Here is a 137,431-nt window from a genome sequence, read left to right as displayed (position 1 = left end):
CTTCCCTTCAGGGTGACTAACTCCACATGTGCTGCATCTGCCCCCCCTTGGGCACAGGGCTCCCATCCATCCCCCTGTGGACACCCTAACCCCAACGCATCCCATGGAGATGATCTCGTGCCGTGACTGCTGCAAACAACCTCATGGTCATGCACAAATCCGCATCTGCCACGTGTGGACACTTCCTTCCTGCGTGGTAAGCTGGGGTGTTCCCTCTGCTCTACCTGCTCCCCTGGGGACAGGTGCCTTGAACCCACCGCAGCAGCAGGAGGACATCCTGCATCTCCTGGGCCAAGGGAAGGCACCGATGCAGACACATCACAGGCAGAAGGTGGAAAGTAAAAGGGAGGACAGAACAGATCCGGGGAAGAAGCAGAGAACACAAATCTCCAAGGGTGTGAGGGCCAAGTGGCTGCAACTTCTGCTGCTGCTAGCAGAGAGAAGAAGCAGGTGAAGACCGCACGATCTGCTACATCTCCCTGGCCCACCTAACCAGCCCTTAACTCAGAGCCAGGTGCTGGGAGGGGGCTTTATGGGGCAGAAGAGCATCTTGCATGACCCTCAGCACATGGGGCTCTAATGAAGGTGAGGGAACCCAGATCCTGGGAAATCAAACCACAGCATCTCACGGTCTTCCAGCCCAGGCCAGGCACCTGCTGTGCCATCCTGCCATCATGGCTGCCCTGGGGAGAGCCACAGCGTTCCCTGAGCCTGCCGGCAGTACTGCCAGCTTTAGCACCTCACCCAGGGATGCTCCTTGGGCCGCAGGTATGTGTGGTGCCCCTGGGAACCTTGCAGAAATCCAGGGCCATGCTCACCCCTCTGAATTCTGTTGGACTCTTTGGTGTTGGCTTTTGTGGGGCAATAATGCACCTGAGTTCCAAATATACACTATTTGTGTGCATTCACATGGCTCTGGTAGGCCAGCCAGACACCTCTAACCTCTCTTACCCATTAGCCTTTCAGCCAGGTCTTGCCTTCCTGATGACTTCACTCAACACTTGGAGGGATTAGAAGCAAGAGGAAGGCCACGGTTTTGTCTTGCATGATGAGCCAGATTAATCAGCTCCAGTTGCACTGAATTACCTAGTCGGGGCTCACAGCGACAGCCTCCAATTCACCAGCCCACCAGCCAGTGTCCCGCTTTCAACCAAGATCATCAGCGAGAACACAAAGCTAGATGAATGACTAGGTGAGGGTGGGCTGCAGCCTGTCAGGAGCTAGAAAATACGTCAAAGCACTTTGAAATTAAATCCTCGCTTTGACAGGGAACTAATGCAGAGATTTTAAAGTAGGTGTAATACACTTAGACAGGCATGTGTGCAGCACAGTGCAAGTTGCTGTGCTTTGAATAAGTGTGCTCCAGCTATGCTGTGAGCAGGAAAATGGGGTTGAAAAGACAAAGGGAATTTTGAATAGCTCCAAACCAGCTTGGCAAGATTTTAGAGATGGTAGCAAGAGGTTTTAGTAATGGACCTAACTAATAGCATTGACAGGAGGAGATTTGGTGCACAGTTGTTTGCTGCTTGGGATCTTGGGTTTCACTCCAAGCAGCCGTCTCGTGACATCTCGTGTTGCTCCTGGGTTTAAATTGAGTCATTTGTGCCCATGCGGTCTGTGGGGGATAGATAGAGACATGGCAGGTGGGGGAAGAGATGGGGATTCCCACTGCATCTCCTGGCCTCCAGGACCAGCAAACCAGGCTGCTGGGATTCCCAGCAGTTGACCTTTCTAGACAACTTCAGGTGTGGATTTAATCCTTGATGCTTCTTCAAGCATCCTCCTCCACATGCTCAGAGCCCAGCACTAGGCACTGCAGGGACAGACCTGTGGTGACACAAAGAGGGTCTGTGGCCCTGTCCCGATGCCAGCTCCGGCTGCTATTCCCTGCTGAAGGTAATCCCCCGGGACCCCCCTATTTTCACTTTTCAGATGCCGAAGTCAAGAGCTGCCTATTTGTGGCGAACCCTCAGAAACCTCTCCTTGGGAGACTCCTTCCAGCACAAGTGGAGGCAGTTCATGGGATGCCCAGGTTACTGCCAGCGCTACGGAAAACCGAGGCACCACCGGGCTCCATCCCGAGCCCCGCGGCCCGCTGTCGGCGGCGGAGCGGCACCGGGGGGGAATCGCGGGCGGGGAGCGCAGCGCGGCGATGCGACGGCACCGGTGCCGCCCCGGGGGTGTCCCCAGCGGCGGGAGCCGCCCCGGGAGCCGCAGTCTGGGGCCGCCCCCGGGGCTGCCCCCGCCTCCGGCCCGCCCCCGGCCCGCCGCTCCATCCCGGGATGGGCCGGCCGAGCTGACAGTCGGGCTCGGCGGCCGCCGCGGGCGCATCCACCGGGTAGCGCCCGCCGCCAGCCGCCGCCGCCGCCGCCGCTCCTGCCCGGCGCCCACCTGCGGCGGCGGCTGCCTGGGGGCCGTGGGCCGGGCGGGAGTGGGGCCGCCGCCGCCGCCGCCGCGCCGCGCCGCGCCGCGCCGCGCTCCGCTCCGCTCCGCTCCGCTCCTTCCTTCCCTGCCTGCCTGCCCTCCAGGATGAGCCCGGAGTATTTCCTGCGCTCCTTGCTGCTCATCATCCTCGCCACCTTCTCGGCCAACGCCAGCAACTGGCTGTGAGTAGCCGCGGGCGAGGGGGAGCCGCCGCCGCCACTTGTTGCTTCCCCCCGGGGGCAGCCGAGCAGGTGCCGCGGGGCCCGGCAGCATCTCCCCCCCCCCCCCCACCCCGTGGGGGTCGCGCCCCGTCGCTGCCCAGTTTCGGAGCGGGGTGGCGGCGGAGCTCGGGCTCCCGGCCCCGGGGCAGCCCGCGGGGGGCTCCGGGCTCTCGCCCCTCCGAGCCGGCGGGGCAGGGGCTGGCGGCCCGGCGGCCCCGGCAGGTGGGCTGCGGGGATGCGGACCCTGCCCGGCTGCTCGGCTCCCGCGCCTCGTCGAGGCCGCTCGCCGGCTCGCTTGAGGGGCATGAAAGCCCCCCCCCCCCCACCTTCTCCTTTTGTTCTTCAGTCACTCGGTTGGGCTGCGCCGGGGAGCCGAGGTCGGGCCCCCGGGTCAGAGCAGGACCTGGGGCTTGGCGAGGCGCCCCGCGAGGGCCAGCGGTCCAGGGAAGGACTTGGCAGGGCCAGGGCGGCTGCTGCGGCCGAGCTGGGCTCGCTCGCGCGCTGGCCCCGGGGACCGGTCGCAGGCCAGGCTGCGCGTGTCTTGGCCCCCGCTGCCCCCTGAGCACGGTCAAGGGGCCGTGGGGGGCTGCTGCGTGCCGCGGAGGAGCCCGGTGACATTGGTTACCCGCTGAGCAAACACTGAAATAATGTGTAAGGTAAACAGGGGCGGAAATCGTTCTGGAAAATTCCTGCACGTTTGCCAAGGCTGAGGGGCTGTCTTCTGGGGAGACCCCCAGGGCAGAGGGGATGGGGTGTGACAGCGCCTTCCCTCAAAGCTCTGAATGGAGGCACTGCTTCCTCCTAATTAATCTTGTCTTTTGGGAGACGTTATTTCCCCCACTCCCAGCGTCCCGGCCGCTGTGCTGGCAGGCTGAACTCAGACCCCGGTGCTCGCACTGAGCAGACCTGCTCTAGGGCTGGGTGCGTGGGCCGCATCCAACTCGCTTCCCCAGGCCTCCATCGGCAAGGGCAGGCACACCGCAGACCCCCGGGGAGTCCCCAGGGCTGGAGGCTGAGGCTACCAACACAAAAGCTCCCTGGTGGCTTGCACCTCTCCCAACACTCACACCCAGGCAGGCATGGACCCAGAAGCATGTCACCTATGCTGCGCAAGGAGTGCTCTCTGTGATTCCCATCTCTCCTGCCTTTAGGTTTGGCTTGCTGGAGGCTGCAGGAGGTGGATTGGTTTTGGAGGATGCTCCCTACGGCTGGGGAAAGCTGGCACCAGGTCAGCAGCATTCTCCCGGTGTCCTGCCGATGGGAAAAGGTGCTCACCCTCAGGTAGCTGGCTGGGATGTGTTAGCACTCAGCCCTCCTCCCCCTGCTTTGCCAGATGGAGCGACTTGCGCTCCGCTCATCTCTAGCGAAGAGGTGGGTGGATCGCAGCAGCTATCAAGGTGGTCTTTAAGCTGTCACGCGTCTGGTGAAGGTACATCGGAAAGAGTGGGAGCGCTTTTCCCGCAGGGAGAAAGTCCCGAGGAAGCCCTGCGGGATGATGGCATGTCCCTGGGGAGGAGCAGCCCATGCTCACTCAGGACAGGCACGGTGAAGCACCTGGCAAAGGAGGGGTTTGGTGTTAAACCGCAGTGGCAGGGTCAGCTCCGCACGGGTGTGTGGAGGGGGGGATCCCGGCACACGGCTGCAGGGCTGGGGCTTGTGGGGAGAAGTGGGAAGACGAGGCAGGCAGGAGGGTTGCTTGCCGTGACGAGCGGGAGCGCTGTGTGCAGCCGGCCATGCTCACAGCGCAACGGGAGCACGGCGCGAGGGGTGAGCATGGGGGGTTCATCCACGGGAGAGCGGAGGGCTCATTCCTGCCAACAGGGGAGGAAAAGCAGATACATCTCAGTGTGTTCGAAAGAAAGGGTCAACTTTTTTTGATGTTACAAATGTATTGTGATAAAAGGATCATCCCCCGCTCAGTGCTTTTTATTCTCTGCCTTTAGGATTAAGACAATTCCCATTGTTTATCTTCTCACATCAGAAACAAAGGCTGCCGGAGGCAATAAACAGAGTTAGAAGGATCCCAGGAGTTATCAGATATTCAAGGAATGAGTATGCCTCGTATGTCTTTGCAAAGCTGCGCGTCTCATGCGTGTGGGCTCCGGCGTGCTCTGCTTTATCGCAGCGCTGCCTGGGTGCTGCCCGCCCGCGCCCAGCATCTGGAGGCCGGATCCAGCTGGCGCACGGTGCTGGGTGCGCGCCTGGCCAGGTGCATACTTCTGCACGTAGGTGTGTGCGCTGGGTGGCAGCGCACGGTGAAGTTTGCTTTTCCAGAAACCTGCTGGATTAGTGATTAAGCTCAGTGTGCCTTTCACAAGACGAGGCTTTTTCTAAAGCGTCTTTTGACCTGTCGGGACTCGCATTCCCCGAGCGCTTCGGAGACGCCACTTGCAACACTTGAGCTGAAGGTTTTCAGTGAGCCCAGCTCAGTGGGGTAGGGCTCATCAGGACCCCGCACACGGTGCCCTCTGAGCCCCATCCCACCTAGAAGAGGACAGTGTCAGCGTCTCTGCCAGGCATCACTCTGCTGCCGCACGTTTTGAGCTGGAAGGGACTTTGCCAAATCTTTTCATTAAATGGGCCGAGATACTTTCTATCTGGCTAGGAAGCAAACCTCAGGTGTGTTTTCTCAGCATCTGAGCTTGGGGAGTTGCTGTTTGGCTCACTGCCTATCCAGAAAAGCTCTGACATCCAAATTTGAAGAGATGCTCTGTTCCCCCTTCCAATGAAAGCCTCAGACTTGCTTTTCCTCCTGCCTTTTGAGGCTCAGAGAGCTTTAAGCCTTTTCCTTAAAGCAGGCACAGAATTGTAAAGTGAAGTAAAGGGCTGTAGCTGGTTGTGCTTGTGCATAAAGGGCAGGTACCTCTCCCTTCTGCGTTTCCTCTGGAGGAGTCCGGGGACTTGTTTTACCCATGGGACGATCTGCAATACAAAGCAACTTGCATTTCATGGCCTCAATTCAGCTCTTGAACCTACGCGTGCAGGAACGTGACTGAATTTGGAAGCATGTTCGGACAGAGGTGCAGCAACATCCTGGTGCTGGGGGTGTTCTCAGAGGGTTCAGCCAAGCGCCCAGCACTGCGCGGGCTGAGCACCTCTTGGAAGTGGCCCAGGGAGAGCAGGGCCCCCATTTCGGCAGGAGGTAAGGAGTGATTTATTTACCTCTTTGGGGGCTGGCGGGGAGCAGAAGCCCACCTGAAGAGGTGAACTAGAAAATACGCAAAGTGGGGGTAAATGCAGGTTTCTGTTAACTGCGTATGGCACTGGGGCTGCTGTCACCTGTACCTATTTGGGTTGTTGGAGCAGTTGTAGCCCTGAGAGTCAATTCTCCTGCCTGAAAAGCTTCCAGAGGCAACAGCGCAGGGGTCCCTTATGGGCAGGGCCCTGGTTATCTAGCTCTCTGGAGTCATTGCAGCCTCTCTCCCTCTTCCTGCTGTTACACATCCAGAGCTGGCTTTGGAGGAGGCTCTCCGTGCACTCTGAATAGTACGAGATGTGGTTATGCTGCTGCAGAGCAGGGTGTGCCACCAGCAGCTCCATCTACCCCCTATTTACAGGGGTTTAAAGCTTCCGATTGGGCTTGAGACTTGGCTTAAAGGGCCAGGAGCACAGCTGGGCTTTTAAAAGCCTTTAAATAATGAAACTGCCTATTCTTGGGAAAGCTTGGAGACCTTGCAAGCGTCCTAACAAGTCTGGCTAAGCAGCTAATAGCAACGACTTTTGAGGGCTGGAGAGAGAGGGATAAAAAGATTTGGGGTTTCTGTAGCCCCCCCCTTTCATTGAACATCACAAGGTGCTTGACAAACACAGGGCCCGATGCTGTCTGCTCACCCCTGCCAGCTTTGCAGAGGGGATATTGCAGGAGCAGCCTGGGTAGCCCTATACACTAATTTTGTGCCGGTTTTGGGTCCCTGTGCAACGTAGGGGATGTAGAAGAAGCAGGCCTAGGTCCTCCACTTGCATCCCTCTGTTCTTAAAGCAGACTTGATTTTTAAGGTGAATCTCCCCAACTTTGCTAGTGGAGAGTTTGCTTCACCTCGAGCCTGGTTGGGTTCCATTTTGCATGAGATTCTTCGCATTGTCTTTGTGACCCTCCCATTTTCCACCCAACAAGGAACCGGCCCAGCATTTTCCCAGTGGATGCCACGCTGCTGCAGCCCTGATTCAGCAGGTGCAGGTAGCTCCGGGGCAGATCTGCTCCTGCCAAGCCCTGCTCCCCTCCCCATGCGCTTTTCGGTGTGAGGACGGTGTCAGGAAGGTTCCCCAGTCACGTCTGCTCTGACAGCCAGGGCAGTGGATTGCACAAAGTGGGTCTGATGGAGAATTTCCTTGCTTCATGGGCTGCTGGGGGGCTGGATGAAGGGTTCTCTGCTGCAGGGGTGCCCAGAGCCCCTTCACATTGCTCTGGGAATCCTGCTGGGGCTGCAGGCACAGCACTTAGGGCTCCCCTGCCCGTGCGCTGCGTGGTGAATTACCACAGGGGGTGCTGGGGCCCTGCACGCTTATTCCCAAGGGATTTGGGGAGGCAGACCTAAACCGGCAGCCTCCATTGAATTGAATGATTCTTTTTTTCAATATTAAAAAAAAAAAATAATCCTGCCACTTTTAACAAAAGCAGCTAACTTTAGCTCAGCTATGAAAACAGACTGCCCTTAAGGGTTGCATCCTGCAGAGGCGAGAGACCTTTGCAAATCGCATCACTGAACTACCAGACAGTTTGGCTTGTCTTTGAGCTCTGCCAGGATGGAGGAGGGATTGATGCTCTCCCACTCCTCAGTGAGGATGGGCATTGTTCTTTCCCTAGGGACAGCTCAAATAAAACTATACCCTAATCTTCAGGAGCAGAGCCTTATTCTAGGGAGGAGGGACATGGGTGAGATAAAGCTACCCTGTATCCTGTGGTGTGCAAAGACAGGATCTGGTCAGCTCCACGTGCAAGCAATAGCAAGAAGCAGATTTCTTCTTTGCAATGGTTTGTGGTGGATCCATGAGTCAGAACCAGGCTTTTGTATTGCAGCAAAAAAATGCTTATGCTTCTGTGCTGAGAGCTGTTGTCCTCTCAATTAATCCTTCCTTGTAGATGGAGGGAGATACATTACAGCCATTTGTTTGGGCTTGCTTAAAATGTGAAACTGCTGAGCAACCTTGCAGGTTAGCCATTTCCAGGAGGTTCTTCCGTATTTCCTTACAAGTGCAACACCACAGGCTCTTACAATACTCGATTTTCTTTATTTTTTAAAATTTTTAAGCTGAAAGCCTTGCAAATCCACAGAAATCTCAATTATCCAAGGCTGCTTGAATGGCAGGCCCTGCTCTGGCTACAAAGTGCAGGCCACCTCTGATTGTCTCCAGGTGTGGGGTGCATGCCCCCCGTTCCTGTGGGTGACCCCCAGCCGCATCCTCCGGGCTCCCCAGGAGTGGCTGCTGCGGTTTGCAGCTGGGAAGGTGCCGTGCAGCATCTGGCTGCCTCAGCAGAACTGGAGCCAGTATTGTGCTTTCATTAAATTACTCAGGGAAAAAATTAATTGAGCATCTTGGCCAATGGAAACCAGCCTGGGGTCTGTTGGAAGTTGGGTGAGATCAAACTAATCGTGAAAAAAGGGCTCCTCTCACCATGTGTTTGCAAATTTGGATTGAAATGAAAAACTTGTCAGAATTTCTCCAACCAGGTCTAGCCTGAAGCGCTGCACGAGGGGAATTCCCACATGGCTCAGACATGCGGCCCACACTTGCTTCCTCTTGCAGCCAGTCCTTGCTGCAGTGCTCAAGCACAGGAGTAGATCCTGTTGGCTTATAAAGGGAGATGCTGTAAAGGATGCTTCCTGCACAGCTGAAGTAGATTCCCAAAGTGGATGCTGCCCTCGGGGTTGGCTCAGCTTGCCATCCTGCTCCTCTCCATCACAAAGTGCAGCTGCTGAGCCAGGGCACCAGGCTGGCCTGGGACCCATAGCCAGGCCCCTGGCTGTCCCCAGGGGCTGGGGGGGCCACGATCGCCTGTGGCAGCTTGCTAGGGGTGAAACCACATCCTAGAAGCTGAGGGGCAGTCGGTGGAGAGCCCCTAGCTGGGCTGGAGCCCCGTGGGGTTCGCTCCCCGCCAGCCCTGGTCAGGTCATGGTGAGCGCAGCGGCCCTGGGGGACTGCTTTGGCAGCCGTTAATTGGAGGTGGAGATTCGGGTGCGAAAAACATGGTTTCAGTCAAGAGATGAAATGTGCAGTAACTGGCAGGAAGGACGGAGCCAGAGAGCTGCTTTTCTTCCAGGGAAGAAACCAGACAGGCTTTCGGATGACGACATTGTAAATCATGGTTTACATTTACAAGTGACGGAAAGGAAGGACATCTAATCCCGGGGGTGGGGGGGGACAGGGGAGCGGGGCGGGGGACACATGTCCTGCTATAGGGCCACCAGCTGCACCAGGGCAGCCTCGCAGGTCTCCAGCAGCACCCGCCGTGGTCACAGGCGGAGGCTAGTGGCTGCCTTCCCTGCTCCAGCAGCACGGAGATGCTGAAGCATTTTTCTTCTCTCCTCTTTTCTTTTCTTCTCTTTTTTTTTTTTTTTTTCCCTCCCTCTTTTCTCCTCTCACTTGTTTTGGCTGGAACAACCCCCTTATGGCCTTAGCCAGGCAGGTGGCCCAGGAGGGCTGGGTGTTTGCAGAGCAGGGCGAAGCTTCTGACTCATCTGACTGCTCAGCATCTCTGACAGGGGACCACAGGCCTGGCTGTCACCATCTTTAGGAAAATGTTCTCCAAATGAAACGACATGAGGAATTTTCACACCTGAAACTCCATTTCGGGTGGTTTTTTTTTGTTTGTTTGTTTTTTGGTTTTGTGTGTGTGTTGTTGTTTAAAAACCAAGATTTCTGCTCACTCCAGGACATCTGCTGCATCTTCCCCAAACTGCCTCTACTGAGAATCCATCCATGACTCACATTTCCACACCTTTCCGTGGCAGGCGATCCCCTCCCCTCTCCTTCTGGCTCTACCTGCCAGCCTCTGCGGCAGAAATTATCATCGTCACTTTTATTTAAGTAGGGCTTTCTTTTTTTCCTTTTCAAATCTCCCTGGCTTTGAGGTTTCCCTGTTTGCCATCTCGCAGAGTGGATCAACTGCGAATACTTAAATTATGGGACTTCAACCTTGATCTGTATGCTGTGGATGGAAAAAAAGGAACAGCTTTCTGTCGGTTTTGTGTTAAGTCAGTGATTTTTAATAAAAGGGAGCTTGTTCTGTGAGTGACTTGTCTGGATGTAAAGGCAGGAGAAAAGAAATACAAATCTGATGATGAAGCAAGAAGACAAGACTTGAACAAATGACTTGGGCAGGAGCTACCCCTTGAAACATTCCTTGCCCAGTCTTGGTAAGGGAAGAAATTATGCTATTATTTGGGTTTTTTTTCCACAAGCAGGGCTGTCCTGAGGCTGCCTGTGAGACTTAAATCATAGTCTAGAGCTCTGCTCAGCTACAGAGAAATCAAGAGGTGATATTGAGATGGAGATTGCGCTGAGGCCTTGCAGAGGACAGCTTTGCTTTGGTTCACTCCTGGTGTGCTGGTCCTGCTGCCTGTGCAGGAAGGCAGAGAAGGCTTTGTCTGTGGCTTCTACCACCTCAATTCAGGAAAAAAAATAATTGGAGCAATGTCCTCATTAAGGACCAGGCAACGTGCTGGAATAGGGCTTGAGTGCTGACCAAGGAGCATTGCAGATGGGTTTGGTGCCTCGCTCGGGCTCCACAGCCCTGAGGAACACTCTGTGCATTGCAGGGTGGGAGCATCTTTGAGTGCTGGTGGGGGCAGAGCACCTTTCCCAGCTCTAATCTTGCCCTACAGCTGCCACAGAGAAGGGAAAGGCAGTGAGATGTTCCTGCATAGTGCCCCTGAGTGTGACACGGACAGGTGCCACCTGAAAGCCTCGAAGCAGTCCCATACTTGACAAAGATCCTTCCTTGCATCCTTGACTTGACCTAGAGACTAGGGTTGGAGCCTTCCCCTCTCACCCCACCAAAAAGAAAGCCTTTTTTTGGAAAGCAGGGACGGTACCAGAGGGTGTGGGAGGCTGGAGGTAAGCTGGGAGTCTCCTGGGGCTGTGGCATTTCAGGCACAGCTGCCTTCATCCGCAGGGGGGGCAGGGGCCGAAGAGGAATGATGGGGGAGAGAGGTCACAGCATCGTTCTGGATAGCTTCACCTCATTTGCCTGCCTTGCAAAACAAATTACCAGACGTGCTCTTGAAGAACTGTATCCATCTTTGAAGCATCTTTGTCCTTCATTTTATCATCCCAAATACCATTAAATGCCTGTTGGGGAGGTGTCTTATCAGGCACATCTACTTGGAAAGGCTTGAAAGGCTCTTGTCATCCTTCTCTTCATGTGTACTTTGAATTTATAGCTCTACATTGCCTGGAGAATCCCATTGAGCTGGGAAATATATTAGAAAAGGAGATGGTGCTCTTATCTCCTTTGCTCCTAAGCAGAGCTGATGTTAGGTGCCCGCAGCGGGGCTGGGCACTGGCTCACCAGCAGGACCAGCCATGCTGCTTTCCAGGAGCTGGTTCCCTGCTGCAATAAATACTGCTTAAGTCGTGGGGTGGGGGGTGGGGGGGCAAAATAGGCAGATTAGCACAAGGGGATGGTGCTGGAGGCAGAATCTGGTTTTCTTGTCTTCCAGGCTCAAAGCTGATCACCCGACTCGCGGTGTCTCAGGATAAATCTGATTGCGTTCCTGTGCACTGGCTTCCCTGTGACTTCCCGAAATGACAGCTGGGTGGGGGAACGAACAGGGCTGTCATGGGCTCAGCATCAAGTGTCCTGAATGATCCCAAGGGACATTTGCTGCCTTCGTCTTGGCCCAGCCGCATGCAGCAGGGTGCAGAAGCAGCAAACATTGCTCCCGGTGTCCGGGGCCACAGCACGGCACCAGCGGCACTGCTCACATCGTGGGGCTGGCAGAAAGGTGACGAACCGTGGGTTTGCTCACTCGTGGTAGGGTTTTCAAGTCAGCTGTGTGCATTAGGCAGTCGTGCAGCTGGTCCTCTGCAAAGACTGGGCCCTTACAGGAGCAGAAACCCTTGGGCAGAGCTGCTTAGCTGGTATAAAGGCTAGGAAAGAGCTTGGCTCTGAAAGCACAGCAGCCTGCCACTTCCCACTGTCCGAGAGGCATTGCATCAAGTGACCTCCACGCATGAGGAAAGCTGAATGCTTTTGACAGCTAGCCATGCAGACTCCCCACGGACGCTGCAAGCCAACCCGGCTTTCTCACCATCTCCCACGGCCCCCAGTTGTAAGCATGAAACCAAGCTGGTGAATAATTCTGCTGATGCACGGAAGAGAAAATCCTGCTCCCTCCTCCTGGGGCAGGCTGGCATGGCTAATGGGAGGAAGAGGCTGTGACAGCTTGATCTTGTGGCTGAAGTCAGCAGATCTGGCTCCTGGGACACATGGGAAGGCAGGAAGCAGGAGCCACTTTTGAATAGTCACTTCTCAGAGGCAAGCAGTGCTTCAAAGGCAAAATCCTTAGCAGGATGTCGTAACTTTGGAGGAGGAGAAAAAAAAAACAAGCAAACAAAAAACCCACAAGCTCTGTAGGGCTGAGAAATGCAGAGTCAAGGAATGAGCTTTCCAAAAAGCCTTCGCTCGGTACTCACATCACTCAGCACGGGCGAGGTAGCAATGTGAGCTCTTTGGTGCTGGTGATTCCTGAGGATGTTAGAGCTCGGTGCGGTCGGAGGGTGCGAGCATGAGCTGTACCTGCCCAGGGATCGCTGCCCCATGGCAGCACAGGGTGCCACCAGTGGCAGTGGCACTCGAAGCAGGTGCCAGCAGCCACAGGAAGGAGGGAGGCGTCTGGGCACGTGCCTGCACCCGCACTAGCCTGGATAGTCTTAGAAAATCGGGGTTTATCCTACAGCCTGGATGAGTTGGGCGGGGGGTCTATCTTATAACCAGTCTGGGATCAGGCTGGGGCAGGAGGCTGAGCCTGGGAAACTGGCGCACATAGCGATGGATGCAGGGTGTGGTGGGTTGGGTTACTGTGGTGTGCAGTGCACTCAGCTGCTTGGTGGGGAGCTGCCCGGAGCTTGCGGGATGCTCACCCAAAAAGGGGCAGCTCTCCCTTCCCCTAATGCCACCATTGGAGAGCAACTCTGTAAGTCCTGCTGAGGATGGGGCCATGGAAAACTGAGCACGTGGCCAGTTCTTCGAAGTCACCAAATCCCTGACGGCCACGTTTGGGAGCTGGATCGGTGCAGGAGGCGCTCAGCACATGCAGTTTTGTCCCCAGTTGGCTCCCGGCTCCATCCTCCCCACTTCAAGCCCTGCTTGAACCCCAAGTGACAGGAAACCTGGCGGCTCCCAGAGGCCATCCTCAGGCGCTGGAGGAGCTAAAAGCAGGCTCCAGGAGGGAAGTGGTTTGGAGGGAGATGTTTGTCGGTGATGAGCACACTGCCACGCCGCGGGAGCCGTGTGGCAGCTGGAGCTGGCAGCCAAGTGGCTGTCCTGCTTGTTTTGGCTGACTTCGGAGACCTCTGGCTTTTCCTAGTAGCGCTTGGATGTGCCGGTACTCAGGAGACCTGACCGGGCACATTCAGACAACACCGAAAATATCCTCCATGCAGGCAATAGAGGCAAAGGGGAGTCAGCAGCTGGTCTCCCTAAGAGACAGGGGACCAGGCTGCCGCGGGATGGTTGTTTTGCTTGGCCTTGTTCTCTGCCATGCAGAAATGCATCCTGTGGAGCCACTGCAGTGGCATTTTTAAGGTGACCCAGGTGAGGGGATGACAGGCTTGGGTCTCCTCACCTCCTGCTGAACATGTGTGTGCTCCCCCCAGTCCCTGCCTCCTAACCCGTTGCACTGGCTGTTGCGGCAGGTACCTGGCAAAGCTGTCTTCAGTGGGGAGCATCTCTGAGGAGGAGACCTGTGAGAAGCTGAAGGGCCTGATCCAGCGCCAGGTGCAGATGTGCAAGAGGAACCTGGAGGTGATGGACTCGGTGCGGCGCGGAGCCCAGCTGGCCATTGAGGAGTGCCAGTACCAGTTCCGCAACCGCCGCTGGAACTGCTCCACGCTGGACACGCTGCCTGTCTTCGGCAAGGTGGTAACACAAGGTGAGCCAGGTGGACACGCATGGGGTGCTGCAGCACGGGGGAGAAGCTCCAACAGCCCAGCCACGTCCTTTGGGCTGCAGGGGGGTTTCGTTTGCCCCCGAGCCAGCAGCTGCGGAGAGTAGGGAACAGCCCTGCACTGGGTCCTGGGACTCACAGCCCTTCCCTGGGCATTGCAGCAAGGCTCTTTGGACTGTGCTGGCAGCAGCATATCGAGGCCCTTGTGGTTCCTCAGTTGCTGGATGGTTGCTCTGCTGAATCTTTTTCACACCCAGTGGGTGCCCATCATACGTAGGCACCGAGGAGGCATCAGCCCCAGGCATCCAGCCTGAAGCTTTTACAAGGACGTGCCGAATTCGAGCAGGACCGTAAGGTCGCTCAGTGGCCTCGTCTCCATCCTGCTGAGCCAAGGAGCTTTGCTCTGCAAAGCCACAGCTGCAGCAAGATGCTGGGTGTATTCGGTCTCTTCTCTGGGCAGCACCACAGCGGTGACTGCTGCCAAACAGCGCTGCTCTTGGAGCCATCTGCGTGCGAGGCCTTGGGAGGACAGCCCTCTGCCGCCCAGCGAGAGTAAAACACACCGTGGCTGGACCCTCTTTGGAGCAGCATCGCCTGCCACCACCACGCTGCCAGCCTTCGAGGAGGATTTATGGCCAGGACAGCCCCTGGCCCCTGCGATCCCAGCTGCACACAGGCATCCTGGGGGCACAGGGCTGTGACCGAACCAAGCGAGGGCCCAGAGTCTCAGGGTGAGGAGCCAGAGGGGAAGGCCGCTCCAGCACCCCCAGAGATCTCCAGGGGAGCCCTTGTATGCCCTCGGGTGCCACCCAACCTCTGATGCACCCAGCACCTTCCCCAGCTCCTTGTTTGACTTTCCTCCCCTCAATGCAGGGGTGAAGATCTCTTCTTGTGAAGGTTCAGGACTGGAAATACCAGAAATACCAGAAACTAAAAGTCGCCTCTTTTTAGTCAGCCACAGCACAAACCGACCAACACGATCCTACCATTAACCTCGATTAACTTGGAGGCGGTTCAGTCCCACCGCTGGCTGGGCCCCCCCCAGCCACTGCTGCTTGGCCACCAAAGCCTGGGCTGCGACCACCAAAGTAGCTGCCCTCTGTCCGACTGGCGAGCCAGGGAGATTTCTGCCACCCCCCCTCTGCCTTCACACAGCTCTAACACACGGCTACCCAACATGCCATCCTCCCTCTTTGGAGAGGAGCTGTGTCCTCAGCCACCCTCGGCCTCAGAGGCTGGTGGGTGTTTGGGTTTTGCAAGAGCCGACAGCCACGATCCCAGGCCGTGCCACCCCGGGGATTTGTGTCCAGAGGTCTCCCCATGCAGATGGCTCAAAGGAGCTCTTTCTCCCTGGGTACCACCACACGGGTAGTGCAAGAAAGTGCAGGGAAGGGACTGCTCCTCGGGACTGGGCTGTGGTAGTGGAGCTTTGTAGGCTGGTTTTGGAGGTGTCTGCAGCTCCGCGATGCTGTGTGCCAACGACAAGGGTCTGCAGCTGCAGGGGGCAGTCCTGGATATCAGGAGCAGTGCAGAAGTATAACTGTTTGCGATGCCAGAGGGCTCTCATGAAGGGGTGCCCTGCGAGCACCAGGCAGGACAGTCACCCCATGTAGGCTCAGGAGAGCTCTCCCCACGCTGGCGATGCAGCCTTTGCATCTCTCTCACTGCCAGGTTAAAATCTTACCCATCACATTCAGGTTTTAACCTTGCAGGGCAGTTCCCAGCTCCTTGGCCATTGCAAGACGGGGCTTTTGCTGCTGCAAGCAGCGTGGGTTCCTCTGCTGGGACTGGTGCGGGCTTGGGACCAAGCAAACATCATGCCTGGGTGTGGGGAGGATGAGTCCTGCATGTGGTGCCGCATTTCTGGGGAAGGGGAGACAGAGCAAAGGGCTCGATTTGCTAGCTCTGCATGCATGTTTTGCTAAGAGTCCATTTTCAGACCAGATTTTCAAGGGGCGTTATGTGCAACACCAGGGCAGGGAGGAATGGGGAGAAGAGACGCATGCAGCAGCCAAGCCCAGCCTTGGCCACCTGGGTGCACAGCTTCAGAAAGCCCTTTCGCATGCCTTGGTCCTCCTGCCACGTTCTTCCACCATTGTTTGTGCCGTTGCAGGAACGCGGGAGGCAGCGTTCGTCTATGCCATCTCTTCGGCAGGGGTGGCCTTTGCAGTGACCCGCGCCTGCAGTAGCGGCGAGCTGGACAAGTGTGGCTGCGACCGCACGGTGCAGGGGGGCAGCCCGCAGGGTGAGCACGCACAGCGCGGGAGCTGCGCGGGGATGCAAAGTGACCGAATAGGGCAATGCCCACTCTTGGGGGTGGTGGGCACCTTTAAGAGAAATGTTAAAAAAAAAATAAAAAAATAAAAAAAAAGAAAGGCACCTGGGAGCATAGCCCAAAGGATCTTGTTCCCCCCACCCCGGGCCACCCTTCTCCGGCTTCCCCAGTCTGGTGACTCACACGGGCAGCCCAGCCTGGTGGAGAGCAAGACAGAAGGGGGCAGATGAGCAGTATTTTAGCAAGAGCAGGGTTGAAAGGGATGAGCAAGGCAGGCCGGTGTCATCTGTCTCACCCATGCCATGTGCCTTAGGCTTCCAGTGGTCCGGCTGCTCCGACAACATTGCCTACGGCGTGGCCTTCTCGCAGTCCTTCGTCGACGTCCGTGAGAGGAGCAAAGGGGCCTCTTCCAACAGAGCACTAATGAACCTCCACAACAACGAGGCAGGGAGGAAGGTAATGGTGAAGGGGCACCCGGGCAGCCCAGCGGGGTCTGCAGCCACTGCTTGAGTCCCTTTGGCTTCACTTTTAAACCCCCTGTGTCCCGCAGAGCCCTGTCCCCTTCTGTCCCACCTTCCTGCTGCATCTATCCCGTGCTGACCATCCTGTCTCCTTTCTCATGTGTGCTCCTCCAGGCGATCCTCAACAACATGCGGGTGGAGTGCAAGTGTCATGGCGTGTCGGGCTCATGCGAGTTCAAGACGTGCTGGAAAGCCATGCCCCCCTTCCGCAAAGTGGGCAACGTGCTGAAGGAGAAATTCGACGGCGCCACGGAGGTCGAGCAGAGTGAGATCGGCTCCACCAAAGTGCTGGTGCCAAAAAACTCCCAGTTCAAACCACACACGGATGAGGACCTTGTCTACCTGGACTCCAGCCCTGACTTCTGTGACCACGACCTCAAGAACGGGGTGCTGGGCACCAGTGGCCGGCAGTGCAACAAGACCTCCAAGGCCATCGATGGCTGTGAGCTCATGTGCTGCGGTCGGGGCTTTCATACGGACGAAGTGGAGGTTGTAGAAAGGTGCAGTTGCAAATTCCACTGGTGCTGCTCCGTCAAGTGCAAACCCTGCCATCGGGTGGTGGAAATCCATACGTGCCGGTGATGCACAGAGGGGAGCTCCCGTCCGTTCCCCTCTCTAAGTGACCCTGCTTCTCTCTTGCCCCAGGGCCAGGACTGAGGAAGTGGCCCAGACGCTGCAAGGAGATTGCAGCTCTTTACAGAGACAGAGCCCCAGAGGAAAACAGATTTTAAAGAAAAAAAATATTTAAAGTTAAAAAAAAAAAAAGCAATTGTTGTATTTTTGTTTTGTTTGTTTGCTTTATTTATTGCTGAAGCCAAAGCCCCGCAGTGGCCTCCTGAGCCAGCAGGGACGTGCCTGATCTCACCAGCTGGCCGGGGACCTGCATGATGCCTGCTCTCATCGGACGAGTTCCCGCTGCCTCCGGAGCACTGCGAACGGGCGATGGCTAAGCCGAGGCTGGCGTTAGGCACTCAGTATCTTCTATCACAATGATTTGTATTAGTTTAAGGCATGCACTAAGCAGCCCAGAGCACTGCTTGGCTCAGCTGAGCCTTGAGAGGCGATGGAGTGCAACCAGTATGTGCAGCTGCGGGCATGGCAGGGGATGGGGAGATGGCAACAGGGTGGCACTGTCCCTGGGTCTTAATGGCAACACAGAGAGCCCATTTAGAGCTATGAGAATATGGAAGGGACGTGGCACACTCCTGTATGCCCTTGTTGTGGGATGCTGAAAGGCCTCCTGGGCAGCGGCTAGCTTTTGGAGCAGCTCTGGCAGCCGCTGTGATTTACAGAAGCTCCTCAGCAGCTGCCCGGGCTGTCAAAGGACACAACATCCCCACTTGACTCCCCTTCCCCTTGCAAACCCACTTACCCCCTCACTGCTCCAGCACCTCACTGTGCTGGAGCCTGTGGAGAGGGTGCAGGGAGGCTGTGGTGCCTGCGATTCAAGGAAGAGCTGGGAGCTGGTGGCAGGAAATCCCAGGGGATTTCTTTCCCTCTTTTCTATAACTGCCCCTACCTCGCTCACCAGCATCCCACCACCAGGTTTCCTCCTCTTCCTACGCGTGCTTTCCCCAGGGCATTCTCCACAGCCAGTGAGGGCTCCTGGGGACAAGGTTGGACACGGCCAGTCCCCAGCTTGGTTTTTACCAAGAAAAGCAGAAGTTGAAAGTGAAGCAATTGCTGGGGCGAGGGGAAGATGCTGCAGGGGGACATGCGATACTCATGCTCTGCTGCTACTGCTGCCTCATCCTTGGGCAGTGTGGGAGGAAGGCTGAGCCCAAGGGATGCTGCTGCATGTGCCCCATGTGCAGGGATTTAGTGCAGCAGAGCCCCAGCTGCCCTGTGCCCGCAGCAGCGCCACGGGGACAAAATGCTGTCCTGCCCGCCCCCACCTCCCTGCTGCCTGGGATCGGCTTAGTGCAGCGTCCTTGCTGCTGGGCTGCAGGACGAAATATTTGGAGAACTAATAAGCAGTGGGGCACTGCGAGGGGAGGTGGAAAGCGAACCAGTTTTCTGCGAGTTGAGAGGCAAAGGGAGCAAAGAAAAAGCCCCAAATGGTACCTCAAGCCAAGAGGAACATCTGCCCAGGGTGCCAGGAGCCGCTGGGGGGTGGCATTGCGTTTGCTGTGTGAGCAAGGAGCGTCCACGTGCAGCCAGCCCATTCCCCTCTGCCCACCTCAGTCCAGAAAAGCCCAGAGGCATGACCATCACCATCTGGACTGGGGGTCCTTGCAAACCTGCAGCCTTATTTTTCTTCCCTGCTTCATCTCGAGAGGGGAAAGGTTAGGGGAACATGCAGACATACATTAAATCCTGTCTGTGCTGTGGCAGTGATGGGCTGGGGGAGAGGCTGTGGTCGCTGGAAGGTCTCCAGACACCGTCCGGCTGGAAGGCTTCTGACAGCTGACTTGATGCAGCAGCGCTGCGGCTCCCAGGGCCAAGCCGTGTGCCTGGAGCAGGCCCCTGCTCGCTTCCTCCACACCATGGCAAAGGGGAGGCTTGCACCAAGGGACCCACCTGTCCCCCAGCTGCCCGGCTCCCCATACCTTCAGCAGGGGGCAGCGGGGGGCTGGCACCCAGCAGGAACCCCAAGGTGGAGCCACCACAGGTTGAGGCATTTTGATGCAAGCTGGAGATGTTTGAGCAGGGCAGCATGGAGCAGGGGCTGCCTCGCTTGGGATCTGCTGGGGATCTGGGCTACGCTCCCCCACCCTCTGGCTCTCCAGGTCCCAAGGCTGCAAGCTCTCAAGTACCTTGGAGACTGCTCCTCCTCTTCCCAGCTCATGCAGAGGAGGCCACAGACCTCAGGCCACTAGCCAAGTGTTCTGCTCGTTGTCCATCTAGGACGAGGGCCAAAGCTGAACAAGACAATCCAGATCAGTGTGTAGATAATCTCTGCACATGGGATTTTTTTTTCAAGCTGCGATGAAAGCTGAGCCCTGTAAATGTCACCCAGAGATACCCTGGCTCTGCAGCTCTCTGGCTCTTCTCATAACTGTAAATTTCAGCAGTGCGTTAAAAAAAAAAATGCCTTTTTTTTTTCATATTTACTTTGTCTATTAAATAATGAGTTTGTGCTGAATTAGCCACGGGGTTTTCTTTTCCTAGCAATCAGGCTCCGCTGGGCTGCGTGAACCCAGCACGCTGCAAACAGGAGATGGTCGTTGGGCTTCTCTTGCGAGGCCTCACCCAGGAGAGGTGCCCACGCGGCGCAGCGCAAAGGGGACGCTGAGGCCCAGCCTGGGCTGTCCTTGTCCCTCCTGAGGAACCTCCCAACCTCAGGCGATGCTGGCATTTGGGCCACGAGCTGCATCTCTGCTTTCTCAGCAGTGTTTCCTCTCATTGGGCTCCTGGTGAGCATGCAGCCATCAGTCGCTGTGATCATTGCTCAGGCAGGTCCTGTTTTTGCTCTTCTGAGAGGCTGCAGCCCTGTGCCAGGGCAGGGGAGAGGGGGACCCAACAGTGCTGAGGGCAGAAGATTGCCCCAGCTCGTGCAAGCAAGCCTGGGTAGGAGGTTGCTCCCTCATCTTCTGTCTCAACCACGACACACTGCTGGCTTAAGAGGCCACTTATCTTAGATTTCAGTATGTCCAACTTCCTCCTATAGGCAGGGTGCTGATATTTATCTCCTTAAAGCAGTGCTTTCCTCCCCTGCCTGCAGCCAAGGGGCCAGAGCCGCTGTGCGGGGCCGGCTATGGTGCTGGAAACATCCTGCCAGTTCCCGAGGTGCGTTTGGGCTGGGGAGCAAGAACTGCCCACAGACGTAGAGCCAGGTACCTGTCACCTCTTGTCTCCACCCCTGCACTGTGGGATGCTGGATTTGGAGGGGCTGCGATGCCAGATGCCCGATCCACTCCACACTGACCCCATCAGCACGTTCCACTCGTCCCTTGTCCCTCCGCAAGCCCGGGGCACTCAGCTGCCAGGCTCAAGCCAAGGAGCAGGGCTGAAGGCAGGCAGAAAGCACCATCACACCCTACTCATCCCATCCGAGGGGACGGACGGCGTTCGGTCACTCCACAGGAAGAGCATCACCTCTCAGCCCCACGCTGTCCCATGCACCGCCAGGTACCACCAGGATGCCAGCCCTGAGTACTGGATCTACCTGCTGCAGCACCTTGGGGTGTTGCTGGGCCTGCCTGCATCCTGCCCTGCCCCTTTTGGTAGTTGTAGCTCTCTGTTTTTGTGCTCTCCAAGGGCATTAACACTCCCATAGCAGCTCAGCCCTCCTTTGAGCAGCATTCACTGTAGAACTGATGGCTTCTCTCACTTTGGCCTCTGTGGGTGGCAGGGGTTAAGGCTTTTTTCTTATTATTATTTTATATTTTAACTGTTGCTGCAGGAATAGGATGGTAGGATGGGATAAAATGAGCCCTGGGCCTCTCAAATACCTTTCCTTTCCGCCACTTTCAAATGGCTCCTCTCTTCCTTATGGATCCTGTCCCACAACCTCCCAGCTCCATCTCTTCCCCTCCCCAAGCCAGATTCAGCCCCAGGTGAGGGACTGTGTCCATTTGCCCCCGACACCTCCCAGTACAGGGGTAAAACAAGGACCCCCTTCTTGCCCTTGCTGGCACAGGGAGCTGCCAGCTCCTCTGCGACCCTAGAGGAGAAGGACACTCCCGTCCCCCTCCTCCAGTGTCCCCCAGGCCTGTGACATCTCTCTCGCCCACTCAGCCATCCCTGACATCCCCGTGCAACCCTGAATGTCCCCCTAAGTCTCTGCTCACTGCTGCTGCCCCGTCCCATGTCACCAGCCTCACTGACCCACTGCATTTGGGCCAAGAGCCCATCCCTCCACGCAATCCTCCCTGTGCCAACCCCACAGCCCCAGTCCGCAGCCCCTCGGACATCCTCTGCTCTGCCTGCTGAGCTCATCTCCCCTCCAAGGACTCGCAGCCCAACGCCTCCACCCCGCCTCTCCCTCTCGTAAACCTTCCTGGGTGTCCCACTGCCAACTCAAGATCATCGTGGCAAAAACAGGACGTCCCCTCCAAGTCCTCCCCACCCTGCTTCAGCAGATGGGTAACTCCAAGATTTTTCTTCTTATTCCCCAAACTCCCAACTTCAGTACCATCTTCTGCTCCTTCCCTCTTCTCCTGGGAATCCCTCCCCATGTGTCAATGTATGCTCAACCTTGGCTGCTCCGTGCTTCTCTGCACTTCACATTTGCCACATCTTTGCCCTCCAGTCTGAGCAGGACATGGCCAAGCACATGGGCAGATCTCCTCTTTCCCTCCAGCTGTCTTGGCCACACCACGCTCATGCCCTTTGCTGGCTGTGAACACTTCCATCACTCCCAACTATCTCATCCTCCCTCCCCAGACACGCTCAGCCACCCTGCCGCTCTCCTTGCAAAGCAGTGAAGTCACCGTGGGTACCGGATTGCGGAACACAAATTAGCACTTGCATCCTTTCCCTCCCCTATGCTGTACGAGAACGTAGCAGCAAATCCCTCTGTATATTTCCTCCTGCATGGGACTTGGGCTCTCTCCTAGAAATGGCAGCACTCTGCACCCTGGCAGTGGTGAGCACAGCAGTTTTCCTGTATCTCCTGCTCTCCCTCTATCCACGCGAATTTACTGAAGTCAGCTGGCCGTAGGGAAGCCAGGCGATGAAGGTGGCAGGATGCAAGAGTCTGGGACCAGGCAGGACAGGTGCTTCTCTCCCTGCTTGGGCAGACAGCAGAAGAGGATGAGGCCTCCTTACATCACGGGAATCAGAAAGGATGGGTCCCACCTCAGCGCCCACACCGGGGTGCTCCGACTTGTGCTCACCAAAGATGTCAGCAGTGTCTCGGCCCCAGGGTGCTCCCCCCAGCAGCCCCAAAGCCACAGCAGCATGGCGCTGCAGGACGCCCAGCAGAGCAGAGCAGAGCCGAGCCTCTGACAGCAGCGATCCCAGGACAGCAGGAGGGCGCCCGGCCAGCACGCCTCCGAGAGGCCTCCCGACCCTGACTGCCAAAATCCTGCTTTAAGTACAGGAAAATAAATTGTGCAACCTGCCTCGGACTGGATCGTAACACCCCGTGAAGGCAGAGCAGGAGGAAGGGGCAGGAGCTGGGCTGAGGATCAGGCCCGCATCACAGCATTTAGTCCGGACTCTGCTCATAGCTGGCATTTCACCAGCACCGACAACACGTCCTGCCCTCCTCCCCTCTCACAGGTGTGCCCGGGATGTTTCACCCCTACAGAGCCCCTCCTCGGGGGTCCTGGAGATGTGGCCAAACACAAGCCCCGTCCTCATGTCTGCACATGGACCTCAGGAGCCACGGGTTCAACGCAGACTGTCCTTCATCACATCAAAGGGGCAGCTTGGGGGCCTGGATGGAGCCGAACACCCCCAGTCCTTACCTCGCTGCCAGCCAGGAGCAACAGAGCTCAGTGTTCCTCCAGTGCCCAGGACCCCCAAGGTGCCGGTCCCCACCGACTGCACCCCAAGAAGGGGGGAGCCCTCCTACCATGGTCCCCACCAGTCTGACCCAGCAAGATATTCCTCAAGAGGAATTCCTCAAGAGCAAGAGGCTCTGAATTTGTTTTCATGGCTCTGTCCAGGCTGCTGCAGGGAAATTCCCTTTCTCCCTGGTGTCTCCTGGGTCGTTCCTCAGATGCCACTACCTGAACAAGGAGGAGTTTGCTAGCAGGGGGTGTCTGCTTCATGGAAAGTGAGAAACAGGCACTTCAACGGGGGGGCTGAAGCGGGACTGCATGCTCAAAGCAGAGGAAGGGCTGCAGTGCCATCTCCTCTCTGCAGCCAGAAGGAACATCCCACAGTTCAGCCTCAAGAGGTGAAGGAGGCTAAACAAAACCAGGGATCCCTGACAGCATGGGGGAACATTTGGGTTAAATCACCCTCAGGACAGGGATACTGTGACAATTAACACTCGCTGGAAATAGTCCAGCGCATGGTGAGACTGCAGGCAAGACAGTTCATTTTGGTGATCTGGAGAGATCCTGGGACATTGGTCCTTGCTTGTTCAGACATCTGAGCTTTTGCTCCTTTCTCAACTATGTCTTTAGTAGGTAAGTGAGAGCTATTATAGCAGGGTCTAATAAGGAAGGGTTTGGAAAATCCAGTGTCTTCAGCTGTCCCAGTCTCCTTGAGCTGGGTGGCCGCCAAACTCTACGGAAGGTCTCATCACTGCCTCCAGCCCTTTCTGAAAGAAGGCTGACCTTCTTATATGACTGCTGGTGTACAGAGCAGGAAACAAAACCAGGGTGGCTTGTCACCTCGCTCACCTGTCTCACCCCCACAGGTGACCAGAAGATGGTCTCATAGAGGTACCTGCACTCTGCCAGAGCAGCACCACTACTCGCCAGGCAGGAGTTCAATGGTTCTGTGACTTCTTCCCCACACCACAACCAAGAGACCATCAGCTTCTCCAGTTCCCATCCTTTGGCCTGCAAGATGACTTCAGCTACTTGTAGGTACAAGCATTGCCTTGGAGTCCAGAACCAAAGGAAACACAACCTGCTCTCACCACAAGTCAAGGAAATGACAAGAGAAGTGCTGTGACCAGGAAAGCACCAAAAGTGCAACCGCATTTTCCCTCTCATCTATGGCTTCCACCAAAGAAAACCAGAAGACTGGGCACCTTCCCGTGCATGCACTTTACAGCCTATAAACCTCAACTTCTCTGAAGGAGAGAAAGTTGGTGCATGGAAGTTTATCAGTGAACGCTTCTTGAACCCGAGAATTAAAAAATTTAAAAGGGAGTTTTCAGGCTGCTTCTGAAAAAGACAGCTCAGGCACCCTGTTGCACTGCAAAAAGTTGCTTGCTGAGCTACCGTCTTAGAAAGAAGATGTGCAGAAAATTAAATGTGGCAAGATTATAGATGTCCTCAAACTTGAAACTTGGCTATAAAACAAGAGATGTCCAAAGACCACCACAGAAATATAAAACATGTTCAGAGCAGTGCCAGAGGTCAAGGCACTGTGCTTTACACGCAGCTCAGTTGGAAGAGTGAAAAAATCTGGAATTCTGCATAAAAAGGAACATCAGCATTCACATTGCCTCATGGAATTACCAGGGGAAATTGTTGCGCAGACAAGCTGAGACTAACCCGAGGGGGACCGTCACTTTGCAAGGACACTCTGAAGGTGTTCTGAGTCTCCACCTGCAGCAGTGTATTTCTGGTTTGCACAGTAACAACACTCTCCAGGCTCACGGGAGCCCGCAAAAATGCATCTCAGAGGCTTCACAGTGCAACTTTCTGTTCTAGACCTCCGGAAAGAGCGAGTGAGCTCTGGAAAGTCAGAGGCAGGTGAACTCAAATACTTATCTTTTGCTTCATGAGCAACAAGCCATGCTTCCCTCCGCCTGGTTTGCTTTGCTTTGAAGCAAAAGGCATATTTGTTTCAAGACCCTCCTTGGTCTACGGTAATAAAGACAAGTGGGGAATGAAGTGGAGGTCTTGCAGCTGCAGGGCTGTGTCCTGTATACAGAGAAGCTGTTGTGGTGGTACCGTGTATCTGCTGTTTCATCAAAGCTGAGAGAAGAAAGACACTGGGTCTGGGTGGGAAACAGGGTGAACAAGTAACCAACAGGGCAAAAGAAGGAAGAAAATGCACAGCCCACTACACAACAGGAAGATGCACACTCTCAAGTGAAGTGGGACCACAAAGGGGGAGGCAGGACAGACAGGCCCCCCAAGGATGCTCTTAAAAATGAGAATTGAGATGAATGTGGGGAAAGGTAGAACAGCCACAGTGAAAGAGCAGCAGTGGCAGCCATGAAGATAGCTCATTTGGGACTCGGCCTGGTGGAAGCGCTCTGCTTTCTGTGGCCAGCTGGAAAACCTGCAGCCATTTTATTTCCACCAGGAAACCCAGAACATCCGGGAGGGCGTCAGAGCTGAATTAGATGCAAAATAAATCAGTCCTCTGTGTCTTTTTTTCTCAATAGAGAAACTTTGCCATCTCAATTTCCCACCTGCTGCAGCTAGGAAGAGTCAGGATGATAAAAAAGCTTGCCAGGATGCTCATACACATGGGTGTCCCTGCTCTGGGCTGCCTGCGGACTCAGGAAGGCAACGCATCAGTTACGCTCTGCTGACTTCTGCTTTTTCTCATTAAAAAGTTGGTGTGTATCGCTGTACCTGCAAACCATAAGGAGGTGAGAACACAACCCTGGGCTCCTTGGCCAGAGCTGGAGGCAGCAATCGCTCACTCAGGAACCCTGATAAGAGCGGACAGCCATGTAACGGGAGGGGATCCTCGATACCAGGAGAGCTGTGAGAGCTGCCATCTAAAGGCTCTAGCAGGTGATGAAGGTGGAAGCTACAACACAACACACGTGGGGGAGTAGGGATCCAGACCAAGATGTGGCTGAAGAGGCAAAAGGAAACCAGAAGATTTTGGAGCTGGAGAGCCCGTCCAGGCAGAAGGTTTGGGGCAGAGGCAGCGGTGGCAGTTCTGTGACTTACCCAAGCCCTCGACGAGTTTCTCAGCCAGCATGAGCTAAAAACCTCTGGGCAGACAGCCCAGGAAAAGCTGAGCTCTGGACTAGCGAGGACGGTGCCTGAAGAGCAGATGAAGCAGAGGTTGTAAGAGCCAGTTAAGAGCAAGGGCGGTGGGAAAAATTTACTTGAAATTTTTGTGTGCCAGGGTTTTGAGAGCAGCCCTTTGGAGGTGCTCACCTCGCTGCCCAGGCGCCCCGCTCCCCTCGCAAAGCAGTTTCTGGCTGCATTGTCTGCATCTTCCCAGCCCATGTGTGTCCCCATGGAGATCCCTCAGCTCCAGGGAGGTGAGAGCAGAAGTAGATGCTCGTTGGGGTAGGTGGAGAGCGGCTGTTTCGCTGCTGCTGGCAAGCACTTGGCACGTTGGAGATTCGGGGGAGCCCAGTTCTGTCAGGTGCCAGGCACCCTCAACCCAGCACGCTGAAGGAGAAAGAGAAGGACCTTGGTGCTCAGCCAGAGATGGCACTGGGCATTTCATGGTCATCTGAGCACAACAGCCATTTCTAGGGGTGTTCTCGGGTACAGGAACAGGCTCTGCTGATGTTTTATTAGCCCAACTCAACTTGGGAGTGTCTGTTTTGCACCCTGACGTAGCAGGGCCCTGAGATTAATTCTGAAAGTGCAACAAAAATCCCCTCCAATAACCAAATTCACAATGATCCTAACGATGCCAACCTCTTCAGTTTTCCTTTGTAGCAACCAATGACGAAGCCACCTCGAGCTGTTTTTCCCCATCCTATTTCTATCTCCCATTTCCTTCTATCCAATATTACCTTCCAAATTCCAGCTCTGATCCTCAGATAATTCAAACATATTGCATTGCTTTAAGAACTGTTATTTTATCCTTTCACCTGCCACTTTTCTTTTAGATAAACACTCGTAACTCCCAACATATCACTTTAACTCTTTGACTGTCACTGGAAATGGAACCAGAAGACTTTCACAAGGGAAACTCTTTCCTCTCCTTTTCTTCTGTGCTTTGTGCATTAAGCCAAGAGAAATCTCACCTGCTTGAGCATTGTCTTCATATCATTTTATTTAAGCTCTGTCTAATAATTTCACCAACTTCTAGGGTTATTATAACTGTTCAGGCTGGACGTGTGGTGTGAAGCTGTCTTAATCACAGCATCTTGTTGAGGGTTACTTATTTCTGTAATGCTTCCTGCCCTGACTATCACCTCTCAGGACTGGCCTTCGGCACCCAAAGACCTGATCTGCCCACACGATCCCAGATTACGATGCAGGCATACATCTCACCCATTTTCCATCCAAATGCAGTGGGCAAGGACAGCACCAAGATCAGGAACTGAGCAAAATGATCCCAAATGAGGAGCGTCTGGTGCTCCTTCCATATCTCTGCCAGAATGCAAAGTCCAGCCCTGTCCTCATTGTCAGATCTGAGCTCAAAGCTGCTCTAGCATCACCCATTGCACATCAGCAGTGTCCACGCGAACCAGAAACAACCTGTGGTGGAGTTGGGGAGCAACAAAAACATGGCACAGAGGGAAAAAGTTGCAAGCTAGAAATCCCTTTCCCCCCTACAAACAAAAATCAGGAGCACTTCACTCACCCTTTTCACATCTGTCACTCAGGGATCCCTGCTCTGCTCCTTGGACATAGCCGTGCCCGCCCTGCTCAGGACCCAGATCCACCTCCTGCAATCACAGGATCAGCTAAATCACCGTCCTTCAGAACAGCTGATCCCCTGTCTTCCCAGCCTGAACCACCTAAAAAACTGTTCTTTCCCCAGATTTGCCTCCTTCAGGACACTAGACCAAAGGGATTTGGGGTCAGTTTGCGAAGGTAGGGCTTTTGCAGGGAAATCAGCCACCTTGCACAGTTTCTGCAAGGACCCAGAACTGACAATAGCCGTTCAGGTGTGCTGCAAGGAGACCAGCAGTGAACATCACCCTCTCTATCCCACAATAACCAGAACAACACTGAGTGAGTCCTGCTGAAAATCCCACTTTGGCAAACTGCTCCTCCCTACTGGAAGCACCACGATGCCCCAGAGGATGATGAAGATGAAGAGACCCTGGGCATGTGTGTGGGAAGTGGGCAGGCACCCACAGTGGTAGGCAATGCCAGCTGCTGCAGGGCACAGCATCTGTCCAGCTGCCACCGCCAGCAGCCTGGTCCTCCGCCTCCCCTAACAGCACCAACATGACCTGTTTGGTACCATCCTAGTCCCGAGGGAATGTGTCATGTAGGGGGCAGACGAGGCGGTGCAGAGAGAAGCTGCTCAGAGTACAGCTTTGTCACTCCCGCACGAAGGCATCTCCTGCTATTTACCAGAGGATGCAGCACTTTCTGGCACCATTCTTCACGGCCACCTTCACCATCAGACATCGTTTTGGGGAAGAATGGCCACAACACAAGGCTCTTGGGAGGTCTCACACTAACACAGACTCCTGGCCTCACCGTGGGCTTCCACACCGCAACCCCTTCCCAGTGGAAGCCCAAATGCAGGCCCCAGAAGCCACCTGTGGGACCCAAGTACTGCCATGAGGTGCAGCCAGTCAGCAACACCCCACGGCTTGGGGGCACCCCAGAGCCTGGGAGCACCACACGACCCTCCAAAAGCTGTCTTCCTCGCCATGTGCCTCAGGAGGCTGCCAGGAGGTGGCCAAGTTAACAGGGCCGCTCCGCACTGAGATCCACCCACCTCACCCGGGGTCACAGCCGATCCGTGTCGCAATGTTGCTCTGAGTCATCCACTTCCTCTCAGTCACTGAAATGGCCTCAAAGTTTGCACAGATGGTGCTTAATCCGAGTTTGGACAATGGACGTTTGGGCTGTAAATGACAATTTCTAACCAAAAGCAGGGGGAGGGAGGGGAGGCAGGGCAGGAGAGGCCACAGGCCAGCACAGAACGGAGGTCAGCAGAGCAGTGAGCCGGGCAATGCTCAGCACCCAGCAGGGATGCAGGAGCAGGAGAGGCTCAGAGCAAGTCAATGCTAAATTCCAGTGGGATGAGGACCAAGATTTAATGTCCTGCAGGGACCTAAGCCTGACTGGGGCTTTCTGTCCTTGACCTCCCCATGCACAGCACCTGAGGGGGCGGTTGCTGTAGGTCAACAGCATGGCCCTGGCTGCAAGAGAGACGGTGGGGTGGTTGGTGGCCCCTTCCCAGACCACGTTCCAAAGGCCAGGACAGCACGTGGCAGCTCCTCTTCCCACCCTACGTCCCATCCTGCTCTGGGAAAGCACAGGTCTCCATCAGCCCCCTTCCATCCCAAGCACAGAGAGCTGATGCTACAGGGAGCAGCAGTGTTTGTCTTCCATGACTGGCCACGATGCAGAACAATTCTCTGTCCAGCCAAAGGGCAGCACTCAGCACCCTACAACATGCACCCAGGGCTCCTGTGCTGGCATGGCTGGAGGTCTCTGAAATGCTCTGTACAACGCATGGGGACAATGCCTTCAAGGCCCTTCCTCTCCTGGCCATGCTCAGCTGGACTCACATGAAGGATGGGAATCAGACCCTTTAACACCACTACCCCAGGCCCGAAGCCTTTGCAGGACTGAGTGCCACAAGGTGGCAGGCACAGGGGCAGGGCAGTCCAGCATGGGTGAGCAGAAACCCTCCTGCAGGGCAAAACCCTTCTCTCCTACCGCTCGTCCTTCCCAGCCCCTAGCACCACGAGTCGGAGCTCCAGGGGTTTACAGGCCAGCATGAGAGCAAACCTGGGATGGGGCAGGGAGAGCCAACAGGGCTCAGCATGAGGACTGGGGGCAGGCAGCGGGGAAAGCCTTGCAGCAGGAGGAGCAGCAAATCCTGGGGTCAGTGGGCTGCTGGGTTAATGGACCCAACAGACAGATGCCCATGGAGGGGGACGCAGGGCAGGTGCTAGCATCCTATTACTACTTTCCTGCCTCTCCCCTGCCAAATCCCCCTCTCTCTAGCCCCCAAGAGATGGCACAGGGCAGGAAAGGGGGGCGGGGGGGTGTTGCTCCTTCTCCACGAAAATTACCTCAGTCCCAGGGCTTCTGAGCAGCTGGGGCATGGCTGCGAAGCCTCCGCTCCCTGCTGGTTATGTGGGGCTGACACAGCCAGGAGGCGACGAGGTCTCAGAGCAGAGCAGAATGGGGCAAGGCCCCCCCCACCCACCCCGGACTGCGCTTGCTGTCCCCGTCGCGTGTTCACGTCCATTCGACAGAGCCCTGCACTTCAGGAGCAATTAGCAGCAGAGTTGAACTAATTCCCCGCATGGCGGGTCCAACACAAACAGCGTGCGCTGGCCTGCGCCCCACACCTCCGCGCACATTCACCTCTGTGTTTTGGAGGGCCAGGGCACCCCTGCCAAGAGCAACACAAATAACCCGCCGCTTCTCCAGGTTAAGAGGCAGCCCTGGAGGCCTGGAGTTTGGTGGCCAGGCCGCGCGCAGGCTCCACAGCCAGCAGAAAGACGGCCTCTGTTAGCAGCCCGGGTCACGGCGGAGGCAGGCAACAAGGGCTCGAGTATTCGGGGCCTGTCCCCGAAGCCAGGCATGAAGGAGGCAGCAGCGAGGGAGTCCCCTCATCGTGGCCCCCACGGAGCTGTGCTTTGGGGGCCGCTGGTGCGGAGGGGAGAAGGCACTTGCAAACAGCACCTGCAGGGTGTTTGTCCGTCCTGTGCAGGCACAGCCAAGGCTCCAGCAGCTGAAATAACAAGCAGGGGGGAACGCTGCCGGGCCCCCCTGCCTCAGCGTTGGTCCCTGCCGCCAGGCTTAGGCACTCCTGGGTTGTGGGCTGGGGAGCCACCGTGGTGAACCGAGGCTCACTCAATCCTACCTGGAGTCACGGACACTCCTGGGTCTGGTGACAGGCCCCAGCAGGGTTTTGGGACTCGCCCAAGAGCTCCTGCTCCCGTTTGAACCTCGCGGTGCTGCAGCGCAAGCGGGGCTGCCAGCTCCTTCTGAGGCGCATTGCGATTTTTCAGTGCAAAAAGTTCAGAGTTGAGACTGCCCCCTCTGTGCCCCGTGGAACTCACGCGGGCACCACCGCAGTTTAGACGTCCCTGACCCTGTTTTATAGTGTCCCCCTGCACCAAGGTATGACAGCCCTGGAAGTGCATCTAAACCCAGCCCAGAGCCACGCACTCCTGAGATGCCTCACGGCAAATCTGTCCTCAGCAGCTGCTGCAAACAGCAGGCCCGGGGAAAGGGGGCTCTCGTCCTGCAGCACGGCCGCTCACAGACTACGCTTGCCCACATGTGCCAAAGATATAGGGCCATGGCAGGGCAGGAGACTGCCTTCAGGGCAAGCTGTACTCTGGCTCCTAGGAGAGAACGCAGGACATGTCCTGTGACAATAAAGGGACCCAGGGAGTCGAGAAGACAAACTCACTGATGGCTGAAGATTGGAGTGGAGATGGCATCAAATCCTGCCCCTAGCACCACAGCCCGCTTGGGGCCAGCTCTGACTGGAGTCCCCTGACACCGGGAGCACGCTGCCAGGTCACATCGCACCGAGCAGGTCGGGGCCGCCTGCCCTGCGCAGTGAGAGGGCAGCAGCCCAGCACCCACCTGAGCCAGTGCACAAGGAGAGGAGCCAAGAGCAGCTGCAGGACAGCACCTCACAGGGTCACAGCAGTGCCGAGCACCAGGTCTCGCTTGGGATCAGTGTATGCTGGGCATCCTACCCGGCCTCAGAAAGGCTGCAACCCTGGTGCAGCAGCTGCTCGCTGCTCCTATAGCTTGGGCCATAGCTCTCCCACCCAGCACCCAGGCCAGCACATAGGCAGGACTGTGTTGGGGACACCCACTACAAGAGAGATGAGAGTTGCTTCACCAAGCATCAGCCTAGCAGTAGGCCCAAATCCCCATCTCACACGTGTGGCCAGGGACAAACGTCTGCCTTCAAACGCTCTCAGACAGGCAGAAGGCTGCTTGCCCATCCTGCCCGTACTTCCCCAACAGCCCCGTGGCACAGCAGAGGGGGATCCATGTCTACCCTGCAGAAACTGGGCTCACGCAGCCTGTCCAGACAAGGGGACAGGCATCTCCACGTGCCACGGGCACAGACGAGCCTTCGGCCTCAGGATGCATAGTCCTCTGCAAACAGAGCTGTGCCTGGTCCCTGTTGGGACGCACAGCCAGAGACCTTGACAGAGCGATGCCTGGTTCCAGACGCGCTCTCACAAATGCTGCAAAACCAAGCCATGTGTCTCTACGAAAGCCCCCAGCTGCTGCACCATGCAGGTGATAAAGAGGTCCTGGGGTCAAGCTATTAAGCCTCCTATCTGATAAAACCCTTAAGCTGTTCTGTGATCTTGGGCAGGCATCCCTACGGGGGAGCCTGGTGGGGAGGGAGAGGGACTTGCAGCGAATGATGCTGCACACTGAGGAGCTCCAGTGCTGCCAAATGATGCCAAGGAGCCAAGGGCTGGTGAAGCTGCAGAAGATGGAGAGCCTGGGGGGCTGCCACTGGGCTGGGAAGGCCTGGGGCACAAAGCAGCCCCTCTTCTGTCTGTGCCCAGCCCTTGGCTACTTGTCACCATGCCTGCAGCTTTCAGGCCCTACTTCTTCTCTGAAAGGATTTGCAAAGCCAGAGGACATGAGGAAGCAAGGGCAGAGGCTTGCAGATGAGGTGGATGGACGCACATTTTGGCCTCAATGGGCCACATCTGGCAGGACCAGGCTGTACTTGAGTACTTACCCCAGGGAACAGGGCTGGACCCAGTGCTTAGTGTCTTCTCAGGAAGGGGAGCCACGTGTTTTCCACTTCTCCAGTGCATCCAGTGGCTGGGGTTCAGCTGTTGCTACATCCCCAGGGTCTCATCTTCAGCAGAATGGGCAAGAGGAGGAAATAGGAAGCCATAAAATACAAAACTTGCTCTGAGACTGGCTGTACAGACACCACACCAGCGCTGGCTCATTTCGGAAGTGTCATGGAGGCAGGAGAACTCCTAGGACATCTGCCCACCTGATCTGCACCCTACCTTCCAAGCCTCACACAAAGCTTTCATGGAAAAGGGAATAGACAGGGCTCCTTATGGAGGAACAAACCTCCAAAAGCCACAAGCAAGAGCTGGCCCCACAAGCTCCAGGCTGGCTGGGTCTGACCCGGTGTGCATCACCACACGTGATACAGACTTCCACCAATTCGTTCTCCTCCCTAAAGGCATGGGACAGGCAAGGAAGGAGCCAGAAACGTGGCTTCACTCAGATGCCTGCACTGAGCAAGGCTGGGGTAAGTCCCCAGCTCTCGGGTAGCGCTCTGACCCCTGCCAGGCTTACCTGAGCCTCCGACAAGCCTGGGTGCTGCAGGACTCTGGCCACCCCTGAGCACTGCCACATCTGCAATGCACCCCCACACATGCCTCCTTCTGCAGAGAGCTGGGACAGGCGGTGACTGTCACCTCCGGCCACAGCAAGAGGTCAAAGCAATTCCAAGGCTGCCCTTACCTTGACTCTCCGCAGGACAGAGGTGGACAGCACTCCATGACACCAGGTCTGTTAGACAAGAACTGTTGTTCTCAGACCCAAATCGCTGCTGGTCACAAGACAGGAGAGGGGCCAGAGATCTGCAATGGTTCATTGTCTGGGTGGGCTGGTTAACAACAGCATGACACATTAACCCATGCCAGAACCACAGCAGAATGAAATCAGAAGGGAGCAGACTATGCACCAAGAGACATTTGAGACGAGTGAGATTAAAGCAAGAATCAAAGCCCAGGGGCCCTTCTGCAGACCCCAAGCCTGCTTCAGGCAGCAGGGCAGGTACCCTGCTGCAGAGGTCTGAGGAAGGACCCAGGCAGAAAGCGGATCCCCACAGCACCACTCCAAGGCTTTCCTGCATTCACAGCCAGGCTTATCATCAAAGCAAGCACATCAGTGCTGGCACACAAGCACTGGATTTGTTGCCCCGCGCTGTGGACACATCCGGTGGTCCAGATCCTTCCCCACTGCCCCCAGCAGGGTAAGGCAAGCATTAGCCTCAGCCAGAGCTGGGACTCTCTGCAGCACCACAGCCAGCACCAGACAGGCAGCCCCAGGGCAAACCATCCTCCAGACAGGCGTTGGGAGCAGGATGGGCTTGATCAGGGCACAGGATCAAAGCTCACAAGTCCACAAGCCCCCATGAGCAACACAGTCCTGTTTTTAAAAGCAATACTGCTTTATAGGCACAGCAGCTGAGCTCTAGCCAGACACTACAGCCACATTTTCAACGATACTGCAGTTCTTCAAGACAGATTCAAGTCCGGAGGGATTTTCAGAGGCAGCTCTTTGGGCACCTAAGCATCTGCATCCACCAAGATCTTAAATTACTTTGGCATTTTGCAGAAGCCTCGTGCTCTGCTGCAGAAGCAGCGACATTCCCAGGTTCCCTGGACAAGTGCTGCCCAGGAACAGTTGTTTGGAGCTGGCAGCGGCTCTTCCACATCACGCAGGACACACCAGCCTGGCACATTCAAGCTTCCTCACTCTCAGGAGAGGGAAGATGCTCCCGCTGTTTTGCTGAGCCCTCAGAAGTCCCAGCTCGCAGGCCTGAGCAGCATCTTCTCTGCGCAGGATCATGAAAAGGTCCAGGAGCCAAAGCTGGAAGAGGGATCAGTCTGGTGGCAGTGCCCTTGCTGGGACAAGTCTGTCCCATCTACCTCCACAATTTCATTTACCGAAGAGGCTGAACCACTGCAGGCTCACCAGGGGAAGCAGCAAAGCAGGGACGGGCAGAGCAGCACTGAACATGTCGGAGGCTTGCTGCAAGGAAGGAGGTGAGGAGGTGCGTGGGCAGCATCACAGCAGGAATAAGGGGCACCTGAGAGGGACTCAGCACCTTCTGCCTGCCCTCCTGTCCCCAGTGCAGAAACTACCCCACGGGGACCCAGCCCCAGGGCAAGCAGGCACTAGGGAAGCGGGCAGATGAGCCCTTCCAGCAGCTGGGGAGATGCAGGGAGACCCAGATGGCTCAGCACAGCACATCGGGGCAAGCAAACTCCTGCTCAACCCCCCTCACTTCTCTCCTCTTCCTCCTGATCCCCTCTAAACCAGGGCCGGGTTCAACAGGAGGAAGCCAAAAGCAACAGAGCCGAGGCTGCTCCCTGAGCCCGGCGGCAGCGGGCGCCCAGCTGGACGCTGCTAATTCAGGCGCTCGCTGTTGATGGCAGAGCCCCGGCGCAGTTGTAAACAGCTCAGCGGTTTGTACACTCCCCAGTATCAATGTTATACAAAGGAGCTGGAAATGTAAATGATTGCGCTAGACCTACAGCCGGTGGCTGCTGGTGCACAGACAGCCCCCGGCAAAAAAAAAAAAAAAAAAAAAAACACTCCAGCCCGCTTCTTGGCACTGTGAAGCAGGCCTGACTGCGGCCAGGAGTAGGGAGCAAACCTTTTACGTGTTTGCCATCTAGCGGGCTTGGGAAAGCCTGCACAGAGGCGCTGCCCTGGGGTACGAAGCCTCAGCGGGCACAGGACCGGCACCAACCCTCTGTGATTTAGCAAAGGCAGGCTGATTCGGTCACCACTCATCCCACTGATGCTCTGCAATGAAGCGAAGCAAGGGGGTCGGACCCAGACCCTGCAGAGCATCCAGCTGCTGCAATTCCAGCTCCTGAGATCACATCATGGGGCAAGGCAACCTCCATCAGGGCAGGGGCTGTACCTACGTGCTGGGAGCCTGCAAATCCAGCGCAGGACAGTTGAGGCGGACACATCTCAGGAAAGCAAGGATGCCAACTGCATGGCATCTGCTTTGTCAGTTTGCAGAAGGGACCGCATACAATTTTTTGGAATATTTTCAATTTATTTTTTTTTTAAATCAGCCATTTCAAGGGAAAGGAGCTTCACATTTCCAGGACGTTCCCAGCCAGCTTGGCTGCTGGCTCAATTAAAGATCATTTGGGCCATGTGTGCCTACGAAGGCTGCAGTCCCAGAGCCCACTCAAGGGTCTTTAGGATCGTAAAGAAAAGGGGACATAAAAAGGGAAGAAAAAAACACACTCTACTATGTAATGGCACTACCAAGTAAACTGTTCTAATTTTCACCCAAGTAATAATTCCGAAGGAAGAAAAACAAAGTTTGTTCAGCTGTAGTTAAGGTTGAGCAAACACAACACTAATCACTTTTGCTTCACCTCTTGGAAAAGGCTCTAGAAGAGTGTTAGAGCCTTAAAAAAAAAAACAGTACCAACTCTGAGCCATTCAGAAAGCTCTGAGGAGCTGGTGCTATTTCACACCCCGCCCCGGGAGGGTGCTTTAAAAGCCTGTGTCCTGGAGCAGGCAGCCAGCCCAGCTCTCCCACACCTGCTCAGGAGGTTGCAGCGAGGTCTGCCCAGCCTCACCAGCACATCTGCAGCCTCCAAAAGGCTTCAACCCGTCCGTGCACCACCCCATGGGAAGGGCAGGGCAGCAAAAGCTTCGTGACCATGGCAGGTGCCTTGGTAAGACACAACCGCTGGCAGACCCCATGGCGCCCCAGGCATCTGCAGGGCACCTTGAGCACAGCAGATCTGCTGCCCAGCTGCGTCCCACTGCCCGCATCACTGCTGGCATCCCTCGCTCCGCACCGCTCCCTACGGAGGGCACCTGCAGGTCCCGCTCCAGGGAACAAGGACCTAAGAGGCAGCTCAGAAGGACTGTGGGCAAAACCAGGGCATGGGGAAGGACAGAAGAAAGCTGGTGAGTGGGGGCAGACAGCAATTACAGAGGACACAAGACAGGTGGAAGGAAGGGGAACCTTTAGGTAAAGAGAAGAGGAACAGGGTCAGAGGATATGGGGAAGGCAAAGAGGGAACTAAGACATGGGGAAGGAAAGACATGGGAAGGAAAGGCGGGGGGGAAGTAGCAGGAACCTCCAAATGCCTCCTCCAGCCTCCCAGGGACGATTTGTGACAGCGCAGGGATTGCCTGGGATTTACCGGAGCAGCGGCAGCCTCTTCGGGAACACCGGGCTGGTCCCGACCTGCTCCCTTCCACTCACTCACCAGCCCCGGCAGGCCCTGCTCACCCTGGAGGCCAGGCTCACACCGCCTCCCTCAGACCTCGCTGCCTCTGGTCCCTTCCAGCCTCACCCACAGCTCCAGGGACAGCACCACAGCCACCCTGCGTCCAACAAACACGAGGAGAACAGAGAGCCTCTGTCCCAGGCGCTGGATCGGGTCCCAGGAAAAGCTGCCATGAGCACAGAGGCAGGGACAGCATCGCAGCTGATGCTGTGGTGAGGTTGGTGGCAGGGGCCCCGATGACCCCTGGGCCGAGCAGCAGTGACAAACTCCAGATTGCGTCTTGCAGCCGACTGTCCCCATGCGTCCCCCCGCTGCGAAGGAGGTGACAAATTACCGTCTTTGTTATTTGAGCGCATACCAAATCAGGGGGATCGGCATTTGTCAGACGAGGGAAGAAAAATATATTGTGCAAAACATTACAAGGTTTATTTTCACAGAGCTTTAAAAATCAGTCAGTGCCAGGTTCATAAGCACCTCTTGGGACAGTTGGCCCTGGTTTGCTGTAAGAGACTTATTTTTCTTTTTCTTTCCTTTTTTTTTTTTTTTTTTTTTAATCTTCTCCCCTCTTTTTTCTTTAACTCAAACAAAAAAGCCTGCTGCCTCCAGTGCATCAGCAACGATGCCAGCCCCATGGGAGGACAAGTGCTGTGCTAAGCAGTGCCAGCTTTACCCCAGCCTTAGGAAGAGACACAAGCCCCTGCAGCACACTGAGCTACCTCAGCTAAATTCGGGGGGATAACCTTGGACAGTGGCACGAACCAACTCTCCCTCTTGTGAGGAAGCCTCCACAATTCCAGTGATTGAAGGGAAACGCTGCAGTAAGCCTGAATAACAGGCAGGACATCTGCATGCCACCACAAGATGAGGCTGTTTCTCTTACAGGAACACCACCTGAAGGGCCACATACTGAACAAGTCCCCGCAAAGGTGCCGAGGCATCGCAGCACGCACCTCTCGCTTCAGGTCACCTTTGGCTCTGGAGATGAATCTGGAGATGAATCGTGCTTTGCCACCAGTCCCAGCTCCTCCAGTGACCGCGTTCCTGCAAAAATCCTGCTAATGCCTATCACAGCAGAGGCGGTTTAGCTTTACCATCCTCAGATGATGTTTTTTGCCCTCAAAAACACTTCCAGTGCTCCCCAGCCCTGTAAAAACCATGCCTACGGCAAGCGACCCCTGCCTGGCTTAACCCCAGAGCCCTGCTCCTGATGCAGAGAAAGGCAGTGTTACAGAAAAGGCTTTCTTCTTCTGCTTCAGAGCCAGATCTTCAGCTGCTAGGAAGCTGCAGTTACTCTGAGTTACACCGAATGGAGGGAACAGAGGCTCCAGAGGACAAAGCAGATGATCTGCCTGCACCCTGCCATCCGGTGCGAGACACTGCCACCATGCAGGATGGAGGTTTCCAGAGCTGCACCCCCCCCAAGGACGTGGGACGAGGGCAGTGACCACACAGCTGTACCTGCCCGCCAGCCCTTCTGCCTCTTCCTGCACCTGCGTTTTGGGAAGCCCCCTGGCTCTTCCTCCGCAGCCACACTGCTCAGGCACAGCCAGCACAGGACTGCAAAGGGGAGAATAGAAATTCTCCCCTTTCCCCATGCGTGCTTTGGTGAGCATCATCACCCCCAAAGTAAGAGTTGCTGATATCCTCCAACAGGTTGAACATTGGCATCTCGGTGTCCTGGACCTGTACAGAAACACTTACCCAGGAAAGAGGAGCCAGTTTTGATGAACCAGTCTCAACGGTTATTTCAGCAGCAACATTTGGGATTCCTTCACTGCTGGGACATCAGCAGGGCACCTCCGGATGTCCCACGTTTTTACACAGCTCATCCCCTCTAACTACTGCTGGGGAAATACCACCCCGCCAGGCAATGGGTGGGAATATCCGGGGTCAGCCCGGCAGGAGTACGCTGAACAAACCTGCACAACGTTAGTGCAACTCTGACCAGCCACCAGCAGAAGTATAGATGGGGACAGTACACTCACTGCACACTTAGGGGCTTACAGGCTTTCTGCTTGCATGTTTACAGCTACGGCTCTTTTACAAAACTGCTTCTCTAGCCTGAGAAATGCCGCACGTGGATGCACAGAAGGATCAAGCAGATGAACGCACACCTCACACGTGCAGGTGGTAACCCCACGCTGTGCTAACACAACCCGTAGCAGTATCTTGATTTTCTCAAAACCAAGGAAAAGCTAGAAACGCGGAAGTAACAAGAAGTACTTTCACAGAAGCATAAATCCTGAAGTCGGGAACTTGAGATGTAAAATTGAAGCAGGTATTTACACTGCTTATATAGCCTATCCCAGCACAAATACTGGTGGCAAGGGCGTTATTAAAGATGACAGTAAATCTGCGCTACACAGCTCAAGCCCATCTCTTATCAGAGCCCAGGAGGAAGTGTTTTAAGGCCTCCGACCTGCACCTGCCCATTTCTGTATCCCTACACCTCGCCCTGAAACACCCAGCCAGTCATCCCCAACGCAGGGCACCGAGCTCTGGGGCTCTTCCAGCTGATTCATTCAGCTCTCATCCAGCTTTGCGAGCTGCCGACACGACCCAGGCAGCCCTGCCGGCTGTCCCGAAGGCCCCGAGGGCTGCTGGAGTCAAGCCCCCAGTGTCCCATGCCGCTGCGAGCACTGCTCACCTCCAGAAGCCCGCCGGGTGCGGGGAGCACTGGTCCCACATCCTGCAGCAGCCCTCGCAGGAGGCTGACATCAGTAAAACGAGCTGATTTTTTCATTTCAGCCATCCAGTCTGAAACCACCAGAGGGCAGCCTGAAACAGAACTGTTTAAGGGCTGCCCACAAGAAATAATTCATTTCCGAGCACCCAAAGCTGCTTGCCTAGGTACAGCACATTAGGTTAAACGCAGCCCACCACACACTGCCTGCCTTCAGGTGCAGCGAGCTGAGCGTTAACGGCTCAGGGAAGGCCCCTACCTGGCTGCAAAGCAGTTCTAGGGACCTCTAGGCCTTTTTGGTCCTTAGCAGCGATGCTCCCTATCAAAGCTTACCTTGACAATTCAGGCCGAAGAAAACCTTGGGGAAAGGAAAATACTTCACTAGCTTCCAGGGACCACTAGATAAGGGGTGATCCGACAAACACGCTGCCTTTGTTACTGGCAACTTCCAACAAAGCTGAGAAGCAGGCAGAGGGCACCCGCATCAGGCCAAACCTAAAAACACATAAATCTATACCCAAGAGTTACCAAAATCAGACAGGAGTCCTGCTGCAGCATGGGGAGTTTCATTCCCCTGCCACCATCCAGATGTCCTCTGTCTGGGCTAAGGGCTTCCCCCCACACCAGGCTATTTATCCAGGTCCAGGCAGATGCCAAATGTTCTTCTTGATTTCACCTCACTACAACGAGCAGGAGCTGGCCTGTTAGCATCAGCTTGCCAAGGAAGAAAAGGGAGGAGGTCCTGGGCTCGCTGTTGTGCTTATGGCAGGGCAGCAGGATCTCTCACTAAGATAACCTGGCTGTTGAGCTTGAGCGTGTGCCCTGTTACCAGTTTCTTGCACAACCCTGGACAAGTCATTTAGGGCAGGAGTTCACAGAGTTGTTGGTTGGTTGGAGCTCCTGTGATCAGGCTTCTCCCCAGGCGGGGTTTCAGGAACTGATTCAGCTCACGAAAAGGACAGCTCACAACGGGAACTAAGGGAACAAAGCCAGCAGAAATACACCACCAGGAAAAGAGCCCTGCTCCTTTTGCCAGCCAAAAGATTTATTCTTAGTTTAACCACTTTATGATTTGTTTTTACAGTTTCGGAAGCAGCACTTTCCTCTTACGTGCTTGATCCTCTCCATGAAACGTTAAGTCCCTAACCAGAAGGTGCCCAGGCACTCAAGCAGTGACTTGCAGGCTTCAGATGGACCAGGGGAGGAAGAGGAGCAACAGGAAGGAACGTTTCTTGGAGGAAGACAAATGTAGGTGGCACCGGGAAGCAAAGCAGTGCGCCTCCCCAGCACGGGACCTCAGAAGGACCCCAGGTAAAACAGCCACGCAGGAAGAGAAGCCAGTGAGCATCAGGTAAGGTGACAGGAAGGCTGGGTCGGGGCAGTGCTGACAACAGCGCTCTCAGTCCCACTGTCTGTTTTGAAAAGGAGGCAGCTGCTACCAGTTGCAAAGCGAGGCCTAGGTGGTGGCCAAGTAGCAGAGGACATTGCCGTCTCTTGGGAACATGCCAAAACCATCAGTCTGTTTTTAGCTGCGTCTACAGCAGCAAATGGCAGAGACAACAGGAACGCATTCGCCAAGTGAAACCATACCCAGCAGTAACCCCGCGTTTTTCGGGTCGCCTTCAAACTCGCTCTAGCCAGGTCCCACAGACACAAACCCAGTTAGCTGCTGGAGCACAATATCCAGTTCAAACACGCTAGAGATACGGGCTCGCTTGCTCTTGTCCATTTCCCCGTGGGGCCCCAGGAAGCTGTGCACACCGAGGAAGCAGTGGTGCTGGTGAGCAGCTGCACGAGGGCAGGGAGAGGCTCGATGCGAGGCTGCTCGCAAGACAGCACAGGAGGGGACACCTCCCTCCTGTCCTCCCAGCCCAGGGGCTGCCATGTTTGCAATGTGACCCTAATACAACTCCAGCTAGCACGCTCTGGGATGGGAACTAGAATGCACGGCTTACGGACAGCTTGGAGACTGGCTTCGAAAGCACACTGATCCGACTCAACTGATGGAGGTGGCTGCACCTCATCACATCTCCCCCCAGGAGCCTGCTAAGGAAGGAAGAGCAGACAGACACAATTCAAGCGGAGTGCAAACAACAGAGACAGCCATCCCGGGTCAGATGAGGCAGCACACTGCTCGGAAAGCATTTCAGACGACAGGTAGCGTTTGCTAAGCAGTGCACTGCCATTTGACCCATGCCATAAAACATGCTCCAAAGGCGCTGGTAAAGATGCAGTTGCACCTCAGGGGTCTTATCAAGCATGCTCATCTTTCCTTGCACAATGTGCTTAAGTGTAAGGCACACCACTGACAGCAAGAATGAGCACATTACTAGGAAGGAAAGGGAGGACAGGATTAAAGAGTGACTGAACAGATTAACACCTTCCTTGGAAAGCTGCAGAACTCTGTCTCCCCATCCAACTCCCAGAGGCTTAAGAAAACAGAACCCCAGCTGCAAATAGAGCAGCAAACCCCACAGCAAATGTGCCCTTAACTGTGAAACAGCTTCCTAAAACCGCTGGACTTGACAGAGCGAACATAGTAGCCCCTGGGCCAGGAGGACAGGAGGGAAGTGTGGGAAGTGTCCCCTCCTGTGCTGTCCTATGAACAGCTTCAAATCAAGCCTCTCCCTGCCCTACTGAGCAGCACCACTGCTTCCACAGCGTGCACAGCTTCCCATGGACCCACAGGGAAACAGGCAAGGGACAGAGCGAAGGCTCCTCACTTCCGTAACGTTCCTGATGGTTCCGTAACGTTCCTGATTGCACATCACGGGGATGCTGGCAGGAGAAGAAACAGCCATCAGTGTGACACGATCTTAGCATCGGTTTGAGTTATAGCAGCCGGAGGCGATGCCTGCACCAAGAGCTACAGAAACAGCAGGGTTAGGTAAATCAGCTTATACATGGTAGGGAATTTCCACACATTAACTGAATCAGCAAGGAAGGGACAGAGCACAAGGGTGTGCCAAAATCATCTCCGTCATCACCCCTGGATTCCAACCTCTTGTTTTGGATTTCTGATGCAAGCACGTCCCTTAAAAGAAAGGCAGGACTTATACCAAGTACTTGCCTATTAGTTGATAGTCTTCAACTTCCATATTTCAACTCTGACAACGGCACAGTGGGAAAACAAACTGATTCACGCCATTTGTCACCACGGCACACACGTTTACATGATACAGCCGAACTGGTCAGACTGTGTGTTCGCTCCCACCTCCTCCCTACGCCTCCACTCCGGCTCTCCTCTTACCTCCTTCCTTGCAGTGGTTTTGGCACCAGCCTGACCACAAAAATAAGCAGTAGAGTACACTAGTTCAGCAGGAAAAGTATCCTGTAAGGTGTTTTTCCGTGCAATTAGTGAATGTAATCGTCTCCTGGTACAGCCAAACAGAGCTCATGTAAAGGACTGTGTGGGCAGGCAGCTGAGGCAGGGACGGTCGCTGCTCCAGAGACACCAAGCAGCTGCTCAGGATACAAAGCCACTTGCTCGAAGCAACCAACAGAAACAAGAGCTCTGTTCACAACCTGCTTTTCAGCAAACTGATTTAACATTAGGAATCAAAGGATTCACATGAGAGCCTAACTGAAAAAACAGAACTCACTAACCCGTATTTTTGTGCAGGAAGAAGCGGCTGCTTAGCAGAACAGCTACATGGCTGACCAACAGGTCTCAGGAGCGCGGGGCATCCCAGCCAGTGGAACTGAGCCATTAAAACAAGAACCTGCTCTGGGGTTCCCATGCAGCCTTCAGCCCTTTGAGAAGTTTTAATACGATTCTCAGATGCCTTCCCATCAGACTTTTGGCCCTTTACAAGAGCCACTGCTAACACAGGGAGCACTTGGTTCAAAAGCCAGCTCAGACCACGTACTACTTGCACTAGTAGTTAGCTACTGCAGGTACCTCGAGTCTTCCCAGGCCAGAAAGCTGACAGCACGGGGCTGTGGGTGCATCTTGGGATAGGCAAGTACTCTACTATAAAAGCAGTAACACAAGGCAATTGCAGCTCAGGCCACGTACTAGCTTGCCACACCAGTATCAATGGAAGCGCCCAAGTCTTCCCCGCTGCATTTAAGACCTTTGCTTTCAAATCCGCTAGCCAAAAACAGCAAACCCAAAAGGGGATAAGAGACGTTTCTCCACCACCACCACTTTTACCAAACCCAGCAACAGAGAGCACACCTCCCAGCCCCGGCTTGGGAGGGACCTCACCGCTGAGCTGAGCAGAAAGGACGTGGTGTGAAAGAGCCCCCAAGCTAAACTGTTTGAGCTTGTTCAGCCAATTCTAGCACCTTGTCCTCTCTCTGGACTGCGACAGCTATATACTAACATAAGCTATAGCCTCCACAAAGCTAATGCAACACAATGAGAGGAAGGAAGCAGCAGCGCTCTCTGGAGAGGTTCTTCCCATCATCTAGTGCCTTAAGGATTGCCTCCAGAGACAAGGTTAGCCACGTGGCACCCAAACGACAAGCACAGCCTGTTTGGTTAGCCAAACTGACCTGGAGGAAAGGACTGGCACAGGTCACTGCCAGAAAATACATGCAGGAAGATCAGCTATAGGCAACTTCTGCTGAAGGATGTATTGTTGAAGGATGTATCAACGACCGAAAAAGCTTGGCAGGGTAAACCTGCTACTTGAAAGCCAAAGTCCTAAAGGATTCTCCTTGCATTTTAGAGGGAATTTCCTGCCTGATTTCATGCAGGCAATCCTTTGGCCACTAGCCTGGCTGCCAACTTTAGACATTAATTCGGTTTAGCAATTGGAGGATGCAGGAGCCCATCCAATCCTGCGCTGTAGGAGCCCACCCGAGCCTGCTGTAAGCACAAGGAGCAGCCACCAGTGCTGGGCTGTCAGTGAGCATCACACACAGAGCAGTACCTTCAGCTGCGAGCCAGAGAACTGCAGCCAAGTCTCCCCACAGAAGACAGCGACTAAAAAACTAAACTGCAAAGCTGAACAGCAGCACTAATTGCTAAGAAGTGAAACGCTCATGTTTTACGCTGAGCTTTTGGATTACAGTACCCAAAAGTCAGCTTCTTAAAATACAAGTTACCTTTAATAAAGCTCTTTGGAGTATGTTTTTAGTAATTAACGCACATTATACATCAACAGTGCGAGACCTCCTTCCTTCACAGAATATACCAAAAGGTGCAGCAAGTCTGTGCGCTTTTAGATAGGAGGTAAGTATCACATCGTTTGCTCCTTTCTGGATTTTTGCTATCTGCCCATGAATGGCAAGCAACAGGAAACTTCAGAGACCACCTTCCAGACAGAAGAGGTGCAAGAGCCCAGTAACTCCCCAGAGCCTACTTTTACAATTTGGAATCAAGCACAAGTGCTCCCTTATTAAAGGACCACTGTGCCCCACCCACCCTTCAGATTTGGGTATGACAGCAGTGACTGCCACAGATCCCAACCATCTTAACAGAACTGAGGCCAGCAGCACAGAGGAAGGAAGGTGTGGACTGATAGCGTTAGGTATTAAGGAAAGGCCCAGACTAACTTGTAAGGACCATAGAAGGGCTCACAAAGGACAAAAGCCATGTATTTACAAGTCCCTCACGCTCAAAGACAAAAGGAAATAACTACCCTCAGGCAGGCTCGTGAAGATATTTTATGTTTAATACATCTGAAAAGAATGCATATACAAAGAACTTAGACATGAAAAAGCAATGGTTCAATACTAATGAGTTGACAAGAAATTGGAGTTTGGGAAGATGGAGAAGATTCCCTAAGTCTTAAAAGGAAAAAAAATTGCAAGCCAAAATGTGTTTTTTGGTAAAATCCTTAATAACACTGCAGTCTACATAAAGATCCTGCACACAATCCTTAGAGGACTGTAGCCCATCTTGCAGGTTCAACGTTACTTACAAACAAAATGCAGAAAAAGGGGATTCCCTTAACTGGTCCCTACATGGTGCCACGCTAAACACTAGAAAACCCTTCAAGAGCCCTCCTTGCAGTTCCTTCCTACTGACACAGGTCTGTATTTCCACCCCTCCTTGAAGGATGCTGGCCCACCCAGCACAAGATGCACCACCAAGACCAGCTCCAAAACTCGTTTTAACACACACTGGGTCCTTTCAATGTCTGAACAGCAGTGTATACGCTGGTCGTTTTAAGCATTTCTCAAATAATTAAGGACTGGCAGAAGATGGACTTGTTAAAAGCCAACTGAGTTAGTGTGGCATGTTTAAAAACGTGCTGTTATTTCTTCATCTTGTGACAAAAAGTTTACGAAGAGACTGGCAAGCTAATTTCAAATCTGATGGTGCATCCAGAGAAAAGGATTCTTCTATTCCTAAGACTTTATAACTTAGAGGACAGGGTAGAAATTTACGACCTGCACAGTAGAAAGCCAGGAGGAGAGATACAAGGCAAATTCAGAGGAGATGCAGGTGCATTTTCTACATTCCTCCTTAGATGAGCACCAGCTTGGGACATCTTACTTTCCTTTATTTGTCTGTAGTACGAAAGTCTGCTGACACACAGGCTGCTGGCTGACCGCAGAACAGCCCTAGGAGTTCTTGAAACCAGAACCAGGTCTTGCCAGACTGATATAAGGGACAAGGCTTCAATAAAACAGCCTAGAATTAGTCTGTTACAGAAAAAAGTCATCACAAGCATGGCTGGATTTTAAACAAAAAAATTAGAAACAAGTAAACAAAATAAAAAACTAGTATTGATCAGTGTTTTCCGATACTACATAATTACTCAAAATTAACTAGTTTAACTGAATTGAGGGGACACTGGGGAATAAACACTAACATTCTCATCTCACACAGGGATCGTGTGGGGGAGATGGGAGTGCAGGGCATTTGTCATTATTGCAAAAACAAATTTTAAAATTTGTATCTTTAGTTTGATTTAAACATTGCTTTTAGTATGACATCAAACACCAGCTTTGCAGAAGGGGCTGTGGAGGGACGTTCATAGCAGCACACACCTGCGAGTCTTCTTCGGCTCCGGAGGCTCCAGGGCAGCCAATATCGCCTCATCAAATACATTCTTTAGGCCTTTCTGAAAAGGGGCAAAGAGAGAAAGGGGCAGTCTCATTTTTGAGTTCACATAAACGAAACCAGAGAGAGCCAGGTGGCAGACAGACCCTGCTAGCGAGGGGTCGAGGTTTGCCATCTAGACCTCCCAGAGCCTCCTCTGCTCAGCCAGGGGCTGCCCAAGCTGCGTCGCTGCGGTTAGCAGGTCCTCAGCAGAGCATCTGCTTTGCTGAGCAGGAACAGAGTCCTTTGAGAACGGACCAGCATAAGTCCACAAGAAGCGAACACGGGTACTGAAGTCATTTACCCAATGTGGATTTTATGGTTAGTTGGCTGGTAACACATTTCACATGCTAACGACAAAGCAGAAAGTGCTACGTTTGAATGAAGAGCTCGGTGTGGAGCACGCCAAGCACAGCGGTGCAGACACCCGTGTGTCAGGAGGGAGAAGAGGAGACAAGGCAAGCATGCAACGATCAATTGCTCCGGTACACGCTGTGGTCAGGCCTCTGGCCCCACGCACCCCATGGTTAAGAAGCAGCCAGGTAGAGCCCAGAAGCTGTGCATGGTATCGGAGGAGTCAAGATGGGAGGAGTACAAAGCAGGGTAAGGGTTAAACTGAAGCCAGGAAGTGCAAATCAGAATAAAGCTTCATCAGTCCTTTATACAAACAACCGCAATTTTTAATTTCAAAATTTAAAGAAACTACAATTGACGTTTTCTCCTCAAAACAATAAAAATCAGAAGCGTAAGAGTAAGAAGCAGCTTTACATCTTACAGTAACAGGCTTTAAGGATCTATTACTGAAATGTTCTACCATGTTAGTGAAAGCAAGAAGTTTAACAGTTCATAAAGCAGTAGCAAATACATTGATATTTCCTTCCCAAGGACTTACAAATACTCCACTACAGCACAGACAGCCAAAGCAATAGCAACAGAAAAACATCTCACTGCACAAAGGAGAACCAGAAAATCCTTCACATTACAGCATAACTTGCAGATCACCGTTTCATGTACTTTTGTCATGCAAATACATTTAACAAGAGTCACAAGTAGAAATTGAAAATACACATCGCTTCTTCCAGCTGGATTCAGGAAGATCAGACATCATGTCTTATTCTGCCAATCTTTCTTTAAAATAATGATGTAATCAGATCCTTTCCCCCAACAGCCTGAATTATAAAGCTACCCACATCTGGCAACCCAAGCAGCAGAGAGTTAAGCGAGTCCAGTTCACGTTCCACAGTCACAATGTTTTACTAAAGATCTTAAGTATGGTTTTCAGTCCAAGAGCTAATACAGAGGTTGCTCTAAAATGGTAAGCAGACACAACGGCTTTCAATAAAGGTGGTTTTATTCATTTTTAACCAGGTTTCTACAGTAGTGGGACAGAGGAAGCAGCAGCAAGAGGGGAAGGAGAAAGCTTAGAATATACAGCACTTCCTTTTGGGCTGAGTTTCCGGAGGCTCGAGGGCAGCTAGGATAGCCTCATCAAACACATTCTTCAGACCTCTCTACAAGACAGAGGGGAGGAGAAAAAACAGCAGCCAGGTTAGAGGATTAGAGAAAAACAAGCAGATACAAAGAGCATTCAGGACAGAGCAGACTGAATTCACAGAGGCAGTAAAAAGATTCACTTGGCAAAAAACAAAGTAGATCCCAGGCAGAAATCTCATTTAGATGACCCAGAAGTCAAAGTCAGAGACAGACAAAACATGTGGCAGGCCATCAAGTTCGACAAAATGAACACCCAAAAGGGCAGAAGCACAAACATAGCAGCAACTGGCAGAGACAAATAGGGAAGGAGCTGCACAAAAAGCAGTGGCTACCCCTTCACTGAATGTACAGTACACTGTACTAAATGTACACTTAGTGAGATTAGAGGGGAACAAATATGTTGGAGAGCAGCTTGCCCCACCACAGGGGCCCAAAGGGTTGCCCAAACACCTCCTTTTGTAGTCACCCACTGTGGGTAGGCAAGCACATGAGATGCAGGGACTCGCTGCTCCCATCTACTAGGGCAGCAGCCAGTCCAGAGCAAAGGCTCCAAAAAATTCTGCTCTGTGAATTCAGTCCCTGAATAACTGAAGATTTCCGGAGAGCTGGGAAAACGCAGTCTGGGACTGAAGCAGTACCTCTCTAATAAGCCATCGTCACCTTCAGACACTGGCTACTGGTCATGTAAGAAGTGATGCAGTACCTTACCTAGCGCTGCTGTGCTGACACTAGGAGCCAGCTACAGGAACAACGCGTTTCAGTTATTCAGTTAGTTACCACGGCAAGTATAACCACTCAAGTCCGGGAAGACAGACACAGCGTTAGGACTGGTATAACAGAGATCCAACACCACACCAGAAGTCACAGAGCTGCCAGAAGCCTGCAGGGATTACGCCGGAGCACAAAGCATGCCTTGCATTTGCTGGAAGCACAACGGAAACACCAAAGCACATGGCCACCCCCGCGCAGCTCTGCCAAGTTACAGGTGAACACGGAGGTGAAACCTGGCTCACTTCAGGCTAACTGGACTCGCCTAAATCTACTGTCATGAGCGCAACCTTCATAAAATTCAGAACTGCTTTATACCAGCCAGAGAACAGAAAAGTTTAAGTTGCTTTCTGCAAGTAAGATCATCTTTGCAAAATTAAGATTTCTTTTTTAAAAGAAAGATCATTCAAATGTAACAGATTTCTCCCTCACGGGTTAAACTAGATATATCTTTTAGCAAGTCTTTTACTGAAGCACATACATGGGAGATCTAAGACAATCCTATCTGGAAGCATTTAAGTCCTTCAAATTACATGCAAGATTATACTTGAAAGTGCATAAGCTGTCTAAGGAAGTTACCACACACAATAATTCCATACATTCACAGCGTTTTTTTTAAAAGCATTGCAACCCATACTGATAAAAACCTATAGACTTCAAATAAATAATGCCTAAATGCAGTCTGAGTACTAAGTAGATTTCCTTTCTCCCTGAGATTAAGGCTGTCGTATAGACTCAATTGTAAGATGTTAGAGAACTCAAACAGAGGAATAGTCAAGAAAATAGGCTTCCTTAGTTCTACTACTCATGGGTTCCTTCATTTTCCTAGCCCACAAAAATGGGGATCAATGAAGAGGAGAAAAACCAGGGGCAAAGTTGTTGTGAAAGTAAGACTAGAGTCAGAAGTAGTAAGACTAGAGTCAGAAGTCCGGATGACAGAAGAATAACCCCATGAAGGGAGCAGTGTCTGACACCACAGCACACTGCCTTGGTGCTCCAGTTCAAGTAACACTGTTGCTGGGCTGCACTGGGGAGCCAGCTGAGCGCAGGCTCCCCTTATTCACAGGGGGTTTAAGACACTTTATAAATCTGGCTGTGTCAAAATCATCAACTATGTTCAAGTCTGACATCAGGAAAAAAAAAGGAACCAAATTCAAAAATGTTTCCCTGTGTCAGGTACTGGCACTGAGCTACAAGTCTGAGTAACTTTCTGTATCAGATATACCAAGCAACAATCGGTCATTTTATTTGTAAGCTGTTTGTCAGTCATCCTTCCCTAAGACAGAACATTATCTGCTTTTACAGTGGTATTTGGGTGTTATTTTGTAGATAGAATTGAAGAAACTGAAACAGATCTACTTCACTGCGTTCATCACAAAAAGGGATTCTACACCTAAAAGAAAAGAGGAGAATAAAACTCACTCATCACCATTACACATTCAAACTCAAGAAGGTAAAGATACCGTCTTTATAAAAAACGCTCAAACTCAGCCTCTTACAACTCACCTACTACTTTCAGAAATGACCCACAGACAAACAAAGCCTTCCTTCCAGAAAAACACATACTCCGGCTCCGCAATGTTATGATTATTTGCTACTGCAGTGCTAAAGTCATCTGCAAGTTAGTGGGAAGGCAGAAGACACCCTAGGCTGCTGAGGTAAACTGTGTAGGTGGATGCCCAGGGAAAGAGACTGGAACTACCCAGCTGAGTCTAGCTTCAGCTGAAACCAACTGCTACAACACTGCCTTGCAGGTAGGAAGACAACCCTCCTGGCCGGAACGGCCAGCCACCTTCTGTGTTCAGCAAGCTGCCAGCTAGATCACTGCTGGAAACTTCAAACATCCCTTTGCAGAGATCTTCCGTTTCTGCTCGGCAGCTATTGCCAACAGACTGAGGAAGAGATGTTTTGTGGTGAAGGTCAAAAACGAAGTAAAAGAGAGCAGAAGCAGACTGACTAGTCTTTCAGGTGAGAATGCTTCTGAACCCTCCTACCAGGTTATTCTGTTTCTGAAACCACTATCAGGTGTGCAATTGCTAGTACTCTGCAAGAAATTCAGGCTGAACTTCCCAGCACAGAAAGCTGTTCCCTGCAACTGATACAGTTAGCTTATCTGGAAATAAAAAGAACAAAACAGCTTCCATGCCATTTAAGCAGATTAAACAAGGCCAGCCTAAAGCTACAGAAGAATGCATCTCCCTGACCAACTTCAGACAGAAATCCTAATATCCATTTAACCAGTGAGTAGGTTCTACAGCCTAGTTAGCAACAGCATTCAAGTTGTGCGACAGACACCAGCTAAAACGGTATTTGAGGACTAAACAGCTATAGGAAAATTACGGTTCAAGCACCAACAGCCCTCCGTTCGCACGTGGGCACTAAGGAGGCACAGCCAAGGCCACCTTTTGCTTACGGATTCCCAGGATGAACTACAGTACGCCTTACCACAACACCTCCAGTACCAGTGTCCCGCTAAATTCCCTCAAAAGCCTCTTCTCAGCAATCACTCAGGCAAAGCTTTGTTACAAAGAGTCTCAGGAACCCAAACAGAAGAGCCACCATGCAACCTGGGCAAAAGGTGCAAGACACGCTGAACTTCAGGCTTCACAAAGTTCAGCAATAAAGCTTTGTGCTCAAGATACTATAGATCAATGCACAAAAAAAACTGAAAAGAGCAAGACTTGATACTGTGCACCTTTAGTTCCATGCACATCAGGTAGGGACAAATTCTTCACAGAGCATTAAATAAGAGTTGAAATAAATTCTGTAAAAGTAGGCACACAAGATTAAGTTTCGGAGGCATCCAAAGACAGCATTCCAGCTAGCCAGTCAATGGTTACTTCCCACCCCACCCCAGTATTCCTGACTTAAAGGGAAAGAACTGTTAGGTTTCCTAGCCTCAAGTCAGCAGTTTTAGTTGTTTTTAGACTCGTTTTCACAAGTTAGTTCACAGCACCACCATGTTGACATCTTAAAAGCTATTTGATGGTTATTTTCTGTTTCAACAGAACTTCCATCTTAAGGCAGATAAAGGAAATGTACATCACCACAGACTAGGTGGCGAGAAGAAAAAGGAAGCTCTCACAGGAAGAGAAAGAAGATTTCACAGCTAGGAAGGCTTCTATTCTTAGAAGAGAACTAACTTTGCTGAGATATAAACCACTCATCCAAGAGGTGTTATTATTTTGTTTTGCCTGCTCTCTTCAGTAGTGAACTGCACTCTGTGTTCCAACCCACTCGTTGTCCATAACAAGCCCTGTAAGTTTGACAGTTATTTTGCTCCAACACAAAAGCAAACCCAGCAAGCAAACCCTCCTCCACCTCCCCGCTACACTTTGCCTAATCTTTACAGGCTGATTTGCTTTGTACCACTGCCAGCTCCTCGTGCCTGAGAACAACAGGACAGAGAAAGCTACCGTGCCAACAGCAGAAAGAGCTCACATCCTTTCACATTCATACTGAACTGTTCTTCCCCTGTAACTGAAAAAGAAGTATGGAATACAAGCAAGCAGAAACAGTCAAAGACCAACTCTTACCTGCGTAAGTGCAGAGCATTCCACGTATTTAACAGCCTTCAGGTCCCGGGCCAGTTTTTCAGCCGTCTCTGGAGTTATGGGCTTCTGCTTGTTCTTGGCAAGTTTCTCAATTGTTGAGGGATCATCTCTTAGATCAATTTGGGTCCCAACAAGCAGGAAAGGAGTCTTTGGACAATGGTGAGTAATTTCAGGTACCCACTAAGGAGAGAAGATACAGCATTTGTTACTGACCACCTAGATTAACTCCCTTAGTTATTCCTAAAATCCCTGCACCAGCTCCTCCCTTTCTAGACAGTTAAACAAACCTTTTCTTTCACATTTTCGAATGAAGAAGGAGACACCACTGAAAAACAGACCAGAAACACATCTGTCTGTGGATAGCTGAGAGGTCGTAATCTATCATAATCTTCCTGACCTAGAAGAGGAGAAAATTAACAGCATTAGAGGCAGACAGCAAAATACCACCCTTTACAGGTTGCTAGAATACATATTGCAGCACAAAAGCATTATTGTGAGTAATCCTAACTCTTAAGCAAATACACATGCCCTGAATCTAAACATTAAGGAGCCTCGTTTTCAAATACAGAATTCAGTCAGTTGCTATGTAACAAGCTGCTTAAAGTCACAGGAGAGCATGGAAGTCAGGAGTATGCTCTAACAAATTTAGATCCAGCAGCCACAGACTGCAGAACACTTTCCCCAATTACAACAAAGACATTTATAGAAGTCTTCTGCACCTGCTCTATCCACTAAATGGATTTTGCAATGCATTTTGCCATCAAATTTCATTAACACGCACAAACACAGTTTTGTTCACTAGGTCCCAACTGATACTTGCAAACATCTAGTGAAGTGTCCTTTGAGCAGTAAAAGAATGCTGCTGTTACGGGAATAATCAGGCTGTGCAGCAGCATTTCCCCAAAAACACACTGAAGCCCCAGTGCAGGCTGTGTTTCAACGGAAGCCAGGCTTTCTTTTGTGTCAGACGGCAGGCAGTCCTTAGAGTGCACCATTAGCACTGACTCACTAGCTTACCTCTGGGCAAGCTTGTTTTTATACCTGTCCAATTCAGCTTTCTTTTTAGAAAACAAAGCAAGCCTCACACTTAAGGAGCTGCTCTATGAACTGACAACCAGTTAAGAAACTTGTTCAAAAGACCTCAGATTTCAACTAGTGGTCTCTTGGCCACGGAGGACAAAGACCTGCGAGACTTTGAAGTAGCTGACTCAACACCCGGGACATCTCAGTGCAAGATGACCTACGGTTTGAAGACCAATGCCTAAAAAAGCTTGTTAAAGCTATGGTGCTTGGCTGGACACAGATGAACTAAGCACTGACCAAAATACCTTGCTGCAATTAGCAGTGTACTCCAAAAAGCTGTCTTCGTGGTAGAAAAACAAATCTTCTATTATAAAAGTCGTTAACATGGGTTTTATCCATTTTTTTATTATTTATTTATTTTTAAGTTCTGTAACTTGTGATAGCTACTGTTTATCAAAAAGCTGGGTGACTCTTGAAGTGCCAAGCCTTCCATTCCAGAAGCCTGGCTCCAGAAGGAAAGCCTTTATATTCACGAGCTTGTCAAGTCACCTATATGCACTCAGCCATTTGGTAAGCCTGCAGGACTACTAGATGGGTTACTGCGCTCAGGGGCTGACAGCATGAATGTGCACTTCTGCACAAGCTCTGCTTTCCAAAGGCCTGAGCCATGAGAACCTCAGCAGGACAACAGGCAGCAGGACCAAAACACAGCTCTTACTGGTACCAGTGAACAGCTCCAAAGCCGAGCAGGACCCTTGCATACTGTGAGAATACAGTAGACCACGGTAAAAACAGCTGGAAAGAGTCACGTTAAGTTCTACCAAGTCAATTTTAGGTAACGCGTTACTAAGGTCTCCTGAAGGACCATACGTGGAAGACTAATTCACAATATCAGATGCTGCTGTACTGCTCTGGTGTTATTATGGGCTGGGGACTGGGTAATTAACATTTGAACCAGTTTCTACCCTTTCCCATTAAGTTTTCCACGCTCTGTAATAAACATAGATAGTTTAATCACTGTACATTTCTCCAGTCAGAAACTGAAATACAGTCTAATAAATATGAAGAATTGTGCAGATTCTCAATTTTAAAAAGCACAGAGGGGTTATGAAACCCCATACAGCCTCCAGATTTCATCCACCTTATGGCAGCAAAGACAAGCCACATGGGCATCTAAGAGGTTCCAATGCCTGTCATCCTCTCTTGACATTTGGCAAAAAATAATAGGCTATTTACTAAACAAACAACCAAAAAATATCACACGCAGCCCATGTATTTTCTTTAGTTTTCTCCTTTACTTTTGTTTAAGTAAGAGAAACCTCTTATCCACCAGGTAATCCCTAAATTAGAAGTAGAAGTTTGAAACTTGTTATGTAGTGTCGCAAAATAGAACAGCTCTACAAGAAGGCTGGGTGGTTTGTTTAATGAACTCAGTTTAGGAACTCCCAAAAGCTCAGGAAAGTGGAATAAAGATTTTTCCCTTTTATAAACAAAACTGTATGTCTTCATGTTCAACATCATAACTAAAAGTTGGGGTGTTACAATGATGCAAGCACTTGATTTCTCACCTGCAGTATCAAAGAGGCCTAGGGTGTAAGGCTCTCCTCCAATCATCACTGTCACAGCATAGTTATCGAAAACCTGTTAAGAAAGCACATCAAGAGGATGTGAATAAGCCATCATCCTACTCACCTTGGCAGAGCACCTCCAGTTTGTATAACAGTCGTCTAGGCAGGACAACAGAATCCATCAGGCTTACTATGCTGCTATTAACAGGACAATTCAGTTTGGAACACGGATGCGAGAGTTGTTTCCACGAGGTATCTAAAGCAAAGGCACACCACTGCATGTAACTGGGTAAAAGCCACTGAACAAAACACCTCTAACAGCTCTTGCCTGTAATTGAGGTTTCCCACATTGCCACAGAAATTTCAGCCTTCACACTTACACCCAATAACACGTCCCCACTAAGACAGAAGTGATGAACTTCAGCCTTGCCTTACTTACATCCTTCAGGACAGAGCTATGGGGTTACTACTCATAGGACTGCAGTCCTCTGAAGTTCATCTTTCTGAACATCAAGGGAACACAATACAGACCCCACCTTTTCAGCAGGAATTTATCCTCCAACTTTGGAGGAAAGCATGCCCAGCAATGCAGCCAGTCAAAATCAGTATGTGCCAAATTCACATCTTCAATCTAAACGGTGAATCCAGCTCTGGAAGATCAAGTCATGGCATCTCTGTGCAGCAGCCGGCACAACAGTCCTGTCCACAAGAGGAGCCATGCTACACAGGTCAAAAGCTAGCCCTGCACCAGAAATGGTTGATGCAGTAACTTGTTTACAACACAGCTGATCACGAGGACCTATTAAAACTTTTTCCAAAGCTTTTTTTTTTTTTACCAAAGATTTTTCGTTCAAAACCTGCATGCTCATTAAGGAGTCTGCTGTCTGAGGTCAGCATCCATAATTTCAAAGACCACTGCATCTTCAGAACCATGACAGACTCTTTCAGAAGTTACCATCACCGAGAGCCACTCCCACTGAAACAAAAGCTGTCTCTGCATTCTGCACCGCAAGGTTACTCAGAGACAGTTGAGATCCGAGTAAGGATCAGCAGCAGGCTACACTTCAGCACAAACCTGAAGGCTCAGCAGCTCTCACAGCTGACATTAACTGCAGCATTAAAGCAGGTCACACTCAACTTGAAAGCTTTTCATGGAAGTGAGAGAAGGAGGAACATGGAGAAATGAGCTGTCACATGCACTTATAATAAGGGCTTCATTAAGAGCCCAGGTCCTTGAAAAAATCCCACTAAAGTTTGAGGCTAAGACCAGCAAGACAGCACTTCAAATCTGAACTTTCAAGAGCTCATCAGATCAGTCTCCTTTCCAGACAACTGTCCTGGTTAAAGCAATACCCGACACCACACATTTTTTCAACTTGGCACAACCCACTGTGACTGAGAAGCTGTATGCAGGAAGCTGCACGTCCCCAGCTGCAAGTCCACCTTCCAGACTACTTTGGATTAGCCTTCAAGATGTTAAGTACTGTACTAGATTTCAACATGCAGGTCCATTATCTGCAGCCCAATCCCTCCCACACTAACAGCCCAGAAAGCATCCGGTTACAAACAAGACCTTCAGCCTGGAGGAGGGCAGCAGGCATTTCACTGGGCATATTCAACGTATGACGACCGCTGCTTCAAGACTGCAAAGTACAGCTCAGGATGAGAACTCTCCTGCTAGGTACAGACCAGGAGACTGGTATGCCCCCACCAAAGGTCAGAACATTTCTTCTTTGAGACCTCAGCAGGCGGTGAGAAGTTTAATCCCCCAGAGACACTCAACCAGCACTCCTGCTCGACTCTGGCCCTCTACTATCCCCTTATTTTGCCCAGCGAACAGCAAGTTGAAAATACTATTTGGAGCTGCCCATTTTTAGGACCATTAACGTATATTTGTTTTGTTTTTATGTTCCTTATCTGTTTGGGGTTTGTTTGTTTTTAAAGGTACAGCCACTATTGAAAAGGTCTGAGGTTCAGCAGTAAGGAGAGGCCAAGGTTACGAGGCTAGCCTTCAGACAAACCTGGAAGCTACAGACCCAGCACAACCCTTAATTTTATTTTCAGCTGAGTCAAACAGGCTAAAACCCAGAGCAGCCATTAGCCAGACAAAAAGTTTCAATTCCTGCCAGTATCAGACAGCCCTTTACAGCAGGAAGCCTGAGCTTTCGTGGTACAGGGCTCACACCTGCCCTACCATTCCCCAGACAAGTTCCTTGCTACCTTCTCTGAAAATGGGAATGAAAACCATGCATGGACTAACTCAGTACCAGCATGAAATTCATCTCCCACCAGGAAACACCCTCAAGAAAGAGAGAGAACCGCAGAACAAGTAAAACTTATCTAGCAGTCTGAACTGCTGCAAACATCAGCGTTTAGCTCCTATTCCTCAGCGTTTAGCTCCTATTCCTGTTCACAAGTACCGCTAAGCGCAACGACCACACGTGCTTTTATCTCAGCACTTTCAGTATTGCATACGCGGAAGGACTCAGCTGAAAGCAGGCTGACTTCTTCACTGCAGCACTCCACGTACCACTGGACGCACTCGACAAAGGGTGCCTGCCATCTTCCTCTCTCAGACACCTCACAGTAGCATGCAGCAGGATCTGCTGTTAGATCAGCAGCGTAGCTGCAGCAGGACTCCCAGTGCTGGTTGGCTCACTGGCCTTGAGCTGCCACCCATATTTACCATGCTCCAGAGCAGAACTTTATCTCCAGGTTTTCCTGCTTAACCATTTCTGTTACACGGTCTGACTTTATTCTAGGGTCCTTCTTACATTGTCTCCTTCTTCAGCCACAAACATTTCACAGACATTCAGGTTTGCTGACTCTCCGCTTGCTTTCATTTGGGAATAATGCTGTTACATTTCTTTTCCTGTTTATTACTAGAAGCATTAGCCTGAATATCAGAGGTTACTTACCAGTTTCCAGAGTTTGAAATAAGCAGGGTTAGAAATAAGCCTGTGATATTCCCAGAACATGTTTCTTGAGCCATGAGGTTCAGAGGTAAATACTATTTCAGAAGCATTAGACAGTTTTAAAAGGCACCAGAATTAAGTCTTAGCACACCTTGAAAACACTTCTCTGGCAAGTAACTTAATTTCTTGGAGTAGCTTTTCCACATCGTTTCTTACCAGGGATTTATAGACAGTGCTACCATCTGCAGGACAGCAAATTTAAAGAGTATATTTTGAAGCCTCTTGAGTTTAAGATTAAAACTTTTCAACATAATTAAGGGTAATTTCACTAGGGATAAGTATAGAATCTGCTGGCTGCCTGCCCAGACTCACTGATCACTTTCATTTTGCCATGACCATAAAGACTAGCTTAAACAGGGCAAGCAGAATTCCATAGGCTCGGTATGTAACATGGCTGTCCTAGAAGCACCACAGCAAGATACTCAGTACCACTCTGAAAAGCTTGAGAATGGTGAAGTGCCCCCACTAGCTCATAACAAGAGGATCTCCATCACAGGCTGAACTTAGGTCTCCATGCCCACAACACAACCCTCAGGTTGGTCACTGCATCCAAGCTGAATACGCTCAGGTTTGGGGGTACTTTTATCAGCTTCCCCTTCAGCTCCAGATCTATAACTAAAACAAAAGAAATATCAAACCCATGGAAGTCCATCTGATTCCCAGGAAACCTCAAATTTAACGAGCTGAACATCTTTAGAGTGTAGAAAGACAACAGCTAAAAAAAAGGCATGGAAGCTCACTGCAACTTCTCTTCCTCAAAGACAGGATTTTTTTTAAACTAGCTGCTATTTTGAAAGGGGCATCAGGAAGGAGCTACCCAGTAACTCAGAGGAGTTATCTGCTCTTTTAAGTTGCTTTAAAATAGCAGAAAAGACCACTGACCCCAAAAACAAACCAAACTATCTCGCTGTCAGCACGCCAATCTTGCATATCCAATATTAATATCTCCCTACTAGAAAAATAACGCATGTGCCTCAGCCAAACTGCTCTAAACTTGATTTTTAGATAAGCCAAAGGATTCAGTATCTCAGAAATCTGACCCTGTAATACTCAGAGGTTACTGAAGAGTGTTTCATGGAGACAGAAATAGCAAAGGACTACACAAAGTTAAGTATCTGGATGTACAACTGGAAAGAGATTGTGCCGTCTAGATGCAAACATGACTTCAGCCAAACGCGAGAGAAATAACTAGACACGCTCCATAGTTCACCGCATGGCCTACAGACCTCTTGGAGTTGCAAAGCAAGAAAATCAGCATCAGAAACAGTAACTGTGGTCACTGGCTGTTCTAGCAGCATGAAGCACTAGTTTCCCTAGAAGTGAAGGCCTAAAAGGGAAGGTGCAGCTACAACTGAGCTCAGCAAGCTGGACAGCAGGAGTTCCTGCTGCTCGCTCTCCACTTACCAGTTCCAGCAACTGCAAGTGATCTTGTTCACAGAACCCAGCTGATGGCCACCAAACAGAACCCAGATCCTACAAAGCAGTCAAACAGCATACAGACTACAAGCATGAAAAGAATCCCAGCGCTACCAGGTAATAGCAAAGATCAGTAGCAGCGGCGTACCAAGCTGATCCATGATGTGCTAGTCTCCAACATGCTGTAAGAACAAACGTTAAGGTGTTCATGCCATGAAGGTCAGCTAGGAAGGAAACTCATGCTGCCCAACCCCATCAGGCCCAAAGAACAACTGGAGCCATTCTCAGCACTCACCGTTGGTACATATTCCGATGGGAATTTATTTGTTGTGTAGGAAATTAAGAGACAGGTTTTACCAACAGCACCATCGCCCACGACTACGCACTTAATCGTCTGCATAGCTGACGTCTGCTATAGTATCAACTCCAATGTGAACCTGAAAGAAGACAAGAGAAGTATTTAGAGGTTTTTCATTCTCACTGTATAGCAGGTTGTCACTGATAATCTTCAGCCGGAGCCCAAGCCCCCTAACAGGCCGCATGGGATCTGAACACAAGACATTCCCAGATGGTGGAGTGATACAGTCTCTCCACCACACGCACACCCCGGAGGATTTCCATATACGCAAATTCCTCCATATAGCCAGCCTCCCCACTGCATACAACTGCCAAAGACCTGCCAAGACTCTATTTGGCACAGTCACTTTTCATGCTGGGCAGAAGAACCAGGTAAATTACATCACTCCTGTACACAGTGTGGTTTTTGCTTAGTTACCTTGAGCTGGGAGAAAAAACAATCTTTGCCTTCCCAGAGCGTTTCTAATGCATAAAAATCTCCAGCCTTAGATGCACTGAAAGGTAGAAGTATGAGCTTGGGTCTCAATAGCTGCTAAGTAAAACACATCTCCCAAGGAAATACAGCAGTATGAGTTTTGAAACTAATTTACGGCATAAAAATAAGCAGGTATAGACAGAAGTAAATGTGACAGGATTAATCCTCCTCCCCACCCCCCCCCCCATTTTTTTTTTTTGAAGGTTTAAGTACAGTTCTAAAATCTCTGGGTTACAGTTGCTACTTCGCAAGTACTTTGATCCCTGCCTGGAAGTGGCGACCGAGCTGAGGAACTCGGCAGTGCCAGACCCCAAGCAATCTCGTTACTCCCCAGACACAAGATCTGGAAGCAGCCAGCTGCTGCAGCGCTGCCCCACTACAGGATTTAGTATTGGAACTAAATCAATGTTTACCTTGCCACCTCAATCGATATTGGCCTATCAATACTTCTAAACCTTCGCTTGCTGCCTCCAGTGCCAGATACAGCTGCCCTTCATTACAATGTCGTTTTAATTAGAAAAATACAAGGCCTTCAGTCATTTCTTTTCCACATACAGGTATGAAATCCTGATTCCAGCAAGCCTAAGTGTCAAAGTTGCCACCAAGTTTCAAACATTTCCGTATTACTGAAGTTTACAGCAGCAAAGATTTGCTAACTGAATTATCCTCAGCCAGGGTGCAGGGGGAGAGGACAGGACAAGATACCCACTACAAGTTGCCCCCCAAAATGGTGGCAATGCTTTAGGCTAGCAAGGATGTCGCCATGGCTCTCATTTCTGGGTAACTACATAAAAAAAAAAATCAAGCTGATCCCTACAGAACCGTGCCACCGGGACCTTCCTGGGGATCTCCCTTTTCTGGATGATCTAGGAGAGAGAAAGACAGTTCCAGATTTTGAGCGCTCTGGTCACAGTAAGCAATACAACTGGATACAGCACAGCTTCCGTGGGAAGGTAATTGCTAAGGACTCGGGACAAACAGCATCAGCAGCTTTTCTTCACATGCTGCAGGGATGATCCAAGATTCAGACAGCCAGCTATCTTCAAATGAACAATCTCAAAAGCTGCCCAAAGACAACCAACTCAGCGGTGCCACTGCACGGCCCAGGTAGCAGCCTTTGAGTTCTTTTCAGCACTAGTCGATCAAGTACAAAAAAGCACTCCAAATGGGGTTTTCCAGCCATTTCTTGCTTGCTTTTTCAGTTCCAAGTGGAATCCATTACACTGCTCACCCAAATTCAAGAAATCTCTGCTCCAGCTGGCCTCGCTCATCCCAGGCACTGGGACAAGCGGAGGAGCGCGCCCACCTCCGGGTTACGCCACCAGCTGCTGCCACCCCTCCAGAGGGAGCCCAGCTCACTTGCCAGCCCTCTGGCAGACACCTACCCCTCCGTCCTGCCCTCCTCCCTCCTCCCCGATCCTCCTCCTCTTCTATTCCCCCTGTAATCTGCAGGTACATCTCCAAGGTAGCCTTTCCATAAGCCCACAGCACGCTACCTAACGGAAGAACCCAGCACTCTGAAGCACATCCTGTGCATTGCAACATCCCAACCCGATTAACTACAAAGTGCTGCGTGTGCATACAGGAAAAGCTCACGTATGCCTTTACAAAAAAGGGTGTAACTGATGTTATTCACTAAGCCTCATTGCTCCAGAGGACCTCAGTCAAGCAGTAACGAAGCGACACCAGCATTACAACGTGCATCAGATCACAACTGCACCGCAAACCCCGCATTCGTCTGCCCTTAGCCACAGCCAGGTCCCCACGGCGGCTCCAGGTGAGACGATGCTCTGCTCTTACTGGGACTCAGGTCAGACCCTTCCTTCCCCTGTGACCGAAAAGACAAGCTGGGCACGCTCCATGCATGCCGGCAGCAATATGCCTGAAGCCGTCAGGTCAGGCTCGTGCATCGACACAGCCCGTGCAGCACAGGGCACCAGCAGTCCCAGAGGATCTCATACAGAAGCGCTACTCGCCCTCACCACGCACCTCCTGCCAGCAGGACAGACCAGGCTGCAAACGCTGCAGCACAAAGCAGGACCTGAACTGCACAGCAGGGGTCCGGAGAAGTCAGGGTGGGTTTTCTTAAAGGAAAAGAAAAAAAAGATTGACCACGAAACACTGAAATTCTAGCGGGCTGACTGCTGCTTCTCCACAGAGATTTAGTTCACCCCACATCCAAGTGGGAGCCATTCTGCTCTAGGATTGCTGCGTTAAAGGGCCGAACTGCATTCGAGCACATCCGTTACGTAAAGGAATCCTCCCCACATTTTGATAAACAGATACATAAATTCACCTCTAAACACTGAAATAAGGTGACCTAAGTTTTAAGCAGATTTAGACTGCTAAGCATAGGCCTCCAAAGTTTTACTGGTGGGAAAGCAGAGTTGTTGAATAAGTTATTTTACTTGGATTAGAAGGCTTTCCATATTTCCTGGATGAGCTACTTGATGTTCTCCACTTCTAGCAGGTCCACAAAACACAGCTGAAAACAAAGTCATTGTTAGGGAGCTTACATTGTTAGGGAGCTTACATGTACTATCTGAGCACCTATTCCTCCATGGGGGGGGGGAACATTTAGACACACATACATCAAGTTGTGACATGAAAGGAAATAGTCACATACGAGATACAACTGGAGAATAATTCATCCCCAAAGTGAATGCTGGGGAAGGGAGAAAAAGTTTCAAGTTTTTGTCTCCTCCCCGCAAAGTGCCTAACAGAAGCAAGTCTACTTATAGGACACCCAGGAGGACCAGAAAGCACTCAATTTTATTTCTTTTAAATGTCTGAGGGAATTGAGATAGACTGGAAAGCACCCAGTGCGAGTGCAGGAAGTAGACTGAGCCATGTAGCTGTGAGCCTTTCGGTTAAGCCCAGAGAAGAAGGCTGATGAAGGCTGAATATAACGCAATTTAACCTAGTTCTGCTCAACAAGGCTTTTTTTAAACCTAAATTCATTTAATCTTCCAAACCTCTTTGTATTATAATCATGAAAAAAACAGCGCTTCAGTAAAAAATGTTAACTGATCATACTTCTAACATTCGTTAAATTTTCACCTGTTCAGCGTGTGACTTCACAGAACTCAGAAGCATCCCAGAAAAACAGCATCTAGCTTTCTGGAACCTGTGGGTCACAGCGCCTGGCAGCCTACAAATTCATCGCACGGTCCCCCTATTCCAGGACGAGCAGGTCCATTTTTCAGAATTTTGCTTTAAAGCTTGGTTACACTTTCCACCTTTAGGATTAATCCCCGAAAGTTGCAACCGACAAATCCAAGTGTTCGGACGAACACCTAACCGAAGTGCCCCACGCAGTATTGCACTAAGAGGCGTTGCACATCCGCACCAAGGAAAGCTTGGAATCGCACCCATTCTCAGCACAGGCCTGAACACACTCCAGGCGACGTCGCCAGACCACAAAAACCTGAAGCAGCCCCCGGCGGGCTACCACTTCCCAGCACAACTGGGAGAAACGCTGGCCTGAAGAGCCGCAGCCCCCCTCACGCAAGCCATCTTCCCATCACAACAGCAAACACACAAAGAGCGGCGTTGCTACAGGAGCTGCTCAGTTTAAAAAACAGCACGTAATTCGCAGTAGTTACGATATATTCCAGTAGCAATATGAAGTACTAACTGAAGGGTTACTGAAATGGTGTCGATCTTCATACGTAAGCGCTCCCTACTACACCATGGAGCACAAACCTCCGCGATCCCGCCGTCACTCCTGCCACACGAGCAGCTCAATCGCTTCAAGCTGAAGATTCTGTTCATTTTTGAGCTACTAATTTCTGTTTTCAGGTTAAAAATGCGTACCTTCCTCTAGCCAAAGGAAACCAAGCTGTCAAATCTGTCCACACATCCTGTACTAGCTTCCTGCCGAGCCACGGCAGCACCACGACTTCCCCTTCACACAGCGCTGCGGCTGCTGCCATTTCAGCACACGGCGGCTGAGCCCCGCTCGCTGCAAGCTGGCGATCGAGAACCATTTCACGACGCTCTTCAGCACGCACCATTAACACGCAAGCCGAAGCTTGAGCAGCCTGTCACAGCTTCAGAGCCTGCTCCGCACTGCAACAAAACAAGCACAGCCATTTCTGGAGACTGAAAAGACCACGAAGACTTTTTTCCAAACAATGGCTTTACAGTAAACAGGGCATTCATCTAACTCCTCTGGGGTCAAAGCAGTCAGAACAACGCTATCCAGAGGATTTTATCCACGCCGATCTGTTAAACACTTTCACCCTTCCACACTACCTTTCATTTCATATCTTATAAAAGAAACATTGCTAAATAAAGCGTGTGAATGATCCAGGAGCAAGTTCTCAGACAAACTCCCATCCATTTCAAGGCACCGCACCCAAAAGCGCCGCTCCTCCCCTGCACCACCTCCTCTGCCCCCACCAGAGAGCACCGCTTTTGCTTTTCAACCTGAGAAGTCTCCCACACCGTGCGCACCACGGTGCTATAATCAGTTAGTAGCACCCAAGCAGCCAGGTGTGCCCCACCAGAGACACCCACCAATATCATATGGATAAAGTTGCGTGCCTGCACTGCAAAGCCAGCAGAGCGGCAGACGCCGCGGCTCCGAGATCCCTGCACACAACCAGCTCCCCGAAGAGCACAAAGCACACAAGTTCAGCCGTCAGCACGAGGCTGGACCTCTTGGCGACCCCTCCGTTGCCACACATGGCACGAAACACCAACAGAAGCAGCTCTCTGAGATGGACTCCAGGAAGAATAGCAAACAGAAACAGAAGTCAAAACTGGTTTGAGGAGCAGCGTTACCACGGGCAGTGCTTCCCTCTGCAAGCATACAACAGCCATTTCCAGAAGTTACCCAGAACTTCTCAAGCCCGCCTTTCGGCTTGCTAGGAGTCGTCTTCTTCGTGGAGCAGACCTCACCCCACAAGTATGCCAGCACAGAAGCAGCAGATGTGCAACACGATATGTAAAACATATAAACCACTTGGTGCCCGACAGTACCTGCCCACTCGTCTGTAGCACCGACTGCTGCAGGCACACAGCATCCCTCAGGTTCAAGTCAGGCTGAGGGCCTGGGGGTTCAATTTCTTAAAGAGAGACAAAAAAAATTGTCAAGCTACGAACAGCACGGCAGCAGCACTCCCTCAGAGCAAAGCAAAGGATGAAGTCTAAGGCAAAATCTGCAAAGAACAGGAGACTTGCTTAAACAGTCTTGTACCAAATCGATTAAGGGTCCTGAAAAAAGAGCCTTCTTTTTGAGGATTTTTTGACCTGCCAATAAAAATTCAGGCGTTCCTTTAAATCCTATCTCAAAATGTACACTCTGCAATGTAGAGACATCTCCAAAGAGGTGCTGCCGTTCGGTTTATAGAGAACTTATCTAATCCCGAGACATACAGCCAAAAAGCTAGTGCTACAAGGTGCTCCCGAGACAACCACAAGACTTCTGGTGAAGACCCAGCCTTTGCCATCACCCACAACCCCGGTCTCAGTGTGCAGCAGAAAAAACTGACCCATGGTCCCTGCCACCATGAGGGCAGGACGGGCTCCGTGACACACCGCAGTCTGATGTTGGTCTCGGGACCACAAAGGCCGCCCTCAGTACAGGAACACCAGCTCAACATAGGGGCAGGCCAAGTTCCCAGACACATAGTCGAAGTCTGCCACTTGACAAAACTTGACTATCCCGACATCTATGTGATTTTCAAAAAACCTTTTTCTCTGGACAAGTTACTATGAGTTACCAAAGGAGAAGTCCAAGGTGTTCTTAAAACACAAGTGCCCGAGATGAGCTGCTTGTATATGCTTAACGCAACTTTCCTGGTTAAGCGCTGAGGGACAGCTACTGTGCACTACTTCTCAAAGGCTCCTCAGAACAAACCAGAGGAGCAGAGGTGTGCACAGGACAGGAATTAAAGACAGCTGGCTGGGGGAATTTTAAAAACCCGAACCTGAACTACTAGCAGCATTATACCATCTTTCAAGTTCCACAATTTAAAAAAAAAAGGCAGCTGGTAGCCACCCATTGCATTTCAGTCCGACGTTCCACAGAAGAGCTACCCGTGAAGCCCGGTCAAACAGTGAGCGCGACTCCATGGGCCCTGTGCTGCCACAGCAGTCCCAGTGACCCCGTGCTGCAGGGCGGACATCTGCTCACGTGCTTCAGTGCTGGCACTGCCAGTTCGTCCCGCTTCGTACCTCAGAGCGGCTTAGAGCAGATGTTAAGCTGACAACAGTAACCTTCCCTTTAACATCAACTGAACAGGAAAAGGCAAGAGCGCGAGACGGCTGCACCGCCAAAACCAGGCAGCAGCACTGGGAAAACCCCGCCCTTATTAAGCACCAAGAAGCACACGTGTTTGCGTTAAGTTCTTATTTTTGTCAAGGACATCGAGATTTTACTCTTCGCTAACTTCCCCACAGGAAGCTGTTTTACTCTACCATGTTAACAAAATCCTGTACGGTATCCTCATTCTGCGAGGAGCAGCCCTAGCTGAATGCCCTCGGGTTCATGCTGCCAAGTTACAAAAAACGATGCAGAGCAGCCCTGTGCTGCTGTCTGCACTACTGACTGATCGCGATGCACGCTCACCTCGATGTTTCCCTGCCAGCGGACGAGCTGACAGCGACAGAGCTGCTATTTTGACACCCATTTGTTCCCAGTGGCAGGCACCCTGCACGCACATCAGCATTGCCGTTACGTTCGGGGAGCGGCACAGCTGCTGGGGCTCCGCGCGCACAAACCGCCCGGTGTCTGGAGGAAGCAGCGCACCGGGGGGCAGCTCAGGCCTATCAGCAACACTGCCAAGGACTGAAGAGATGAAGCTTCAACAGCATTCCAGAAGAGACTTTTCATCAACACTGACCCACCTCGGTGTTTCTATTAAAGCTAACGAAGCAGCTGGAGAACTAGAACAGCCAAAGCCAGAGCTAGAGCAGCAGAGGGTGCCTGGCACCCAGCAGCCGCGGGAGGAAGCAGTGCGGCTGGCACCAGCCCTGCCTCGCAGCACGACAGCCCTCAGCAGCTGGCACACACAGACACAACACCTCCTGCTCCAGGGCATGGAAGAAGAGGATCCCCCTGAGAGCCCCTCTGCAGATACTCAGAGCCTAGGCTGAACAACACAAGCAGCGAAGTCACTGAACGTGAGCCGCCTGACCGAACGCGTGGGAGCGAACCACAGCCAGAGGATGCCCGCTGGCGTGACGAAGTCCAGCACTGCCACGGCCAGGCTTCTCCCCTTGGTGTTGGCCGGTCACCAGCTGCAGCAGGTCCACTGCAAAGAGCTACACAAGCTCCACGACACCGCGAAGTGGTGGGTGCCTTCCTCCCTCACACCCAAAAACTGCAAGAGCCGTTCCGTCGTTTTCTTCCAAAACGGAACACATCGCTGGACAGAACCGCGGCACCTTTCAGCCCAGGATCCGAGCGGTTCAAGACAGCCCATTACAGGAGGTGCCCGGTGTGGCACCCGCAGCCAGTGCTGCACCACAAGGGACCATGGCCAACTGCCTCCGAGCCTCCGCCAGGCCCACGCCACCACCGCTGGAGCTTGGCCCTGACCCTGATTCAGCCCGGTGAAAGCCTCCACCCAGCCACAGTTCGGTCTGCACTTCGAAACCTGCAATCTGACCACGGGCACAGAAGACTCAATACAGACGAACGTGGTATCTGCACACCGCTTCTAAACAGAAAGGCTCAACGGAAGGCCCTGTGCACGCAGAGAATGCATGAAAAAAGACAAATGCTTGCTTTTTTGTGAGACGAGTTCAGAATAACTTATGCTGGGAATTATGCCTTACCATTCAAAAGAAATGGGGGTAAATTAGCAACACAACAACTTAAAAATAGAACAATGCTTCTGAAAAGCTTTTGCACATCTAGCTCATTTTCTCTTTATAAAGCCTTTTTTTTTTTTTTTTTTAAAGAAAATTCAGTACCGCCTCATGAAAAACAAAGTCACTTTACTGATGAGGAAACGGGTTAAATGGTATTTTGGAGCTTTTAACTTCTTTAAAGCAGAAATCATAACCTGAAACTCAAAAGGAAGAGCACGAAGGTCAATTACATGACAACACAGTTGAAACTCTGCTTCTCACATTCATTATTTTAAGTTTATTGCATACCCAGGACTAAGTAAACAAACTCAATTCTTCCATCCAACATCCATCTAAAGGACCCACCAGCAGAACCTGGGAACACCTCGCTTTAATGCGCATTCTGTCACTTCTTTGCTTTCTGGTCACTGATTTTGGCCAGTAACCCAGGTACCATCAGAAAGGTACAGAAGGGGCTGCAAGAACTTCCCAAGGCAGCTGCTGCAACAGGGCGTCTGTGGATACTCAAGAAGGTTTAAGCCCTAGGAAGTACCCTGGCAAAAGTCTTACCTGCCACTTCTAGGGGTTATCCCTTCTGACGGATACCCTTAGCTCATATGGTATAAGCTATTTTAAACATGGCTTGAAGGAAGCCACCTAATTAACTTACGATAGGATGCAGAAGTATAGCTGCTCTAAATTCCTTTAAAAAATTCAGTATAAAAGCTTATCTAGTCATTACGTCATTTTATTTGTTGTATATTAAATACTAAAAATAGTTTTTCATATGCATTTAGTGTAACGGGGTGACAGGAGCCATGGCAGAAGCCTAAAATACTCTAAGTGGATAAAGAGAGCTTCTTGCTAGATAAGAGTACTAAAAAACAATTTCACTTCCATTTACTTTGACAGCGCCCTCATCTTCCAGAAGAAGAGGCGTTCTTTCCTCAGAAACCAAGCCTCAAGCCTGAGGATAACTACATCCCCCTACAACCCTGCTTTACAGGCCATCAGTGTAGGAGCTGGGATGGCTGAAATTCGTATGATCGAGCCTAAAGGCAAAGCGAAAGCCGGGCCAACCCCAGAAGGCAGGCAGATGGACTAGCAGGACCGCAGACGACTGAAAGCTGCGAGCACTCACAGTGGTATAAAGCAGATTACCGAAACTGCAGTGATGTGTGTTCAGTACACTGTACAGGTTCTCAGAAGCCTGAAGCAGAGCTGGAACCTACTATACCAATACGTTGTATTAGCTTTGAAGCCTGTAGGGCAACAGATAACTGATGAAAAGATTTTAATTAAGATGTCCCAGCTGTCTACGCTCGTAAGACTTGGAAATTTACTTCAGTACAAGAATTCCATGTTAACTAGAAGAAGCTGTTATATCAGGATTAGCAGCCAGCTTCACACTGCACTCAGCACCAGCCTTTTACATGTTTCCTGGGAAAGTAAGAGAGAGAGGCACACTCACCAGGGTAATCCCTACAAGTTTCAGATGGCTCCATTTCTCTTTACAAGTAATCTTTTAGTAGAAAACCTACAGTTTTATTTTAGATACTCCAGGGATTTCACAATGCATCTATTTAACAACCAAAACAAACGTTCCAAAACTGGCCGTCAGTTTTAGGTAAGCAAATAAGCCAAACCAGCATATGTAATGAATCAAAAGCATCAGGTACAGGTCATGAATAACCAAGTTCAAAGTACGCAAATCTAACGATTAAAATTTCTGCCTAAAACATGTTAGCAAATTGCAAGCAAGTTTTATCTTGCATTACAGTAGTTTTTATTCCTTGCCAAGACTTAAAAATGCTTTTCCTCCTAATTACTGAGGCACATAAGGAGCAAATGCTTTGAACAAAGAATGATTTCACAATTAACAATATATTGATTCAAGCCTTATGGTCATCCGTGTGACCTGTTTCAGACACATATTTGCCTTGCCCATAATGCTTACACTAACCAGGAACAGTTTGCAAAGAAGAACAGATTTTCCACGTATAGTTATCCAAACATGAAGACCTTCTATCTAAAGTTGGTTTTGCAATTGAACCTTTTGCTAACCAAAAGAGACAATTCTTAAGCGCTTTACTGAACTATTCCAATCAGTAACAGTTAGTGCAAGTTTGACGCAGGCTTTAAACACTCTTCTAAAGAAAGGAAATTTGGGGCATTTCTGTTTAACGCTTCGAATAAGGGCAGTTAGCACCTCTTTTTCTAGGGGAGAAGAAACATTCACGGATGAACAGGAGACAAAGACGAACACAGATGGTCAGACTGAACTCCTTTTGACTACGCGGTCGTCACCGGTCTCCTCGTTAAGGCCTCGCCTTCACGGCGCTTTGTCAAAGGATGGCAGCAGAGCAGCTCTGGGGCTTGCAGTACCCGCACGGACAGGGAAAAAAAAAAAAAAAAACCGCAACATTTTGCAACTCTTCCTTAAGGGCGGCTTTCACAACCCCAGCTGCTCTGCCCGCAGCCACCTGGCTGCAGAGGGCACCCCACCGCTGCCGCCAGCTCCCTCCGGCTTCGCACCTACCACCGAGGCAGCTCCACGGCCCCTTCGCCTTACCGGCGCTGCTCCAAAAGCGAAAGGGAAAAACGCGTGGCGGCGGCAGCCCTCGGAACACCGCCACCGCCTCCTGCGCTCGCCGACACCAGGCGGCACCGCACCGGGAGCGGGCCCCGGGGCAGGGCAGCGGCACGGAGCGCCCCCCCCCCCCCGCCGCTCCCTCCCGCCCAGGGAGCCGCAGCGGGGCCTCGCGCAGCGCTCGAAAGAAGCGGGAGGCCGGAGCCCCGCCAGCACCGACCCCCGGGGCTCCCCCCGCAGCCCGGCCCCCGCTCCCCGCCAGGTGCCGAGGCACCGGGACCCCACCCCCTGCCCCGCTCGGGCCCGAGAGGGCCGCTGGGCCCGGCACTTCCTGCCGCCGCTCCCCAGCGCCGAGGCCCCGCCGCAACGGGCGGATGAGGAGGAGGCGGCGGGCGGGCGGGCGCCGCCACCGTCCCGGACGCCGCCACCCCGGGCACCGCCGCAGGGCCCCCCCCGGCGCACCCCTACGGGAAGAGCCCCGGCTGAGGAGGCCCCACACGCACAGCGCGGCCCCGGGAGGGCGGCTCCCGCCCGGCCGGTCGCGAGCGCTGCCCTCCCCCCCCCCTCGCGGCGCGGCGCCCCCCGGCCGGGGGCTGAGGCGGACGGAGGGGCCTGGCCCGTGCCGGCGCCCCGCTCACCTCCGCGTCTCCGCCGGGCGTTGGCAGCTCGCTGCGGGGTCTCCTCGGCTCAGGCACAGGGGCACGCCGCCGCTGACGTCACCACGCAGCGAGCCGGGGGGGCGGGGCCCCGCCGACTCGGGCTGGGGGTTGTGCAGGCCGGCGATGACGTCACCCGGCGGCAGGCAGGGCGCGCGACCGACAGGGGGCGCTGCTGCGGCGGAGGCCCCGCCCCGCCTCTGCGGGGGGGGTGGCAGCGGGCACGCGCGGCGGTGCCGGGCACGCGCCCGGGCCGAGGGCGCTGCGGTGGCGGAGCCCCCCCTCCTCCCGAGGCCGCCTGCACAGGGCCCGCGGCGGCCCCGGGGCTGGGGGCTCCCCACGCCGATCCCAGCCCCCTGCCCCCAGCCGGGGCCGCTACGGACAGTGCCGAGGCCCCGGGGCTGAGGGTTTATGGGCAGCGGCAGCTAAATAGCGCGGCCCTCCCCGCAGGGCCCTCGGCGGAGGAGAGCCCAGCCGCCATCTCCTGGGGTGTCAGCGCCCCTCCGAGTGAAAAGCACTGCCCTTCAGGAGCACCCAAAGAAAACCTCCGGGCCCTACCAATTTAAGAAGCACGAACGAAAAAGCGGCCTTTCTGGCTGTTTAGAGGCACGTTTAGATTCACCGAGTCCTTAAAAGCCAGGAAGAGCTGCCGGCCTCGTAGTGCGGCTCAGGAAGGCCGAGTGGTGGCAGCAGGAAGCCTGCCGTTAAAAGTCCCTGCAGGGAAGAGCTGAAAACCATCTGGCGGGGCTGAAAAGCCTCTCTGCCCCTCCTCTGATTCTGCCTGCAGTGCCCAGCCCCGGTTCTGTGCCTCCTGCAATGGACAAGATGTACAGACGGGGTCCATGAGCAGGAGCTGAAATGCTTTTAGCGCGTCAGAGAGACGTTTCCCGCACTCTCAGTACCGTTTATGCCATCAAGCCATTAACAAACCCATCTCTCTGGACCAAAAGAAGATATCAAGGCTCATGTCAGCAAACATCAGCTCCGGGGAGCATGTCCAAGAGAGGATCAGATGTTAAGAGCATCCTTCTGCCATCCCTGATAAACAAGCCCCATGTTATCTGCACATCCAAAGACGGAGCAAAACCACTCTGCCCAGTGCTAATGGCATCAGAAGCACACCTACGTCTGCTGCCGGGACTGCCCATCCCCGGGGGTTTGGAGCAGGCCGTTGGCTTCAGACCATACTCACTCATGGAAGTGCAAGTGGAGAGAAATATTTCCAAAATACCGTGCCCAGGTGGATTTCTACCTGCAGCTGCTGTTTCCAAAGCCAGCAAGTTGAACCACGCCGTCCCCGCTGACTGCAGTGGCACTGTTTCAGGAGGAAACAGTGCTTATATGTTTCTTGCATATAAATGCAAGATTTCCCATGTCACCAAGGCCATTCTCAGCTTGTATGTGGACCAACTCAGGACAGTCAGTGTCCTCAAATGCAAAAGCATTAAATTAATCTTGGGTGTGTACAGAGGAAACTGAATGGGAACAGGTCTCAAAAGAGAAGGCTGACTTTCAATCTTTTTTCCTGCGTTACGTACAGCAGCTGCAACAGCCCCTGTTTGCCTTCTCCCCCTTCCCTCCCAGTGAATGTGGCTTGATATGCCCTGAGGAGCATACCCAGAAAAGAACCCTGGAAAGACAGCCAGGGTTCTTTTAAAGTTCAAAGCCCCACAGTTCCTTGCTATGACTTACACAGAAGTTCAAAATGAAAAAAAAAAACCTCCCCAGATGCACAGAATCAAACCCTCAGCAGTGTTTTCTGAAATGAGTCACAGACACCTGCTGCCTCGTTCACTCCTCACCTACGTGTTTACTCCTCCAAGCAAAGAGGGCACGCGTTCGTCCAAATGCAAGGCGTGAGAGATGTGTGGGAGCACGGAGCAGCTGGCACCTCACCTGTGGACAGCTCAGACTTTCTCTCTGTGGCACTGCATCGCGCCGACTCCTCCCAGTTGCTGTTTGGTGCCTTGTTCATGATGAAACTCCTGCCCCATTGATCCAAAATGCATCAAGGAAAGGGCACAGGAGAGGCTGAACCAAGTGGATGCACTCATGAGCCTGGAGGTACTGAGGGGATCCTCCCTCCCCAAGCTGTCTCAGTGGTTTTGCCAACACTGGCTACTCTGTTCTCTAATAATTGATATGTTACCGAGATGTGATGCTGGAGTAGAAACTCGTGCTCTGCTGCAGGTGCCACAGGAGGCTCCAGTTTGGCACATTTCACCCATCCGCCACCAGCTCCATCCCCGCCCGTTTTACTTGGGGCGGGTTGCTCGGCTCTGCAGCAGTGCCCCACACAAGCCCGCGAGCTCCATGTCTCACCTTTTGGTACTTTCTGTGTATTTTCATACAGCCGTAGTGTTTTCACTCTTCTGCTACAAACCCAAGGGAAACGCCTTTGCCACACCTAAAGTGACAGGGAGCTGCAGCCGCCAGGTTCGGCCACACAGCAGGACCTGAGGGAGCGGAGGGCTCAGGACAAGGAGCAGAGCTGGAAGAATGCTGGCTCAGAGCACTAACCCTCTGTGACAGGCAGCTGTCACTCCAACAGCAAGTGCTGGCACCCAGGGGAATTGCAGCAGAGCATGGGGGAGTTCTGGGGCACAGCGGGCCAGGGCCTTTGCTGGACGTGTGAAGTCACGTACCAAACCACAAGCTGCAAAGGACAGAAGGCTGTGAACATCACCCTAATCCCCTTGTGCATGTACATCAACGTACAGCTTTTCATAGCATCATAGAATGATTAAGGTTGGAAAAGACCTCCAAGATCATCTGGTCCAACCTACCACCACCACCACCCACTAAACCACGTCCCCAGGCACCACGTCCAACCTTCCCTTGAACACCCCCAGGGACGGTGACTCCACCACCTCGCCGGGCAACCCGTCCCAACGCCTGACCGCTCTTTCTGAGAAGAAATGTCTCCTCATTTCCAACCTGAACCTCCCCTGGCACAACTTTGGGCCATTCCCTTTAGTCCTAGTTTTAAAAACAGACACAACCAGGGCAGGAATACCCTCCTCCCAGAGGAGCATAAATCACCACACAAGAAGGTCCCTGATGTTGCTGTAATTAGCACCACGGAAAAACCCATGCAGTAATTAACTTTCTCCCTTCCAAGTTAAGATTTAATATCATGCAGCAAAATAGGACCTGAGGTGATGAAACAAGCAGAGAAAAAAGAAAAAAATATATCAAATTAGGCACTCATGACTTGATAACGAATTAATTATGCCCTGGTCTAATAATAACAACACACTGCTTTTAATCTGCCCTGTGCTCCAAGCAAGGAAGGGCGTGCTGGGAAAAGCTGCTTGAAAAGTCCTGCACTGCCCGAGGACCGGGCCGCTGCCAGGGCCAGCCACCGGGATGGGGCTGAGCTACGGCGATGGCAGCACCGGGACAGGAGAAAGCCCAGGGCAGGAGGGACGCAGGCTGCGGGGAAGCTTTGTCACACCCCTGTGAGACCAGGACACCTTCTGAGGGCTCAGATCCGGCTGGCCAGGATGGCTCCAGCGTGCGCGGCAGCGGGATGCAGGAGGAGAGGTTGGGAAATCGTGGCGAGGAGTCAGGAAGGTCTGCTCGGGCCCCAGCTTGGGTCCACTCCGGGGCACGCTGGCCTCATCAGCCCAGGAATGACCCACATCCCTCGGACGTGCTGCTCTTCCCCTCGCAGGAGGGAACAGCTCTTCCCACAGGGAATCGGTGCTGCCAGCCCTCAGGGGCACGGGGACCTTCCCCCAACAAGTGCATGCTCCTCACCACGAGGGGAAGGCAAAAATCTGCACGGGTAACACGTGCCGGTAGCTGGAGAGGCTGCAGTGAGCAAATCCATCTCCCCGGGGAGGAGCAGTGCTGCCGGTGCCAGCAGCCCCAGCCCGTAAAGCTGGGCACTGGGGCGGTTTGCCGCTCTTCAGCCAGGCAGGACAACGCTCTTCTCCTGCTGCCTTAGAAGTGAGGAGAGTCCAGCTCCACCGAGAAGCCCCACCTCCATCCCCGCTGGGCCAGACCCCAGGGGCACAGTTCCCTGGGTACTGAGGGTAGGCATCTCCTCAGCTCTGATCTTTGCCTCCCCCCAGCTCTTGGTGGAAAAGAGAGGCTGGAGATGGCTTACCAGCCCCACACACCACTGAGCCTCCCTGGTAAAGCAGGACTTTGGGCATGCAGACAGGACACAGGACCCATCTTGGAGATCATCTGAGATCAAGTTTGATTCGTTTCATTTTCTCCAGTGCTCTGGTACAGATACATCCAGTGTAAGCGGCCCCTGCACACTCCTGTCTCACTCTGGCAGCTCAGACACTCAATGCCAAGGGGAAATCACAGAATCATAGAACGGCTTGGGTTGGAAAGGACCTTAAATTCCAACCCCCCTGCCACGGGCAGGGATGCCACCCACCAGATCAGGTTGCCCAGGGCCTCATCCAACCTGGTCTTGAACACCTCCAGGCATGGGGCATCCACAACCTCTCTGGGTAGCCTGTTCCAGTGCCTCACCACCCTCTGAGTGAAGAATTTCCTCCTAGCCTCTAATCTAAATCTCCCCTCTTTTAGTTTAAAGCCATTCCCCCTCATCCTATCATTGTCTGCCTGAGCAAAAAGTTGCTCTCCATCTTTTTTTTTTTTTATAAGCCCCCTTTGAGTATAAGAAGCTGCAATGAGGTCACCCCGGAGCCTTCTCTTCTCCAGGCTAAACATCCCCAGCTCCCTCAGCCTTTCCTCACAGAATGCACGAGGGCTGTGGAACACCCACCTTCCGAACCATGCACAGCAGCCAGGCCGACGGCCTGAAGCTTGCCTGGCACTTTTGAGGATGCTCTTCCAGAACTAGGGGGCTCCAGGCCACCCCATGCTTGAGGCTCAGGGGTTCAGACTCTGCACCAGCTGGGACAGAGACCCACGTACTCAAGTCACAACAGACCTTTCTGCATGGGGTTTTGACCACTCTTCCCAGGCCACAGGGCTTCCTAAGTATGCGTGGTTTAATGAGGGCCAAAATCCAGCCCTGAAATCATTACCTGCCGCGGGGAGTCACACTGAGGTACACCAGAGCCAGACAGGTAGGACACATTTTGTAGCATTACCACATCCGCCCCAAGCATGTTTGCTTTTTGCCCCAAGCCCTCTTGAAATTACTCCACCTGATATTATCTGCCACTTGATACAGCTTGGCGTAAGTCAAAGAAATAAATTACTCGATTACTAGAAAATCCAGTAAGACTGAATTCAGAATTAGTCTCATTAAAGCGCAGAGCAAGTACTTGCAGCATCAGCATGTTTGTTTCCTGGTCTCTTTCCTTGCCCTGCCTTTGGCAGCACCCAGACACTGCCCATCTGCTCAGAGGTCCCGCGTGGTCACCACAGTTCGCATCACTTGGTGAGACCCTGGAAGTTGGGCTCTGTACACGGGGGCAGCACCGCCTGCCGGCTCAGCAGCTTGTCCAGGATGTTTATTTCAGCATCTCGCCTCTCGATGTCCTCAAACGCAGTCCAGGACATGTCATGCTGGAGCTTATAGGCACCGAGAAACTCGTGGGGACTGGTCCCCCACTCCTGGAGGAGAAAGGACAGATTCACATCACTGCTCAGGTTCCCTCAAAGCCAGACTGTGCTGATGGCCTCTCTGTCTGGGCTGGCTTGCCCTTCCACCTCTGGGGCAGTCCCAGCTACACAACTGCCCCATTTTCTAATGTAAAAATAGGATCAACTACCCCGAGTCTAAGGCTGGATCAAGCTACAGCACTGCTGACACAGGGAGGCTCGGGGACCCAACATCACTCCAACCTGTGCAGAGCTCCTCTACCCTGCTCTGTACTTTGCTCTGCTTTCTCTGAAGCCTTCGCCCTGCACGCAAGAAAAGGGGTGCCTGGGAGGAAGACACCCCCGACACCAACCCCACCACTCGAGGGCAGAGCCATCCCCATTTCCCACAGAAACGAAACACCGAGCTGCAAACCAACCCAGCCCCTGTGCTGAAGCACCTGAACAAACCGTGCTGCCACCCAGCCGCACTGGACAGGGAAGGCCCAGGGCACGTTTGCTGTTCATTACTTCCAGACAAAGCACTGCAGAGACTGAATTCAGGTCTACCTGCCACAAATCTCACCCACCTTCTACCAGCATCTAAGAGAACTTCAAAAAATGGCTCTTACACCAGAAGGTAACTCAGACCAAGAACACCACCAAATGGGCAAGGGCCCACTAACGTTTCCAACAAGCTGGTACTTTTCTCTGAGTTCCAGAAGTGCCCAAGCACTGGAAACTTGTTGTTTTTCTCCTCTCCCAGTTCCTCCAAAGCTGTTACCGCGCACCTTAGGAGACAGGAGGGAGAAGTATCTTTGGCCACTCTCCCGCCTATACAGGTAGTAAACGTTTCCTGGCTTCTTCACAAAGTTGCAGGCCACGTGGTGCAGGTCAGCGTCTCTGTTAGCTTCCTCCAATACCTAAAAAACCAATTTAAGATTTCCAGGTGAAATATAACGTATAACTTATTTGCACACTATCACATCTGCCTAAAACACTGCTTGCATGGCCCTGCCCTCCCAGCCCAGTTCTGGCTTCACGCAGCACATCTTCGCTCGCCCCAGGAAGCGGATACTTTCCAAAGGGACAATTTATTTCCTCTGTTTCCTCGTCTGAGCTGAACCCTGGGCCTCATGCACCCCTCTACCGAGGTGGAGAGACCTCCAAGCAGCAGCAACCTCTTCACAAGCCCAGGTTCACCTCCGCACCTCACCCCACCACGTGCCGGGGTCATTCCTTGCCTCCCCACACGGTCACCAGGCCCTGCAGAGGTCACCTGGGACAGGGACAGCAAACAAACAGGAATTCAGCTCCCCAGCTCCACCAGCTGACTGCTCCATGGCTCCAGCAGATAATGACCAAATGTCGCACTCGCCCTGATGGCTGCGGGCCAGTCGCAGTGACCGGCAGCGCCTTTCTCACTCCAAGACTTCTCTTTGCTTCCAGAACTCATGATTGCAGCCCCGGGGGTGAAGGCAGAACCGAGGACAGCCGAGCCCCGCTGGGTTTGTGGCCGGGGCTGACTGCTCTGGCAAAAGAGCCGGGACATACTCAAGAGCCGAGACGTGGCCAGTCACCGGGGAAAAGCTCATCTTTTCTGTGCCAGGTCCTCCTTGGAGCACGACCCACACATTGCAGGGACAGGAGTTTCCCGACACGCAGCCACCACTGACGCCTGAGCTGCTCTGGTCTGGCCCCCAGCTCCCACTGCTCCTGAGAAAGGAGTTGGCCTGCGCAAGCAGAAGTCCTCCTTGCTATGCAGAGGAGTAAGGGAAAGCCCCAAAAACATCTCCCCCGCCCCCAGCTGGTACCAGACAATAAACCCCCATTGTGTCCCCACTGAACCTTCTCTGTTTGGCTTCTGGCAATGATTCACATCCGGGTTGCAGCTTGTTCCAAATGCCTGGCCATCACCTACGAAGCTACTTTTTCCTCCCTGTTTCCTCCCAGCCAACGTGCAAGCACAAGGCAACGAGCCCCCCGCCCGGCCGCCACCAGACCTGCCCTCACCTTCCGAGCCTGCTCCTGCAAATACCGGATCTGCTCGGCGATGACGGTCAGGCGGTTGCAGGCGTTCGCTCGGACGAAGTCACCCGCCTGCAAGGAAGAGCGGGGCTGGTCAAGACCGGGGCAGCCAGGGCCCTCCGGACACTTCCACGCCAGAGATCTGGGTGTGCGCTGGAGAAGCCGTGGCTGCAGCCTCGCTCAGGGCTTGGACAGGGCTGCGGCGGTGCAGGAGCTGCCCAGGGAGCTCTGAGCCCGCCGGCCTGGCAGGGGGACACCAAGGCACCCCCAGGAAGGGAGGTGACAGCCACAGGGCCAGGAGGAGGCACTGGGGTGCCTGGGGCTGCAGCTGGCAGCGGAGGGGGCGGCCGGATGTTCCAGGAGACTCTGCGAGGCCAAGAGGCAGCGGGACGCACTGGGAGAAGGCAGGAGGATGTACTGGGGTGACTGGGAGGCACTGGGGGAGGCAACAGAACACAGCGAGTGGCACTCGGGGAGGCAGCAGGACACACTGGGAGGCACCAGGGGAGGCAGGACATACCGGGAGGCACTGGGACGACTGGGAGAGGTGGCAGGACATACTGGGAGACACTGAGATGACTGGGAGAGGCGGCGGGACATACCGGGAGGCACCGGGACAACTGGGAGAGGCGGCAGGACATACCGGGAGGCACTGGGACGACTGGGAGAGGCGGCGGGACATACTGGGAGGCACAGGGGGAGGCAGCAGGACACAGCACGGGGCACAGGACAGGGGACCCCAGGAGACGGAGGGCGGCACTGAGAGCAGCGGGCCGGGCCGGGAGGCCCCGGAGGAGGCCGGGCAGCAGCGGGACCCCGGCCGGCCGCGCAACCCCACACCCGCCCCGGCCGCTTCCCCGCCGGCCCTCACCTGCTGCAGCTGCCGGGCCAGGGCCACCAGGTCCCCCGGGTCCCCGACGCGGGCCGCCCGCCCGGCGCCGCCCTCTGCCAGGGCCAGGGCCAGGCCCGCGCCGCCGCCGCCGCCATCGCCGCCGCCGCCGGGCTCCGCTCCCCCCGCCGCCGCCATGCCGGAGCCGCGCCGGGGCGGGGCCGCGGGGCGGGGGCGGGGGCGGGGGCGGGGGCGGGGCGGGCCCGGTGCGAGGCGAGGGGCGGCTGGGGGCGGCGCCTGCCGAGGCTGGGCCATGGCGCTGGCGGGGAGGCTGCTGCCGCTGCTGCCGCTGCTGGTGTGGGCGGCGGCGGCGGCGGCGGGGCCCCCGGAGCCCGCCGAGCCCCCGCTGCCGGCCGAGCCCCCGGACGCGCTGTTCGCCGCCGGCGCCGAGGCGTACGCGCGGGGCGACTGGCCCGCCGTGGTGCTGCACATGGAGCGGGCGCTGCGGGCCCGCGCCGCGCTGCGCTCCCGGCTGCTGCGGTGCCGCCTGCGCTGCGCCAACTCCACGGCCGGGCCGGCGGAGGAAGAGCCCCGGTCCCAGACCGAGCCCGAGCCCCCGCTCCGCGACCTTCTCTTTTTCCGGGGGCTGCTGCGGCGCGCCGCCTGCCTGCGGGGCTGCGGCCCCGCCGCGCCCTCCCGGTACCGCCTGGGCGAGGAGCTGGAGCGCGAGTTCCGCAAGCGCAGCCCCTACAACTACCTCCAGGTCGCCTACTTCAAGGTACGGCCCGCGGGGGGGCGGGGAGCGTCCCGCGGGGTCCTCCCGGTGGCGGAGATCCGCGGGCGGGGGGGGCGCCGGTGGGGGGGGGGGGGGGGGGGGTGCCGGGCCCCGGGAGGGGGCGATGCTGGGGGCCGGGGCTCGGGGGCCGGCGCCCGGGGGCCGGCGGCCGCCCTGGCGGCGGGGGTCGGGAGGCGGTCCCGGGCCCTCCCCGCCCTCCCCGGCTCCCCCCGCGGTGCCACGTCGGGCCTGGCCGCGGCCCGCCCCGGGCCTGCCGCGCAGGGGGGCGAGGAGCCCAGGTACCGGCCCCTCTGCGCGCACACAACCCCGGTACCGGCCCTCGAGGGCTGCGGGGGCGGGGACGCGGAGGCTCGGCCCGGCCCCGGCCCGGCTGGAGGAGGCGCAGCGGCGGGGCAGAGCCGGGTTGCTCCCCTTTGGGTAGGGGGCGGCCGGACAGGACGGTTCCGGAGGTCTTTTCTGACCTTTATTGTTCTGTTCCCTGACCCCATCGGGTCCCTGGGGAGCTTCCCCTCAGCGCAGCGGGCACGGGCCGCAGACGAGCGGGGCGGAGGTTTCGGTCCCGGGATGGCCGGGAGGTTCCTCACGCCTCCCGCCACCCCCAACCCAGATCAACAAGGTGGCAAAGGCTGTGGCGGCGGCGCACACCTTCTTCGTGGCCAACCCTGAGCACGTGGAGATGAAGCAGAACCTGGAGTACTACCAGATGATGGCGGGCGTCAAGGAGGCTGACTTCACTGACCTGGAGGCCAGGCCGCACATGGTGAGCACCCCATCCACGGGTTTTATCCATAGGGGTTACAAAGCTGGGTTTTGTTGGCTGGGATCGTGGTGACAATCCTAAAATTCCTGGCCATGGCTGGATGTGGGGAAGAGGAGATGGGTCTGCTACCAAGGGGCACTGGGCAGCATGGGCTGAGTGGCTTCGAGGGCACATCCCCTGGGATGCCCTGGGAGGGTGACAAGGGCTTTCCTGCAGCAGGGGCTGTGGCAGGAGCAAGGTTCCCCTCTCCCAGGGTTGCCCTCGGTGCTGTGGCGGCACTGCGGTGAGGGGATGCTGCAAGGAGCAGCAGGCCCCGCAGTCATTCCTTAGCCTGGCTCTCCACAGACTGAATTTCGGCTAGGCGTGAGGTTTTACACAGAGGAGCAGCCGGCTGCAGCTGTCCTGCACCTGGAGAAGGCGCTGGCGGAGTACTTTGTGGCAGACACCGAGTGCCGCGCGCTCTGCGAGGGGCCCTATGACTACGAAGGCTACAACTACCTGGAGTACAACGCAGATCTTTTCCAGGCCGTGACAGGTAGGAGTGTGTGTACAGCATCCTGCCTGACAGCCTGGGGACTCCCCTGATTTCCCTGTGGGGTGAGCATGCATCTCATCCTGAAAAGGGCAAGCCCCATCCTAAATTTTGCTAGGAGGAGCCTGGTCAGTAAGTTGTAGGAGGTGTTTCTACCTGCTCAATGCTGGGGATGCTGCCCAGGATTCACCACACACTCCTAGAGGGACATGGAGAAACGAGAGGGACCAGCAGAGGGTCACCAGGACACAAGACTGGGAGGCTGGGGCTGGGAATGAGGAACACCTCCTTCCCTGGAGGGTGGCACAGCTCTGGCACCAGCCCCACAGGAGCTGGGGACCACCATCCCTGGGGGGTTCTGACACTGAAGAGCCCTGGTGCAGTTCTGGCACCAGGTGGTTGGCGTGGGGACCACCAAGGTCCCATCCACCAGCCCTTTGGTGAATGCAAGCAGTGACGTGGGTATTTTTTCCTACCAGATCACTACATGCAGGTGCTGAGCTGCAAGCAGGGCTGCGTTACAGAGCTTGCCTCGCAGCCTGGCCGGGAGAAGCCCCTGGAGGATTTCCTGCCCTCGCACTTCAACTACCTGCAGTTTGCCTACTACAACAGTAAGCAGCTCGTTGCCCCGTCCTCTGCTGGCTGGGACTCCAGCACCTGGCACTGCTGTCATCACCACAGGCGTTGTGCTCTGGGGTAGAAATAAAGGGCAGGCCCTTCTCCATGGGCAGGAATGTGCTGCAGGAGAGCTGGGTCTTGCTGCCCTTGGTTGCAGTAAGTCTCTGTCCCCCTTTAGACGCCAAATTCCCAGGAAGCTTCACTACAGCCTAGAGAAGTATTTCTTTTTTTTTTTTTTTCTTGCCAACTTTCAACCTCAAACTCCAAATGACAGAGGCATCCTCCAGAAGAGTTAGTTATAACCCAGGCAAATGCGCCTCTGTTGTTGTTGTTGTTGTTCTCCTCCTTAGAAAAAGTTGAACTATTTCTTTGCATATTTCTCCAGAAGGAGGAAAAAATGAACCCCAAGAAGACTGAAAGGATGGAATACTGTAGATGAAAGTAGGTCAGAGTGCTTAAGTGGCTGAAAATTGCAGGTTGGTCTGGAAATGGTTGGGTGTTGCTGTTTGGAAATAGGCTTTAAGATATAATTTCCAAGCATGAAAACTATCCAGCCAGTGGCATTGATTTCTGGTGAGGTGGAGGTGGGAGAGGGCCTTGGGCTGTTACTTCCCCTTTGTGGCAGTGGTTATCTTTCCTCCAGAGTATCTACCCTTGCTTGCAAGGGAGACCTTTTGCAGAATAACAAGAGTTTTCTCTGTTGTTTCTCCTCTGCATCCCCATTTACTCCCTCTGATGCACTGAAAGCGTCCAGCCTTAGAGCTTATGATCTGTTTATTCTGCATTGGACTGGGCTTGCCAGTGTGTCCTCTCCCTGATGACTAGCCCCTGCCAAACCCCTTTCATCCTCCCCAGTCGCTGTCCCAGCAGCGGATCATGCCTGTGCTAAAGCTGGACACCAGCAAGGCAGGGAAAATACGTGCCATAACAGTTCTGTTTCTCTTTCCAGGTGGGAATTATGAAAAAGCAATTGAATGCACCAAAACCTACTTGCTCTTCTTCCCGAACGACGAGGTGATGAACCAGAATTTGGCCTATTATACTGCTGTCCTGGGGGAAGACCTGGCCAGGCCCATTGAACCCCGAGAGGTGGGTGACCGGCTGGGACGAGACAACATGGGGACAGGTTCTGTCCTCTTGGGGCTCACAGCCTTCGCAGAGGTTTCACAGTCAGCTCTGGGTGGGCTTGCGGTGGGAGTGGTCACCCTCCATCAGCAGGGCGGAGAGGAGTGGATGGATGAGAGACCTGCTGGCCTCAGACCAAAAAGGAGAGTCTGACTGATCCATGCTCATGTGTGCTTCACGCCTCTCTGTCTCCTGTCCTGGGCGATGTAACAGGTGGTTTTGTGAGCAAGTCCCAAGGCAAATCTGTTCCCTGTGCTGCTGGGTCAGGGCAGATAGGAGGGAATACTGCTTGTTAACAGCTGGAACTTAGCTGAGACTGAAAAACATCGCTGACTAAATAGCTTTGGCCAATTTGCGTGGCCAAGTGAACGCTTGATTGCTTACACAAATTGAACAGCTCTCCTGGGAGAGGTTTGGGAGAGGCAAACAGACTTTTTTTTTTGTGAAGGCATGTATTTGAGAGGGTCAAACCCACCTCTGCTACATGATTGGACAACTGAAGTGAATTTGCTTTAAAAGGAAAGAATCTCACTTCAAAATAGCTGGGGCCAAAGGCTCTGGTGCTGCCTTAGAGGTGGTAGGCAGGGATTCAGGTCTCTGCCGTGCATCAAATGGGGCACAAAAGGGAATCTGCTTCTCCAGAGCCTCCTGCAGGAGGGACATGTGTCCCCCTCCATGTGCCTTTGTCTCCCTCATCCTGTCCCTAGGGCTCATCCACATAGGAAAGTGCAACCAGGATGGGGAAGTCACTTGCTCCCTAGCTGCCAGAGGGTCTAGGAAATGAGAGCAGTGGGTCTGGAGGGAGGCCCATGGGAGCGAAGCAAATCCCACACCCTCCTGCCCTCACTCAGGATGTTTCCAGAGCAGTTGTGCACTGCCCTGACCCATCCCTCTTGTCCCTTGCCCCAGGAGATCCGGGCATACCGCCAACGAAGCCTGATGGAGAAGGAGCTGCTCTTCTTCAGCTACGATGTCTTTGGGATCCCCTTTGTGGACCCGGTGAGTGGCGTTAGACCTGGCTGGTTGTGGCAGTCAGAGGGGACATGTCTGCAGGGGAAAGGGATGAGCGGTTTGTGTCCGAGCTGGATCCTCGTCCAGCTCCTGATGTTGCTGTTGTTGTGGCTGCAGGACACGTGGACCCCCGAGGAGGTGATACCAAAGAGGCTGCGAGAGAAACAAAAGTGAGCAGCTGCCCGAGCCTTCCTGATGGGGAGGAAACCAGTGGGGAGTACCCCGCTGCCTTCCTGGGATTTGGGCTGAACTGGGGGGCTGCAGAGTCGCTGCCAGGGAAGTTATTTGATGTTGGAGCTGGGAGAGGCTGCTGGAGGGCAGCACTTGGTTCTCCAGCTTGGCCCTTGGGTCACAGGGTTGGGTAGGCCACCGTGAGTGCTTTGGGGCAGGGGGGTGAGGGCTGTGCAGAGATGACGCTCTCCCACCTTGGGTTTTGTCACCAGCCCCTAGACACAACTTGTCCTGTCCTTGCCTTGGCATGCCTTGTTCCTGACATGGGGACAGTGGGGCTGTGGAGCTGATGGCCACTGTGTGCCCAGGGTGGAGCGGGAGACAGCGGCACGCATCTCGGAGGAGATCGGCAACCTCATGAAGGAGATCGAGACGCTGGTGGAGGAGAAGGCGAAGGAGTCTGCTGATATAAGCAAGCTCATCCGAGAAGGTGCGGGGAGCTTTGGGTCAGGGGATGAGGGAGAGGGACCTCCGTGTCCCCGGTGCCAGCCTCCAGTCCGTCCGTGCAGGTGGTGGCAGGAGCAGGCAAAAGGCTCTCGCTAACCACAGCACCCCCACCAGCGCTGTACGCTGGGGCCAGCAGCCCCCAGCCCCATCCACGTTCCCTCCTGATCCCGTTTGTGCTGCAGGTGGCCCCTTGGTGTATGAGGGAGCCAGCGTCACCATGAACTCCAAGGCCTTGAACGGCTCGCAGCGCGTTGTGGTGGATGGGGTCCTGTCAGCTGAGGAGTGCCGGGAGCTTCAGAGACTGACCAACGTGAGCACGGGGAGGGAGGAACGGGCAGAAATGGGGCAGGGATGCTGAAGGGTCACATCCCATGGTTCAGAAGTCGGATGGGATAACATCAGCTGGGTTTTGCAGGCAGCTGCCTCGGCTGGGGATGGCTATCGTGGGAAGACATCTCCTCACACCCCCAGCGAGACCTTCTATGGCGTGACCGTCCTGAAGGCCCTCAAGGTTAGGATGGCTGTGGGGAGGGGAAGAAACAAGCTGCGGTGATGAGGGAGGGGACTCTGAAGGCAGGCGGCTGCCACTGCAGGCCTCCTGGGGCTGCCTCAGTTGCCATGCCAGGTTCCACGAGGGCTCCTGCCCCAGGGCAGCCGGCAGCTGAGCCCGTGTCCTGTCTGCCCCCTGCAGCTGGGCCAGGAGGGCAAGGTTCCCCTGCAGAGCGCCCACCTCTACTACAACGTGACGGAGAAGGTGCGGCACATGATGGAGTCCTACTTCCGCCTGGAGGTCCCGCTCCACTTCTCTTACTCCCACCTGGTGTGCCGCACAGCCATCGAGGGTGAGCACGGCCCCGGGGAAGTGTGACACAAGGAGAATCAGGGCACCTGCTCTCCTATCTCGTTTCCTAAAAGGAAGGTGTGGGGAGATTGTCCCTAAGTCTGGTTGGGGAGATGAGCAGCCCTGTTGGCTCTCCAGGCAGCTTCATACCCTGCTGGGTTTTGGAGCTCGGAGGCATTTGGGGTTGGGTGCAGGGGGAGGCTGTGTCTGGAGGGCAGGAAGAAATGCCATGAGACAAGTCCATATGGCCAAGTTGCAGCGAGTGGAAGGGCTTTAGGCTACAGGTGACCTTGTTATCTCCGTACATGTGGTGCTTGGGGACAGGTCACCACCCTGCAGGGACAGAGGGGTCCTGAAATGCCAGGTCTTGTTGCACCCTAGATAAGCAAGAAGGCCGGAGTGACAACAGTCACGAGGTGCATGTGGACAACTGCATCCTCAACGCGGAGGCCATGGTGTGTGTGAAGGAGCCACCAGCCTACACCTTCCGGGATTACAGGTACTGAGGTGTTTGTGGGCCAGAGCTTCTCTGTCTGAGGGCATTAAGGCTTAGCGGCAGGTGGGCCAGTAGCCCCTGGGGTGGGAGGGCAGCCTATGCTGGGCTCTCCTGCCTCTGTCTCTTGCTGTGGTGTTTGGGGAGCTCCAGACCTACCTGCTCGCTGAGCTGCGGTCTGGGGTGATGGATGTCACCTGTGCTTGTCCCCTGCTTTCTTTAGTGCCATCCTCTACCTCAATGGGGACTTTGAAGGGGGAGCTTTCTACTTCACAGAGCTGGATGCCAAGACGGAGACTGTAAGTACCTCAGCCCCCTGTGCATCTGTGTGCAACCCCGGTACCAAACCCCCCTCCTGCTCACTGGCCGCCAGCCTGCTGCTGTCCCCTGGGACAGTCCTCCGTGCCAGTGCAAGGGGCTACTGCGAGTCGGGGGCTGACTTGTCCCCTCGCCCACCTGGTGTAGCAGGTCCCGACCAGCGTCTCCCTTGCAGGCAGAGGTGCAGCCCCAATGTGGCCGTGCCGTGGGCTTCTCCTCCGGTTCAGAGAACCCTCATGGGGTGAAGGCTGTGACCAAAGGCCAGCGCTGCGCCATTGCCCTCTGGTTCACCTTGGACCCACGGCACAGTGAGCGGGTGAGCACCTCAGCCCCCTCTTCCCTGGCAGCAGAAAGATTTTTTGGGCTGTCATCCCCTACCCTTTGTGGAAGCAGGGGGTAGCAGGGTCTGACATGAGCTCTGCTCCGCAGGAGCGTGTGCAGGCTGACGATCTGGTGAAGATGCTTTTCAGGGTAGAGGAGGTGGACTTGCTGCAGGAGACAGGCACAGAACAGGAGCCACCAGCTCTCACCGCCACTGATGGCTCACATGCAGCAAGGAAGGACGAGCTCTGACACTCCTGCACTGCCAGGGCCAGCACCACCAGCTTCAGCCTTTTGGGACATGGTTGCTGCACGCAGCTTTGGCTGCTCAACCCTGGGGCGCCAGCTGGGACCTACCTTGTGGCCGATGCACCCTGTGCAGGAGGGGGAGCTGGGGGTGCCCTGTGCTGCTCCATGGCATCCACCCCCCTGCACCAGAGCTGCCACTGACCTCAGGGTGCCGTGGAGATGAGCAGCCAGACTCAGGGGGGTAGAGGGGAGATGTGGGGCAAAGGGAGGGGGAGGATCTTTTACAGTTGAGGACTCAGTACCAAGGTAGCAGTGTGGGGCTGTGGGGGCTGGAGCCACTCTAAATGTGCCTTAATGCTTTGCTCGAGCCCACTCTGCACCACCGCTACTTCAGTGCCTTCTGCAGAGAATCGGTGAATAAAGGTGTCTTTCCGAAGAAGCTGCTCGCCGCACAGCTCCCTGGAGGCACGCTCCCGGCCGTGCCATCAGCCCCCGTTTGGGCCCTGCAACCCTGTTGCTGTCCAGGCGAGGGCAGCAGCCCTAGCACCGGCGGGCAGCACCCAGCGGCTCCTGGCCTCTGCCCTGCAGCAGCCACAGGGCAGCGGCTGCGGGAGGTGCTGGGGACTGGGTGCCTCAGCTTATACTAAGGCTTGCTGCCCAGCAGCGCTGGGGCTGGGGCACGGGGGGGGAGCAGGGGCACCCTGTCCGTGCCCAAAGACCCAACCCCTGCAGGGTTTGGCCACCAGTCCTGCTGGAAAGTGGGCAAGCACATCTGCTGCGCCGCTCGCCTAGCGCAGCGCCCCAGGAAGTTTTGGCAGCGCAATGCAGCCCCTAGATTAGCCCCGCAGCATCCCCCAGGCAGCAGGGGCCTGGAAGGGACCCACGAGCTTCTTGCTGGGAGTAGGAGGGAGCTGGGGCTGGCGTGGCGGGGGCTAGTTCACCCCACTTCGGGGCTCTGCCCTCGTACTGAACAAGAAGGACATTGAGCACCAGCTGAACAGGGCAGCGAATTGTTCCCGGGGGTGCTGGGTGCCCCGGCCATTACCATAACCATCTGGGGAATGTGAGTAAATGGTCCCACCACCGGCTGCCTGCGAGGGGGCCCTGCGCTGGTGCTTGGAGGGGGCGAAGGGCTGCTCTGGTGACCAGGGCAGGGGACTTGGGCACAGGCGGGTGGCCGTAAGGTTGCTTTCTTTGGGTGGGCTCCAGCAGCAGCTCGTGCCCTCCACCAGGAGGGGTTCCCCACTGTCCCCCCGAGCATGGCAGCCTGTCCAGGGGAGGCAGCCGGCCCCCCGTCAGCCGGCCCTGAGCGTGAGCTGACTGCAGATGAGGGCGGTTAAAGATTGCCAGGCCCCACAGGAGGCCAGCGTTCCTCCGGCCCTATGGCTGCCCGCACCCACCACCCGTCAGGCCGTGATGGGGGGCACCGTGCCCACCCCAGCTTCGTGTCCGGGGGCTGACAGAGCAGCCTCACGCCCCGCAGCCTCGTGCCAGGCCACCCGCGTGCCCCGGCCCCGTGCCAGATTCCTGCGGCTGCCCCCGCGGCAGGGGGGTCCTGGCCCCAGCGGCCGTGCAGGGGCTCCTCGCCTCCCCCAGCCGCCCCCGGCCCCTGGGGCACGCTGCGCCCCCCTTGGTTTCCCTGGGGGTCCCCACCTCCCCGATCCGCCCGCCGGCCCCTCCGCCTTTCCCCTCAGGGCCCGCCGTCCCCTCCGGGGTCCCTCCTCTCGAGGAGACCCTCCCTCACCCCCTGCAGCCCGCGGGCCCCCCCCTACCCCAGGACCCCCCCCCCCACCATCTCCCCGGGCCCCTCAGCCCCTCCTGCGGCCCGAGGGAGGGCGGAGCGGGGCGGGCCCGGACACCGCCCCCGGGTCGAGCCGGGCCGGGCCGGGCCGGGCCGGGCCGAGGCGGGCGCAGCGCGGCGGCGATGGGCGGCGGGGCGCGGGAGCTGGCCGGGTACCTGGCGGCGCTGGGCGGGTGGGTGGCGGCGCTGGCCGCAGCGGCGCTGCCCCAGTGGCGGCAGAGCTCGTACGCCGGGGACGCCATCATCACCGCCGTGGGGCTGCACGAAGGGCTGTGGATGAGCTGCGCCGCCCAGAGCACCGGGCAGGTGCAGTGCCGCCTCCACGACTCGCTCCTCTCCCTCGACGGTGCGTACAGCGCGGACGGGGCCCCCGGGGTCCGACTCCCATAGGGCTGAAGCCCCACCTCCAAGCGTCCGAGCCGCCCCCTACCCCGCACCACCACCACCACCCCCCCCGGTGGGTCTGAGCTCCCCTGGCCCCTCCGGTGCTCCCAGCAGGTCTGAATCCTTCCTCCCGCCGTGTCGGAGCCCCTCTAATGGGCCCCAGCTCCCCGATCTGCCCGTTTTGTGGGGCCGAGCCTCCCCCAGCCCCACGGCTCTGAGCTCCCCTTGGCCCCCTCTTAGGTCTGGGCACTGCACAGGTCTGAGCTCCTCTGGCCGCTGCAGTGGGTCAGAGCCCACCCCCAGCCCCGTGCTCCCTGATCTCCTCTTCTGGGGGTCTGAGTCCTGCTATAGGTCCGAGCCCTTCATGCTTCTCACTGTGTTTGAGCCTCCCGATGCACCCATGGTTTGCTACGGGTTAGAGCCCCATCGTAGGCCTGAGTCCATCTTATGCCCCTGGGTTTGAGCCCCTCTGTGTGGCTTTGTCCCCTTGGCCTCTGTGGGTTTGAGCCCCAAGGCAGGTGTCATGTGGGGGAATGGGGGCTGCTCGGTGGGGACATCGCTTGGGGACATGGTGCTGCTGTGGGCACGGTGCCGCGGTTCCCACCCTGGGAACTCACAGCGAGAAGAGGAGCATGGCAGGGAGGAAGGTCGGGGTGTGGCTGCATGGAACTGGGAGAGGTGCCCTGAGGTGAGCCGAGGTCTTCTGGCACAATGCACAATGCCTCTGGGCACAGGAGCAGTGTGTGGCTGGCCCCTGGCCCTGACTGCACAGGGGGACCAGGGTTAAGGACCAGGGTTAAGGACCAGGGTTAAGGACCGGTTCATCCTGGTGGGAGGTGACTTTGATTTGCAGACTGCTGTGGCTGAAAGCTCCTGCTGCTGAGCAGCTTTTTCTTCCCCCCCTGCAGTTCACATCCAGACCTCCCGGGCTCTCATGGTTATTTCTCTCCTCCTGGGTTTCTTTGGCATCATTGTGAGCGTCGTGGGCATGAAATGCACCAAAGTTGGTGAAGAGGATCCCGTTACCAAGAGCCGCATTGCTGTTGCTGGGGGTGTCCTCTTTATCCTCTCCGGTAAGTGGCTGGGCAGGTCCAGCCCATGGGTCCTTGCCCTTCTTCAATGCAAAAGAGCTCAAACAGCTTTTGAAGGCTTGTTGGCAGAGAAAGGGAAGAGGGAACAGTTTGGTGATGGGCTGGGTGTTGCTGATGTTCAGTGTTTGATGTCCAGGTCTGTGTACGTTAGCGGCCGTGTCCCTGTATGCAACACAGGTCACCTATGAGTTCTTCAGTGCCAGCACCCCGATCAACGCAAGGTAGGAGTTGTGCCCCCAGCCTGAGGGGCACTCTTTGAATCCCAGCTTGTCCCGACACACCTGCACGTTTCCTGGGTTTGGGCAAGGCGCAGGGCAGGCAGATGTGCCTGCAGCCAGGGCAGGATTGGGGCTGTGCCTGTGCCACCCTGCAGTTGTGACACTACGGAAGTCCTTCTAGCACTTTCAGTCCTGGTTTTAAGCAGCTGATTAAGTTTTAATCTTAGTGCTACTGCTGACTTTACGCTGAGACAGTGTAAGAGCGGTCGTGTGGGGTTTCAGCACATGGGAGGAAGAAAGCGCGGGGAGCAGCCCGATAGCTGCAGGGAATCCTAAAAGCAAGATCAGGCCAATGTGAAGCATGGGGGGGCTGGAGAGAAGGACACTCAGCATCTGCCTCAACGCTGCCAGCAGCCTCCTCGTGGCTTTGAGGGCCTGGGTGTCGCGGGGGTCCCTGTTTCTCTTTGCACCCCCGCCTTTTGCACTCCCGGTCCTCCTCCCTGATGTCCCCCTCTCTCTTGCCACAGGTACGAATTCGGCTCAGCGTTGTTTGTTGGCTGGGGGGCCGCCAGCCTCACCATGCTGGGGGGCTCCCTCCTGTGCTGTTCCTGCCCCACCAAGGAGCGGCAAGGACAGCAGTACTATCGGCAGTCGCAGCCCTCAACAGCTCGGGAGTACGTCTGATCCCTAACCCTGCTCTCCCTCTGCCACCAAACGCCTCCCTCCCTTCCCAAGAGCAGGCCAGACCCCGGTGCTCCTGCCCGGCACGGCGGACGCCGCACGGTCCCTGGGCACCACGCGAGACCTTTCATCTACTCCGAACACACCTATTTCTCAGGGGCTTTTCCAGCTTCCAGGTCATGGCACTGCATGCAGTGCAAACCTCTAGATTTTTATTTTTGTTATCAGAGTTCCTGAATCCAGCACTGCCAGGCTCCCCAGGGGAAGCTGCATGTCCGCCCCCAGCCCCAAGCTGCTGGGGCTGTGGGTGGCTGGGCCACGTCCCGTGGCTCTGGCCCCTGTGCCCAGCGCCGCTTTGGCAGGTGCTGGTCCTGCGGGGGTGTGAGGCACAGAGGCGCTTTGTGTCGCAGCCCCCACGCCACACGCGGCTGTCCCTGCATGCCTCCGTGTGTCCTGCAGCCTTGCCGTCAGGATCCAGTGCAAAGTTTTTCCAGGTTTTCCAGGGAAAAGGATGCTGCCAACCTGTGTTGGACCCGAGCAGCAGGAAGCCCACCCTGGGGCTTGGTGCCCCTGTGCCCTGGCCTTGGGATCTTAGGAAACATTCCTGCTTTCACGGTGCAATTATTCCCTGCCTGGCTGCTGTCCCAAAGCAACATTTTTATTTATTAATTCTCGTTTTGAGCTCACAAGGAATTAGAAACGGCTCTGGCCAGTGGCAGCCTGGCAGTTGCTGGTGCTCCAGCTGAGCTCTGTCAACTAAAATCTGACCTGGGTGCATTTTTCACCAGGCACAAGTACGTGGCCTTGTCAAGCAGAAGAACAAACTCTGGTTTTGGTCAAATTAAAGCAGGCAAAAAAGGGGACTTTGAGCCACAAGCAGTGGTTTGTTTTTATTTTGGTGCCCAGAGCAGCTCTTTCAGGTAACTCAGAGATGGACAGACCTGTGAATTTTGATGTCTTCCTGCTGTTTCCAAATCCCCCTTCCCCGACAGGATTCCCTGGAGCGTGCGGTGAAGTCTTTAAGCTCAGGAGCACTAATTGCCACCACCTCTGCGTACTGCGTCTTGGCTGTTACTAACTGCTCTGAACCTCCATCACTCCAATTTCTTCTGTAAATCCCCCGAAGGCCCTGTACTGCCAGCTGTCCATCTGTTGTGTGTGGTATGCCAGCTAAACCGCAGGAAACCAAATGGTGGAAATGATCCAAAGAGCCTGTTTTTTTTTTGTGTGTGTTTCATTTTTAATTACTATTTTTTTTAATCCCAATTACCCAAGTAGTTGATTTCTCCCTGCTTATTTTTGCTTTATGCCCGTGTGTGCGGCTTTGGTTCCTGGCTAAATTTTGCCAGTTATCCCTTTTTTGCAGCCCCACGTTAAAGGATGGGCAGTTTCTCCTCGCGTTGGAGGGGAAGCCGCGCGGTCTCTGCCCTGGGGTTGGTTTCTCTCTGGCAGGCAGGACTAACAGCCCTCTCTCTCTTTTGACTTGCAGACCCCATGTAAAAATATCTTCACCCGTCAGGGGAGAGCAGTGCTTGTAGTCTGTCTTCACCCATCAGGGGAGAGCAGTGCTTGGTCGGCTGAACCCAGCTGATGGGTTTCCCCTCAAAAAATACACACCAAAGCTACTGCAGTGAGGACTGAAAAGGAAAATCACGCTTTAAAAAAATAATAGTTGAAATATGTTTTTATATAAAGAGCACAGCGTTGTGTAGAAGAATGTTTCTATTCTTTTAATATGAAATTATATTAACTTTCCTATGGGATGGACACCGTGGGAATGGCACTGTTCGGGATTTCTAAATTTTTTTTTTCCTGATCGTTTGTACTAAAAATTGTGACTCAGTGGTATTAAAATATTTCCAACTACGGCTATCTTTCTAAAGTCGTCTCTGTCCCCCGTCCAAATCTGGGCCTCTTCTGAACAGTCCCATGCAAGCGACCGCCCTGCCGGACTGCGGCAGCCTCCTGCACGGCGAGGTCTGGGCAGGGGCTTCCACCAGACGACCTCCCTGTGCCAAATATTTTTGCCTGTTGCCGGTTCTTGGGGCAGCACCGTGGCCAATGCCCTCCTCTTGGCATGTGGGGAGGCATCGGAAATAATTGTGGCTCATAATAGCTGGCCACAAAGACTTGAGCCACGCTAAACAGAACTTTTGCCAGTGCTCGGGGCAGGTGCTATCTCTCAAGCCTTTTGCCATGTGTCACCCTAAAAGTACAAAGCGTGGCATTGAAGACAGCTTAATTTAGCCTTAAACCCATGGGAAATCCCGGCTGCCCCATTCAGGGGGGCTGGCCCAGCACCTCGGCAGGGCCCTTCCTGGGGTGAAAGCAGTGGCATCCTCTGCTGTCACCTCTCACATGGGGGCTCCAGGCTGGGCTCTCCTTTCCTAAGAAGTCCCGTTCTTCAGTGCAGTGCTAAAACACCTGCAAAAAAAAATCTGGAAGAGGAGCCCTGCAAGCTGTAATCTCTTTTCCAAGAATTCAGGGCTGGGTTGTACCTCGCTGGGCAATAGCCTGTCCTCCCCCATCCTCCCCTGTCCTGCCCATGGCACCCGGCTCACAGATACACCCCGTAGTCCCCCAAAACAGAGATTTGGGGTCCCTGGTGACTCCTGTGACATCACCGGAGGCCATGCGAGGTCTCAGCCCTGCGGCTCCCTGGGAACAGCCACACAGGCTGGAGGCACATCAGAGAGGGGGGAAAAAATAGCTGAGCTGCAGCAGCGATAACGTGTTTGGGGGCATAAAGGCCCCCACTGTCCTCCAGACAATCCCTTGTGTGTTTTGCACATGGCAAAGTGGAACAAAATATGGGAACGAGCTGCCAGACTTGCTGTGATGGCCCGCAGCTCATCTTGCACTGCGTGGGATCTGCCTCCATCCAAATCACGCTGCGCAGAGTAAAAAGAGCAGTTTAGGGCTTCTTTTCTCTTTTTCTTTGCTTCTTATATAACCAGTATGCTGAACAGCAGTTAGGTTTCTGGTTGTACGTTTTGGTGGCTTGCTTGCTTCCAAAACACTGGGAAATAATAGTATTCATTTTATTCATTTTTCCATCTCCTGCCTGGAGGAAAAACCTCTTTGGCTCTCTTTTTCTTCCATTTGTAGCCATACGAGATTCCCTGCACGGCATGCTAAAACAGAAAGGCTCAGGCGCTCTGTCAGCAATATTTCTTATGCACCAGTTTTACAAACCAAGTAGGAAACCAGATCTGACCTTCATCCAGTCTTCACTTGCCAGGGGAATTTAATTACTTATATTCTGATAGATTTGCCCCCTGCCTGTATCTTTTCAAACCCCAAAAGATTTCAACTGAGAATCAAACAGGTGGACTCATATATTAAAAACTGACCGATTAAAAGAGCAGAAAATAAAAGCAAGCATATTTTATAAGTGTCTCTAAGACAAACACCTGTGGCTGTGTATTGCTTTTGGCCATACCAGAATTTCACCTGTTTCATGAACATCAATACTATAAATAGAAAATTCCTGAAATGTAAACGTTGGAAAATAATGGTACAGAAACTGTCCTGGAAGTTTTCAGTGCCAGTTCACCGCTACATGCACAAGCTTTCCCAAGAAGAGGGCCGGCCTTGTGCCAAAATACCAGGTGAAACAGGATAACCCAAAACAAAGCCACAGCAACTGCTCATGTCAGGCACCCGAGTGCCTCTGCAGGGCTGAACCGCAAGAATTTGCTATGACCGGAGTGCTGCAGCACCCTGCCAAAACCCCTGCAGTGCAATGCTGCAGAGGAGTATTTAGAGGGAAATAAATAAATAAATAAATAAATAAGGTGAAGTACCTCTCAAATATAACCCCTGACATGGAAATCTGTATGTGGGGTGTTGTTTCCATTGGTGTAGGTGATGAGAGCATCGTGATGACCGACAGCCACGGGGCACAGCTTACACTGGAGGCGCTCAGAGGTGCTGCAACAAGATGCTTTGTAAGAAAGCAAGAGCAAAAGTAATTTTTCTAGGTAGTAAGGAATCAGTGAACAAACCTGCAGGTTTTGGGGCAGCATGAGGCAGCTGAGGTACCGAGGCAGTGCTTTCGAGGCTCAGCAAATAGCCCACAAAAATGCATCTGGCTGACCAGGCACAGTTATCTGACCTGTAACCACCAGCGAAGAGTGACGGCGCATAATGGCCCGGAGGTTTTACAGGACCCATTAAGTGAGGCTTTGTCCTTTAGAGCCTTTTCTTGCCTCCCTCCCTAGAGAGCTTTGAATTCGGGGGGCGGGGGGGGGGGGGGTGGTGCGGGAGAAGGAATCGCAGTCCTGCTCTCGAACTGGCAAGTGCTTTGGTCTTGCTGCCTTTAGACTAATCTCTCTGACAGTTCAAAACCTGTAACATCTTTGGGAGATGAGAAATGCTGGACCATTTCACAGTTAGATACCTGATTGACAGCACTGGTTTTCTTCTTTAACAGAAAAAAAAAAAAAAAAGGTCTTAATTATTTAATTATTGACTGCACGCCTGGCCAAAGGTTTGAACTATCCCCCTTGCAACAGACTGCATTTTTCGTCCTCCTGCCACCTCTGGCCCTCTGACCCTGTTGCATCAGTACTGTGAAGCCAACATGTTTTAGGCCACTCATCTACGAGCAGTAATTAAAAGGCATGATTAAAGAACAAGGGATAATTGCCCAGGACACAGAGTCCCCCACCTGGGGAGTGTTTCTCCACAGCCCCAGCTGGTTCCCACAGGTGTCAAGATGTGGTATTTTTTGGAGGCCGACCTCTGTTCCCAGCCCATTACCTTTTTAACCACAGGGCCCCCCATCATGCCTTGGAGCACAAAGCATATCTGACGTGCCCTGGGGAAACATTAAATAGCCCAGTGCAGGCATGGGCTTGCAGTGCAGCTGGGCTCTGGTGGGTGTTGTGCTTCCTGGGCTCCATCAGGCACCACTGGATGGGTCAGCATCAAATCCCACCGGTGCTTGAAAGCCTTCAGGACCCACTTCAGGATCCCTGAAGAGCTTTTGTCGTTGTCCCATGCCTGCAAGTAGGAGCCTGACCACCACACAATGAAGGTAAGGCTTCCCTAGCACCTCCTCATTGCTAAAAGGGTTCAGGGCTGGATTTAACCCCCCGCACTGCTCGCTGTGTGGATGGCACTTGGGGCTCTCCTCTCACCTCTGTTGTGCCACCGAGCAGGTCGAGAGCTCAGAGCCTGCGGAGGACAAGGCACGATGCTGCCAGCCAGGGCCGGGAGGGGAGGGCACTCGTGGACCTCCTGATCCCACCAGCAGAAAGCACCTCTCCCAGAAGCCGTTTTGCAGCAGACTGTGCTGAGTGATGCTCCCCAAGCAGTACCGCAGCCCTCGCCTCTCCTGAAAGCTCTGCCTGTGCCAAAGCACTGCCGGGCAGCCCCAGCGTGCAGCTGGCTGGTGCCTGCTCCCACCTCACTACAGCCTGGCTCTCTTCAGCTTCTTCCAAAAGGAGAATGGGGTGGCTGCTCAACCCTGTCTGCTCTTGGGGACACGGAAGGGGCAGTAGGGACAGACAGACAGATGGGTGGTGGAGGCCACCATCATGCCACACAATGAGTCAAGGTAGCATCTGGTGAATGCATGAGTTACCTGTCTATGTTCTGTCCTGGAGGAAGACAGGATGCTTCCTGCATGCACACACATGGACACACACATACACCAGCTCTCCTTTGCCCTAAACATCATTATTTCCCCATAAAACACTTCAAAACACAATGAAGCTGGCAGCTCTACCACCTGCTGCACCAGCCAAGGCTCAGGCAGTAACACTAAGCTGTTTTGGAATTACCCAAGCGCAAACAATGACTGAGCGTTTGCTCCAGAGAAGAATTTCTTTCTTTCTTTCTTCTTTTTTTTTTTTTTTTCCTTTCTCACTTAACTCAAATGGCTGAACAGATTTTCTTCAAAGCCTGCAAAACAGTCAGGGTCTAGTGGAAGGAAGAAAGGTTATGGGGAGTTAGCTCAGAAGGTGGCCTGGGAAATTAAAAAAGCATTGTAAATTGGGGTCTAAGAAGGTGCCTGTTAATAGCAGACACTCTCAGAGGGAAGCTGATGGAGATGTTCAGAGACGGTGTGAGTGGTACCTCCACTCTCAGCAGTGTCCCAAGAGAGCATCTTGTGGGAGACTTTTCTCACTGGTCTCAGGGCACCATGCCCTGCTTCCTGGCCCTGCCCATAGGGCAGGCAGTGTCTGCACGAAAGGCACAGACCCTGCGATGGTGAACCTCACCCCACAACACACACATGGGGTCAGGGCTGCTTAACCCATGCAGCTCAGAGACCCATGTGATTTCATTAATAGTCCATCTGTTTAACAATTGTTCAGATCATAGGGTCTGACAATGGTCACTGTTTGACAATAGTTTCTAAAGAACTCTTAATTCCCAAAGGGGCAATACTAAGGGTTGGCAACTGTAGGTGGTCTATGTGAAAGAGATGACTGCAAAATGAACATACCCCAAGGGCCCTATCTATATACAAAACTGGTGGTCCAGCCTCCGCCTAGGGTACTTGAGCACTTTGGCAGTGCTGAGGACCATGGGATGGATCCCAGGTGTTACAGAATCATAGCATCATCTAGGTTTGAAAAGACCTTCAAGATCACCAAGTGCAACCACCAACCTGAGCTATGGAGTCCCGGCAATACACCACATCCCTTAGTGCCACCTCCACACGTCTCTTCAATACCTCCAGGGATGGGGGCTCCATCACCTCCCTGGACAGCCCATCCTGATGCTTGACCACCCTCTCCATGAAGAAATTCTTCCTAATATCCAATCTAAAACTCTCTGGTACGACTTGAGACCTTCCAAGCAGCTCTCAGGGATCCAGCACTCTGACCCAGGCCGTGCTTTGTCCTCAGAGGATCAGGTTCCTGGGAAGCGGCCAGAGCAGAGGCAGCAGACATCTCTGTGCCCTTGCAGGTGTCCCCATGATTGCAGTCTTGCAGATGATGGCGTTCGGTCTTGCTCTCCTCTCAACCCTCTTCCTCCTCCTGGCCACGTGCACTGACTGCTGGATGGTGAATGCTGATGACAGCTTGGAGGTGAGTAGAGAAGCTGTGTTCATGGCTGAGAGCCAGGTTGGTGCCTTGCTATCCAAGAGGTTGGGTCATGTCTCCACGGGCCTGGAGGGGGAACATGGTGGGATAAACCCACCACTTTCTGCGTGAGCTGGAGGACCAGGAAAATGCTAGAGCAGAAGGAAGGGAGAGACAAAGAACAGGATATGGTGGTGAGAGCCCGAAGCTCTGCCTTGGTGGGTTGGGATATCCCTGAGGAGCAGGGGGGGCTTTTGGGTGCTTTCTGCTTTGAGCATCTTTCTCCTGCTTCCAGGTGAGCCACAAATGCCGGGGGCTTTGGAGAGAATGTGTCACCAACATGCAGGATGGGGTCAGGACCTGTGACCAATATGACTCCATTTTGGCAGACCATCCAGGTAAGCAAGCAGGGTCTGGAGGTGGAGGCATTACTGTACGGCACTAACCCTTTTCTAGCACGAGGCAAATGCTTTGCCTATTCCACCAAATCCCTTTAATCTCTCACGAACAGCCACAAAGGCACTTTTAAGTACACAGCTAAAAGTATTCCCTCTTTGAGAAGATGACCCTCACTGCAAAGGACTGACCTTTGTGGTTGAGCATCGGAGGCCTCTTGCCTCACCAGCATGGCCAGGACAGTAGCCCAGGGACCTGCTGCATCTGCTGAGCGAGGGCACAAAGCTGTGCTGAGAGGCCAACACACCACAGAGGTGGTTCGGCCCAGCTCCAGCCTGCTCCACCATTTCCTGATGGGATTTGCAACCCCCTCTCACCTCAGGAAAAGGAATTTTGTCAGGAAAGGGGAGCCTGACATGAGTCAAAGCAGTTGTACTGAGTGGATGCAGGTGTTTGAGGGAGTGTGGTGAGGGCCATGCCCACTGGCCAAGACCTTGTGTCCTCAGCTCATGGACAGACAGCATGGTAAGGCTTGCACAGGACACATCAGGCCCCGCACAGGAGAGCCCTTGTCCTGTAAAGGGTGATGGTGTGGGACAGCACAGATTTGGACAGAGGAGAAGGGAACGAGAAGTTAGCATGGACTACGTGGGGATTTTGTGCTGCTCTGGGGAAAAAGCTTTGCAGGGAGAAGTCACATCACACACGTAGTGATGTGAAGCTCTCAAGGAAACGACCATATCCCAGATGCTGACCGGTGCGCCTTAAGTTGCTTGGTTTCTTGAGCTGAGCTGATAACTGGCTGATTAAGTCCTGTTGCAGGGTTTCTGATGAGCACCCTGGCTATAGTACATGGTGAGCAGCACATAGGGCTCGGGGGACGTCCCAGTGTCAACATCTCCTACAGATATGCCCAGCAGCAAGCTGGGTGAGTCTAGCAGGGACACAGGCAGCAGTTGGGGAGGGGGGAGGCAGATCCTCTGACCATTCCTCAGTCCCGTTTTTTTTTTCCCCAGTGAAGATTGTGGTGACACGGACGCTGCTGATCACAGCAGACCTCCTGGTGGGCCTGGCCTTGGCAACTTTGCTCCTTGGGCTCGACTGCATCAAGTTCCTCAAGGAAGATCCTCGTGCGAAACTGAGGATGTGCTACGGGGCTGGTGTCATCCTCGGCATCGGGAGTGCGTGGCTGGGAGTGCTCGGGGGGCAGCTGGACCTTGTGGCCCATGGGGAGCTAAGGGCAACCTCAGAGGGGCCCTGGGGTTGTATGGCTCTCCCTTAACTGGCCCCATTCCTCATAGGCATCCTGGGCCTGGTAGGCTCTGTGTGGTATGCGGTGGATGTCTACTTGGAGAGGGCCATGCTGGTGTCACACAACATATTCCTGGGAGTCCACTATGACTTCGGGTGGTCTTGCTGGCTGGGGATGGCTGGCTCAACGGGCTGCTTCACGGCATCCATCCTGCTGACCTGCTGCCTCTCTGCTTGTTCAGGTCAGTTCACGTTGCCCTGGGCTGCCCCATCCCACAGCAGGGGGCTTCTTGTCCTGCACGGCCCATCACATCCCTGACTCTCTCCTGCAAGGCTCCAGCATCTGCCACCAGACCCCGAGGCTCCCCCAGCGCCGAATTGTCACCAGCAAGATGTACACCATGGACTCCCGTGTGTGATGGGCAGCAGCACCTCCTGCACCCAGCCCATTGCACGATGCTCACCCCCAAGTCTGACCCCATTAAAGCACCATCATCTACTCCAGGACATCTCTGCAACTGCTCTAGGACTCCAATTTCAGGGCTCCAGGCAGGGCCTACGCAAGCTATGGCATCAGCAGCTGCAAAAAGTGGGCATGCTGCAGAAGCAAGTCATGCACAGAGAGGCTTTATTGCCAATTCCAGCCAGGTTTATTCAAAAATAAAACCCAGAAAAGTGGTGGTTTATGAAAAGAGGCTCCTCATTGATGCCAGAAGAGAAGGTCTCTGCAGGGGTGAGGGAAAGCTTAACACCATGCTTCCCAATTTAATTCCCTATTTCTCCATCATAACATCATGGAGCAGTTCAGGACCTTTCCAGATCGCACAGCTCAATTCAGCACTTCATATGACCCCGTATGAAACCTGGGGTCCTAAGCTCCTGCTTCCCCCTGCATGCAACAGCTCCCCAGCTGTACTGTCCTAGGTTGCTCCTGCCACCCCAAAGCCCCTTGGGGAGCTCTCGCTGCACTGAGGGTGACAGCAGCGAAGCAGCTCCTGGTCACTGCCCCACTGCTGCTTTGGAGGAGGTGAGCAAAAAGCCTCGTCTGCGTGGAGCAACACTGACTCCACGTGGCTGCTGGCCCTGATGATGCAGCAGCCTGCTGGAAGCTGCCCCTGCACTCAGCAATTTGGCAGCATACATGCCATTTAAAAACTGGGTAAAGCTAGTAGCCTGGAGCATTCGATAATGTTCTCACGGGGTTATCATTAGAGTAACGCCGTAACCGCATACAGAGGCGGTTTGAAAAACTAATGGAGGTGCTCTTCATGCAGAGCTGGGTACTGAAGTCCATGCAAAAGGAAGTCTGTTTTCCAAATGAATTATTACCCTTTTTCACTCACAAAACACTTTGAAAACAAGCCAGAACCCCCAAACCACCCTCTCCCCCATTGGCTGAGATTAAAATCTCCCGATTTCAAGCTCAGCTCCTCTGCTCAACAGCCAAAAGCAATGTGCAATCCAGGAAAAGCCTCACTTCCCGCCTGAATGACAGCACCACACCGCCTGCTCCTTCCTCTCTGAGGATGCTGGGGTCCTCTGCCACGCTCCTTGGGGAAAGTTCATCTAACTGCAAAGGTGAGCCTGGAGAGAAAAGTCACTCCTCCCTGCTCTGCTCAGTCTTTGTCCTATCCCTTACTTCTTAGCCAAAGATTAGCAGACAGAAACCATGGCAGTGAAAGGAGGTTGGACCAGGTCTGTGGTCCGAAGAACTGATAGCTTACAGGAGACACCTCCACTGCTCTAAGGCAGCCAGCAGCATGTTAAAAGGCATTTTAGAGATGCAGCATTGAGCTGTTAATGGTTAGCACTTGAGCACACAGGAAAGCAATTAAAAAGAGCAAGCATTTGCATGATAAAAGCAGAGAGCTCATTAGTGCATAGAAAGGAAAAAGCTACAGCTCCCATCCGAAGCTGTCAGACAACTCCGACCCCACCGGGTGCTCCTCGCTAGCAGCTTTGCATTCATCACCAGTAAATTTATTACAAGTGCACAGCACACTGCTCCGCGAGGCTGGGCAGGACCGAGTGAGCCACACCTGGGCTAAGAAACAGCTCTGGGTTTCCAGCAGGCCCGGAGCAGCCCTGACACACACACACACACACACACGGCTCGCTGCAAGGTCTAATCACAGAGGAGCTGGCTTCTCTGCAAAACACAGCTCGAGTTTCCATGCTCACTGAACCCCAGCATGAGAGCAGCTCAGGCACAGCAGAGAAGCATGTCACCACCTGAACCTGCCTGCAGGCAGCACAGCCTGGGAGCTCTGACATCTGCTTGCCAGGAGCCCACACTGAGCAGAGCACGAGTCAAACCAAGCCCATGCACACTTAAGATTGCTCTCCCCTTTTGGGAGCTCAGCTTCAAACCCAGCTGGAGACCTGTGTTTTCCCCTGGTTTGCCCTAGGTTCCCTCCCCACGCAGCAGTTAAGGGGGCAGCAACTTTTGCAGTGACTCACCTGTGAAAACATCACATCCACATCCTAGTAAGTCAGGAGCAGCAGCGCTTTGCATCATCCCAGATGACGAGTGCCCCCCCTTCCCAAAAGGGCTCCCACATCACCTCTGTTTCTGCAGTGTTCATATTCCAGTGAGGACACAGCTGAGCTGCTCCAGCAAACAGCCTTTGGAAACACACTTGGATGACACCAAGCACCTCCCCTCATCATCCTCTGGCCTTTCCACCGAGTTGTATCAGGATTTAATTACACCATTTTCAGAAGTTTGTGTCTGACCATCCTTACAAAACTGGCAAGTGTCTAATTTGAGACTACTTTCCTCAAGGAGATGATGACAAAACTTAATTCAGCAGGAGGAAGAAACCCCTCAGCCACCCACAGCCTTGGAGAGGTGGCAGCAAAGGCCCCTGCTCAAAGAGGTCTCACTTAACAAGAGGAACAGATTTCAGCCTCTGCATTTAACTCACCAGTTTGACAAACTGGAGTTTTATACAGAGAAACTCCCATCATATAACACCTGCTATTAAGGTATCAGCAACCCTCCAGTCATTACACTGGAAGCCAGGGCACCAACACTGACAACCCACCACTTGCACAATACCCAGGGGTGTCCAGCACAAGCCGGGGCCCTTTCACCCACTGCAGCCTACGGGAAGGGTGTGAGGCAACAGCAGCCTCCCACTGAGCAGCCAGCCCTGCACCAAGAGCTGTCATCTCTCTGAGCCCTCGGCCCCAGGCCGTGACTTTCACAGAACTGCTACGCTCACGTGCAACAAGAGGCTCTGTAGACCTCTCAGTCTGTTTTACCACAACAGCCTGAATGAGGAAGCATGTTACAAACCCAAACTCCCTTGCAGTAAGGCAAGGAATAGACAGGCAGCCAGAAGCAGGCTCCAGGAAGTCAAGCGCCTTAGGGTCACACAGATTTCCCTTAGGTTTCACTGAGCAGAGCTGAGGGCACTTAAAATTGAAGAGTGTACGAGTTCAACATAGTTTTGATAGATATCCAAATACATCATGCTGAAAAAAAATAAAGCAGTCTTTTTCAAAGCCTCTTACGAATGCTTAACTTACGTGCTTCCCATACAAAAGTCGGTTTGAAACAACCAAGCACACACTGTAATTCTTTAAGACCTTTATTAACAGATGCTTGCAGTTTGACTTGAAAAAATCAGGTGTACATTTCATACAAATTAAAAATGAGGTTCTTAAAAATCTCAACTTGACCAGATATGAAACAATTTAAAAACCTTTAAAGGTGTATTGAGAAAAAACAGACTTTTAAAAAACGTGTTTATCGTTTCCAAAAGGAGACTTCTTTAGGTAAAAATAATAAAAACCCCATGCTGCATAGATAATGCAGATAGTTCTAGTAATCTGGTCAACAGCAAAAAGCAAGCACTTAAGGTCTTCAGTTCCAATTCTTTTGTTCATTTCTTATTGCTGGAATTTCATTTTCTTTTCTTCTTCATTTCTTAGGTCTTTTCTTTGATGACTAAACTGAAAGAAAAAAGGGACAGATATCATCAGATATAAATGTTTCGTCTACCAAGACTCACCTGCAATTTAAATTCACACTGAGCTTTCATACACACAGAAAAATCTTATCAGCTACAGCTCTTAAATTAGTCCAGCACGTCAGCCCACTTTCCAGTGATCAAAACTGCCAGCTTCTATGCAAAATAAGTGCAAAGAATTCCAGGAGGAAAAACAAAAAAAAGAGTTTTTAAACAGAACGTAATTCTATCTACACCTCTCCCCTCACTGGCCTCCTGCTTCAGACTCTTTCATGACAGCCTCTTGGAGAAAGCTCCTCAGATCAGGCACTGCAGACACACACAACTCTACCATACGCCTGTCTGGAAACAAAGCTGGTAAACTCCGAGGAAACTCCTGGGAAGGCAGGAGGACAACTTAAGATCCGCAAAAGATGGCTGAACAGCAAGTCTCTACCTGTGCCTAGCAGAGGTAGAACAGCCTCACTATGCACCAGAAATGACAATTTATATTCCCCAATACTACCAAATAGACAGAAAAAGCAAAATAAAATGTTGTGTTATTTCTTTCTTTGAAGCCTGCTAGTTAAGGAATTCATCCAGCTTGTCTCAACCATTAACAGCAGGATAATACAAAGGTTCACGTCAGGCACACAGAAAACACCGCAGCATGACTTAAGAGGTATCAAATAAGCTATTTGCACAACAAATTCAGCAGCATCCGAGCCCTTGAAGTAAGAGTCCCTAAGACCTCATAGTTGGAGAGGTCTGTAGCTATTAATGACACCAAACTACGGCTCCTGCCTAACTCCTGCATTCCCTATTCTTCCCATTAATGTAACTATTCATTAACATTCTCACCAGGATCTAAATAAGTCTGAACGCTGGCCTTCGAAGGCAGAAGAGTGATGAGTGAAACAACAGGAGTGGGATATGAACTCTGGTTAAGAGAGGAAATACAGAAGAGGAAGAACAGACAGGGAAGGTGCCAGAAACAAAGCAGAAGATAGAACAAGTAACAAACTGTTCTGACAATGAAAATTCCCAAACTAGCAAGCGAATCTATCAGAAGACAGCACCAAGCTAGCATCAAATCACAACTTGCTTACTTTGCGATGAAGGCAACGTTTTTAATATTGACCTTAACAACCAGCCACACTAGTACTTCAGTCTAGGAAAGTGAGGCCTCCAGCTGAATGCAACGTCAACCACAGATGCAACAGAGCTGCTTAAGAACCACTGCTGCCAGCATTTTTGTTCAGATAAAAAGCCATTACCAAGTTATTCCTGCAAATTCTACGTCAGCTTATTAGAAATGAATCCCTAGAGGTCTTAATGCCATCCAAATCCCCTTTGGGACAGCAGCAAAAGCCAAACATGCTTACAGACTCAAGTAAATCCTAGTATCTCTGCATACCTGTTTCTCCTAGCAGGATACTTTCAGCTCACTATACCAGCATCACCTGAACTACTACTACTGGGTGACTGAAGACTGTCATAAGCCTGAGTTACTAATTATAGCCAAGATTTTAAGATTAGCAGTACTCTAGGCGATGATTCCAGCAGTGAAAATTAGAGCCTGGTAACTGAGTCCTCCCAATTAACCAGCATTTGGACAGGAAAATCTCACAGCTCAGTTCTGCAGAACTTGGTAAGTGCACTGCTAAGTGTGGCTAGCTCTCTTACAGTACACATTAGCAAAAATAGTTCAAATCTTTTAAGGCAAAAATTAAGAGGAAGGCGTCCAAAGAAAAAGGTCAACCATCAGATCATATCCTCAAGAACATCCAGGCACGCACCCGGATGATGGTAGAGATGGTAAGCCGGTATTTACTCAGCCCCGCCCTGCTCGGCCTCGGGAGCGGACGTGTTCTCAGCTGGTGGTTCGGCTGTCTTCGTCTCTTTGCCATCTTGTGGTTTAGGGTTCTCTGGGCGTCTGCGTCTGTAGTTGAAGTTACGACGGTACCGACGTTGAGGTGGCTGCTGACTTTGGGTCTCATCCCCTTGGTTCTCTTTATCTTCCTCATTTCCATCCTCTCTAGGCTGTCTTTGACGAGGAGGACCCCTGAAAGTCAAGCTAGGCTTTAACAATGCAGCATCTGACCATCGCGATGTTCTGTCTGTGTTGCTAAAGCTCTAGGTAAAAGAAAAAGAGTTGATCTGCAGCATACCTGCGAAATCGTGGTCTGTAACCTCGATACATGTTCTGCCTGACTGGTCTGCCTTGCTCTCCTGCACCCTGGTTGTCAGCACCCTGGAAGACATTAGGCAACAAACCATCTTAGCCACATGCAAAAACATCACCACCACAACTAGCCAAACTGTGGAGAGCCTGCTGTAAGGCAGGCGGGCTGACAGCTGAAGTCTGAAGCATACAATAAGGTGGGCAGTGGTCCTAGCACTATGCAGAATTTATTCTTTTTCCAGTTAATTATACAGAAAGCTAACACAAATTTGAACACACTGCTTTTCAAGAGTAGTGACTAAGACCTCCAGCATATTACTATCTGCTCAAGCATTTTATCTTACTGCTAAGCCTTATGGAACAGATCTTGAGCATCCACAAAGAATGGCAAAGAGCTGCACCCCATCACCGTGCTCCAAAGAAATCAAGTCAGCACAGCACCACGCTCTATGCAAACATTACCTCCACTATCTCTCCCTGCACGGGAGGGTTGGAATATTGTGGTCGACGCCCGTAGGGCCTACGCATGTAGTAAGGTGGGTACCGCCGCCTGCGGTAGGGGCGACGTTGTTGGGCTTGGCCTTCCGGGATGTTTTCTGCTCCTTCGTTCTTTTCCCCACTCTCACTGTTCTGGTAGTTTTGCTGGTAGTTGCGTGGAGGACCCCTGCGACGCGGATATCGTCTGTAATGGTTACGGTCTGCTGCGTATTTACTGCCTTGCACTGGAACTCCACCAGGGCCTGTAACGTTAGCTGCCTCCGCACCCTACAGAGCAGGGAGAGCGTTAGGTAAGCAGTGAGCACCAGATCAGTTATAGCATAATATAATGTAGTACTGAGCAACAATTTACATCCACATTTGTAAAGCAATGAAAACCCATTCATCTCCCTGGATGTCATCAGGCATCGACTCAAACCACAGACACCACACCAAAGCCTGCAGACCAAGTTTTCTGTGCATACTCTAACACCCGAGATGTGTTTACCTTTTCTCCTTCAACCACATCAAACTCCACGGTCTCTCCATCTCCTACGCTGCGGAGGTACTTCCTGGGGTTATTCTTCTTTATGGCAGTCTAACAACATAATATTGCAGAATTACATTTACAGGCACAGCATTAAAATACTACTTAGCGTGTCTGAAGACTTGTATTTATTCCTTAAGATGACATCCTCCTGAACAGGGAATTAAACCACAGTGAAAACTCAAAGCCAAATTTACGTTTTACTATGATTTTGGCCTACCTGAAGCTCTACCATTGTCTAGAAATATCTGACAATATGCTGTCTGCTAGTTGAGAAGTTGAAAAAGCAGTTCGAAGAGATACAAAGAAACCACAAAACCAACGCAAACTGAACCAGAATTTTATCACTAAGCACCCCATCGTGTCTGTACCTTCCCAAGAAGTATGCACACCAATACAAAAAGCTTGCTTTGGGTTTTCCAATCACGTAATCAGGTTTCCATCCCTCTACTTCCCACAAGAATATGCAGTAGCCTACATTCAACTGAGGCTGTCCCGAACTACGTAAACATATCAATAACCAGAAATCAAGAGACTTCCTTCTCCGAGGCTTCCGATACTCTTGCTTCGGCCACAGTATTTTATTTACCAGTTAACTGCAAATCTACTCTAGCTGAAAGTTATACACCAATCATTACACTTTCCACAGTGTCAATACTAGAAAACTTTTTGTCTAAGTGTCTGCGTGTTAAATGACACTACTAGAAAATGCTGAATTTTCTACGTTGTTCAGCAGTGGTTAAATTTTTTGACAGGTGACAGTGCCCTACGTGCGCTATTCTCAGCCATATTCTACTTGCCAAATACTTGAACTGAACAGCAAGACAAGTGAAACAACTTTACAAATAAATGCCAGCAATAGAATTCAGCTAGTTTTTTTCCCTAAATGGAATAAAATCTACAGAAAAACATGTCCAGAAATTTCAGCATACAGTGAGTTTAGGGAGAGATGAGAAACCTTACTACAACAGCAGCAGAGTGTAACACATCTTCATGAGAAACTAGCTTAGTAACGAGGATGGGAAGGAGCATGCACAGCCTAGAACATGATCATTTATTTCAGATTAAACCCCAAAACTGCTTTATCATGAAAATCGCTACATTAAAACAAGCCACTGCCAAACTGTGCTGTTAGAAACGGACAGTAGTTACACGACAAGTCCAGAAATCTGACAGTAAGTCAAGGTCCCTTACGGGTTACCCTACTTGCATATCAAGTAATAAAGTCCAACCGCTTTGCTTTCCTTCAGTGTATATATTCCTGTCTCCGTCCACAGAAAACCAGTTGAGTCTCTCGGACTTTCTCCACTGCCCATTACAGAATAATGTTTTATTAATAAACGCCTCCACAGTTTTATTATGTTTAAAAACACTGAGCTGGTCACACTGATTCAAGTCAGACACAACAGACTCAGTGAAGGCCTATCTGCTCTATGCAGTAAACCACAGAGGCATCGCAGTCTCACTTTGTGCTACCCATAGATTATATTTAAACGGGTATGTCTGACTGAAAATGCATCTACTAAAATGTTTATAAACTTTCATTGAAAGCCTGGAGTAATAAAAAAAATCCATAGAAGTTTTGCCAAAAAAAAAAAAAAAAAAAACACCTTCCCTGGTTCATTCCTATTACAGCCCAATTCATTTTTTCTCCCTGCTGCACATTTTTCTTTCAGCCTTATTTCTATATGCTGTAAACCCACAAGACAACGTAAATGGACTTCAGGTAGCTATTCCCAAGTTGGGGCACTATAATTTCCATCACTATATAGCATCAGCCTACTCCACCCTATGCATCTGAAGTCCTGATGATGGATGCATGTGGATACGCAAAATCTCCAACCACAAGCGAGCTCTACTTGCATCCCATCCCTGAGAAACAGTCGCTTGTGTTCAAGTAACAGTTCTTGGAAACTTGAGGTGCTTTCACGCCCTCAGTTCCACTTAGGAAAGGTTGTGCAGAGCAAGTCTCAGATAGATAACGTGTTTTTCAGTTTCCAGAAAATCTTACCTGATGGACAAACACATCTTCCTTGGTGTCATTCCTGTAAGACAACACGAAATTGAAATTCAGATGTGAAGTGCACAGTGAGTTAGCCCAGTTTTAAAACGCAGTTGTTTAGGGGTGGGATCAAAACAGCAAACTGTCAAGACAAGTAGCTTCCAGCATCAGCACTACTCTTCAACCTGCTCTTAACTGTTCCCTTATTAGCTTACTGCTTAAAGGAAAGATTTTATCAGGTAGCCTATGCAAGGTTTAGAGTACGCACCGAAGTCCTGTAAGACTCTCATGAAAGCATTTCTCCTCTCTCCATCCTTGCTCTCCCACCAGTAGAGAGGCTTGAAGAAGACAAACACCTGACAGTGACCAGTCCATCATTTCTGGTAACACCGCGTGGGAGATGTGCCATCGCAGGCTATGAAAACCACCCGAGTCTTGCTTCCCCAGTCACATTTCCTACAGGCTGCAACAGTGAGCTGCAGCGACCTTGTGAGGACAGCTCCACGGACAGCTGCTGCCCAGGGCACAGGACACATTCCTGCTGCGAAGCAAGGCAAGCACCCTGTGCGCGCCCCATCACACTGGCTTCCTGCTGACAACCACCTGCGACCACTTCAGTTACCTCCTCTCAGCCGTGCTGCTTCCTCCAGCTGCAGAGCAACAGCATTAACTGATCGGCATTCCACTGAAGAAAGGCAGTGGGGTTGTTCAAGTCCCACTTGTGAACACAGAGAGCGCCAGCCTTGGGCTTCTCTACTCACAAGAAACAGAAAACAGCATGAATCTGTACCTCTAACCTGAACAAGAATCCAAAAGCATCTTTCAGGGCGATCACGCCATAGCTTCCACAACTGCCATGCTCAGCAAGGCCGGGCAACCACAATCAGCACCAAGTGAAGTCAGGGAAGTTTCTGTTCTGCAATTAAGCGGCACAGCTGAAACGGCCTCCACAATGGTTTGAGAGCTCTACTCACCATTTCCACCACTCATAACAAGCTCAGAGCCCCACATTCAAGGTCACATCACACCAACCGAACCTCACTGTGGTGTTAGTTTCAAGTCATTCCACAGACTCATGAATCAACAGCAAAGTGCCTTTTATTTCCTAGAATGACTGGTTAAAGACACAGCAAAGCAAGCTTGTGTTAAAGTGCGCTCATAACTGATTTTTTTTTTTTAAATAAGATAAAGGCAATTACTCCTCACCATTGGCTTTAAAACGTGAGAATGACAACCGTGACTTTTCCAAAACTCAATCCAAGCTTTGGCTATTCTGCCGGACAGCACCACTAAAAGTCACCTTGTTTCCTCACACAGCTGATGCTTGAAAATACTACAGGCCTCTGAGTTTACTGTAGTAAAGACAACGGAAAGGACTACAGAAGAGCAAGCATGATCATCAGGAGGCAGCTTATCTTCAGCCCCTGTGATGCAGCATCCAGAAGCCCTTGAAAACCCGAGCCTAAACACTTGCTTGTTCACCATGCAAGATCTCTTAAGAGACGCACCAACAGCTGAAAACCTTCAGGAAAGCCTGTGACAGGTTTCAGTAAAGACGCTTGCTATCCTTCTGCACTCTCAGCTGAAAAGCAGCATCAAGAAGCGCTCACCACCTATGCTCTTCGAGTGTGGATGCTCTATACTCTTGCCCAACTTTGATTTTTGGCAACCACACCAGATGTTTGTCGCTGGGGTCCTTTTTCAATGGCTGTTTCATTTGAGAGTATATTGAAGCTTTAGATACATGAACGACTCAGGCACACACAAGTAGCTCAAGGTGTATACCTGATTAGTTAGAAAGTTTACTGGTTAATTTCAAAGCCCAGTGCATGATTCCCGTACTAAGATGGCATTTTCCAGCAACCACATCTAGAAGCAGTAAGTGTACTGCCGCTCAGATGGTGCAGGAATACCAGCAACTATCACATTCTCAACCAAAACACGAAACAGCACAGCAGACCCCCATTCTGAAGCCCTAATGACCTGGTTAGCTCATCTTAGTACTAGATGATATTCCCATCAGTATCTTTAACTGCATTAAAAGAACACTTAGACAAGCAGACCAACTGTGTATGAAAACGTAGCAAAGCTGTAAATACAAAGCCAGCCATCAACGTGCAGTTCCGATTAGTTAACAGGACCGAATCAGTGGCCTGCATATTCATTTATTACTTTGACAACTGGGAGAAACAACTGACAGATAGAATTTAAACTACTATTTCAGGAAAGAAATGCACTTTAACATTAAAATAACACAGTAAATACTTGAAGCTCACATGCACCTAGAAAGCTGAATTTTAGTTGCAAAGCTGGTTTTAGCTGCAAGCATACCCGACCGAAGCAAAGACAAGCAAGAGCAGAAGCTCTCACAATTTCCCTTGTAGCAAGCGAGAGATATTCCAGAGCTGTGGAAATGTCCTCCAGTTCAGTTCTCAGGCTGCAGCTCTAATCTCCTGATAACATGAGATCATGCTGGGTTTCTCATTAAAAATGGCAACCTCGGGGATTAAACAGCTGCCAAAACAATATGAGCGGGGAAGCCATTCAGATGTCTTAACTAGCTGCTGTTGCTTCCGTGCTTGACTCACATAACTGAGCATTTCCACTACTGAGCGGAGCCGAGAAAAGCCTTCCCTAGAGGTAGAGTTTGTGGCCTGTAACTTTATAGGCACTTACAAGAAGAGCAAGAGACGCTAAAGCTAACAACACAGACAGCTGTTCAGCACCCAACGTTCAAACGCTACACGGGGAACTGGACAGGTTCAGCCAGCCAAACCTTTGAAGTCACACACAAAATCAGCTAAGGAGCTCAGTAGACACTTAAGACAGGGCCAAAAGGTACCAGGTAGATAAAAAGGCATTCTTTAGAACAAACCTAAGTAAGAACACCAGTATCTACACTCACTTCCCTAGAGAAGGATTCCCAAGCCTTCTGTCAAATTCTGTTACTGTGGGTTTGAAGCCATCCAGCTGCAATACATCTTTCTTCAGCTTGTTTCAGACTTTAACACACTTGTTCAACTTACACTCAACACTTTCCTGATCCAAAAAGCCTTATGCTGCCACAGAAGAGGCAAAAATAACCTCCAGCAGGAAATACAATTATCCTATGTCTTTCCCCATTTCTGGTAGATGCATTCCTCCAGAGGTGCTTAAGGGGGGAACAGCTCCTACAAATACAGCCTCTGCAAATAACCCACCCGATGGCACTCCACCACCGGCTGACGGGATTTCCATTTCGTTCCAGAAGGGCCTGGCAGAGCAATTCCAGAACTCCTGCTCCACTCAGCAGCTTCACCGCTACGCTAACCTGAAGTCTACACACAAACCCGTAAGCGTTCAGGTTTGTTCTTTAAATCCCCTACTGGCAGAAAGAGAACCTCCCGGGCATTTCAGCACCTCCCGGGTGTTTCAAAACCTCCCGGGCGTTTGTTTCTCGAGGCCTGTCCGTGCACTCCAGCCTCGCGATGGAGAAGCGGCCTGAACTTTGCACGTTTCCCCGTACGGTCGCAGCTCGCCGAGGACAGCACGCTTCCAGGCCCCTCCAGCTACCCCCACCCCGGCTCCTGACCCTGACGGCAGCCGGCCTCCCACCCCCCCCCATCCACACTCCCACCCCCCCGAGGAGCCCGGGGAAGGCCCCGGGGCCGCGCTCACCTGTTGATGAAGCCGTAACCGTTCCGTACGTTGAACCATTTCACTGTTCCCAAAACCTTCGTTGCTGGAAAGGGAGCGACAAGACAGAAAAGGGGGGGGGGGGGGGGAGAGTTGCGGGGCGTCAGGCGCGGCACGTGGCGGGGCGGCGCACACAAAGGCCCCGCGTGGCGGACATTTTGCGCCGCGCCGCCCCGCCCCCACCCGCCGACACGCGGGGCCCGGCGGCGCGCGCGCGCGCGCCCAACGGCCGCGAGGGGAGGGGAGGGAAGGGGAGGGGGGGGCGGAGGGGAAGGGGGCGCGCGGCGCTCTGAGGAGGCGCGCGCGCAGCCCCGCGGGTGGGGGGTGGGGGGCGCGCGCACCGCCGAGGCCCTCCCCTCCCGTCCCCTCCCCGCCGCCGCCGCCGCGGCCCCCTCCGTCCCTCACCGATGACCTTCTTGTCCCCGCCGGCGGGAGGCGCCGCCGAGGCCAGGCCGCTGCCCCCGTTCCCGGTGCCGCCGTTGGGCTTGGAGTCGGCGGGGGCGGCGGCGGGGGCCGCCGCGGGGACGGGGGCGGCGGGCGGCTGGGTCTCGGCCTCGCTGCTCATGGCGGCGGCTGTTCGGTGCGGGCGGTGGTGGTGACTGGCTGTTTGCGCCGCCTCCCGCGGTGTGATGGTGACTGAGGCCGGCCGTGGGGGGGCTGCTCCCTGCTCCGGGCTCGCTGAGCTCCGCTCTCCGCTCCCGATACCGATCGAACTGGCCACAATGGCGGCCCGCACCGGCTAGCCACCCCGCGCGCCCCGCCCGAGCGCCCCGCCATTGGCCGAGCGGGCTGCCCGTCAGGCGGCGCGCCGGCCCCATTGGCCCTTCTCGTCCCGCCGGCAGCCCCCTCGCCGCACGCCCGTTGGCGGCAGCACCTGCCTTTCCTCAACAGCGCGCACGCCCATTGGCCGCTCAGGCGGTGGCGGCCGGGCTCCTCTGCCTTCCCCGCCCACCCGCAGGCTCCGCCCCCGCGCCCTGATTGGCCGCCGCTGCCGCCGCTCGCCCCGCGGCCCCCGCCCCTGCGGGCCTGGCGGGGGCAGCGCGCGCGGCCACGCGGCCGGGAGCGCCCCGAGCACGCGCCCGCGGCCAGGGCCCGGCGGGGAACCGGGAAGGGCCCCGGGGGGGCGGGGAACGCCTGTGCCCGGGGCCCGGCCCGCAGCCAGCCCGGGGACGGTGAGCCCCGGGATGGCCTCGGGGCTGCCTCCGGGCCCTTTCCCACGCCAGGCTTCCCCCCGGGCTCACAGCTCCCGTTTGGGGAAAAAAACAGGAAAACGGGAGCAAGCTGCGGCTGTTAATGAGGAGGGCCCAATACTGGCCCTAGAGCCGGTACAAAGCCCGCTCAGTGCGCGGCTACGCGCAGTTAAACCACGATAACCAACCTGAGAAACGGCCCGCCGCAGCACCGCTCCACGGCTGGCGGCCGAGGTGCCTCAGATGGTCCTGAGCCCGGGTCCTGAGCCCAGGGCCGGGCGCTCGCTGGCCCCCACAGCCCGGTTTGGGGCCTGGCTGGCGGCTGCCCTCACCTCCGCGCTGCAGGCGGGCAGGGCGATGCCTCACGGGCTCCATCTGCTCGTGTTCGTGCAGCTCCCCGAGGAACTCCTCTGGTTACACCTCTCTGGGCAGTTAGTCAACATAAGTGTCTCCTAATTGAGCTATTTAAGAGCCAGGCTGTAGCCCTGGGTCAGAGGTCTCTTCAAAGTCTTGCCTTTAATTAGCCTTCTCCTAAGCATCCAGTCCTTCCTTGCAGTGACGCTTCCCTGCAGTGCAGGGGTGTGGAGGCGTGGGGCTGGCCCCGGGATCACCTTCCCCTGAGCCCTTCTCCCCACCGGGGCAGCGGGGAAAGCATCAGTGCTGGGTTCCTTCTTGTGAGGGAGCCCTTTCTCCAGTGACCACCTTTCCTCCCCTCTTTGCCTCCATCTCCTACGGCTTCGCGTTACAGCGGCTCAGAGAAACCTCTGCTGGATTCTCTACAAGGTCCAAGGGAAACAGAACGTTCTTGCGCACCAAGTTGTTTTCCTCATGTACGCGAACTGTGGTTGTTGGCCACAGACTGACAGCCCTGCCCCTGGCCACGTGATTCCTTCCACGTTAGAGGAGGGAAAGGTCACCAGCAACCACCGAGAACACAGCCAAGGTCTCTGGGGGGCCCGTCGCTGCACCATCTTTGCCACCAGCATGCTAAGCGTCCCCTTGGGGCCAGCCCTTCAGCACCCTTACCAATTATCGCTGAGTCCCGGCCGGATGAGGGCTCGGATGGGGCCCTGCCAAGGCAGCGCTTAGTCACAGGGTGGGAAGAGATGGTGCCTCGCTGCTCATCCTGGATGGAGAAGCTTCCAGGTGGGCTGTGTTGCCAAGCGGCAGGTACTTCCCAGCTCAGCCCCGTGCCCCTCACCTCCCCAGGCTCTAGCAAAGAGCCTACGCGGTCTGAAACACATCTGCTTGGGGTCTGACAGACTGCTCGGCTCTCTTGGAGGCTGACTGCTTCTGCTGATTCAGGCTGTCTGGTGCCCAGCCCTGCAAGGCAGGCAATCTATGGACAAAGAGGGAGAGAGAGCACGTGATGCCGTGACCAAAATAATTAGAGACCTGATGGAAATCCCTGACAAAACGCAGGGCTTGATTAATGGACAACCCAAAACAAGTTGTATAACTGTTGCCAACCAACAACAGTTGCCTGTGGGTTTACAGACATAGGTCTTGTCAAGCTAACTTGGTATCTTTTTCCGTAAGATCCCCAACTCAGCCACTGAAGGAAAGAGCTTAATCCAGTGCCACAGTCCTGTAGGGGGTCTGCATCCGTATCACAACCTTTATCAAGAAACTAGAGTGGCATCAAACCTGGATGGCTTTCAATAAACCGAGAAAATTGACATAAAATGTAAGGGCACATAGGGTCAGATCAAATAGAGGGTCAAAGCAATTTATCAGTTTTATCAGTAATTGGCAAGAAATCTTCAAATCTGTGATGATGCCAGTAAGGATTTATGGGTCACACACCTACAGAACGTGTGGGCCACGGATGGCTAGTGAGCAGGGCATGAGAGTCCTTTGAGGAGGGGCACCTGCAGGGTCTAAAGGCTAACGTGGCCCTCAGGTGTCCAGAGGCAGACAGAAGTACCACCTCCAGTAGGAACATCCACACTCGGAGGAAGATGCTGGAGCTCAGAGAGAGTAACGATCATCTGCTCTACAGCAGATTCCAGGATTTGCTTCACACATGACTGAAGGGTGACTTCATCCCAGGGAATTAAACCCAAAAATGTGGTAGTTGAGAGAACTTTCAGCCAGCAAGTAAGGAACAGCAAAGGTTGGAAAGCTGAAACTCAACACGTTCAGTGTCCAAGGGAGACGAATGTAACCAGGGATCTAATTCACCATTCAACTTTCAAGAGGTTACAATGGATTTACCACTGTCAGAAATTAATTTGGGGAACCTGTGTGGCCCCTGCTATGCAGGAAGAAAGACTGGCTGATCACAGTGATACAAATACATCAGGTTGAGAAAGTGCTCCTCAGCCTGGACCTAGAAATAGGTTCCCCAGTGAAAAAGCACGGTGAATTTGGGTACCCACAGCCAGACCATGAACCTCAGCACTGCAGTGGGCAGGCAGCGCTCCCCTGAGTCACCTGGAGCTAAGCTCATGCCTAACCCCACAGGGAAAGGACATCTGGACACATTTCCTGAGCAGGAACACCTGAATTTCTCTCTTTTTTTTTTTTTGGTCGCTTCTACCTCACAGCTGTTATTTGTGCCCAGTTTTCTCCTCCATAGGAGGAATTCTCAACCCTCATCTCCTATGAGAGAGCCCCATGCAGTTTCTGGGCCTGGAGAGGAAAGGTACGCTCTGTTTCTTCACCACCTGACATACTGCAGCTACAAGAAATGCTTTGGGCTGCGGAGAAGCGAGTGCGAGTGTCCTCAGCAGCTATGCAACTGCAGGAATAGGGACATGGAAGGCCTGACTGCCAGAGCCTGCCTTACAGATTTTAAACAGCTGTTACATAAAAGGACACCAAAGCTTGCCTGCAGGATCTCTCCTCCAATACATCAGCATTTGCTCTCCAGCACCAAGTAATGCCCAAGCTACCTGCACAGACCGTGCCTCCCTGAGACAGCCCCACACAGCACACCATAGGCAAAGATCATAAAACGTTCTTGCTGCCCAAGGAGCCACGGGGCGTATCAGGATGGGATGAAGCAATTGCACGTGACCGAACAGACTTTGTCCAACCTCTTTTATATTTAATCTGCTGCACGAGAAAACTCACCTTGAAGCCCAGCCCCCACGAGGGGTGCTTTCAAGTCCTCCAGCAGGTGAGTTTGCAAACCCTGACTGAGATTGGCAGTTTTTCCACAAACCTGCAGCCTTGACGGTGTTCTTTGCAACCATGCAGAACAAGGAGCCCTGATTTTTACTCCTCCAGCACAATCATTCTCTGCTTCCCAGCCCAAAGGCCTTCCGTAACATCCTTGTAACACCCAGGTAAATTCCTGTAACACCTGTGGCACAAAGCAGCCCGATGGCCTAGCACTGGGATGTGCCAGGGGAGGGTTTACAGCATAACTCACCTCGGAGCCCAGCAAATTCACACCGATAAAGCCTTTGTGCTGTACCAATCTCCTGTGCTTCAATAAAGCTGCACAGAAAAAGGTTCTAGAGATTCCCGAGATGCCAAGAACCTCTCTGCCAGGCAGCCTTATTTACCTGCCAAGGAAAAGAGCTGGTGTAGCACAGCTCTGCCATGTTCCTTTCACCCCTTCTTTCCAGCAGCAATGCCTCTCAATACCATGCACAGAAGGTGTTCCCTACTGGATCAGCAAGGGGCAACGCACACTGCAGACACAGTAGACAGTAAAAACCCAGTGACCCTTCTCACCCAAAGAATCCATTCCCAAGCATGTTAACTGATGTCCACTACGTGGGTATTTACCACAATCCTTTATTTACATTTCAGTGTGTTAAAAAAATATAGATGCCAATTATTAAATAACTTCAGGAGAATGTCAAGAGCGCGGGTCTGGCCTGTGAAGAGGACAAGGACAGTGGGGGAAGTGGCTGGAGCTGGAACTGCATGGAGCAAAGGCCTCCTAACCACCAGTGAAGGAGCACTGAAACAAAGGAGAACAAACAGGTCCAAATCATAGAACCACAGAATAGTTTGGGTTGAAAGGGACCTTAAAGACCATCTAGTTCCAACCCCCTGCCATGGGCAGGGAGGGCTGGGACACTTTCCACCAGACCAGGTTGCTCCAAGCCCCATCCAACCTGGCCTTGAACACTTCCAGGGATGGGGCATCCACAGTTTCTCCAGGCAGCCTGTTCCAGTGCCTCACCACCCTCGGAGAGAATTTCTTCCTTATAGCTAATCTAAATCTACCCTCTTGCAGTTTAAAGCCATTACTTCTTGTCCCATCGCTACGCTCCCCAGCAAAGAGTCCCCTTCCATGAGGAATGCTTGATGGCCATCTGTAATGTCCTACAACAGCAGCAGGACTGCACAGTGTCACTGGGTACCACGCAGTGGCACTGAAGCGAGCGCTACCTGCTGCATGCACCAGCTCATGCCAAACCTGCCTACAAGACCTAGGGAACCAGGGAGTCTTCCTGGGTCTCCATTCCAGTCTACTTAAAACTAACAGTGGCGTTTGTTTGGCGGGCTGATTTTAAAGGATCTTAACAAATAACTGATTTAGCTGTCTGAAGCTGGGGGAGACAAACCCCATTCTTGTCCAGAGGCAGCTGACAGGCAGCAGCGTGCGCAAAGGCAGCTCCCAAGACCTGGCTAGGAAGTAAGCAAGGTGGCACCAGCCGCACATCCAGAAATGAAGACCTTCCAGTCTCAAGCTGGATGTTGACCACAGATCATGTACAATGGCTCCAAAGAAAAATGATCAACGGGTCTGGGTCTAAGGATCCCATCCATGAGCACAGGTCTCTTCATCTGCAAGAAAGCCTACTTAATAAGGTTGTCCCTATCTTCAAAAGCCTATAAATGCCACCAGAAGTACCAGGAAAATGAAAGAATGATTACATTCCCTATTGTCACTTCATCACATAGGAGAAATAGCTGAAGCACTGCAGATCTGAAAGACTTAACCACAGTAGCAGGGATGCGTCTTCACGGGTAACTCCGGACATCTTTGGCAATTGTTTAACAAAAAGTCAAAAATTGTGCGGAGTTACTTTTGTCAGCGCCTGCCTGCTGAAATTTGAAAAATCAGCAACCAAAAGGCTAATGCAGCAGATTTTTGACAAGCTGCAGCCTGACACATTGAAATCTGGTCAGACTTGTTTAAATGCTCATGTGTTTACTTTTTTTTTTTTGTGTGTGTGTTTTTGTTGTTGGTGGTGGTTTTTTTAACAGTGAAGTGGGCAAACAAATGCAAACAGAATACTGTACTGAGCTCAGTCTTGTACCTATTGATTTAACCAAAATGAAGCCTGGTCCACAGTAAATGCTGGAAACATCTCCCTTTGTAATGACAGTGGTATCTTCCTGAATTAAGGTACAGCGATGCAACATGATAATTCCTTGGCCCTCCAGTGGTGACTGTCCTATGGCTGTAGTGAGCAAGTAGGCTCCAGTCCTCTCTTCCCCCAGCACTTCTTTTCTTGATCTTTGCTTGCATCAAACATGGACGCTCTACTTTCTGTGGCATTAGGAGAATTCACCAAACTGAAGGTCAAAGTGAACCCCCTAATCCCTGCAGATTGCCTGGGTAATACCAGCTGGATTCCTGTTGCAGGTCTCTTTTCATCCACTGGTTTCTAAAGCTGAGGCTCCAAGGCAGTCTAACCCCACCCAAAGCAGGGCTGCCATGACCCCATCTTCCCTCAGACTGCAGCCACAAGATCCTGTCCCTCTAATGCTGCCTTTGGTCTTTATGTAGCTTGAAGGGAAAGAGCTTCAGGGACTTGAGCTGGTAAAAATTCTGTTAGAGAATTCTATTAGAGTAAAAATTCTGTTAGAGATGTGTTTTCTGGTGGTTTCAGTGTCAGCGAGATGAGCCAACTTTATGCAGACTCAGATGAATGTGAAAACAAGCCAAGAGAAAAGTAAGAAGCATGGCAGCCCACGGTTCAATTGCAGTGGGTACCTCAGAAGACAGACTTACCACCTTTCTGTTCCGTTGCTTTACATTTCCCCACACTGGGAGATCACAACTGGCAGCTTGGGTTTGTTATTTGGACCTGTAGGCACATTCTGGGAACAAACAAACACAGAATGTTACACCTTATGAAAACAGCAAACCCAGTGAGTGACAGGTAGTTGAAGACTGGCTAAGAGGCATCTGTGCAACACCAGGAACATGGAAACTTAGACAGAGCTCTGAGCAACATATAAGCACCTTCACGCACCTTGGCAATGAACAATCCAGTGAACATTCTCTGTACACCACAGTTTGGCATACAGACCAGACCCTGATCCGTTGAATGGAAAGGAAGTAAGAGAGCAAAAACTGGGGAGCTCCTCGTGAGATACAACAGAGAAGATATCACTTGGGGCTGCTCTGGTTTATATATCTTTAAAGTTACCCATTAGAGCTGCAGCAAGCAAAGTAAATTGATATTTGTACAGAAGGGGAATCCAAACAACAGATAGTCACAAGGCATCCCCCATTCTGAACCACTTGTTCTCCTGGACTTGGCTGCTCTTTCATGAAGTTCTTAGTTAATTCCTTTAGTTTCCCACTCCCTGCAGTGATGTACATCCTACAGGCACAGACCACAACCCTTCTTTCCATCAGTGCTCACGAAGGTGCTTTTAGTGAAGACGGCTAGCAACAAAGGGCTAGCAACCGTATCATGCTGCGTAGTTCCTTGCATGGGACCTTTTCTCAATACCTAACAGCTGGCGGCTCTGTGTTTGTCCCACTTTTTGGATTCTCTGATGGCCCTTGCACACAGTTCCCCACCCAAAGCAGGAGCATACCATGAAGTCACTGCCAGGTGTATCGTATAACACACTGTTAAGTCCACTCAGCATCCTGCCATGATACCCAGTCGTGATGTATTCCATACAGGGTAACCACCACGTCTGAACATATTTATCTACAGCTCCTGAAAGCCCATCGGAAGATTTAACTTTTCTTATTACATATGCTGATCACAGATCAGCAGAACTGATGATTTAGCATCCACTGAACAATCCTAGGCAATGGCACAGAAGTGATCTGCTTTACTCTCTTGTCTGAGTTGCTGATGGAACAGCTTTTCAATTTAGCTTCCTGCACAAATGCAAAGCACTGCAAATAAAGCCACAAGAATAAAATCCCCGCTCAAAGACTAACCAGCAACCACGGGATCACAGCATTTCTAAAGTCAATCTAAATGACAGACTTTGTCACAACAGTTTCCTATTATCTTATTAATGATGACAACCAGTAACACCAGTTACCATCACTGGTATTCCCTGGTATCCGTTAAACAGACAGCAGGAGAGAACAGAATAACCCTTGTTGCTCTCCCACGTGACTTTCCAACACAGACATTCACAGAGAATAAAGGCAAATTCAACTTACTTCAATTTTTCTCATTACCAACAGCCCATCAACGATTTTACCTAGAATGAGAAAATGGATCCACTTCAATATGGCCTGTTTTCACCTTTGCTGCCCTCCCCAACATGTACATGATTTTTTTTTCCCTCTGAAAAGCACCACGCAGCGTATAGTAATTGGGCACTTCAGCGTTTGCTACTGATCTCTAAACCGATAAAAGAAACAATCCCTCTTAAAACATTTGCCACATTCAGAACACATTATGCGTGTTTTCCCCTCACACGGGCATGTGTAGAAAACTAGGTTTTGAGACTTACCTCCACCAGTTGTGGTAAAATACAGCATGAGCTGTACAACCATCAGCATGTATATCAACTCCAGCAACACACTATGTGTAACGATGCAAAAATGGCAGAGAATGATTTCAAGAGTTACTCAAGAATTAGAGGAAGTAGTAAACAGGACAAGAGCTTAACATCTGGCCTTGAAACCCTACAGCTCAAGAGGCAGTACATGGAAATGTAACTCTCCAAAACCACATCTGTTCTATAACCTCAGCTCAAAGCTCCACTTGGATGCCAGTTCCACTCTCTGACAGTGGAGAAGAAAGGTATCCCTTCACCCATCTCTCCCATCTGCACTGGCATGAGGACTTACGTAGTAACATAATACACTGATCAAAGAACTGATCTGGATTAAAGCTGTGAAAAAATGTTTCATTTCACTAGTGGTCCATCTCAGTATCTGGCTGCACAAATACCTCTGCTGCCACAAGTGATGGGGAAGGAACGAGCAGTCCACGGCTGTTCATTTCAGCAGCCATGCCACAGAGCGTGTCCGCGAGCCAGTACACTGGGCCTGCGTGACAGATACTCACCGAACACAACGTGTTTCCCATCCAACCAGTCACATTTGGAGCACGTAATGAAAAACTGACAGCCGTTAGTACTTGGACCGCTGTTTGCCTGGGGGTTGAGAATGTCAAAATACAAAATTAGGACTTCCTAAAGCTGAAGGCAGAGACATCTCATAAGAAAGAGCTGTTGCTTAAGAACTAGCCTAGTTTTTTATTTTTTTAATTTTTTTAAGTTTATTGCTATCCAAACCAAAGAAAACAAGACATTTATTTGCAGGAGAGTACCCTGTGCTTGGACACAGTGTACTACCAAGTCAGTCCTGCCAATGTGTGCAAGAGCCACGTCAACTTCTTTTTATGATAATTCTACAAAGGCACCTTCAGCACAAGACTGTGCTGAAACCTGGGCTCCAGAGCATGTTCCTGAAAAAAGGCTGAACTTTTTGGTGATGAGTACTTACTGGCTGCAGTATTATCCTGGGGAAAACTGAAAGCCAGAAACCGGGACAGAAAAAAAAAAGCTGATTTCTGCTATTTGGAAGTTTGCCTAAGAATTAAAAAGGTGTCTGTTCTGATGGTCAGGATCAGAAAGCTAATGATCATGCCAGCACAGGGTTCACAGGAATGATGTGATGCACTGAGCGATTCAGAGCTGAATGCAACACCCAGAGCATTTGGTCTCTCCTAAGAAAATATCTCTGCAACACTCAAGTCCATCTCAATTTTTCCAAAGCTCTTTTGCCAGTCAGGAGACACTAAGGCATGTTTTTGTGCTGACGAGTGAACTGTGCAAGTCCTGCACCTGCAGGACCACACAGGACACGGTCACACTGGATCTTTTCCTTAGTGCCAATCTAAGGCTAATCCCTTTGGCTCAGATGGACCTTGATTTGGCCCAGCAGAACAACTCCAGAGCCATGCTGCTTTAACACAAAGCTGGCAACACCAGCATGGCATCCCTTCTCACATACTGTGGTACACTGCTTGCTTAGCTGTGTCGCGACAGTTCTTTTTGGACCATATTTTGAACAGGGTGAATATCAAATCCAAATGGTAAATGTCCAAAGCAAGTAGTTTTAAGGAGAAGACAGCTAGAAGAGTGGGGGGAAAAACAGTTGTAGACAGGAACATTTGGTTCTGGCCCCACTTGCTTTCTATTCCCAAAAAACAGTGTATTGTTCCTACCAGACAACATGCAACGCTTGCAGTTTTCCTACAGTGTTGAACAGGAAGCATATGTTCTGAAAGATACCATGGTAACACTGCTATGGCTTTGAAACTCCCAAATCTCTCTGTTTCATCCTTGCTAAGGTCAGTGTTTAACAAAAGTATCAGGGAAGAAAAAAAACACCACTTCCCACTGTTCAAAAACGTCAATAATCAAGCTATTCTGAAAGCTGATCAAACAAAGCCTGCCCCTGAACTCCAACAGGTAAGAAAAAAGGATGCTGCAGGATCAGGACTTCGGTGTTACTCGACACATTAACCCATGAGTAACCTGACTGGTACTTACAAAGCTGGTCTTTCAGACCTTATATGCAATGGTGGAGATTTCCGCTGTCTGGCAAACATTTTATACATTTAGGAAAAGGAGAGAGAGAAAGTAACAAAAGCTTTTTAATCTCAATTTTATACTTACCATAGAAAGCAGACCAGGAGCAGAGTGTTTCAGCTTGAAGTTTTCGTCTGCAAAAGGACCCCTATATATACTGGCTACTCCAGTGCCATCTCCCTGCATCAGAGAGGGGATTAGTCAGCTACAGCATTTGTTCTGTAGCACGAATTTCAAATAACTAAGCAAAAGCAGCGTTAAACTCAGCCCAAAATGGATGCTGCGCTGCCGTTTCTATACAACAGTGATGAACACGTTCAGATGTTTCATTTCTGAAGAGAAACAGTGACTGGTTTCTAACTACACAGTACATCATTTGTCATCAATATGCTGGCAGAAACCCAAAGAGATGTAAGGATTAGGTCCAAGCCTCTCAGTGTGATAGAAGTTATAGATTGCTTGGTATGGAACTACCTGGTCTTAACAGGCACTCCAGAGAAAAGGGAGGGGAGGAAGTATTGGCTGGTAGGACAAGGAAAGCAGAAGTGGTTGTGTGGAAGAAATTGGCTGATGTCATGCTTATTTCACCTTACTTTCTGTGACTCTGCTGAAAACAGGGAAGTGCCCCGTCTGTTCAGTTTTTAGCAGCTACTGTCTGCAAAGTCACAAGCAAGGACAGTTTCTAAAGTACGGAGCTTCTAATTTTTGCTGTACTTTCTACCAAGCTGAGACATCTTGTACTTACTACAAGCGCTTGCTCTCAGTCCTCAACACGTTTATAAATCAAAGCAGCATGGCCTGCAACTGCTGCAGATTGCAAGCTTTGACTGCTCATGAGGTTATGACTTTGCACAAGCCTGACAGACGACTCATGTAAGAGATACAGCTTGTGGGATCACTGAAAGGCCACCCTGACTTCTGGTCCAGCCCTACAGAGAAATTCCTGTACAGTGCCACCAGAGACTCTTCAGTAAAGTGGCCTTAAAATGGTGCAGTGAGGAACCCTCCAGAGAAAGCTGTAAAAGCAAAGCAACCAGATACCTCTGGCATGGTCAGTTAAATTTACTATTCTGACCGTAATTTCCCTTTCTGCACTGATATTCTGTTTGCTTCAGCCCCATTTATTCTGGCTTGCTGCAGTCTGTCTCCCTTTATTGCCTTTCTACCTAACATATACTTTCTTTATTAGGCCAGACTTAATAGGAAAATAAGTGCTAATAATATAAGAGGCACAGCTCCACACCTTTTGATGTGCCTGCCTAGTCCTTGCTCCTTTTCCTGCAGCATCACAACTGGGGACTGCCTAAACACCTGGTGTGGCTAAGCTGCCCCTGTACAGTTAGTTCTCTCTGTGACTTTCACACAGCCAAGTTTTGCATTAAAAACAAAAAAAACAAACAAAAAAACCCCACAACTTTCTTTTACCACACCCTTCAGATCTCAAATAGTTCCAGAAATGAAGTAACTCTACTGGGTCCTAGGACAGTGAAGACTCAGTGGTCTTACAGCCTCGCCCAAATACCCTGCTTTTCCCCCATGGTAACACTGCAGGCACAAATACTCTCTGCTATTTTTAGATGATTCACTAGCAAAAAAGTTAGGTTTGATTTTAACTCTCTCTTGCATTAGACACTCTGTTCCTGTACTAGGGTCTTCTCTTCACAAAGACGTTGGAAATCCACAGGGTCTCTTCCTGGGCAGACAGGAGAAAGGAGGACAGCAGGATAAAAAAAAAAAAAAAAACACTCCGCAAGTTTAAAATGCCTCTAGCTATATTGCCATTCTATTTTACAGAAGAAATATTATGGGGAAGGAGAAGATATTTTCACCCAAGACTCCAGAGTTGTTTTCAAGTACATTACTATCTGTTACAGTAAGTTGGTAGCAATGCTGTGAGGAAGCCTCCAGTTACTACCGGATGCCTCAAAACAGAGCCAGAGACACCACGAATCAGCATGGACCCTGGAAAAGAGTTGCATATGCACCATGCAGGAAAAATACAAAAGCAGTATAGCAATACATACATTTACAAAGTCACCTCCTTGGATCATGAAATCCTTTATTACCCTAGAAAAGTAAAATGATACTTATTAGAAAAATGCCTCAAGCAGCTTAATATGCAATAAAAAGAAGTTATGTCTTACAACACAGAGGAAGTCATCAGTGTCTATGAATGTTACAGTCTATGACCAACAGTGAATATTAATTACTGGTTGGTATCAGGTAATTTGGGTCTGTATTGGAGGAATGGGAGGGGTGTGCAGGGGTGGTAGCTCCTGCTGAAGTGAGACTGGAAGCTGCCCCCCATGTCATATAAAGCCAGTTCCAGACGGCTCCAAAAGGGATTTGTCACTTGTCAAAGCCAACCCAACGAGCAATGTTGTTTGTGCTTCCATAATAACAGATTTAAGAAAATAAAAGACACTAACTGGCAGCTGTGAGAGAAGAGTCAGAAAACGTGAGAGAAGGAATCCTGCAGACACCAAGGTCAGTGCAAGAGGGCAGGAGGTGCCCCAGGCACGCAGCACAAGTTCCCCTGCGGCCTGTGGAGAGGCCCCTGGTGGAGCAGGCTGTCCCCCTGCAGCCCATGGGTCCCACATGGAGCAGATCTCCACGCTGCAGCCTGTGGAGGAGCCCCTGGTGGAGCAGGTGGATGTGGGGGGTGCTGCTGCCTGTGGGGGACCCACGCTGGAGCAGTTCTTGAAGAGCTGCTGCCTGTGAGAAGCCCCCGCAGGATCAGTTTGGGAAGGACGGCATAGTGTGGGAGGGACCCCACACTGGAGTCAGGGCAGAGAGTGACCGTGGAGGAGCAGCACAAAGTGCTCCACTGACCACAACCCCGATTCCCTGTTCCTTGCACTGCTTAGGAGGAAGGAGAACAGAGACTGAAGTTGAACCACGGAAGAAGGGTGGGGAGAAAGTGTTTTTAGTTTGCTTTTAGTTCTCACTATCGTACTTCGATCTTAATTGGCAAAAAAATAAATCTTCCCCAAGCCAAGTCTGTTTTGCCCATGACGTTAATTGTGAGCCACCTCACTGTCCTTATCTCAATTGGGAGCTGTTTTATTGCATTTTCTCCCCACCATCTTGCTGAGGAGGGGGAAAGCAGTTTGGTGGGCACCCAGCAGCCAGCCAATGTCAACCCACCACAGGGACCACTGCTGTTCAACAAGAGACAGAGATATGTAACAGATACAAGGAAATGATCTCTGAGCTGGAAGACCAGGAATGGAGAAACCCTCTGCAGTGACCCGCGGTACGCGTTTGACAGCGCCCCCAAATCCCCCAGAGGATAGACACAGCAGAGGCTACAGAGGAACAGTGTTAGCCATGACCACCTACAAATGCCTCCTAGACCAATAATGCCCTTGGGACAGGTCTAAAAGTCACACCTAACTCATACTTCTATTTAAATTTCTAAGCAAAAGCAGAAGTACCTGTGGAAAGTGCTTCCTTTATAACCTATAGGAACACCATCTTTCCTGCAAGGAAATAAAAAGGAAAATTGTTACAACTTACTGGGTATCCCAACACAAAACCCTCCCACGAGTTTAGAGTCCTGAAGGGTTGTCCTTTACATTACGAAATCCCTTGATATACAACCTGCCAACCCACCTCCGGCAGTGCCTGCTGGGTCCTAACGTGCACTGATGCTATCAGAGACCAAGGGAAACCCTGAATGGGCTCTGCACATTAAATGACATGGTTGCTTATGACATCCATCTCAAAATTTTAACAGGATATCATTGTAATTTGCAGCTCATACAGGTGGGATTTGCAGACAATGTATTTTTAGAGCAACTGGAGTATGACCAAAGTCATGCCCAAAGGGGAAAGTGCACCATCTCTGTGACCAGCCCAGCTAGTCACTTTCATCAGAGCAGATTTCTGTAAATCTTTGATTTTATAGCAGTATAGTAAAGAAAGCTTCCCAGTGGGCCTTCTTTCTAGTCACCCAGCCCTGTTTTTCTGAGTATGCTACTTAAAAGAATATAACCCACATACCTGAATTCACCTGTACAAAACTGCCTGGAAAAGAAAAAAATACAGAAGAGCAGAGCATGAACCACTTTTGAATCCTGAGGACACAAAGGGCTGCATTCACCAAACACACACTGAATGTTGTGCAGGATTTTTCTGATTACACTGGTGATATTCCCCAGTGAAACAGGAATCATCAGTAACTGCTCATCACTTCCATTTCTGAACAGAGCTTTGCAGAGATATCGAGGTTTAGGTATTTAACACTGAGGTTGTAAGAGACAGGGAATGTGGAGCATGGCAGCATGTTTCACAGGGGACAGGGCATATTCACTTCTCTGACACTGGGCAGTCCACGTGGTACATCCTGCAGTCAATGACAGAGAATGGGGTTGTAAGGAGGTTTTGCCATGACGTTAAGGCGCTCTCTTTTGTAAACACGGTGAGCGTATCAGCCGCTCCACAGAGGGAGCAGGGAGGGACCAGAGCCCTTCGCCTTCAAGCCAGACAGGCTCCGCTGGGGGTTAGGATGCTGCATGGTCACGGGCAGCTCTGTGGGGACAGACGGAGAAGCGAAGCGGGTGCAGGGGCTCTGGCAAGCCGTCGCTCCCACCACAACACCCCTGCACCGCGAAGCCTCTGGAGCCCGACTCCAGGCCGGCAGCCCCGTGCTGAGCCTGCAGGACCCCCCGGCGGCTCCTCACCTGAAGTTCTCCGCGGTTTTGGGCACGACGTCGGCGAACAGCTCGATCTTCATGCGGCCGACCTCCTGCAGAGAGAGAGCGCGAGAGCAGCCAGCTCAGCGCCCTGCTGCGGGCCTGAAGACCCCACCGAGCCCCACCGAGCGCCAACAAACCCCACCGAGCCCCACCGAGCGCCAACAAACCCCACCGAGCCCCGCGATGCCCCCACGGAGCCCCGCCGAGCCCCCTTCCCTGCCCCCAGGCCCGCCGCCCCCGCCGCCCGGCGCCACCTGCCCGCCGATGGTGACATCGAAGAAGACCACGGGGTTGTTGGGGTTGGCCGCCAGCACCGCCATGGCGCCCGGAAGCGGCACACGGGAGGCGGGGCCGCGCTCCCTCAGGCGGCCGGGCGGGACGGGGCGGGACGGGGCGGCCGGGCCAGGCCGGGCGGGGCGGCCACACGTCACAGCCGCGTCACGGGGCTGCACCGCAGCACCACGTCACATTGCCATAACGTCACAGCACACGTCACATCGCCGTAACGTCATCGCACACGGCACAGCATCGCGTAGCAGCCACTCGTTACAGTGCCACGGCACGGTCTGACGTCACCGCCGCCCCGCCATGGCCGCCCCGTCACGGCCCCAGCACGGAGGGGCTGGGGGCGCCCCGGCTCCGTCTCGTCCTGGCCCCAGCAGGGCCACCTGCAGCAGGGTGCCCAGGTGGCTGCAGAAGCTCTCCAAGGAGGAGACTCCACGGCCCCTCTGGGCAGCCCGTGCCAGGGCTGCGACACCCGCACAGCATGGGAGGGCTCCCCGGTGCTCGGCTGGGACTGCCCGGGCTCCAGTTTGTCCCATCGCCCCTTGTCCTGGCACCGGGCACTGCTGAACAGGGCCCGGCTCCATCCTCCGTGCACCCTTCAGGCCCACCAGGTCCCTCCCTGCCAAGCTGCCGTCCACTGGGACGCACTGGGATGCGTCCACTGGGATGCGTCCCAGCATGTCCCGGCGCTGGGGTTGTTCCCAGATGCAGGCCCTTGAGCTTCTTCTCCTGGTTGAACTTCAGGAGGTTCCTGCAGCCCATTTCTCCAGCCTGCCCAGGTCCCTCTGGATGGCAGCACCACCTCCTGGTGTATCCGCTGCTCCCCCCAGTTCTGTGTCATCTGCAAACTCTGCCCCACTGTCCAGATCGTTAATGAAGACGTTAAACAGGACTGGGCACGGTATAGAGCCATGGGGTAACCCTCTAGCTACTTTGCCTCCAACTAGACTTTTCACCACTTTGCCCTCCTCCTTACCTTTCTTTGAAGACAGGAGTGACATTTGCTTTCCTCCACGCTTTGGGCACTCCTCCCAGTTGCCACGATTGATCAAGGATTATCAAGGGTGGCCTCTCAGTGCCATCTGCTACAGCCCTCCAACTCGACTTTGCACCACTGATCACCACCCTCTGGACCCAGACAGTTTTTAACACACCTCACTGTCTGCCCATCCAGCCCATACGGCAGCAGCTTCCCTATGAGAATCCTATTGGAGACAGTATCTAACACCATCCTGAAGCCCAGGAAAGCAATACCCACTGCTCTCCCCTCATCCATCAGGCTGTTCTTTTCATTGTAGGAGCTTATCAAGTTGATCAAGCATGAATTCTCCTTGGTGAACACATACCGATTACTCCTGATGGTTTTCTGACTCTTCATGTTCCTAGAAATGGTTTTCAGGATATGCTGCTCCATCCGTTCTGCAGGGATCGAGGTGAGGCTGATCAGCCTTTAGTTCTCTCTCCTCCTTGCCATCCCATCAGGCCACATGGATTTTTCTATGTCCAATTTGCTGAAGTATTCCCTGACTTCGTCCTCTTCTGCCAAGGGCACATCCTCCTTGCTCCAGCTTTCTCCCCTGGTCTCTGGGAGCTAGGACTCCTGAAGGCCAGCCTTGCTGGAAAAGGCTGAGACAAAGCAGGTATTTGGTCTTCAGCCTTTTCCATCCTGTGTAACTCCATTTGTTCAGCAGTGGGCCCACATTTTCCCTAGTCTTCCTTTTATCACCAGTGTACTCATGGAAGCCCTTCTTGTCTTTGACATCCCTGGCCAGATTCAATTCCATCTGAGCTTTAGCTTTCCTGATTTCATCCCTGGATGCTCGGACAATGTTTTTGTGTTCCACCCAGGTTACTTGTCCTTGCCTCCACCCTCTGTAGGCTTCCTTTTTGTGTTTGAGTTTCACCAGGTGCTTCTTGTTCATCTGCTACAGGCCTCCTGGCAATTTTGGCTGACTTCTCTTTGTTGGGAGGCATCGCTCTAGACCTTGGAGTAAGTGATCCTTCCATATTAAGCAGCTTTCTTGTAACCAGCTCTGTTGGGCCCCTCTTACCTCCAGAACCCTATCCCTTGGGGCTCTTCCAAGCAGATCCTTGAAAACACCAAAATCTGCTCCCCTGAAGCCCAGAGCTGTGTGTTTGCTTTTCACCTTCCTCCCTGCCCACAGGATTCTGACCTCCACCATTTCATGGTCACCGCAGCCAAGACTGCCATTGATTATGACCTTGACTTTCAGATAATATTTTGATGAAACTCTCAGTGTCTACCACACCCTTCAGGCTGCATTCCTTCCTCTCCCAGAGACTCTGCGTGTGACTGGATATTGAGCTGACTTTATTCTCCAAACATGCTTATTTGGAAGAGTGCACCCACAAGTCACAGTCAAGGTGCAATGATTGGCAGTCCCACTCAGGCCCTGCAATAAGGTATGCATTTATATTTACTTTGCAATAAGGTATGCATTTATATTTACTTTTTTCACATATTTGACTCAACATCATAGCATTTTGCACCAAATATAGTAAAGATGGAAGGTTGAGCACAACAGTGTGGGAGATTGGTTTTATAACAATGTAGGATGAATACACTGTGACTCTAACAGATGGTGCTTTATTGCATGCACCCCATGACAAGTGGCTTGGTAAAGAGAATGAGCTAATGACTATCTCATAAGAGAGAGAGTTACTGTTGGATGCAAATTTATTTCAATATTTGCCTGTAGCACCAAGAAAATTGTGTATGCATTCCTGACATAGCCAAAAGCACTTTGCTACAGGGAGATGAAGAATGCAGGCATACAGCTAGCTCAAAAGGCAGATCCTTGTTTAAATTTCAACATTTCAGGAACAAAGTTTTTATTTGGAGAGAAGTGAAATGCAAATGCTACATTCATATTCCTAATACATTTTTCTGGATGTGTGACCCCTGAAATAGTAGAGTGTTAGTTTAAGTTTAAAAAGCTTGTCTTCTCACACACAACATGGCACAGAGGAACAGTGACAAGTGGGAGAACTAGAATAATATCCAGGCCCTCCTACTGTCAGGGCTGCCCAGGAGAGCCTCAGATGTGAAACCTGTCAGGATGAGTCAATGAGAGTTTCTCCCCCTGCTCCTTTCCCTCTCTTTCCCTTTCTCTCCCCAGCTCCTCCACTGCCCTCTCCTCTCTCTGGGTCTAGGGATATGGGGCGCATTATGGGATGCAAGGGAAGAGACTTTCAGGATCTCACTAAGCTTACTATTGGATGTTTAGGGGAGGAACCAAAGGTGGAGAAAAGTGGGGATCAATGGGGTTTGGGGAGGAATAAACCTGGGGAAAGAAAAAAAAAAAAAGATACGTAAACAGATTACTGGTCAGTATGTGCCGTGCCCTGATCAGCACGGTCTGCCTCGTCTTCTCATTAAATTCCATCTCTACTACTTTTCCTGTGTCAGGAGCCTTTTATTCTGTGTGCATGTGTGTGAATGGGGGTCTCCGTGCCAGCAGCTGGATTGGGACTGGGGGCCATGTGCCAGCAGCCAGTGTGTGATCAGTAGAGTTACCGAGCCAGCCTAGCTGACGAGCAGCTTCGGAGGCTTGGGAGCCAGGAGTCTACGTATACCTCTGGGGGTGAAGCTCCAGGAGGATTTGGCTGATGGAGGCCCCAGGGGTTTCCAGGCCTCCTGCTGGCTCTCGTCCCACTGCCAGCAGGTCAGTCCTGCTGTGAACCTGAAGGCTCACATCAGCAGCCCACAAGCTGCAGCAACATCAAGGTGTGTTACACGTGTGTTGCACGTGTGGTGTGTTGCAGCACCAGGCAGGTTGAAGGGCGCACAGAGGCTTTAGAATGAGCTCCTTTTTTTTTTGCAAGTGTTAGGAAGAGCTGAGAGGATGAAAGAACAAGCAATGGCTATAAGTAGTAAGCTCGTTTTGACAAACTTGCCTTTTATTTTTTATTTTTTTTGGCCTACCTATCTCTCGTGTAGCCACGGGAGGGCACCTTATCCCCTCATTTGCGGGACATTTGCTCCTAATTCCCTGGGAAGTGGTGAGGAGACTGTAAGCAGCTATTTCCTAGTAGAGAGCATAAAGGGAAATGCTCCTCCTCGACTGAAGATATATCAGAGAACAGAGCTTAACTCAAAGTTGGAAAGCAAATACTAATAAAAGCTGCTTGTTTTTACACTTTTGCATGCATTAAAAATGTGCTGGCAGGGCAATGGCTTGCCCCGTCTTTAGCAGCAAAAAATGCCCATGTCAGGTCTCATAACCAAGGGAAGTAATGAAATAAACATAGGAAGAAAATCTTGAGACGGCTGATCAGTATGGGAAGGCTGACAGTCCCAAGCGTAAGCACTGCTTTAACTTTTCTGCTTCTGTATCTCGGATGTTGATAGTTTAGCATGAAACACTGAGGCCAGGTATCTGCATGTAACATATTTCCAAGAGATTTACTCAATCATATATTGTGTGCTGACAGGCTTAAATTTTTATATTTAATTGTTATTATTACTATTTGTCTGTCCTTTCTCACATTTCAACCTAAACTCACATGATCAAAGCTCAGCGAGAGTACACAAGTTTCTGCTATTATTACCATAATGACCAGTTGCCATAGACTTCTGTGAAGGAATTTCTTTCCTTTTTATTTCTCCATTCCTCATCTCATCAATAGTCATTGCTCCACCAATGCAGCAGTTCCCAAGATACTGGTTTATGAAATCATAAACCCACAAAATCGCATAGACTAGAGAACAACACAAGTCTACTCCAAACTCACAATCAGAGCAGGTCCAGTTAAGAGCAGCTTGCTCAGAGCCTTGCCTGTTGAGTATTATCTCCAGGGGTGGAAATCCCTTCACCTGTCTGGGTCCCTCTTCTAGCATTTGACCACACTCGTGGAAAACAAACAAAGAAACAAACAAAAAAGCATATTTCTTCAATCACGTTGTAATTTTCATCTTGCAGCTTGTGCCTATTGCCTCTTATCCCAGCCCCTGCAATGCGTTGCCTCAAACCCTCGCTCTCAGCAAGCACAGTTTTTCCAGGAGCTCTGGAGGGACTTGGCAACCCCTGCACACAGCAGCCTACCCAGTCTTACCTCGGCACCAGCAGGGCTCAGCATCCCCCACACAAAGTACTGCGGCCAGGTCCGAGTAAACGAAGATGCGCAGGAGCCCACCACAGGGTGTCAATGCTCCAGCTGCCACCAAGGCTCATGAACCCTTGTGCGAAGCAGTTTGCCCGGACCCAACGCACTGATGGGCCTCACCGACCCTCGCACACAGCAGAGCAGCAAATGCTGGTGCATCAGCAGAGCTTCGAAACCCTCGCCCATGCTGGTGAGCCCAGGTGTGGTGCAGTGGCAGGGCTCAGCATCCCTCGCACCCAGCTGTGTGCTCAGCCCCTGGGTGCCAGCAAGTCACGAGAACCCTTGTGCATAGCAGGAAACCGATTCTCCAGCTACCGGCAGGAGTCGTGGATACTCAACGTACAGCAGTGTACTCTGCCCATCAGGGGAATTTGTCTATCTGTTGCATTAGTGGAATTTGGAAACCTTTGCATACAACAGCACAACCATTCCCAGCGCACAGGGGGGACTTGGGGACCCTCATGCACCGCAGTGCGTCCGGTGCCCAGGCAGGAGGAGGGAGGATCAGCACCCATCACTCAGCAGCCCAGCACCCAGCCGCGAAGTGCTGTTGGACCTTGTTGATACTCATGCACAGCAGCTTTTCCAGCCCCGATATCAGTGCAGATGAGTGGCCCTCACACACAGCAGAGCAGTGAAGGCCAGGGGATCAACAGACTTCAGAAACCCTCGCCGCAGCATGGAAACAAATCTAGGGTAGGCACGCTGTTGTGGGATGGAGACTGAAACCCACTGCTGCACGGGGACCAGGTTCACTGCTCCAACTGTAGCTTCAGGCTGCTGCACTTGGCTAATCCTAAACCATACCACAACTCTAACTCTAAGCCTAACCCTAAACCTCACCATAACCCTAAACTCAAAGCCTATACTTAATACTAAAGATAACCCTAGCACTAGGTTATAACCCTAACTTTATGCCTAATTCTAATCCTAAACCTATTCCTAACCCCAACCCTAACGGGAATTTTAAATGCAACACTAGCCCCTAGTCCTAAACCTAACTGTAAGTGTAACACCCTAAGCCTAACCCTAAACCTACCCCTTACTCTAACCCTAACACTAATCCTGAACCCTATCCCTACTTGAAGCCCAAAACCCTGACCTGAAGACTGACACTAACCAAAACCCTCACCCTACCACTAAGCCCTGACTCTAACCCTAGCCATGACCCCACGCTTCTTGCCGTGCAGCTGATGGGGCAGGAGAATGGACGTGAAGGTGGGTGGTTCTCAGGTCACTGATCGCTACGTAGCTGAAGGGCTGGGAGCAGGGACATTGCTGGAAGTGCTTGCGATGCCCTACATGCCTGAGTAGTAGCACGCAGGGCAGCAGCAAGCCCATTCTGCGTGGGGCCTTGTGATGCCACTCGTGGCTGAGCAGACTGGGCAGCAGGGATCGTGCAGGTGCTTGTGCTGTCGCTGTTGGCAAAGGATGTGACAGGTCAGCAGCGAATGCACTGCTCGTGAGGTAGGCACTGCCCTACCTCATGAGGAACGCGCTGCCCTATCAGGTAGGCAGCCACGAGTGGAACCACAAGCACCCGTGGTTGCTGCTGCCCCGTCAGCTCCACAGCACCAAGGGATGTTAGGACAACCTGCACGAGCCACCTGCCTGCCCCATCCCCACAGGCTGCTCGCCTCAGGTGACAACACCACTGTTGTGACAACGCTAAGATTAGGGTTAGGGGCTAGGGGCCAGCAGTAGGGTTAGGGCTTGGGGGTTATGGTTAGGTTTGGCATCAGCATTACATTTAGGGTGAGGGTTGTGTTTAGGGTTAGGTTTAGGCTTAGGGTTAGGGTTAGGCTTAAGGTTAGGGATGAGGTTAGGGTTAAATGTAGGCTCAGAAGTGAAACCACAGCCTCCTGCATGAGCTGTGTGCTTGCTCCTGCCTGACAGGCACTCAGGCACCAGTGGCCTCACAACCCCTGCACAAAGCAGCTGGCTGCTGACATCCTCTGGGCTGCTTAGACACCAGTCCCATCACCACCCCTGTGCAAGTCATGTCCATGCTCCTGCCACATCCCCTAGGCAGCCTCAAGGGACCGCACAAGCTCCTGGGCACAGGGGCAGGGCCAGAGCAACTATGTCTCATTCTACCACTCCATCAGGACTCTGCATGTGTTTGGGGGTGACGTTCCAGATCATCAGAGGCGAGAAACATTCGAGGCACCTCTGCCCATATTCCCCCCCACACCTTGCCAACTGTAACTATTCTGACTCAGGACATACCCCTGTGTGATACCCCTAAATAGTTGGTTGATCTTAGGAAAATCTGGAAACAGATTCTGGAGACATACCAATAGGATCGTTTTGGTTACCCAAGGATGTTCAAGGTAGTGAAGGGTTATTGTAAGGTATGTCCCACAGGAGAAGAAAGGGGAGATGCCATCCTTTGTTTTCTCCACAGATTTGCTTTTGGTGGAGAAAAGGGAAAAAAAAATGTAATTGTTAAGTGTTGCCATGAGATGGTTCCCAAAGTACAGGGATAGCAGCAATGGAGGGCCCAAATACCAGACTAGGCTCTAGGCCAGTGCTTTTTTCATAGTTCTCCCAGGCAAAACACAGCCAAGTGCTACACAGTACAGCAACCCGCACCCTCCCCCAAACAAAAAAAAAAAAAAAAAAGGCTTTAAAAAGCTCTCAAATGTGATGTACAACAACAACAACAAAAAGGTGTATGGCATGGATCAGATAAGAGAACAGATAAAACAATGTTGAGAACAAAAAGGTCAACATTATGACCAGTAACTGTCAAACATATAATAAGTTCCATCTAACACACTGTGGTCAAATCTGGCATTATCTCAAACCCTTTGAGTCCCTGTTTAGGTGCCAAAAAAGGACCATTGTGGCTTAACCAGCAGGCAACGAAGCACCACAGGGCCCCTTGCATACTTCACCTTAGCTGGGTGAGGAAGAGAATTGAAAGGGTAAGAGTGATAAAACTCTTAGGATGTGATAAAGACAGTTTAATAAGTAAAAGAGGAAACAAAGAAAAACGAGCGTTGCAAAAAGCAATCACTCACCAGCAGTCAAACAATGCCCAGCCAAACCCCAGGATACAGCAGCCCTGGCAAATTTCCTCCCACCCCCTGCAATGTCCCAGTTTTTACTGCTGAGCACTCCGGTACCCAGTAGGGAATATCCCTTTGGTCAGTCTGGGTAAGCTGTCCCGGCTGCTTTCCCCCCCTGCCTGTTGCATGCTGCTGTCCTCCTTGCTGGGAGAAATGGAGAAAGCCTAAAGACTGCATAACAGCTGAAACACGGGTGTGTTATCAACTGGTTT

The 137,431-nt window shown here is 52.5% G+C and overlaps 8 protein-coding genes across 12 annotated transcripts; 4 read left to right on the top strand and 4 right to left on the bottom strand.

Annotated features, from left to right (window-relative positions):
- Positions 1–2,481: 2,481 nt before the first annotated feature.
- On the top strand, positions 2,482–17,284 carry WNT4 (Wnt family member 4). The gene is made up of 5 exons (XM_035567825.1): positions 2,482–2,606; positions 13,503–13,738; positions 15,867–15,998; positions 16,342–16,484; positions 16,664–17,284. Exons 1-5 carry the CDS (start codon positions 2,530–2,532, stop codon positions 17,129–17,131), a joined length of 1,056 nt encoding a protein of 351 aa, XP_035423718.1. The 5' UTR covers positions 2,482–2,529; the 3' UTR covers positions 17,132–17,284.
- A 27,940-nt stretch (positions 17,285–45,224) lies between these two features.
- CDC42 (cell division cycle 42) lies at positions 45,225–71,416 on the bottom strand. 2 transcript variants are annotated; one of them, XM_050714925.1, is made up of 7 exons: positions 71,283–71,406; positions 70,264–70,429; positions 59,715–59,856; positions 55,029–55,101; positions 52,725–52,834; positions 52,420–52,617; positions 45,225–46,643 (listed from the first exon to the last, which is right to left on the bottom strand). In XM_050714925.1, exons 3-7 carry the CDS (start codon positions 59,817–59,819, stop codon positions 46,554–46,556), a joined length of 576 nt encoding a protein of 191 aa, XP_050570882.1. In that variant the 5' UTR covers positions 59,820–59,856; positions 70,264–70,429; positions 71,283–71,406; the 3' UTR covers positions 45,225–46,553. The 2 variants fall into 2 exon arrangements, with proteins under 2 accessions (XP_050570882.1, XP_035423724.1); XM_035567831.2 differs by lacking the exon at positions 70,264–70,429 and having other exon boundaries at positions 71,283–71,416.
- A 5,094-nt stretch (positions 71,417–76,510) lies between these two features.
- C21H1orf50 (chromosome 21 C1orf50 homolog) lies at positions 76,511–79,881 on the bottom strand. The gene is made up of 4 exons (XM_035567848.2): positions 79,720–79,881; positions 78,834–78,920; positions 77,612–77,743; positions 76,511–76,853 (listed from the first exon to the last, which is right to left on the bottom strand). Exons 1-4 carry the CDS (start codon positions 79,873–79,875, stop codon positions 76,671–76,673), a joined length of 558 nt encoding a protein of 185 aa, XP_035423741.1. The 5' UTR covers positions 79,876–79,881; the 3' UTR covers positions 76,511–76,670.
- A 102-nt stretch (positions 79,882–79,983) lies between these two features.
- P3H1 (prolyl 3-hydroxylase 1) lies at positions 79,984–87,858 on the top strand. Its single transcript, XM_035567814.1, has 15 exons — positions 79,984–80,455; positions 81,081–81,233; positions 81,579–81,768; positions 82,245–82,376; positions 83,333–83,472; positions 84,418–84,507; positions 84,637–84,689; positions 85,059–85,180; positions 85,380–85,507; positions 85,613–85,708; positions 85,889–86,039; positions 86,420–86,537; positions 86,755–86,830; positions 87,025–87,165; positions 87,279–87,858. Exons 1-15 carry the CDS (start codon positions 79,991–79,993, stop codon positions 87,420–87,422), a joined length of 2,199 nt encoding a protein of 732 aa, XP_035423707.1. The 5' UTR covers positions 79,984–79,990; the 3' UTR covers positions 87,423–87,858.
- Positions 87,859–89,343: 1,485 nt separating this feature from the next.
- CLDN19 (claudin 19) lies at positions 89,344–93,305 on the top strand. Its single transcript, XM_035567830.2, has 5 exons — positions 89,344–89,566; positions 90,513–90,677; positions 90,832–90,916; positions 91,441–91,587; positions 93,084–93,305. The coding sequence occupies exons 1-5, from the start codon at positions 89,344–89,346 to the stop codon at positions 93,130–93,132; spliced, it is 669 nt and encodes a 222-aa protein (XP_035423723.1). The 3' UTR covers positions 93,133–93,305.
- Positions 93,306–98,247: 4,942 nt separating this feature from the next.
- LOC118258818 (claudin-16-like) lies at positions 98,248–100,700 on the top strand. The gene is made up of 5 exons (XM_050714986.1): positions 98,248–98,640; positions 98,930–99,032; positions 100,047–100,211; positions 100,332–100,523; positions 100,615–100,700. The coding sequence occupies exons 1-5, from the start codon at positions 98,527–98,529 to the stop codon at positions 100,698–100,700; spliced, it is 660 nt and encodes a 219-aa protein (XP_050570943.1). The 5' UTR covers positions 98,248–98,526.
- Positions 100,701–106,036: 5,336 nt separating this feature from the next.
- On the bottom strand, positions 106,037–113,862 carry YBX1 (Y-box binding protein 1). Of its 3 annotated transcripts, XM_035567829.2 has the most exons (8): positions 113,685–113,861; positions 113,529–113,582; positions 113,106–113,169; positions 109,458–109,491; positions 107,408–107,497; positions 106,885–107,187; positions 106,409–106,491; positions 106,037–106,314 (listed from the first exon to the last, which is right to left on the bottom strand). In XM_035567829.2, the coding sequence occupies exons 1-8, from the start codon at positions 113,686–113,688 to the stop codon at positions 106,068–106,070; spliced, it is 879 nt and encodes a 292-aa protein (XP_035423722.1). In that variant the 5' UTR covers positions 113,689–113,861; the 3' UTR covers positions 106,037–106,067. The 3 variants fall into 3 exon arrangements, with proteins under 3 accessions (XP_035423722.1, XP_035423720.1, XP_035423721.1); XM_035567827.2 differs by having other exon boundaries at positions 113,529–113,862; XM_035567828.2 differs by having other exon boundaries at positions 106,037–106,302; positions 113,529–113,860.
- Positions 113,863–118,047: 4,185 nt separating this feature from the next.
- On the bottom strand, positions 118,048–129,122 carry PPIH (peptidylprolyl isomerase H). 2 transcript variants are annotated; one of them, XM_035567839.2, is made up of 10 exons: positions 128,988–129,122; positions 128,719–128,783; positions 128,039–128,062; positions 127,471–127,515; positions 126,058–126,100; positions 124,121–124,213; positions 122,503–122,590; positions 121,647–121,687; positions 120,240–120,328; positions 118,048–118,232 (listed from the first exon to the last, which is right to left on the bottom strand). In XM_035567839.2, exons 1-9 carry the CDS (start codon positions 129,051–129,053, stop codon positions 120,260–120,262), a joined length of 534 nt encoding a protein of 177 aa, XP_035423732.1. In that variant the 5' UTR covers positions 129,054–129,122; the 3' UTR covers positions 118,048–118,232; positions 120,240–120,259. The 2 variants fall into 2 exon arrangements, with proteins under 2 accessions (XP_035423732.1, XP_050570817.1); XM_050714860.1 differs by having other exon boundaries at positions 128,992–129,029.
- Positions 129,123–137,431: the final 8,309 nt, after the last annotated feature.

This window comes from Cygnus atratus, chromosome 21, assembly GCF_013377495.2.
Source record: "Cygnus atratus isolate AKBS03 ecotype Queensland, Australia chromosome 21, CAtr_DNAZoo_HiC_assembly, whole genome shotgun sequence".
In the NCBI taxonomy this organism is placed as follows: Eukaryota; Metazoa; Chordata; class Aves; order Anseriformes; family Anatidae; genus Cygnus; species Cygnus atratus.
The sequence above is the reverse complement of the archived record's forward strand: the minus strand, read 5'-3'. Positions and strand labels throughout refer to the sequence as shown.

What these genes read in the sequence shown, in the direction of transcription:
- P3H1 (XM_035567814.1), top strand. Translation starts at nt 79,991, where the DNA reads ATGGCGCTGGCGGGGAGGCTGCTGCCGCTGCTGCCGCTGCTGGTGTGG. An exon ending in GGCCCATTGAACCCCGAGAG is followed by an intron (nt 83,473 to 84,417) that starts GTGGGTGACCGG and finishes CCCTTGCCCCAG; the next exon opens with GAGATCCGGGCATACCGCCA. An exon ending in ACCCACGGCACAGTGAGCGG is followed by an intron (nt 87,166 to 87,278) that starts GTGAGCACCTCA and finishes TCTGCTCCGCAG; the next exon opens with GAGCGTGTGCAGGCTGACGA.
- C21H1orf50 (XM_035567848.2), bottom strand. Translation starts at nt 79,875, where the DNA reads ATGGCGGCGGCGGGGGGAGCGGAGCCCGGCGGCGGCGGCGATGGCGGC. An exon ending in TGGCCCGGCAGCTGCAGCAG is followed by an intron (nt 78,921 to 79,719) that starts GTGAGGGCCGGC and finishes TCTTCCTTGCAG; the next exon opens with GCGGGTGACTTCGTCCGAGC. An exon ending in TGCAGGAGCAGGCTCGGAAG is followed by an intron (nt 77,744 to 78,833) that starts GTGAGGGCAGGT and finishes TTGGTTTTTTAG; the next exon opens with GTATTGGAGGAAGCTAACAG.
- CDC42 (XM_035567831.2), bottom strand. Translation starts at nt 59,819, where the DNA reads ATGCAGACGATTAAGTGCGTAGTCGTGGGCGATGGTGCTGTTGGTAAA. An exon ending in TCGAAAATGTGAAAGAAAAG is followed by an intron (nt 52,618 to 52,724) that starts GTTTGTTTAACT and finishes TTCTCTCCTTAG; the next exon opens with TGGGTACCTGAAATTACTCA. An exon ending in AATGCTCTGCACTTACGCAG is followed by an intron (nt 46,644 to 52,419) that starts GTAAGAGTTGGT and finishes GCCCCTTTTCAG; the next exon opens with AAAGGCCTAAAGAATGTATT.
- WNT4 (XM_035567825.1), top strand. Translation starts at nt 2,530, where the DNA reads ATGAGCCCGGAGTATTTCCTGCGCTCCTTGCTGCTCATCATCCTCGCC. An exon ending in GCCAACGCCAGCAACTGGCT is followed by an intron (nt 2,607 to 13,502) that starts GTGAGTAGCCGC and finishes CTGTTGCGGCAG; the next exon opens with GTACCTGGCAAAGCTGTCTT. An exon ending in ACAACGAGGCAGGGAGGAAG is followed by an intron (nt 16,485 to 16,663) that starts GTAATGGTGAAG and finishes GTGCTCCTCCAG; the next exon opens with GCGATCCTCAACAACATGCG.
- LOC118258818 (XM_050714986.1), top strand. Translation starts at nt 98,527, where the DNA reads ATGATTGCAGTCTTGCAGATGATGGCGTTCGGTCTTGCTCTCCTCTCA. An exon ending in ATGCTGATGACAGCTTGGAG is followed by an intron (nt 98,641 to 98,929) that starts GTGAGTAGAGAA and finishes TCCTGCTTCCAG; the next exon opens with GTGAGCCACAAATGCCGGGG. An exon ending in TGTCATCCTCGGCATCGGGA is followed by an intron (nt 100,212 to 100,331) that starts GTGCGTGGCTGG and finishes CATTCCTCATAG; the next exon opens with GCATCCTGGGCCTGGTAGGC.
- YBX1 (XM_035567827.2), bottom strand. Translation starts at nt 113,688, where the DNA reads ATGAGCAGCGAGGCCGAGACCCAGCCGCCCGCCGCCCCCGTCCCCGCG. An exon ending in TGCAGGGAGAGATAGTGGAG is followed by an intron (nt 106,492 to 106,884) that starts GTAATGTTTGCA and finishes AATGTCTTCCAG; the next exon opens with GGTGCTGACAACCAGGGTGC. An exon ending in TACAGACCACGATTTCGCAG is followed by an intron (nt 106,315 to 106,408) that starts GTATGCTGCAGA and finishes GTTAAAGCCTAG; the next exon opens with CTTGACTTTCAGGGGTCCTC.
- PPIH (XM_035567839.2), bottom strand. Translation starts at nt 129,053, where the DNA reads ATGGCGGTGCTGGCGGCCAACCCCAACAACCCCGTGGTCTTCTTCGAT. An exon ending in TTTTGTACAGGTGAATTCAG is followed by an intron (nt 127,516 to 128,038) that starts GTATGTGGGTTA and finishes ATTTCCTTGCAG; the next exon opens with GAAAGATGGTGTTCCTATAG. An exon ending in AAAGGAAGCACTTTCCACAG is followed by an intron (nt 126,101 to 127,470) that starts GTACTTCTGCTT and finishes TTACTTTTCTAG; the next exon opens with GGTAATAAAGGATTTCATGA.
- CLDN19 (XM_035567830.2), top strand. Translation starts at nt 89,344, where the DNA reads ATGGGCGGCGGGGCGCGGGAGCTGGCCGGGTACCTGGCGGCGCTGGGC. An exon ending in TGTCCTCTTTATCCTCTCCG is followed by an intron (nt 90,678 to 90,831) that starts GTAAGTGGCTGG and finishes TTTGATGTCCAG; the next exon opens with GTCTGTGTACGTTAGCGGCC. An exon ending in AGCACCCCGATCAACGCAAG is followed by an intron (nt 90,917 to 91,440) that starts GTAGGAGTTGTG and finishes CTCTTGCCACAG; the next exon opens with GTACGAATTCGGCTCAGCGT.